General features: G+C 36.7%; 5 protein-coding genes and 1 pseudogene across 6 annotated transcripts; 1 reads left to right on the plus strand and 5 right to left on the minus strand.

Annotated features, from left to right (window-relative positions):
- Positions 1–28,981: 28,981 nt before the first annotated feature.
- LOC132608032 (uncharacterized) lies at positions 28,982–30,037 on the minus strand. The gene has a single exon (XM_060322112.1). It carries the CDS (start codon positions 30,035–30,037, stop codon positions 28,982–28,984), a length of 1,056 nt encoding a protein of 351 aa, XP_060178095.1.
- A 1,157-nt stretch (positions 30,038–31,194) lies between these two features.
- Positions 31,195–34,513, plus strand: LOC132606462 (uncharacterized). 2 transcript variants are annotated; one of them, XM_060319973.1, is made up of 7 exons: positions 31,195–31,339; positions 31,564–31,727; positions 31,836–31,950; positions 32,304–32,528; positions 32,623–32,813; positions 33,306–33,473; positions 34,049–34,513. In XM_060319973.1, the coding sequence occupies exons 1-4, from the start codon at positions 31,313–31,315 to the stop codon at positions 32,526–32,528; spliced, it is 531 nt and encodes a 176-aa protein (XP_060175956.1). In that variant the 5' UTR covers positions 31,195–31,312; the 3' UTR covers positions 32,623–32,813; positions 33,306–33,473; positions 34,049–34,513. The 2 variants fall into 2 exon arrangements, with proteins under 2 accessions (XP_060175956.1, XP_060175958.1); XM_060319975.1 differs by lacking the exon at positions 34,049–34,513 and adding an exon at positions 33,556–34,031.
- Positions 34,514–71,515: 37,002 nt separating this feature from the next.
- LOC132608033 (uncharacterized) lies at positions 71,516–72,052 on the minus strand. The gene has a single exon (XM_060322113.1). The coding sequence runs from the start codon at positions 72,050–72,052 to the stop codon at positions 71,516–71,518; it is 537 nt and encodes a 178-aa protein (XP_060178096.1).
- A 10,305-nt stretch (positions 72,053–82,357) lies between these two features.
- Positions 82,358–84,614, minus strand: LOC132608034 (uncharacterized). Its single transcript, XM_060322114.1, has 7 exons — positions 84,078–84,614; positions 83,858–84,035; positions 83,515–83,750; positions 83,188–83,451; positions 82,795–83,040; positions 82,597–82,717; positions 82,358–82,509 (listed from the first exon to the last, which is right to left on the minus strand). The coding sequence occupies exons 1-7, from the start codon at positions 84,612–84,614 to the stop codon at positions 82,358–82,360; spliced, it is 1,734 nt and encodes a 577-aa protein (XP_060178097.1).
- Positions 84,615–97,865: 13,251 nt separating this feature from the next.
- On the minus strand, positions 97,866–100,124 carry LOC132606463 (uncharacterized). Its single transcript, XM_060319976.1, has 2 exons — positions 99,892–100,124; positions 97,866–98,794 (listed from the first exon to the last, which is right to left on the minus strand). Exons 1-2 carry the CDS (start codon positions 100,039–100,041, stop codon positions 98,150–98,152), a joined length of 795 nt encoding a protein of 264 aa, XP_060175959.1. The 5' UTR covers positions 100,042–100,124; the 3' UTR covers positions 97,866–98,149.
- A 2,674-nt stretch (positions 100,125–102,798) lies between these two features.
- On the minus strand, positions 102,799–103,092 carry LOC132605195 (DNA-directed RNA polymerase subunit 10-like protein; annotated as a pseudogene).
- Positions 103,093–110,456: the final 7,364 nt, after the last annotated feature.

Consider the following 110,456-nt stretch of genomic DNA (forward strand, 5'->3'; position numbering starts at 1 on the left):
CCGTGACTTAAAACGAATCTCTTGTCATGAATTTTGACTTGGAACCAAAAGATACGTGGAAGAAAACAAAATAGCTTGGGTAGCATCTGAAACTTTTACCAAAATGGTGGGGCAAAGTCTTGCAATGGTGAAAGGGAGTTTGATTTTCGCTGGAAATGGAGAGGAGATGAAAAGAGGAGCTGCGGCGTCTGTTCCTTTCTTTAGGTTAAGCAGCTGATGAACAAGTTTTAACAAATAGGCTGGATCGGGTAAATAAAAGGGTAATGGGCTGATGTGTTCGGGTAGAATGGATAATGGGAAATATTTGTGGGCTGATTTGGTAATGGATTAAAGTGTGGGCTAGTGGGGGATCCGAATTTTGGCCATTTTCCTCTTTTAATTTGGATATCTCCATCTTAATAATTTGGACTAGAATTAACCACTTTCAAATATATAATAACTTCTTATTGAAATAAATAACCGTGCAATAAATATTTGAAAGTATTAATATAGTGCTTTGTTAAGTAAATTTGAAATAACTCGTCCAAATTATTAACGATCAAGAAACGCAGATAAATTAATTGAAGGAAAAGTGGGACAAAATTGTGTGTCAACAGATGCCCCTCTTCGACCGGAGACGATGTAAGAGTTTTCGGGCGAAGAAGTTGATGTAGTAGCCAATTTTGTTGCGACCAAAAACTATGAACTTGAGAAAATACGGTTTAGGAGAATTGGTGGAAAATATTATGGGATGGAAAGATTATGGCCGAACCCAGTCTCGAGTTGTCTACATATCTCGGGTTCTATGAGAATCAAGTTGTATGTGGTTCGAAAGAAGCGGATCGATACCGACGCTACACTTTTGCCCCAGTGTTGAATTATGGTGAGACTGGGATATAGAAAAGCTACAAGATTGTGAAAGAAGTTGATTGAGTAGAGTTTTAACGGTGGATATGAAAGAGAAATTTTGGATAACCCACGTATCACATGTTTGTGGACGTAGGCGGAGTTGAGTTCGAGATTAGATCCGTGACCTTTGCTTGTGAGTTTGATATTCCTCTTCAGCATATTTGCCCCAGTTCACTGCATAAGATAAAGTTCCACGTTGCGCTGTGTCTCTGTATGTAGATTGTATTTTCTGTCAAAACCGAAATCCATGTCAAAGTCAGTAATAAAGTCTAGGATAAAGTTGAAAGTGAAAAACCTATAAAGAGTGTAAAATGATAATAAATATGAATGTGGGAATGAAGGCGAAGCCGTATGGCTTATAATGAGGCCGTGTGTCCAAATGTTGTCTCTGGTTGTCTTCAGGGACTTGAACGAATGTGTGATGTGTATGCCGAGGATGTAATAATATCTCCAGTTGTATTTGGAGATTTTAATGATAGTAATAAGGCCTCCGGCTATCTTCCGGGACTTGATGACAAATGATGTCTGTGGAATTTAAGGTAAAATCGTTAAAGTAGGTAAAGTGGATGATAAAGTAAAGTAATAAAATAAAGAGTAAAGTAAAAATCCAGGCGTTTGGCTTATGCAAATGAGGTTGTATAGCCATATGATGTCTCCGGTTGTCTTCGGAGACTCGATGAAATCTGTGAAATTAAGGTAAAGTTATTAAAGTGAATGATAAGGTAATTGATGAAGTAGAAAGTGAAGTAAGAGTGCAGCCGTCTGGCTTATGAAAATGAGGTTGTATAGCTATATGATATCTCCGGTTGTCTTCGGAGACGTGATGAAGATTCCCGTAAAGTCCGGGGTAAAGTCGTTAAAGTAGGTAAAGTGAACGATGTCTCCGGTTGTCTCCGGAGACTTGATGAGGATTCCTGTAAAGTCCGGGGTAAAGTTGTTAAAATAGGTAAAGTGAATGATGTCTTCGGAGACTTGATGAAGATTCCCGTAAAGTCCGGGGTAAAGTTGTTAAAATAGGTAAAGTGAATGATGTCTCTGGTTGTCTTCAGAGACTTGATGAAGATTCCCGTAAAGTCCGGCGTAAAGTTGTTAAAATAGGTAAAGTGAATGATATCTCCGGTTGTCTTCGGAGACTTGATGAAGATTCCCGTAAAGTCCGGGGTAAAGTCGTAAAGTGGATGATGTCTCCGGTTGTCTTCGGAGACTTAATGATAATTCCTATAAAGTGCAGGGTAAAGTCGTTAAAGTTGGTAAAGTGAATGGTAAAGTAGAGAGTAAAGTCATAGTGTAGCCGTCTAGCTTATGTATATGAGGCTATATAGCCAAATGATGCCCCCGGTTGTCTTCGGAGACTTAATGATAATTCCTGTAAAGTTCAGGATAAAGTCGTTAAAGTTGGTAAAGTAAATGAAAAAGTAATTGGTAAAGTATGGGGTAAAGTGATAGTGTAGCCGTTTGGCTGATGCGTATGAGGCTGTATAGCCGAATGATGCCCCCGGTTTTCTTCGGAGACTTAATGATAATTCCTGTAAAGTTCAGGATAACGTCGTTAGAGTTGCTAAAGTAAATTATAAAGTAATTGGTAGAGTATGGAGTAAAGTGATAGTGTAGCCGTTTGGCTGATGCGTATGAGGCTGTATAGCCGAATGATGCCCCCGGTTGTCTTCGGAGACTTAATGATAATTCCTGTAAAGTTCAGGATAAAGTCGTTAAAGTTGGTAAAGTAAATGATAAAGTAGAGAGAGGAAAGTAATAGTGTAGCCGTTTGGCTACTGATGCTGATGAGATCATGATAAGCCCAATTAACGACGTCTTCGGTTTTTGACATGTAATCCTGATTTAATTCGCCTTCGGTTTCGACAACCTACAAAAATAGGTGTCTTTGTCAATAAGTCAAAAAGTTATTGTGATAAAAATAAAATTAAAGATAAAGTTGGAAATAAAGCCGTTTGGCTTTTTAAGGAGAGGCCATGATGAGCCAAATGATGTTTTTCGGCCGTGATTGATAGGCTTGACTGTTGGTCTCACGGCCTTTTAATTCCTGCACTCAAAGAAAAATTCTTTGTTTGGGAGGGGGGGGGGGGGGGGGGGGGGTTGATTCGTGTTGACTCGAAGCTTGACGTTGTTGGCGCTCCATTCGTCTTGTTTGTTTGGATCTTATGATCTCCGTTCAAGCCTCGGTAGATGAATAGTAGTGAAACAATTGAAAGAAAGCGTTTCATTTGAAAGGTATATATGTAAGTATATGTATAAGGAAAGATATATACGTAAGTATATGTATATAAGGAAAGATATATATGTAAATATGTGTATGTAAGTTGTAAAATATTTCTGCCAACTTCAGATTGTAGCACTTCTGAAACAATTGAAACGTCATTTGTCTATAATACTTCCCGTCTAATAGCCTTAATATTATCGATGTCCAACTCTTCTCTTGTCTAATCTTTCAAAATATGCCCCAGTTTTGACCTCGTGAGAGTATGCTAAACTTATGTTGTGGTGTGACCGAACCTTATATAGGTTGCCTACGTATCCCGACAAGGGAATCAGGTCAGAATGTAGTTCATAAGGTACATAAGTATGGTTTGAGATTTTTCTAATAAAGGGACCGAACCCGATGTGGATTGCCTACGTATCCCACCACGGGAATCAGGTCAGCGTAGTCCCGTTATGTAAATGGTAAAACGTTTTTTGGATTTTATCTAAATATGACTGAGTCGTATGTCGATAGTCTATGAATCCAACCGAGGGAATCAGGCCATGTGTAGTTCTCCTTACATAAGGATTTTGGATTTTCTGTTATAATGCAACCGAACCCTATGTGGGCTGCCTACGTATCCCACCACGGGAATCAGATCAGCATAGTTCGTACGTACAGTAAAGGAAAGGTTGCAAACTAGGCAATCTAATGTCGTCTTTGACCTTGTGAGGTAAGGATGGTCGGCCAGCTCGAGTGTCAACACGAATCAACTCTTTTGGAAATAAAAATGAAAGAAACATAATAAGAAAAAGTGAGCAAAAATGCAAATGATAGTAGTCTCATTAACATATCTAGGTAAAGTCATGATCACGTAGAGTCAAGTAAGTCATGTAGCAAATAATTCATCAAATAAAGTCAAACAAGTTGTCAAACAAATGTAAATGAGTATATCAAACAATAACGCGTCCTAATATGCATGTGACCTCTTTGTGCCAGAGGTAGGCCTAACGTTTGTTTGAAGGGTAAAGTGTGCCATAATACGTCATCCCATTGCTTTTGGCTAATTAAACAAGTTCTATTCCCGAAATAAAGTACAAAAGTAATATTTATTACATATCAAATGAATACAACATAAAGTGTCTCCTAATCTAAGTAAAGTAAATACAATTTCCTACGTCTAACTTCCAGCTCCGTTTTGTGACGTCTTGGTCTTCGTCAATTATTGATCACGGATGTACTCCAACGTAGATCCATACCTGTCACAGAAACGTTAGTCATTCCCTCCCTCCTAAAGTTTAATTAGTTAGAGCAAATAGTCAATATTTAGGCACAGTTATCCCTCAAACATGCACATAAAATGTGATTATTGTCACTTGGGGTCGTGAACCCACTTGGACGTTTGGGTAAAGTCATCTAATGGGCTTAATACACCAAGTGTATTAAACCTCCTAGGTCATGAAATGTATGCTCCTAATAAAGGGTGTTGGTTTAGCTCTACCCTAGGTTGACTAAGAGTTGGTTTCTTACGACACAAGGTTCTCCCAAGCGGACAACTTGGGAGTGGAAAGTCTGTGGCTGTCGACTGCACCGCCGATCGACTAAATCCACAAGATCGATCCAACTAAGGGTGATTTAGTAGTGCACGGCCGCGAACCGCGAAACCGTTTTAAGTGTGTGAATTTGTGTGAATTTTCCAGGAGTGGAGGAAAGTGAAACGGAATGACAATTTATCAAAGCAGTAACACTTAAACAGTTTATATCAAACAAAACAATTAATAGCATGTACAAACATTTAACAACAAATAAAGTAATTAAAACAAGCACACAAAGCCTACTTTAGCTAAGTCTGTTATGGTTAGAACCTAAGTGAGTCCCCAGCGGAGTCGCCAAGCTATTATACCCCATTTTAACCGGGGTCAAAATAGTTTACAACATCCCGATAATTTCGGGGTTAATTAAAGTTAAGGAGTCGCCACCTAATTATTTATGGTGAATTAGGACACCTAAATTTCATTAAAGTAATTATCTAAAGTTAACTTCGGTTTACTGTCTGCGAAACTTAAGATTCTAGGTAAGGGTTCAATTAGTCTAAAGGGAAGGTGTTAGACATCCTTTAAGACCCATTAATAATGGTTAACCGACCGGACTTATGTTAATTAATTAAGGTTAAAGATACAAATATAGCATTTAAAATTTAGAAGAATGGCTTATAAATATTGCTAAGGTTTAAAAGGAAAATATAATAATGTTATTAAAAATAAGATTTATGGAAAATATAATAATTTGCATGAAAGAAGATTCTAAATGCTATTTAAAAGTAAGACCTATGAAAGACTATTAGTTCAATATAGACTATGCAAGGGTTGCTTTAACAAGTACATGTTTTAAGTGTTGAAAAAGAGCTAAAGTGAAGAAGTTATCCACAGAACTAGTTTGCCTTTTTTTATCTCTCAAAATAAGCTAACGTTAGTGTAAAAATTTTTGACGTTTTGAAGAAAAATTATGTTATGTGAAGGGTTTTGAAGTCGGACTTAATTCTTTAGCAAACTCGATTGGTTCAATTCGACATTTAAACGTTAGTTGCGTGCTAATCTTAAGTCATTATATCAAGTATCAAGAATATCAAACACGCACCCAAAGAAATCATTCAAAACACACATTCAAACAAAAATAATAAATAGAGTAAAGAGTTGAAAATTTAAAAAGGAGAAAAGAGAAAAGGGAATCGCCATGGGCGAGCCTCAAGCGAATTTCATCGTTTTCTTGCTATAGGATGAGATTAAGGAATAAGGACACGTGTCAACTCCATGCACGGGTAATATATTAATGCCGGGTCTCAATTTGGAAACTCCATTTTGAGCGAGTCCCGAATTGGGACTCCATTTTCTCCGATGTGTACATGTAAAAAAAAAAAGATAAAGATTAGTGACATCACCTAACAGTTCTATTAGAATACACAACTAGTTGAAGGTAAAACAAGAATGCAAAGCATGACAATGGGGCAGATCGTGTTTGGACCTGCCCTTTGATCTCCAAACGTAATCAGATAGAGGACCGAATGAATTGTAATTTCGAATGTGAAATAGGCATATTAATGATCAACCAGAGTCCTCTTCACAAAAGCAGATAAGGGGTACCCTCTTAATCTAAATCAGAATATCCACCATGGCCTCCACACAAACATAAAGATGTGGTTTACAACTCTGGACATCACCAACCAGGCATAATCAAAACTTAACAAAGAACACTACAAAGTAGGCTGATTGTACAAAGGAATGTTACAACTGGAAATCACACATGGTACAAATTTCATATTGTTCCTTTCACTAACCACATTTAACACTAGCGAATATTACAACAGAAGCATCTAAACTCTATGAATGAAGGATAAAGCAACAAATGACGATGGTGAGGCAAGAAGAAGATAATAATTGTTCAATGCGCAAGAGCTTCCTGAATTAACTCAAGATTTGTAGGCATGCTAACGAACACACAACAAATTGTGCTAAATACAGGATTGAATATCATTTAAACAGACATGCTATGTTCAATTTATAAAAGAAGGTTCGTGCCATTGTTTGGGTCTTTCAAACAAGTACTCAAACCACAGATTTATTTCCCTTTGAAAATAGAATAGTATGAATCAGATATTGGCAAATGATGACATATACAAACTGATTTTGGCAAAAACAGAGGCATACAAGGGCATTTTAGAAAACATGTTCATAACTGATCGATATCAAAATAACACATGAAACAGTGATTTTACCAATCCGTGATACTTTTGTATCAAAACTAACATACTGAAATTCAATGGCAGACCAGGTCACTTGACTTCTAGAGAAAATCTAACACCTCGTTTCTAACTCAAAAAAAAAAATACATATACTACAAGAAACAAAATCAAGTTTAGGTCTAACAGAACTTTAACATAGATTCAGACTATTCCACCACATAATAGAGAGCATGGATTTCACCAGCAAATGCACAAACAGAATGTAAGTTGATCTCCTAACACACAAGGCAAATGTTTTGGAATATATAGAATGCTCACGAGCATTTTGTCGAACACTCATAATTTAGACGATGCGCAACCATACAACGTGGCCTTAAATTTAAACCAATGAACATGAGTTTAACAACATACGGGATACAAATCGCATAAGTGGAGCCTCCTCATAACACTTCGATAAACATAATTCAAACAGGGCAAGGAACAAGATTCTAAAACAGACTAAAAACAGCAATCACATTTCACTGTCATTCATTTCGTATGTTCCATTTTTACCACAATCTCAAGCGAAATAAAGAAACGGACGGAGGGATGGGATGTATCTCTTGGGAGTGCAGCGAACTAGGTTCGATTCTCGGATCTACACTCGAATTCGAAATAGCGACAGTGTAACAAGTGTTTTAATGTTTCGAAAGAATACCCGACAGTATAGGTATTGAGAAAAATATTGATTTTTAGAGGAATCCAGGCGGCTAAAAAGAACTTGAAAACAGAATTGAATTTGAACAAATCCCAAATTTAAAGTAGTAGTGGAAAGATAGAAATGTTGAGTGTGGTAAAGTATCCTGTGGTTCCAAAAACAAACGTCCCCCTTCACTGAAGACTTAGAGTGATATTTATATGTGTAGTGACTAGGGTTTCCAGATTTTTAGAGCGGAAATTTTAAACTTTTAAATAGAGTCGTTGTGAGAGGTCCAAATCATGACCGAAGAGAGAAGAGAAAAAGACTGATCCCTCAACAGAGACAATAAACCCGTGACTTAAAACGAATCTCTTGTCATGAATTTTGACTTGGAACCAAAAGATCCATGGAAGAAAACAAAATAGCTTGGGTAGCATCTAAAACTTTTACCAAAATGGTGGGGCAAAGTCTTGTAATGGTGAAAGGGAGTTTGATTTTCGCTGGAAATGGAGAGGAGATGAAAAGAGGAGCTGCGGCGTCTGTTCCTTTCTTTAGGTTAAGCAGCTGATGAACAAGTTTTAACAAATGGGCTGGATCGGGTAAATAAAAGGGTAATGGGCTGATGTGTTCGGGTAGAATGGATAATGGGAAATATTTGTGGGCTGATTTGGTAATGGATTAAAGTGTGGGCTAGTGGGGGATCCGAATTTTGGCGCTTTTCCTCTTTTAATTTGGATATCTTCATCTTAATAATTTGGACTAGAATTAACCACTTTCAAATATATAATAACTTCTTATTGAAATAAATAACCGTGCAATAAATATTTGAAAGTATTAATATAGTGCTTTGTTAAGTAAATTTGAAATAACTCGTCCAAATTATTAACGATCAAGAAACGCAGATAAATTAATTGAAGGAAAAGTGGGACAAAATTGCGTGTCAACAGATGGGACACGACCAAGAATAGTGGGGGTAGGTGGTGAAAGACAGGCATGTGGTGGAGTAGGGCGGCTAGGGTTTCACCTTAGCCCCCTCTCCATTTTTGCAATATACCCCTCCTCCGTTGTTTTGTTATATGAGGGAGTATTTTGTATTGTTGGGCTGGATCTGGTTCCTTTGTGGGCTGGACCTAGCCTCTTTTTTTTTCTTTTTTTTTTTTGAAATGTTTTTGTATATCAAGAGCGTATATCTAATGAATATATACTCGCAAGGATAGAATAGGATTTTTAGCAAAGTAGGTCATTGTTTAAGGCACGCAATCGTACAAAGAAACAATTAAAACGAGGTCGAATGAGGACGTAATAAAATTAACAGAGCGTTTTAAACTCATTTTGCATAAACAGCCTTTAATTGACCCTCAATGAAAATGAGGATTGCAATTATGGCCAACCTTTGTAATCAATTGCAGAAATACTCTTGCAATTAACCATTTGAAAATATAGCCTTATTTTGATAAGTAATTTAACCAATTAAAGTTATTTTGTGTTAATGTCCTTAATTAATTTTCCTATGGCTTGGACATTTCAATTAAGGTCATTTATAATTGAGCATTTGCAAAATTGACCCCAGCTATATTGAACCATGAATTGGTTAATTATGTGGTGGCCATTTATGCAAGAATAACAATAACTAAAAATCATAATTTTAAAACAATTTTGCCAAAATGGCACAAATATGCACATATATCATAATTCAAAGCTTGAGGGGTAAAAATTATAAATTATTTTAATTACTCAAATTCCTTGGATATAAAATAAAAATAAATTGCCTTTTATCTATTTTTTCTGATTTTACCGAATTAAATGAACAATTGTTTAAAATTGTTCTGCTGCTGATAAATTATAAAAAAATATTGTAAAATGTTGTAAAACTGCTGATAAATTTCTGAATAATTAATAGAGCCTTAAAGATTCCCCTATTAATTTATGAAAGTAAAATAGTGACCTGAATAATTGTTTAAAATTATTCAGGATTTCTGTGAGTGTGCGAAATTATCTTATTTATTATCCAAGGACCCTGAGTAATCAAAATAAATTACGGGAGGTCAAAAATCAGATGTCAACACCTCGAACACACGACACGGCCTTCGGGCCTCGAAGCGTGAAGTCTTCGCTATCCTTATGCCAAAATAAGATGAGGTTGAGACGTCCTCCTCATCGACATCGAACAAAGAGGACCCCTCCTTTATTATGAATCAGACGAAATAAATTCCTGATCATAAAATACGCTGCCGAAAGTAATATGCCCGGATTGGGGAAAGCGATCGCGCGAACTCTCAAATCCCAAGTACAAAAACAAATCACATTCCCTAAACACATGCGTCTAAAAGAAATATAGAGCATAGTTCCGCTAACGGGATCCGAAGGCGGTAGGATCCCAGCGGCTAGGTGCTCCCCCTCAAAGAATCGGACAAAGCACGAATCCGATCCACTTAAAACGCCAATAGAGCAAGAGTATACTTATCAAAAGAACATAGCGTAAGTATGTAAATTAAAGCAACCGATTGTTGTAAACTCGCAGAATAAAGGTATAGAGCAAAAGCAAGCAAAAAAGATAGTTGGTGCATACCCTCGTAAGCAATAAGATATTCCAAAATAAACGAAGCCAGATACAAAAATTCACAAAGTACGGGAAGCAAAATAAAAAAACACCAAAGTCAGCACAAATACATAGAAAAATAACCAAGAGCCAGCAGCATCGGTTGGGGGATGAGTCTCAAACTGACTGGCTGTGGCAGGGTTGGGAACCTCTGAAGCAGGAAAAGCAGGTTTGTCTGTAGAATAACCTCCCTCGACACTAGCCCTCGTAAACACAGTTGCATCGCCATCAACAGGAGTTTCGAGGAGCTGATATTCGGCCTCTTTCGGGGCCTCCTACGTATCCCATTCATCAGTTGACCACCCTTGATCCTCGAAAGTCTGGTCAGGATCCACGGCCGAAGGCAGAATAGGAAAAGCCCTGGTATCAGCCTCTTCTAGGGATAAAGCCGTGGCAATTTGGGAATTTATATCAACCATCCCGTCCTGAACCTCTTAGAAGGAAACCCTATAGGCGTTGTACATGTCATGTGCCTTCTCCAGGATGAAATGCTTCTTTTGTTTTTGCATACAAGCGTCCACTTCAGCAGAATTCAGCCAGTTCCGATCAACTGTACTCTGGAGGCAGGCATTAGTATCTAAAAGACACTGGTTGGCATCGAGCCGCTCCATGTTCGCGGCCAGTTGGACCTGCATCTAGCATCAAAATCTACCCGAGCTTCCTCTACTGCGATTTTCTCCATCATGCAAACCTGCAACTCTGCCTCCATAACTCGAACTCTCTCTGTCCGGCCGGTCTCCCTCTGCAAGACATTGGCATAATAATCCTGGTGATCAGCCCATTTCTTTTGCAAGTCGGTGAGCTCAGAATGAAATTTGGCCGCCTCCTCGTTATGGATTTTTTTGTCTTGCTCTGACTGAGTCAGCTTTGCTTCCAGCTCTTCCATGGCTACCAACTTTATCTCCAGAGCAAGGAGACGCTCTTGTAGTTTTTGGTACTCCACACTTCTTCCTCTCCTCGGCAAGCTTACGTTGCAGACCCTCCATCGTCAAGAGATGGGCCTGTGTCAAAAGAAACACCCGGGCAGCCGTGTGTGCACCGGCTTTAAGGAAGCAATCACCAGAGGCCTTATTCATTTTTCTCTGGTTCTTTTCCTTAGCCAGCGGCTTCAGATAGTTGGCAACCCCTACTAGCTGGGAAAGAAAGTGGCATTCCTTCGGAACAGAAAGAGTGACTTGCTGGCGAGACGTAGGATTGCGAACCGGGGCTAGGAAGGTATCTACTAGCTCCTACTTGCGAGTTTCCCGGAGACCTTCCGGCCTTCCCCCTAACTCCAAACACTGGGGTGGGAAGGCTTGCCTTCGAGGAGCAGATGATGGTGCTGCTTGGGATAAAAAGGAAGAGATGAGACGGGCATTGAGACCAAATTGTCACTCCTGGCATTAGAGGAACTACGAAATGGGCGGCAGGAGGAACCCATCATGGGAGCAAGTTTCTTCTCTCTGAAGAGGTCATCAGAAGAGATTTCTTGGGGGCTTTCCCCCTGTGGATAAGCTCTTAGGCCGAGTCAACCTCGCCCTCACTTGTGTTGGCCTCTAAGTCGACCACCATCTGAGGGGCGGCCGGCATCCCTAAGGCCGGACTCTGGTCGTCCTGACTAGAAGCGCTAGGTTTACTTCTCTTTACTGAAGGGGTAGAGCCAGAAGATGCTCTCTTCGTCGGCTGGGGGCACCCCCACCGGATCCTGGCCAAAGAATTTGCTACGTGGCTACGGCCGGATCATCAGATATATCTGCTAGATGACGAACTGACAATCCTTTGGGTAGGCCATGGTTCTTTTCTTTCGAATTGTTCTTCGCAGAAATCTCCTTCCATACACGGAGATAGGAGGTAGAGGAATCTAGAAATTTTTTTGGACCCACCGCGCCAGGTACTTCACGAGATTCGGTCTACACGCCACAACTAAAAAGGTAAGGAAAGTGGCAATAAGCAAGCAAGTTCAAGGCAGGACTATATGAAAAGAAAATTATCCGAATACTAAACTTACGTCGGGGTTCCACTGCTTGGGTATAGGGGCTTTCGGGGGCTTGACTAGATCCTCGGTCAATATGATGACGTATCTCTTCATCCACCCCCGATCGGAGTCATCATCAATACTCGTGACCAAGGAGTTCTGGCCAAGGGACCTAGTGGATTTGTACAGCTGTTCTCCACTTCTACCAATTTAGGTCACATTAGTCAGTCCATATCAGAGAGCTGCAGCATAAACCATGTGGGTGCCGCAGACACGCCACGTCACCCGTACCTTAGGGTGGAAAAGCTCACTTTGGCTTATATAAGGCTAGCTTAGGAAGAAAGGAATCAAGGATCTGCTAGATACATTACATTTTGTAACCCTAACTACTTCTCTCTAAGCTCTTACATTGTAAAAACCATTGTGGTGGAGATTCATAGTACATATATTCCTTATTTTCTTATGTTATTATCATAGTCATTGTCATTTACATAGCTTGTAAAGCATCACTGGACTCTTGGAGGAGTTTCCGGGATTAGATTCAATCCACTTGTCTTCAAACCCTACCAAAACAAATTTCTAGCTGGTATTCCGCACTCACCTGTTTTCACCGAAAAACAAAACGATGTCACGTTCTTTAAAGTCTCTTAATTGCGGTTGCCTTCGTAAACAAACTAAAGTCATGACTTTTAAAATTCTCTTACTTACTCCTGATCACTATCTTCCTCATTTTTCTCCCATCTATCCCCTAAAAGTAACGAGTAAAATTACAAACCCAATATTCATGAAACGATGCCCAAAATGTTTCAAATTTCATGTAGAACAACAAATAGCACCGTATGCAACTAAAGTGTTAAAACACCTTACATCTTAGTCAAACTCCATAATACTTCTGCTCTTCTAACTGCTCCGTTGCTTAAACAAGGGAATATATATGTAGATGGATAAAACTCATCCACCAATAGAAGGCCCGTACCTGCAATAAAAATTTCAGCAGTGGTGAAAGAGACGAGAAATGAACTTGAATTTAGTTTCTGTTTTGAGTTTGAAACAAAGAGGTTGACGACAGTGGTGCGTACACAGATTTTTTTTAAGCGGTGTCGATATTTGATGAAGTGAACAAATTTACTATGACAACATGAGACATGTTGCAAATTACAAAAAAGGAGTAGTTTTTTTTTTCTTTCAAAATTATGGGTTTTAGACTCTGTTTATGTTACTAAATAACTGTTTTTTCTTTGAATAGTATTTTGTATCACTTCCGTAGTTAACTGAATCTTGGTGCATTGTTTTAATCTTATTTTGGCGGAGTGGCTGGCAACATCTTCTATCAAGTGAGTTCAACATTTGCTAATAATATATCTATATTGCACATTGTTTCTGACGGACTGGTGTCTAACGAGCACATCTGCACCGGGTTGAAGGTTTTTATCTTATTATCGTCATCTTTTCTTTTCTTGAAACAAATAAAACAATGAAAATCTTCGGCATAAATTTGATGCATTTTCAGACAGCCAATATATTCAGGCAATGAAATTCAAATAAAAAATTATACAGTGTGATTAAAAAAGAAGAGGCAATTGATCAATTTCATGAATTTCCCCTTTCGTTATGTGAGAATTATCTTTTTAAGTTTTTTGTTTTTTTGTTTAAAAAAAAAAAAAAAAAAAGAAGAAGACATCGTTACAAAAAGATGAAAGTCAAAAGTCCGTTTTCTATTATCAAGGACGTAAACCTGCACTTTTACATTGTAATCACTCATATTTCATTTTCATGTTGCATATAAAAATGTAATTTGCTAATTAATTAACCATTTTCTGGAGTTGTAAATTAAATATACTTTTCATAATAATCATATTTGTTCCCACATCGTTGTCCCCCTATTTCTATACTTCAGTATGTTATATTTGTCATTAACCACTTATATAAATCTTCCAACATTTTGTAGGGTTACATTTTTCGTTATCCACTTATTGATTTCCGTATTACTAAAATTTACTTTTAAATTTCTAGACAAGTACAACTATAATTAAATGAGTTTTATAAATAATTATTTTTAATACACTAGGGAATGCACTGACTTACTTGCTAAGTGTGAACCATTTTGCGTCATTATTTGAAGATATTCTCCTTTATCCATTATCCTTTGCTAAGCCTAGACTTATTATACAGATATGTTGCTTGAATGCATCCCATTGGGCTGAACTTTCTTCTTTGCGATATGGTGAGTACATGAATTTAGTTTCAGATCTTGGCACAAGAAGAGTACCTTTGGCCTCCATAGTTCCTTCGATGTACCCGGTTTTTCGTTGTTTGGTGCAATTTTCTTGAGGTCTTGGTTTTATGTCCCCTCCTTTTGTTTGTACTTATTTCTTTTATGCTATATAACGAGAGGTAGGAGTCTACGCCAAACCCCACCACCACGGGAGGTGAAAGCCTGGGTGGATGGTTTAACCAACAAAAAAAAAATTATCCTTTGCCACTTCGATTCATCGTCCCAAATGAGAGCTCCAACAGTTAAAAATAACTTTGGTCTTCTTTATAGGAATTAAAGTAATTTTATTATTTGTAGCTTTCAAATATTACGAAGTATTACAACGTTGGTACTTTTGCTTAGAATCCTTGAGATGCAATCTGAACAAAAATTGACAAAGAGCTATTATAGAATATACAAGAGATCAGACATGGATTCTAATTAAGTTTATATTGACGCTTTAGCAATTTTTGTTGTATATGCACCATCTCAAAATTATGAGTTTACATATTGTATTGTTCTTCAAGTTAGGTCGCTACGCTTATTTGATTATTCATCAATTTATGTCAAGAGAAAAAAAGAAAGTGTTACTGCCCACTTCATGTTATATAGACCTCTTTTTAATTAAAAAATAGTACGTAATAAATTATTTAACAATATATTGTAATTTATTTATCAACCGACTCGAAGTGCGGGGAAAGTTACCTAGTTTGATCAATAGAACCAGACAAACACTAAAGTATTTCTTTTTAAAAACCTTTCCGTTGGACTTCCATTTTGGTTAAAAACAAAAAAAAACAAATATGGGAAGCAAAATTGTTAAATTGGCGTCAGTCGTCAGGTCGTCAAATGGAGAAATATTACTCTAATTAACATTAACCAGTATATTTTCTTTTCAATATAAACAATTTATTGCATTTTAATGTCCGCAGTTCACTATGAAAGTCGTTATTTCTTCGTGTCTGTACACTTCTAATAATAGCATATTATATTACATTGATATTACACTATCAAAGTTTCGAGTGAGTACCTTAACAATCGCCATGATATCTTCAAGATGTCTCCTATACCATTGGTAGCGAATCAACGCTCACCAGTGGCGGACCCAGAATTTTCAAAAAGATGATTCATCATTTATTTGCATATATCATCATATATACTATTCTATAATTGGGAAGCCTCAAAGTCAAAAGTTGAAAGACCTATTTGCCCATCAAAAGTTGACGGACAAAACTATTCCTATAATATTCTTGTACAAAAATGTAATTTTACATTCTAATAATTAATGCTACTCCATTAGATATAACGATTGTACAATAAATCAGAAAATTAAATATAATGTAGTAACGTGTGTTTATGTGTGGAGTATATAGCAAAGAGGATAATAAAATTACTTACTTAAATTAGTATTATTTTTTAAGCCATTAAGACACTCACATTAATGTACACGGAATCGTGAGAAAGACATTTTACGATAAATAATAATAGCTGAGAAAGACATTTTACGATAAATAATAATAGCTATGTCTCTTCCATTACCTATCCTAATCCCTTTATCTATATATAAACACTTTTATCCAAACACATAACTGCTTATTTATAAAATATACTTACAAAGTAATTTAAGCACTTATGCTTAAAAATTGCTTTTTTTCCAGCTAATCCAAATGGGCTCTAAATAGTTTTGGAGGTATGAAAGTAAGAGGGGTATGAAAGGATAATTATTTTGTGTGCAGTGGGCATTGGGCATTGGTGTTCTTTCCCCTATATATCTGGAAAAGTTTCACATGTATACTGCCCATTCCACTAGTTTGCAGGAGCTGTAGCCCAATTTAGTTTTACAATAAAAATGGCCCAAAAACATCTAGTCACTTTAAGTTCGCCAAAAGTTAACACTTTTAGTCTCTGACAAAATATTTATCGAACTATGTTTGTTAGATTTGACAAGAATTATGAGTAAAAAGGAAAAAATTAGCGAGAACTCACATTTAGAGGTAGACATCACTAAAGAAAAGACCAAATACCTTGGGACAAAATCGACGGACGTTAGTCCGTTATAGGGAAAAAACAACAAATTTGATAATGTCAGAAAATAGTGTCTCGGAACACAAAGACCGACGGACTCTGTTGATTAAAATCAAGGGAGTCCATCAGCTTAGTAAAATATACCAGACTTAAGAAATAAATTAGAAATAGCAGAAACTACAAAAGTTGTCACTACTAAAAACAAGCAAAAAAACGATGGATAAAATCAAGGGACACTATTTTTTAATTTTCTTTTAATTTTTATTGTTTTTCACAAAAACCAGCGGATGTCCGCCAGTTTTTTTAGACAAAATGCGTGATTTTTTATTAAAAAAACAAAAAAAAAAAGGGTAAAAAATGCCCCTCTACTTTTGGAAAAGGGCTAAAAATATCCTCCGTTACAAATTTGGGTCACAAATACCCCTCCCGCCATTAAAGGTTTCAAATATACCCTATCATATAAAGCGTCTGAAATTGAGCATGGTGTTGTAACATCAAGGAGTAGATATAACATGAATGACGAACAACTAGCATTCACATTAAAACAAGTTATTATAGCATTTTGGAACCAATTTTCTGATATTGCTTCTATTACTTGTTTAACAAACATATTCGAAGCAATGAGTAGGACAAGAGAACTAGATAGGGATGATTTTAAATATTCAAATAACCCGAACCACAGATACAATCAAGAATACAATAATACAATGAGAGCTGAGTGGAATTAGCGTGTTAGGGAGGCTGAAATGCTAGAACAAAACTTGGGGGCACGCGGACTCAAAAGTCCAAAAAGTCTTTAAGAAAGCTATTAATTCTTTTAATTCTTTAATACTTTTGTTTATTAATTCTTTAATACTTTTGTTACCATGTCAAATCTGAAATTGTGTATTGTTTGTTTCAGCATAGCTTGAAGTGTAGTATCTACATAAATTATAGCAAACAATAGTTTTTTTTTAAAAGCCCTAAATTCCTAGAAGAAGGTGAATAGTTGAAAAAACAAAATAAATTTCTCCATCTCATTATTTCCTGCGGTATGACATTTTCCTTCTTTTATATATTTGTCAGCATCAATAATTTTGTGTTGAAGTTGAACAATGTTAAAAATCTGTCAGAGCACTACTATCATAGCTGTTCTTTTTTAAAATAGTTTCTTTTTTTACCCTTTAGTAAATACTACCCGAGTTTTGAAGATAATATCCTTAGCAGATGGTATGTTCATTGCTAGACAACTATATAGAAATAAGAGTAGTGACTAATAGTTTAGTGTAAACACATGGGTTATGGATCGTTTTATCATAAGATGTTTGACATTGTTCTTTTAAATAGACGGCTCATTTACTCAACATTTTGCATATATATAGGGACGTTTTACTCAATAATGGAGTTACGAGTAACTAAAGTTAATCGCCTCTTTATTGTTTGATTTTTGTTTGGAATTACTGAACTTTCAAATTTTGATGCTTGTTTGGAATAAGCTTTCACTTGAAAAGGTAATATTGCATCCAATGTAAATTTGGTTTGTACTCTTCTAACATTATGTATATGGGGAGGTTTTTTTTTTTTCGCACGAGGGTCATTGAGTTATCAAGTTTGTTTCCTACTAATTTTAATTCATTTTATTCTCTGACTAAAAGTTCGGGTCCTTCATGGTCTACTGCTGACTGTGGAGGCTGCAAGATTGTCTTATATTTCTCATGTTCAGGTATTTGTATTCTCTGAATCATCTCTGTGAGCATCAACTATCCAGATTCGTTGATTATCATGGCTACCTTTGATTTAGTGTCTATTTTCCTTATCACGTCTTGTAAAATGTACTCATGTTGACAAAATTTAAGATCGACATACTTTTCAAATAGAAGGTGTTTGAAATGAATAGCATGGATTTAACCAACTTTTGATTTATCAGAGGTCCGAAGTACTCTTAAATAAAGCCATAATTGCTAGAAGCTCTAAAACTTCAGACAGCTGCTTATGACTCTCTTTTGAGCAGACTGGTTATCATGTTTATTTTACCAATTGAAATTATTTCAATAGATGAACTACATCAGCCCATTTTCTTAAATTATTATCTATTTCAAACTCAAAGGTTCATCATAGTGGAATGTATAGAACCTATCTTATATTATTGTTGGTTTGTCCACCTCTCTATCTCAGGCTTAGTTAAAACGGAAAAGGGCCAAATATATCCCTGTATTATTGGAAAAGGGCCACATATATCCCTCGTTATATTTTGGGTCCAAATATCCCATGTCGTTATATTATTGGTTCAAATATACCCCTTTTCCGTTAAAGTTATCCAAGATGGATACCCAATCCTACGTGGACTAACATTTGATGAAGTGAATGTCATGTAGCATGTCATGTCAACGCCCCTAACCCATTTTACCACCTCTCTTCTAGTTGATCTTCCATCACTAAAATTTCCTTCACCTCCATCACTATTGCCACCCTTATCGCTGCTGCTACAACTAAAATTACGACTTTAATTAGTTGAAAGGTTTTGAGCCAGACAGCATTCCCTCAACAATTGTTTCTTTCTACCTTTAGGAAGAAAAATAGGAGAAGAGGGGAGAGGGGAGGGACTAATCGCGAAGTATACAGTAGAGATGGGCAAAGAAAAAGACACAATCTTTATTGACATTCAGAGAAGCATGACATATAGATAATTCTAATCTTTGTAAAAAAAAAATTCTAGATGGGTATCGATCAAAATGTTTAACTGAAATTGGGTTGGGTTTTTAAAATTTTTTTGGGTTTTATTGCCGGGTGGCTCTCCACCGGCGCGTCCAGTGAAGGAAATGATTCCTCCTGATGGGGCGATGCCCCCCAAGGCTGGAATTCAAGGAACAACCTCCTATGTTAACACAATTACTACTCCTTCAACATCTACAAAATCACCAGTTCACCATAAAAGAGAACGGGTGACAGCAAAACAAACAATACATATGGAGTTCATGCTATAATCTTCAAGGGTCCGGAATGCTATGGAATTATGGCGGCTGAATACAGATACACTTTGGTGGGTCGTTTTCCGAAGGCACGCCCACAAATTGACAAAATTAGGTCTCAATTCAAAGAATTGGTTACAATTAAAAGATCTGCTACTATTGGGGTATTCGAAAACTAATGTCTTTATTAATTTTACTAATGAAGAAGACGTCACTAGTACCTGGTTTAGAAGGGTGATTGAAATTGATGGTATGCAAATATGGCTCCAAAAATGGTCGCCGGATTTCAAGCCAGAGGAAGATCTTCCTACTGCCCTAGCTTGGGTCCTTCTACCAGGTTTGCCCTTTCACTTTCATACTTGGCATTATTTGAAACAAATTCTGAGAACTGTGGGTATACCATTGACCCTGGATGCTGCTACTACTAATAAAACAAGGCAAAGTATGGCAAAAGTTAGAATGGAGCTGGATTTGAGGAAACCCCAAATTGATCAAGTCTGGATAAGGATGGAATATGATGATTCACCCTTTAAAGGATTTTATCAAAAAATAGAATATGAGGGGCCCCCAAAATACTGCAAACATTGTAAAAAATTGGGGCACAACATTATGGAATGCAGGGTTCTGGAAAGGTTAAACCACAAGAAGGAGCAGGCTAAGGTTGGAAATGCCAATGAAAAAACTGATGGGACCAACAATATTTTAGATGATAAGCAAGAAAATAATCAAAGAAAGGAAGGGGGAAATGGTATCACTGGAAAAGAAAGGAGCTTCCAAACAATAAGTGTAATCAGCAAGACAAAGGTAATGGTGTTGACAAAGGAAATAATGAACTTCAACAAGAAGAAGTTCAGTAGGAAGAAGATGTTAGTAGGACTGATTCTAAGCTTCAGAAGATTGTGGAGGATCAGGAAAAAGGTCACAAGTAGGAGATTCAAGAATAAGGCAAAAAATAAAATTAACAAGAAATTCCCTAAAAAGAAGAATAAAGTGATAATCAAGACTGTTGCTCCTGGAGAAATTGCAAAAAGATAAAAGAAAAACAAAAATACTCCTTACAAGCAGCAGGTGGTTGAGCAAGATAAGGATGAGCATGTGAATGACACTAGGAATGAGGTTCACCAGGTTAAGAAACACTTAGATGACAAAGGGAAAGAAATCCAACAAAAGGAGGAGGTGGGAGAAAATATCAAGACTAGCCAAGCAGATAGTCAAATAGAGATCACTCATATAAGTAACACTTAAGAGGGTGAGGAATCAAAGAAAATCAACCAATTCATGAGGATAGTCCCAAAGGACAGATTGAATACTTAGAAGAAGGAGAAATACATTCTATAAGTCTGCTTTCATAGATTAAGAATGCTAAATCTATTGAGCTTTTTGTAGAACTCTCTCCTTTAGAACAGCAGTTGTATAAGGATGACAACACCAATCAAGCAAGGGAAGAAGCTCCTACAGAATCCAAAACAGGCAGGTACAATGCCAAAAGAAATATCAAAGGAAATGAGATACAAGACAAGGAAAAAAGAGGAAGCAAGGACACTAGAAAATTTGGGAGATCACAAGCTTTATCAATTGACTCTATAGAGTCTAGAAAAAATAGAAGAAATCAGCAGGATACTGCACAAAGTCACAGAAAGGTGATTTCCACTGACTTAAGGGGAAGGAGTAAAACCAGAAAGAGAAGTAAAGAAACGAAAACCAAGTTAACAACTACAAACAGAAGAAAAGACAAAGTGCCCCCCCCCCCCCCCCCATTATCCATTCGTGATTAGTACAATCTTTTGGAATATTAGGGGGCTAAGGTCCAAAAAATCTTTGCTCAGACTAAAGAAGCTTGTTAACATCAATAAAGTGGCCTTTATTGCCATAAATGAGCCATTTATAGATATGAGCAAGATCACAGGATACAAAAGGTACTTTGGTTTTCATCATTGCAAGGCCAATACTAATGGCCAAATATGGTGTTTCTGGAAGGACTCTGATGTCACAGAGATCATTGCTCATAATGATCAATAAATTACTCTCAGTTTGAAAAATCAACCTACTCATAAAGGCACTTTTGTCACTGTTGTCTATGCAAAATGCACTCCTGAGGAAAGAGTTGATATTCGGGAAAGCATTATTGATATGAACAGCCTTATTAATGGTCCATGGTGTCTGGGAGGTGACTTTAATGTCATCACGGATCCTGATGAGAAACTTAGTGGGGTTCCCCACAGAGAATAAAAAAGCCTTGAGTTTATTAATTGTATGAATTCTTGTGGTTTGAGTGATATAGGTTTGGTGTAACTACTAGATTCCCAGTAAAAGAATTTGGATAAGGTTGGATAGAATTTTGGTGAATGAAGATTGGTCTGAAGTCTTTCAAAGCAATGTGGTTAAACATCTGTCCAGAACTGGGTCTAACCACAGACCATTACTTTTAAAGTGTCACAACCCTCAACAAGATCACATTAAGTACTTTAAATTTCTCAATTTCTCGGTTGATCTTCCTGATTTTATGGAAACTGTTCAAAAATGCTGGGATGAAGATATCAGAGGAAATCCAATGTGGAGATTACAGTGCAAGTTGAAAAAGCTCAGCAGAGTTCTTAGAATTTGGTCTAGGAAAAATATTGGTGATATAAATGATCAGGTTAAGGAATGGGAAGCCAAAGTGGAGTTATTAGAAGAGTTGGATGTTATGAGCAATACTGATCAAGGAAGAGAAGACTTGAACAAAAGATATGCTGAATATGTTAAATTGTCAAACCTTCAAGATTGTATGCTCAGACAAAAAACTCAGCTAAAGTGGTTTAAGGATGGTGACAAAACACTAGATACTTTTACAGTGTCCTGAGAAACAGAAGAAGAAGAAGACTGCACATTCACAGGATTAAAAATCATAAAGGAAGATGAGTGCAAGAGGATGAAAAAATTGCTAAAGCTGCCATCAAGCATTTTAGAAAGCAATTCAACTTGAATCTCATTGACAAGGATAGTAGAATTACAGACTGCATCCCACATATTATCACCACAGAGGATAACAATATGTTGACCAATCTACCACAGGAAGAGGAAATCAAGAATGCTGTTTTGAGCATGAACATGGATAGCTCTGCAAGTCCAGATGGATACAATGGTAAGTTCTTCCAGGTTTGTTGGCATATTATCAAGAGAGATATAATTGTCTTTGTGCAAGATTTTTTCCATGGTAGAATGCTTACAAAATTCTACACTCATTCATGTCTTGCTTTAATTCCAAAAATTGATACTGCTAACTTGTTTTAGTGAATTGAGACCTATTAGTTTAAGTAATTTCTCAAATAAAATCATTTCAAAAATACTTGCTATTAGGCTCAATCATCTTCTCTCCAAATTGATATCTGAAAACCAAAGTGGATTTGTATCTGGGAGAAGTATTACAGATAATGTGATGCTTACTTAGGAGATAATTCATGGGATTTCAAAAGATAACAAAGGTGGGAATGTGGTACTTAAATTGGATATGGACAAAGCCTATGATAGGCTTTCTTGGTCCTTTTTGGCAAAAGTTTTAAACAGATTTGGTTTCTATGATAATTGGATTGATCTGATTTGGAGAAGTATTTCAAATGTTTGGTACTCTAATAACATTAATGGGACTAGGCAGGGTTTCTTTAAATCTTCTCAAGGTCTTAAATAGGGTGATCCTATATCCCCTTCACTTTTTATAATTGTTGCTGAGGTTCTTTCTAGGTCCTTGAACAATCCTAACTTTATTCCTTTTTCCATGCATAAACATGGTCCCCAGATCACCCAACTTGCATATGCTGATGATATTGTTATATTTAGTAATGGTAATTCTAGATCTATTAAACTTATCATGAAATAGATTAGGAAGTATGAAAAGGTGTCTGGGCAAATGGTTAAGGAGATAAGAGTTTTTTCCTCAACAGTCTTAAAACTTGTCCTTATAGGATAAACAGGATAAGAAATTGTACTAGATTTCTGGATAAAAAAATTCCATTTACTTATCTTGGATGTCCTATCTATATTGGTAGGAAAAGAATTGTGTATTTTGCTAACATGGTGTCAAAAATTGTGAAAAGGCTTAATGCTTGGCAAGGTAACATGCTCTCTAGTGGTGGTAGAATGGTTCTTATCAAAAGTGTTATTCAATCATTGCCTATATATACCTTTCTGCTATTAACCCTCCTAAAGGTACACTGGAGCTTATGGAAAAGCACATTGCCAACTTCTTTTGGGAGCTGCTAATGGAAAAAACAAATATCACTGGAGTGCTTCGGAGCATATGTGTTTTCCCAAATCAGAAGCTGGGATTGGTACTAGAGCAATGAGTGATATTGGTAACACACTTGCAGTAAAGAGATGGTGGAAGTTTAGGGAAGACAACTCTCTTTGGTCTAAGTTTCTAACTGCTAAATATTGTCTAAGAATGCATTATGTTGAGAAAAAGTGGATTGCAGGAAATTCACAAGCTTGGAAACACTTCCTTTGGGCAAAAGGAAAGAGTGAGATGTGTACATCATAGAAGATTAACAATGGCACTTGTAGCTTTTGGTGGGATAATTGGACAGAAATTGGCCCACTTGCACAAACAAGTCCTAGTTATATGACAAGAAGAAATTACAAAGATAAAGTGCATCACTATATGGTGGATGACACCTGGAATGGTCAGAAACTGTATACTACTCTTTCTAGCCAGATTGCACCGCACATAACCTCTATTGGTATTGGTTTTGAAGGGAGAAATGATTATGTCGTTTGGAAAAATACTAAAGATGGGAAGTTTTCTAATGGTTCAGCATGGGATCTGATAAGAAGGCACAAGAATAGTAATGATTTCATGAGCAAAATTTGGCACAAATCTATTCCCTTCAAGGTGTCTTTCATTTGTTGGAGAATGTCTCTTAGCAAGCTTCCATTTCCTAAAGCCTTAGTGAATAATAACACTCAGGATAGGGTGAATTGTGTATGCTGTTATGCCCCTCAGCATGATGACATGCAACATGTATTTATAGAAGGAAGGGCAACATATTATATTTGGAAAGCTATGGGAGCACCTTTGGGTATTACTCATCAGCACTTACCAATTAATGCTATTTCAGAAACTGGTGGAACTTTAAAGCCAAAAACAGAGTGCAAAGGTTGGTGCTTCATGCATTGCTAATTTTAATCAGTTGGGAAATTTGGAAATCTTGGACAGCTTGTAGATATGGGGACAAGAGCAGATTCTACCACTACAACATGGTGACACAATGCATATGGAATATAAAGGCAGTGATTTAAGATGCTTTCCCAACCATTTCCACAGAGGAAAGTTGGATCAACACTTGTAACAAGTTGGAAAAACTGAAGCAAGGGGTGAGATGTACTATTATATCTTGGATTAAACCTAGAACTGGTATGATCAAGCTTAATACTGATGGAAGTTTTTTCAAAGAGTCTAACAAGGCTAGTATGGGAGGTGTCTTGAGAACTGAAGAGGGGAACATGATTATGGCTTATACACTACTAAAAAAACGGGATTTTTCGATCAAATAATTTCGACCTTGTTGTAAAATGAAGCTAAAAGAGTCACAATAGTAAAGGATGAACACAATAGAAATAGAGAGACAAGAGAGGAGAGATTTCTTATTCATCCAAATGTGTACAAGTATCTCCCATATGAAAACTTATGCCTCTATTTATAGTGCTACATATGCATTCAATATATGAGATAATGGAAGAACCATTAAGATGATGGAAGATAATGGAAGAACCATTAAGATGGTGGAAGATCCATTAAAATGGTGGAAGATAATGGAAGAGGCATTATATTTGTGTAGTGGACATCCATACTCTATATTTACTATATTTCATAACACTCCCCCTTGGATGTCCATATATGTGCCTCGTTACACATTATTTGCTGCCTCGTTAAAAACCTTGTCAGAAAAACCCAATGGGATAAAATCTTGACCAAGGAAAAAAGAGTGCAGCGCGTATTTTCTCCCCCTGATGAAAAGATCACTTTAATTCTCGAAGACGACGCATTCCAATCTTGTATATCAGCTTCTCAAATGTCGAGGTTGGTAATGCTTTAGTGAACAGATCCGCCAAATTATCGATCGAGCGAATTTGTTGAACATCTATCTCACCTTTCTTTTCAAGATCATGAGTAAAAAAGAACTTTGGTGAAATATGTTTTGTTCTATCTCCTTTAATGTATCCTCCCTTCAGTTGAGCAATACATGCAGCATTATCTTCGTACAATATAGTTGGAATATCCCTTTTCAAAATAAAACCACACATTTCCTGAATATGTTGAGTCATTGATCTCAACCAAACACACTCCCGACTAGCTTCATGAATGGCTATTATCTCCGCATGATTTGAAGAAGTGGCAGCTATTGTTTGTTTCATTGAACGCCATGATATAGCTGTACCTCCATATGTAAATAAATAGCCTGTTTGAGATCGGGCTTTATGTGGGTCAGATAAATATCCTGCATCTGCATAACCGATCATATCTGACTTGGATTCATAAGAATAAAATAATCCCAGATCAATTGCTCCTTGAAGATATCTGAATATATGCTTAACACCATTCCAATGTCTTTTTGTTGGGGAGGAGCTGAATCTTGCCAATAAACTTACTGCAAAACATATATCTGGTCGGGTATTATTGGCTAGATACATCAATGCCCCAATTGCACTGAGATATGGAGTTTCATCACCAATGAGCTCTTCATCATTATCCTTAGGTCGAAATGGATCTTTATTTATGTCAAGCGATCTCACAACCATCGGGGTACTCAACGGATGTGATTTATCCATGTAAAAGCGCTTTAAAACTTTTTCAGTGTATGTTGATTGATGGACAAATATTCCATTTGTCAAATGCTCAATTTGTAGGCCAAGACAAAATTTTGTCTTACCTAGATCTTTCATTTCAAATTCTTTCTTCAAACACTCTATAGCTTTTGAAAGCTCTTTAGGAGTGCCAATGATGTTCAAGTCATCAACATACACAGCTATTATGACAAATTCAGACCCATATCTTCTTATAAAAACACAAGGACAAATAGGATCATTTTTATATCCTTCCTTTAGCAAATATTCACTAAGACGATTGTACCACATCCGCCCTGATTGTTTCAATCCATATAAAGATTTCTGAAGTTTTATTGAACAGGTTTCCTGCGAACTTTTGTATGCTTCGGGCACTTTGAATCCTTCAGGGATTTTCATAAGAATTTATTGGTCCAATGAGCCATATAAATAGGCTGTGATAACATCCATCAGTTGCATATCAAGCTTTTCACGAACTGCCAGATTTATTAGATACCTAAAGGTAATTGCATCCACCACAGGAGAATATGTCTCCACATAATCAATGCCAGGCCTTTGCGAAAATCCTTGTGCCACAAGTCGTGCTTTATATCTTACGACTTCACCTTTCTCATTTCGTTTTCGCACAAACACCCATTTGTACCCCACTGGCTTGACATCTTCAGGTGTTCGGACTATTGGTCCGAAAACTTCACGTTTTTCAAGTGAAGTCAATTCTTCTTGAATTGCGTCCTTCCATTTTGGCTAATCATTTCTCTGTCTACATTCATCAACAGATTTTGGCTCAAGATCCTCATCTTGTTGCATTATCTCAACAGCAACATTATATGCAAAAGTATTGTCGACCACAATATCATTTCGGTTCCACCTTTTCCCCGCCGAGACATAACTTATCGAGATCTCTTCACTATCATTATTTTGAAGTATCTGGACCTTCTCTGTGGGCTTATCATTTATTATGTGTCGGGCCTCTTCTTGAGCAATTTCCCTCACAGGATGATCATCTTGATCATTTATTTCTTTTCTTTTTCGAGGATTTTTATCCTTGGAACCGATTGGTCTACCACGTTTCAGACGTGGCCTGGAATCATTTGTATTAACCGTTTGTCCTACCGGGACATCAACTCGAACTGGAGTATTTGCAGCTAGAATATGAGATTTAGTAACTCTTGGAAGATTAGTAAATGCATCTGGCAGTTGATTTGCGACATTTTGCAAATAAATCATCTTTTGAACCTCTTGCTCACATTGATTTGTTCGAGGATCTAAATGAGATAGTGATAATGCATTCCAATCTATCTCCTTTTCCAACTGCTTATGTTCTCCCCCTAATGTTGGGTATACTGATTCATCAAAATGACAATCGGCAAATCTTGCTGTAAATAAATCTCCAGTCATCGGTTCTAAATATTTTAAAATTGAAGGAGATTCATACCCAATATATATCCCCAACCTTCTTTGGGGACCCATCTTTGTGCGTTGTGGTGGAGCAATTGGAACATATACCGCACATCCAAAAATTCGAAGATGGGAAATATTTGGCTCTTGACCAAAAGCCAATTGTAATGGGGAGAATTCATGATAACTGGTTGGCCTTATACGCACAAGTGCTGCTGCATGCAAAATAGCATGTCCCCATACCGAAACAGGAAGTTTTGTCCTCATTAGCAATGGTCTAGCTATCAATTGTAGGCGTTTAATCATTGATTCTGCCAGACCATTTTGAGTATGAACATGAGCAACCGAATGTTCAACTGTTATTCCCGTGACCGTACAATAATCATTAAAGGCCTGAGATGTAAACTCACCAGCATTATCAAGACGAATTTTCTTTATCGCATTATCTGGAAATTGTGCTCTTAACCTTATTATTTGAGCCAACAATCTCGCAAAAGCCATATTGCGAGTTGATAATAAGCACACATGTGACCATCTTGTAGATGCATCAATCAAGACCATATAATATTTAAATGGTCCACATGAAGGGTGAATTGGCCCACATATATCACCTTGTATACGTTCCAGAAATGCGGGGGATTCAATCCCAACCTTAGTTGCTGATGGTTTAATAATCAATTTTCCTTGTGAACAAGCAGCACAAGAGAATTCCTTAAATTGAAGAATCTTTTGGTTCTTCAAAGTATGCCCATGTGAATTCTTAATTATTTTGCGCATCATACTAGAACCGGGATGGCCCAACCGGTTATGCCAAATGATAAAATCATTAGAATCATTAAACCTTTTATTTACTACAACATGTGTTTCAACCGTACCAATACTTGTATGGTACAACCCGGAAGAAAGTGCGGGTAATTTTTCATGCACAAACTTTTCCCCAGCTTTCATTGTAATAATATAAAGGCACTCAACTTTTCCTTCATTGGCAGTGTCAATGTGATAACCATTTTGGCGAATAACCTTGAAACTTAATAAGTTTCTTCGAGACTTGCTGCAATATAGTGCATCACTAATGGCCAATATTGTTCCTCCAGGTAGTAATAAGGTCGCTTTTCCAAAGCCCTCAATTAATTTTGTACTACCATATATTGTATTAACACAAGCCCTTTTCATAACCAAATGAGAGAAATATTTCTTTTCTCTTAATATAGTGTGAGTTGTAGCACTATCCAAAAGGCACATATCTCTATTACTCATCTTGGATCCAATTAAAGACTGGGGAATTTTATTTATCTTCATAAAAACAAAAATACATCGTAAGAAATACGGAAACTAACAATATAAAACTTAATTACTAATCCAGAAGATAAAACAACATAGAGAATTTAAGTACTTCTCGAAAATAAAACAACATAAAGACAACTTAAAACACATAAATAAAAATAATAACATAACACATTCCCCAGTGAAACGATCAAATCTCAATTTCGATCTCCAAAGAAGTCTTCAACTTCCAAATGAGTAATATCATCAAGCCCATCAAAATCATCATCTTTCAAAGCCAAATTAGCTTCAACATTATCATCATATTTTCGTGAAGGCCCTGCCTCATCGTTATTTTTAAAAGTCATGTGTGACTCCACCCGGGCATTAGCAGAAGAGGCACCACCTCTATTTGTCTTTCTTTTGAAGGAATTTTTATAAAGCCTGACAAAATGTTCAGGCGCCCGGCATTCATTTTTCCAGTGACCTTTCAAACCACAACGATGACAGTTGTTCCTTGAAGGATTGCCTTGATAACCCATATTGTTCTCCCTTTTATGGTGACCACCACCACGACGATTATTATATCGTCCCTTGCCCCTGCCACGCCCACGCTCATTATTATGGCCTCGATTATTTTGTCTTCTTTCAGTTGGGCCATGTGTTGCTACCACATTCGCTTCCGGGAATGGAGCAGTTCCAGTGGGACGGGCTTCATGATTTTTCAATAAAAGGGTATTGTGCTGCTCAGCCACAAGAAGACATGATATCAAATCAGCATGCTTTTTAAAACCCCTTTCACGGTACTGTTGTTGTAATACCAAATTGGAGGCATGAAAAGTCGTAAGAGTCTTTTCCAACATATCCTCGTCAGTTATATTATCCCCACATAATTTCAGTTGGGAAGTAATTCTATAGACAGCAGAGTTATAATCACATACAGTTTTAAAATCTTGTAACCGTAAGTGAATCCACTCATAACGAGCCCTGGGCAATACCGTTACCTTAATGTGGTCATACCTTTCCTTCAAACCAGTCCACAATTCAAGTGGATCTTTCACTGTCAGGTATTCAACCTTCAATCCTTCATCCAGATGATGACGAAGGAAAATCATTGCCTTCGCTTTGTCCTGACTTGATGTTGTATTATCCTGAGTAATAGTGGCACCAAGACCTTTGGCGTCTAGGTGAATTTCAGCATCAAGTACCCATGATAGGTAATTCTTTCCCGAGATATCAAGTGCCACAAACTCAAGCTTCGACAAATTCGACATGATGATCAAAACTATCATAGAAATATTTGAGTTAGATACAGTTAAACAACATAATCTCAAAAATAGTAAGTTTAATTTCCACAAAACAATACCTTTTTACAAACACAGTACCTTCCTTTTTTTTTTTTCACAAAAACATTTTTTTTTTCAAACAATACTTTTTTTTTTTCATCAAAACAACTTGTTTCTTCTCTCAAACTTCTAGTCAATATAACCCAATCAAATTAACAGTAACATATAATCATGATCTTATTAAAAGAACAACTAATCCACAACCACCAACCAATATATATATTTAAAGTACTGTTTTATAAAAATTACCATATTAGTGTTGTTAACTGTTAAATGTTTACTACTATAGCACATAAAGATTTATTATTTCATGAGAATACTAAAAGAGAATTGGCAGCGGAATATCAATTGACAGACCAAATGTATGGTACAAAAATATTTGCATAAAAATAGAATTGGCAGATGACTTAGAAGCTAATTAACTTTCTGTTTGCATAACTTATATTAGAAGGGTGGTAAAAACGCATACCAGATGAAAAAGTAGATTCAACTTGGAGTGATTGGAGCGACGGTAATGAAGTTAGAGACTCGTGCTGATAACGTGTTGTAAAATGAAGCTAAAAGAGTCACAATAGTAAAGGATGAACACAATAGAAATAGAGAGACAAGAGAGGAGAGATTTCTTATTCATCCAAATGTGTTCAAGTATCTTCCATATGAAAACTTATGCCTCTATTTATAGTGCTACATATGCATTCAATATATGAGATAATGGAAGAACCATTAAGATGATAGAAGATAATGGAAGAACCATTAAGATGGTGGAAGATCCATTAAAATGATGGAAGATAATGAAAGATGCATTATATTTGTGTAGTGGACATCCATACTCTATATTTACTATATTTCATAACAGACCTCACTTTTTGGTGGAAAAAAAATCGACCACATGAGGTCGAAATTATCATAATTTTTTTTTTATTTCGAAAAATTTCGACCGCATGAGGTCGAAATATATTTTTGTACAAATAATAAATGAGAAAAAACATTTTTAAAAATTAAATTATACAAATAAAATAATTAATTTAAAAAAAAAATTATGAATTTCACAAATTTAATACATGCCCCAAACCTCAATCGGGCCATTCTCACCCCCAACAGCACCAAATTAAAACCCTAACTATATTAAAACTCCCACCCCCACCACACTCCTACCCCGCCGCCGACGCTCCATCCCCACTACTGTTTCTTCCCCAATTTCGCATGTTGTCAATGAAGCTCTTCGCTTTGGTGAGTTTATTGTGCAATATCTTTGTTTCTTTCACTTTTCTATTATTAATAGAATATGGGTCTTCACTCGTTCAAAGTTTGTTCATTTTGTTTTATCGATCATCTGCTAAACATGGAATATATTTATTTATTCAATTTTTCTCTGTATGTTCACAATTATGTGGTATGATAGATGACCAGAAGTTAGGTTTCTGAAGTTGATTTGTTGCCTATTCTTGTGCCAGTGTGGTCCTGTCGCAGAAACCATTGCATATGATTCTGTTTTGGAAGCAGCGATGAAAGTTCAACAGTTTCAGCAGAGAAATTTGTTGCTCCATGGTGCTTGGAGGTGGTTAGTAACTGAATTTGCATCATACTATGGAGTCTCAGATGCATACACAAAACTAAGGTAGAGTAGATTATTTTGGATTTTTTTTTGTTACTTAGCATCACTCAGATATTTGCTAAATGAAAAAAATTTGGGGGTTCTCCTAAAAAATTCAATTTGTGTGTTTAGATATCTTACTTATGTCATGGATGTTGCGACGCCTACAGCGGACTGTCTGAACTTGGTATATGAAATGCTGCTACCTGTGGTCTCTAAACCTAAGAATAGCCTAAGTCATCAAGAGGTAAGAGGATTTGGTTTGAACTTCTTTTTTTCTCTTAATCAGTAATTCTTTTGGTTTGAACTTTTTTCTGGGAGATTTTCTTTCTTTCCTTTACTTAATTGTCATATGTATAGAATCTTTAATCAACTCCACTTTCTATGACTTATGTCCCATATTTTAGTTTTTTTTTTTTTTTTCCAAATTCAAATTTTTTTCAGTTTCTTTAGCATTTATTTCTTTCCAGAGTATTTTTAACATGTTATGCACACTCAAGTTTGTGGTCCAGAATCTAGTGTTATCTTGTTACTTCTCAGTGTCTCCGGGACTACAGAACGTGCTTATATTCACTGCAATCCTTTTTTATCATGAACCAGAATCGTATTTTAGGAGAAGTTTCTGAGAAGATCGAGCAGATCGTTGCTCTAGTTTTCGAGAACTACAAGTCCTTAGATGAATCATTACCATCGGGGATAGAGAATATGTTCAAACCTGCTACTAGAGTTGCAGCTCCTGCACTCTCTCCTGCTTTGAAGCTGTATAGTCTTCTTAACGATATACTTTCTCCAGAGGCCCAGTTGAAATTATGCAGATATTTCTAGGTTTGGGAAAAAACTGTCTTCAAACTTATTTTATCTTATTAAAAGGAAAGGAAGATGTGAAACCTTCACACTTCTGCACATTTTTTATATGTAGACTGCTGCGAAGAAAAGATCGAGAAGGCACCTGACAGAAACAGATGAATTTGTCTCCAACAACAATGATAACGTATTAATGGATCCTATGGCTCGGTCCACAGCTTACTAGAAGATGGTATCACTTTGTTTGAATATCAGAAATGAAGTTCGTACCGACATAAAGATCAATAATCAAAATATACTTCCGAGGTACCCTACCGTCCCTCCCCCGCTCTCCTGGAGTCAGTCTATTTAATACTTTTATTGGTTTTAATCAGGGTTGAATGTGCATATCTTTTGATTATGATTTTTTGCATCTGTTATCACGAACTCGCCAACTGCTCCACTCTAATATTGCATGCTCAATGCCTTTATTCAAAGCATGATAAATTTTAATGAAAGGTGTGAACTATTTCCTTCCATATATTTTTTGGAGCTTGGCAGCCTGCTTAGGAAATTAGACACTTTGTTGTTTGTGGTCCGTGTGAGGAAATAAAAAATTATTGCCACTCACCTTCTTTATGATCTGTTTTTTTGTTCTTATGGATAAATGTTGACCTAGTCTTGTTAATAGAGATTTATTTAGGAAGACATTAAAGAAAGACAGGGAAAGATACTTCTGATAGCATGTAGATATGTTATTAGGCAATTACTAAATGGAATGCCATTACTCATAGCTATTTCTGGGTTAATCTTGTGTAGTTTCCTGGACCTCCCAAATCTTTCGTCATCCATATACTCCACGGAGCTATGTAGCAGATTGCGTGCATTTCTTGTTGCATGTCCTCCCACTGGTCCCTCATCTCCTGTAGCAGAACTCATTGTCGCAACAGCTGATCTTCAGAAGGATTTTAGTGCCTGGAGCATCAGGTAATAATTCATGTTCGTTAGTTCAGTTTAAACTGCTGGTCCTGTGTGTATGATTTTGACAGAAGTGAAAATTCTCTCTCAGTCCTGTCAAAGGCGAAGTTGATGCAAAAGAGTTGTTTCATCCGTATATTACCCTGTGACGACATCTTTCTAGCTTGCATATTAGAAGATTGATCTCTTGCGTTGCAGTATATGAGAATGTGAACCTCTTTCCTTACCTTCTTACTTACCTTATGATGCAGTGGGAGGAGTGTATGTTCAAAGATAACATTTTTTTTTGTAGATTCTTTATTCTAACCCTTGCTTGAATTAGTGTAATTGTTGTGTAAGGATCAACAAAAAAGACCATATAATATGGATGTCCAAGACAGTCCTATGAGATGAAATTTCATTACACTTAACAAACATACAAGACGTGTTTAATACAAGATGTTCAAAGCGAGTGTAATACAACATAAAGCGACTACTTGTGGCTCCCATATTTCATTTTTAACATAATAATATCTCCCATATTTCATTTTTACTTGTGGCTCGTTTGGATATGACATTAGTTGTTAATCTTGATTGATTTGTAGACGCTCGACGGAGGCAAGGATGTTGCATATGCAGGCCCAAATTGATAGCTTACTCAACTCGGGGCCCTCTCATATTCCCCCGTGTCCTGGGGATGCTCGTAGGTCACAGCCCAGTAGACGACGTAGGTCACAAGACAACACAGTTCATGCTCTTGTTGATGAGGATAGTGGGGAGGAATCGGATCATGTCTCTAACACCCAACGTTGACTTTTTTGATTCGTATACTTTTGGATTGTAATATTGCTATGTTTTCTTGGATATGTATATTTTTTTTATGATAGTTTTAATTCGAATTAGATGTACTTTCGAAGGTGAATTTGATTGTAGGAAGTAGTTTATGGATGTTTTAACTTTACGATGTTTAAGTGTTTGAATGTAGAAAGTAGTTTATGGTTGTTTAACTTTACGATGTTCAAGTGTTTGAATGTAGTTTTAAGGATATTTAGAAGTACTTTAAATTGAAACTTGAGGTTGAATTTGATTTTAGAATGTGAAGTTTATGATTGTAGAAGTACTTTGATGAATTGAACGTGTTGATGAGCTGCATTGTTGATTTGGTTGATCAGTGTGATTGGCAGGTGGGCTGCTGTAAAAGCAGCTGAATGCTGAATTTTTTTTTCCAGATTTTCGACCTCATAAGGTCGAAATTGTACTCAGAAATTAGAATTTCGACCGCACGAGGTCAAAAATCTGGGCAACATTTTGAATATCGACCTCATGAGGTCGAAATTTGGCAACAATATTGCTAAATTTCGATCTCATGCAGTTGAAATTCTGAAAATATTTTTTTATTATTTTTATCTTCTATCATATTTCGACCGCGTGCGGTCGAAATTTTTTATTAAGATTTAAATAAAAAATAACTTTTTCGACCTCAGGTGGTCGAAAAATTTATTTTCGTAATTTAGGTAGAAAAAATATTTCGACCGCGTGAGGTCGAAAAAAATTTCACCCTAGCTATTAGAGACCATGCCTTGCGGTCGAAATTTTGGTCGAAAATTGGCCTTTTTCGACCTCGTGTGGTCGAAAATTTTGGTCGAATTTCACTGTTTTTTTAGTAGTGTTACTCTATCTCTGCTAACTGTAGTAGCAACAACCAAGCTGAAGCTTTAGCTGTGGAATTTGCAGTTAATTGGTGCATACAACAGGGGCTGCAAAACCTTCATATTGAACTGGACTCTCTTATCATTTCAGAGATGCTAAACAACAAGGATATTGCAAACTTAAAGCTAAGGCATATCATCAATAGCATTTCCAGACAGCTCAATCAAACTAATCATAAGATTACACATTGCTTTAGGGAAGCTAATCAAGTGGCTGATTTTTGGCCAAACAAGTAGCAACTAATGGAAACAGGGCCTTATATCATTCTCTTCAAGAACTTCCAAGAGAGGCAAAGGGACTGATTCAATTAGACGAAAGGCAAGTCCCAATAGTTAGGAGGAGATATGAGAAATGCAATTTTTTTGTTAGTTAAAATACTTTGTATTAGAAGGAAAGGAATGTATAGGCTCTCCCTTTCCCAGATTGCTTGACAATCTTCTTTTGTAGGATTGATGCAAGGCTCACATGTCCCCCTCTTTCCATTGTAACTCTTACATAAATATAACATGTTAGGGGTCAAGCCAAACCCCCCACACCTAAGGCTCACAACCTAATGGTAATGGCTTAATTTTAAAAAAAAAATAAAGACGTCATCATCTTCGCCACCATTGGCTGGGGCTGGCTGTAGGGGAATGGTGGCATGGCTGGGTGGGGGGGGGGGGGGGGGGAGAAAATTTTAGTGGTGAAAGAACAAATAGAAGAGAGGGATGAAATGGGTTAGGGGTGCTGACATGACATCCACCTCATCATGCCACACAGGGTTGGGTGTCCACCTTGAACAACTTTAACGGAGGAGGGGTACATTTGAACCAATAGTATAAGGGTAGGGGTATATTTGGATTCATAGTATAATGAGGGGTATATTTGGCCATTTTGGTAACCGAAGTAGAATTAACCAAAAACAAAATGTACAGTACCTATTAAGAAGCTACAAAAATATTTATCTGATTTGGTGATAAAAGTAATATATATTAATTGACGAAGAATTATTATCATTTTAAATATATGTATTACACTAGACGGCCTATGCCCGTGCTGCGCACGTGTCACGACCCGACTAGGGGCCACGACGAGCACCCGGTGCTAGCCCACCCGGGCACCCCTTAGCTTACTCTTATACTTACATCTAGGTGAGCCACACAATTAAACATACAATTCTACTCATTCATCATACTAGTCCCATTGGACAACAATGCCTTTAAATCATCATTGGCATCTATGCCACATCAAAGTACATGAGCCGGCATGGCTAACAAAATGATATACAAAATATAGGCCGACAAGGCCAGACGTATCTACCCATATACACATGTCTACGAGCCTCTAAGAAGAGTATAACATATCACGTGAGCGGGACAGGACCCCGCTATGCCCATAACTATGTACACAAAAGAATAAGTACCTAAAAGCTATGGCTCCGAATGAAATGGAGCTCTGTTATGTAGTCTCTGAGAATGTAACTATGGATCAAGCCTGTCTCCCTGTGCACCTGCGGGCATGACGCAGCGTCCACAAACAAAAGGACGTCAGTACGAAGAATGTACTGAGTATGTAAAGCATGATCAATATCAATATAGAAGCATAAGTAGCAACATATGAAATAGCATAGGATGGGAGATGGCAATATCATCGTCATAGGCACTTACTTGCCTTGCATAGGATCTTACCATTTCTAAAGCGTATTTGTGTACATACATCCATATCCGTATCCATAACCATTTACGTATCCTTATTCACATTCATATTCGTATTCATTCTCATTTCTATATCATATATATATATATATATATATATATATATATATATATATATATATATATATATATCATCATATCATATACAACATCATCTCATGTACATAGTATTTACATAGCATACCCGACCATGCAGGATCGGTGTTTCATACATACTTGGCCAACCAAGGCTCAAGGTTACACATACCTGACCCTACCAAGGCTTCAGGGTTACATCTACCTGGCCCTACCAAGGAGTCAGGGTTGTCCGTACCATCTGCAGAGGTGCGCGCGCGTTATGTAATCATATACATACTTATTTACATATCCTACCCGGCCTCATAAGCTCGGGGTTCCATAATAGTCATACATTGATACATATACATAATAGTTCATAAGCATCATTACTATTAACATCATTATCATCATCGTCATTATTATCGTCATCGATATCATTATCACTATTATCGTCATTCGTCACATCTATCTTTATAGGCTTACTCGTTATACGAGGAATTTAGTACAATCGTAGCGTATCAAGAATCGTGAGCTTACTAACTTGGAAGATCGAATCATTTGAAGGACAACATACTCTTATAGAAGATTTAGATGTTTGGCCAAAGAATCATGCCTTATGAAAGAAGGGTTAGCCTTACATACCTTTTCCGTTCAACTATTTACCACTTGCGCGTTCTCCACTAACGCTCGCGTTTCTACCTTCATTAAAGTCATACTATCATTAGAATCGATAGCTAGCATATATGACTAAAACTTAGAGAAAATCGGACAGCATCTCCTTTATTTATACGACATTCCTTCATAATGTATATCAACTCCCAACGTCAATAACACATTCACAATACTATAACGATAGTCATTATTTATCCACATTGTCCATATTTCGAGACTTACTTTCAATCACCCATATCCATGGTCATAATACACACGACTATGTCCATTCACGTACATTGCTCACCTCATGTTCTCAACGTCATTTATAACATATTTACATCACAATACATCAAGAAGCATAACTCAATTCAAGCTATTTCTTAAAATGGCACTATTCCACATTCATGACCCAATTTTCTATACCCTTCCATAATCCAAGTATTTCAACTCTTAAATATCTTAAACAACATAGAAATACCATAAAATCTTACCTTAGATGTTGTAGGAACGAGCCTTGGTTGATAATACTCCACTTTGAGCAAAACCCTAGTTCATCTCCAATGAGATTTCTTGACTTGAATGATCTTTAATGGGTTTGCTTATACTTAATTCACTTGGTTTATGTTGTTGATCACCAACAATCCTTGAATTATTGTGGAATAAATGTAGAGAGATGTTTTAGAGAGAAGGGGTGTGAAGTAGAAGTGAAATGAAATAACCTTGGTCCCTTTATTTAATGAATCACAAATCTGCCCGACCGTATATACGGACCAACATACGGGCCGTATGTCTGGCCGTATATTTGGTCCAGAAACTTTTGCCTTTCTGGGCTGATTATACGGTCCCAAACATATGGACCGTATAATTTATACGGCCAGTATGTTTGGCCGTATAACCCCCAGTGGTTCCGAAGTCCGTTCCGTCGATTCGTTTGATCTCCAATCCTTATGGAACCTTCTTAACACTTGTTCAACACTTCAATACCAATCTAAGGGACGTTATCACACTTCTCCAAGACATCATTAAGTCCTCATTAACTCGTTACTCGTATTTTCCTTTCCGATACTCATCGTAAGCCTTGCCTTATCTTAGCCAACTTTCTCGTCTAACGTCGGATGCCTTTGAAATCTCACTTAGGGTCATCAAATGTCATTTCTTACTCATGGAAATATCATACACTCGTACTCATCGCTACTTCATTCACTTATGCAACAACGGAAGATTTTTCGAGGTGTAACAACACGGGCCCAACACTTTAGATTATAGTGTATCTATGTGTATGTAGTTGTCTTTGAATAGTGATTATATATATATATATATATATATATATATATATATATATATATATAGAGAGAGAGAGAGAGAGAGAGAGAGAGAGAGAGAGAGTATATTATGTTCAAAACACGATTAATATAACATTGTAGTTTGTGCTCCGTATCTAAAATTTTATTATATTAATGTTTGCTACGAATACACAATCGGTAAATTTATTAATATTTTTTAAAAGAGAAGACTTGTTTAAAAGGAAACTATTTTCCTCTCTTTGAGATAAAACAATAGCAATATTTAAGCATCAGTTGATGCGTTCAATTTTAATTCGATTAATTTAAAGGTGTAAAATACTTATTATTTTTTATCAAATTTTGATTTGGATAATTCTAATTCAAACTATTAAATTAATTTTAAATGTTTAAAACGAAACAAAGTAGAAATTGATTTTCTGTTTAAACGAAGAAATACTATTTTTTAATTTTTGATAAATATTCTCGGTTTAGCTCATTTTACTTGTCATGTTGTTTTTTGCATGGTTTTTTAAGAAAACGTCGATTAGAATTATAATTTGACTAATTTTCCTTATTCATTATTTGATCTCCATTTGATATATTATTTTTTACGACATTAATCTCTTTTCACATTTATTAGAGTAAGAATAAAATAAAAAAGTAATTAAATTCTATCTTATTTTAAAATATAAATATTTTAAGTATATTTATTTTAGTGAACATAACAAATAAATGACATGGCGGAATAGCAAATACAACAGTTTAATATCTAGATTAGATCTCAGGCTAATATATAAAAAAAAAAACTGTATTGTTTGATTACTTAACTTTTTGAAGAAAAGCAATATCATTTGCTCTCACTAATGGATTGATACACACGTGGCAATGAATTCAATTTTATTGACTTAATGAGATACTTTGGAAATTACATGAACATTGTTTGATTTTTTAATATTGAGTGCACTTTTTTTTTGGACATTATTAATTTGCACTATATATATATACTATGTTCAAAACACGATTAATATAACATTGTAGTTTGTACTCCGTATCTAAAACTTTAGTATATTAGTGTTTACTACGAATACAAAGTCTGCACTTTTATTTTTACATTATTTTTTTTTAATATGGGGTTCACTTTTTCTTTTTTTTATATTGCTTGATTTTGTTAATATGGGGTCCACTTTTTTTTACAATGAGTTTGGAAATGGTGGGTTCCACTTTTTTTTGGACATTATTAATTTGCAGTATTTTTTTAATATTAGTTGTTGTTTAATATATATGGGGTATATATATATATATATATATATATATATATATATATATATATATATATATTTAATATGAGGTGCACTTTTTTTTTGACATTGTTTGTTATTTTAATGTGGGATTCACTTTTTTTTTTTTTTTTTTTATATATATTGCTTGATTTTGTCAATATGGGATACTATGTTCAAAACACGATTAATATAACATTGTAGTTTGTGCTCCGTATTTAAAACTTTATTATATTAGTGTTTGCTACGAATACGCACGTGGCAATGAATCCATCATTATTGATTTAATGAGATACTTTGGAAATTACATGAATATTGTTTGATTTTTTAATATGGGGTGCACTTTTTTTTTTTGACATTATTAATTTGCACTATTTTTTTAATATTGGTTGTTGTTTAATATATATGGGGCCCACAATTTTTTTTAATTAAATTGGAACAGATATATATATATATATATATATATATATATATATATATATATATATATATATATATATTAGAATTATGGGGCCCGCAATTTTTTTTTATATTAGTTGTTTAATAGATATGGGGTCCATAATTTATTTTTCGGAAAAGGGCCAAAATTACCCCTGAACTTTGAAAAATAGTTCATCCATACCCTTCGTTATACTTTAGGGCCAATTATACCCTTACAGTTATACTATGGGGTAAATTATACCCTTCTGTCTAACTGTTGCCACGTGGCATCATCCTAGCCCTTCAAAATTATTTTACCTTCAAATAATTTTTTACTCACTAAAATAACTCAATCCGACCCGATTTTTTTTTTCAGCAAAAATAATACGGATAATTTTTCCAGAATAAAATATAAAAATTATCCGTATTATTTTTGCTGGGAAAACAAAATTAGGGTCGGATTGAGTTATTTTAGTGAGTAAAAAATTATTTGAGGGTAAAATAATTTTGAAGGGCTGGGATGATGCCACGTGGCAACAGTTAGACAGAAGGGTATAATTGACCCCATAGTATAACTGTAAGGGTATAATTGACCCTAAAGTATAACGAAGAGTATGGATGAACTATTTTTCAAAGTTCAGGGGTAATTTTGGCTCTTTTCCGTTTATTTTTTATTAAATTGGAACGGACGATGAGAAGGTGAGCCCAACCGACTCTTCTGTGTTCTTTTATTAATGACATCAATTACTGGTAAAGCTTTCATAAGGGTCAACTCCAAGCAATAGTACATTTCAATAATCATATCGAAAAGTGGACGGATTTTTTCGCACAACATAAGAGCTATTAAAACATCCAGTTAGATTGTGTTAACCCAACATCTCTTTAATGTACAGAGAAGCCAAAATTTCTTAAAATACCATTGTAAAGGAATCCACCAGGAATACATTTCCACTGAAATTTTTTAAAATTGTTTTGTATCCTTGGAAGAAGCGAAAAATATAGTGGTGACATTGCTTTTAATTATTTGTACAGCAATTTATAAATTATTTTCATACATAATTATTTGACATTTATAATCACTAATTATAGTCTTTTACTTTTTATGATGTAGTTTGCAGGTTAGTAACGGTAATACCACTTTTAAGAACAAAAGTCTTGGTCATGACAAAGGAACCAAAACGTATGAACGAAACATACACTAAGATTATCATCTATAAGAAAGTATTAGATGAGATGCACTACATTATATGTACCTCATAAATATAAAATAAAATAAAAAAAGTAAAATATTCCCATTTATCTAATTAAACTATTTTTCGACTTCGTAAATTTAGATGATATATCCAATCATTCTTGATATCGACAAACAAGTTACCACAAACATTGATCATTCACAGAATTTTGTACTTTTTTTTTAATGTACAAACATTTACTGAAAGCTTTGTTTTTATATTATTACTCTCTCTGTCCCAATTTATGTGATATAGTTTCACTAGGCATAGAGTTTAAGAAAAAATGAAGATTTCTGAAACTTGTGCTCTAAAACAGGCCAGATATGTTTGTGTGGCTCTAAAATATTTCATCAAGCATAAAAGGGGAAATTTTAAATTAAATTATTTCTAAATATAGAAATATATCATTCATTTTGGGACAGACTAAAAGGAAAACTGTATCATTTTGATCGTGACAGAGAGAGTAATATTATTTTCTATAATTATACGTTATATGACTCGACATACACATGTAACGCACGTGCGGAGAAACTAGTTATTCTAAAAAGTGAGAAGTCTCAAATTCAAATATATTGAAAGACTAATATAATCCTATAAAGTTGAGAGATTATAATATCCATAAGTAAATAAATAGATTCACCCTTCTTAAATTACTACGTAAACCAAATTTATGTTAGCCAACCTCTTGGTTGCTGTAACAAGACCGTAGAATTCAGATGGTTGTTATGAGTAATTAACGTAGATTAATCCATTTGATAAATGCTTGAATAAAAAGAGCAAGGAATGTCAACCAAAAAACAACTATAAAAAAAAAAAAGCAAGAAAAGGTTTATTTTCCTCAAATCTCTTCCTCTCCATCTTCATGCGCTCGACATCGCGCATGCATTTTTCTCTCTCTAGATTTTCATTTTTTTATTTTATTTTAACAAACCGGCTGGTTTCTGGTTCTCTAGATTTTCATTAGTTTATTCTTTTCGTTTTCTTCTTTGTTTTTGCAGAAGAAAATGGGAAAAGGGGAAGTATGTGTACATGTTGGAGATCGAAATGGAAATAACCGTGAGAATCAACTCTCAATACATTTCTTGCAAGAGTGTAAGACGTTCAACGTACATTATTTTTGACACAAAATATTTGTGTATCACGATGGCATTTTAAATGTGTTTTATTACACCGAACAAAGGGAATCCTGGCCACCCCTAGATAAGCTTTCTACTTTTCCTGAGGCGATTTTCTTACCTTACGAAAATGAATTTCATTTTATTTTCCCTGGAACTTTAGTATATATTGTTTTAGTTTTATTATTCAAATATTTGCCTTGTACTTTGTCAAGTTGATTCTACTTAATGTACAGAAAGTTGATATGTCTTTAATTTTCTTTGTAGTTTGAAGGTATTCGTTATTTTTGTAAGTTCAATTTCGTAATTGGCAATTATCAATACTTTCCATCGCAATAAAGTTAAAAAAAAATTAGTAAAAAGGAAGAAAAAGTGAGGTTTGCTAGCGCCATTAAGATATCAGAAGATAAATAATTTTCTAGATGATAATTGACTTAATTAAAATATAAACATGAAAGATAAATTAAAGAGTGGTATTCGGACTTCAACATAGTTAAATCTAAAAAAGACAGATTAGAAATTATAACCTAACAATTGGTGTAATTTAAACTTTTCTTTAAGTTCATTTTACCGTCACGTTTCTTTAAAAATGACAAGTTCGGGAAAAAGTTCAAAAATGTCAATAAAAACTTTTCCTACAAGGTTTATTTCATTACATCCAGTCATGTGTTACCAAGAAAGTTAAGAAGTTTACAAATCATATTGTTTACTAGTTTCACTTGGCCCTGCTAAGCCCGAGCCCAACACTAACAGTAAAATTAAATTTATAATTACTATTTTTTTCCGCTCTTTGTGACATTAAGTTATTGAAGGAGTAGTTTAACATTTTCAGAGAACTCCTAAAAACTAACTTGTAATATAAAAGTATTTGAAAGTTAAAGACGAATTTCTTTTTATTTTCAAATAAATTCATGATATAAGAGCTCTTCTCTTTTTTATTTCACTGAATGCTTTTGAGAATATAGTGCTCAATAATCTAAATTGAACTTTATCATATGTTGGATTAATTTCATTTATTTATTTTCTAAATTAAATCTAGGTTCACTAACCAACTATTACAAAAAGATATTTGAGTGTTCAAGAAATGCTGGCACAATTGTCAACCTCAAATGAATAAAGAAATTATGATGAACTTGGTCTTGGTCACTACCCAGTGTAATCCCACAATAGTGGGGTCTGGGGAGGGTAAGATGTACGCAGCCTTACCCCTACCTGGGTAGGGAGGCTGTTTCCGATTGACCCTCGGCAACCCTCCTCCTTTATCCGGGCTTGGGACCGGCAATGTGAGCGAGCTCACACAGGCGGAGTTAAAGAAATTATGATGAACTAATTAATGGAAAATGAAATTATACGCTACAAAGCAACAATCTGTTGACGAAGCTAACCATTTATTTGCAATTTTTTTTATTTTGTTTTATCGCACTGGATATTTCAATATTTATTGATGAAATTCAACATCAAATAGGCCGGTACATTTTTTCTGTAAAACATTCCAAGAAGAAAAAACAAATACGATGGTCATTGCTCAAATTAATACGCAACACAAAACTATATTCATTGATTTATTAGCTATTCTAAAGGCACTACTTTCAATAGCAAGAACTTTTTCTTTTAAAGGGGAACCACCTAGTTCCAAAATCAGAACTTGGGTGGTATTTTATTAATATTAAAAAAAAATACATGAAGGGGAGGACATAAACTTTGCCCCTGTGCAATATGAAACTGGACAATCCCAGTTTTGATGCATGATGGCCAAGGCCTTATTTACAAATCCTAAGATGAACTAAATGATGCATGAACTAAGGGGAGGAAGGAATCTTCCTATACAGAAGGATGGGGTATCTATGTGATGCATGCTTCCTATGTACAGACATCCTCAAACACCTATTTGTAGTTGGTGTTTAATGACTTCTGTATTACATGCTTTTCTAATGCACCTATCAGTCTAATAGAAATCAAGGAGGATCAAATTGATACTGGTTATTGTTCTTAATTCTGCTTCTGATAGTTGGGAGTCCCCATCTATCCACATTTAGTATACCTTTCACAGATCTGGGCAATTCATTGAATTCCCTATAAGATGATGTATCGCTATGAGAGTAGTTGATCTGTGCCAGCTTGTCAGCTACCTGATTAGCATCCCTCAGGCAGTGTTTGATTTGGAACAGGTTCTGGTTCAGCATGTTTTGCTTCCAAGTCACTATCTGAGATATATTCCATGGTGGTTTCATTTTACCTTGAATGGCTTGGACTAACAGCAGTGAATCAACTTCTAATATGATGTTCTCACTTCTCATGTTGAAACACCATTCTACACAATGTTGTAATGCCTTTGCCTCAGTCCAATTACTGGTCCCTTCACCCAAGTTAATGCTATAAGCATGAATTACTTTGCCCTTATGATTTCTGATGACACCACCTCCCCTACAATCATCCCCTCTGCAACTTCCATCACAATTGAGCTTGATGATTCCAGTTGGAGGAGGGTACCATTTGACAGTCTTGATAGTCAATTTAGAGTAGTTGTTATTCAGTTTGTTGCAGAACACATACCGATCTGTTTCTGGGTTCAGCAGAGGAAATTGGATGTTGGTGATTTGAAAAATATGTGATGTGATGTTTTTAATTGACATAGCATTGTTGAACTTGATGAAGTTGAACCTGATATTGTATCTAACTTTCCAGATATCCCAACAAATTACTTGAGGAAGAATTCCTTTGACAAGCATTGAGACAGGATTTTTGGTCTTTAATCTCCAACAGTGAACCATCATTTGTCTGAGGGGAATGTTTTGAACTTTGATACCCATAGGATGACATATTTTAGCCCATAGCTCCTGAGCTAGGTCATTTTGGCCAAATAAATGCTCAATTGTTCCTATCTTATGGACAGTGCAGCATCAGCAAATGGATGGACCATGAATTTGGAATCTTCCAATATTGTTATCTGCAGATAATCTGTTTTTGATGACTCTCCAGAGATGGAAATTGAATTTCAGAGAGCAATTCTTGTGCCATGTTCTCCTATCATGCCAGTTCCTATCTGCTTTTTTCCTCAACAGTTTTCAAGCTGATGAAACTGTAAATTTGCCTTCAGGGTTAAGGGTCCAAACTGACTTATCAGCCTTATTAGTGTTGAAGTGAATTGTGATGTGATGAACAACTCTTATTGCCAAAGGGAACCTATATCCTGCTCTATTCCAATTCCAAATATACCTCATTTAAGTTACATTTGATTGGAACATAGTCTTGGGGAAGCAATTTGTACAGTGCACCCTCACCATTCCAGTTGTCATACCAGAAAGAAAAATTGCCTTGTCCTACTTGCTATATAATGTTGTCCTCTGTGGGTTGCCTGATGCTGCAAATTGCCCTCCATATTTGTGATTGAGCACCAACAACTGTTCTGATAACAGGATTAGTTCTTGAGCAGTATTTGGATAATATATACTCCTTCCTTAGTTACTTTTTTGTTCTCAAATTCCACCATTGTTTTGCCATAAATGCTTTACTCACATCTCTTAGGCATCTGAAAACCAACACCCCCTTCTTCATAAGGCAGACACATCTTTATCCACTTGTACCAATGGTATTTTCTTTTGGATTCATTTCCACTCCATAGGAATCTAGCAATAGCTCCTTCCAGTTTCTCAAAAGTCCCTTTTGGTGGTTTCATTGCTGCTAGCAGATGCACTGGCATGGCTAGCAGTATATGCTTTATTAAAATAATCATGCCACCCATAGAGAGAAACTTGGCATGCCATGTATGGATCCTTTTTGTGATTGAATGAACCATTTCTGAAAAGTAAACAATCTTCATTCTACTAACAAACAGGGGGCAACCCAGGTATTTGATGGGCCACTATTTCCTCTGCATTCCTGTCAAGTGAGCTACTCTATATTTTAGCTCTATGTTAGCTTTTGGTGCAACAGCAACACAACTTTTATGTTTGTTAATCAGCTAACCTGAAACATCTTCATAAACAGTTAGTAACTTCAAGACTTTTCTTATGTCAGATGGTTTACCTGAGGTGAACAATATTACATCATCTGCAAAAGCAAGATGTGTGATATTGGGACCCTTTAGTGGTCTATGATAACCTGAATAATGCTCATCATTGGCCAAATTGTTAAGAAGCCTAGACAGTAAATCAGCACATATAATAAAAAGAGAGGGGACAAGGGGTCACCTTGTCTAAGTCCCCTGCTTGATTTAAAAAATCCATTTCTGGTCCCATTAAGAACAATTGAGTACCAGTTATTAGAGACGTGTCTGAAAATAATGTCAATCCAGATTTCATTAAAACCAAACTTTCTCATGACTCTGCATAGATAGGGCCATGACACCCTATCATATGCTTTGATCATGTCAAGTTTGAGAACAACATTATAATCTTTGTGGCTTAGAAATATCCTGCACTAGTTCTTGGGCTAATAAGATATTATCAGTTATGGATCTGCCGTGAATGAAACCACTCTGATTAGAAGAGATTATGACAGGTAAAACTTTGCTGACTCTATTATTAAGAATCTTAGCAATTATCTTACTAAATATGTTACACAAACTAATGGGTCTAATACCAGAAAAAGTTTGGGGTTGGGGGCATTTAGGGAGCATAACTAAACAAGTATGAGAGACATACCTTGGTATTTGAGCTCCTTCAAAGAATTCAGATATAGTTTTATGCAGATCAGTGATAACGATATCTATACGAACTTGATAGAATTTTGCGCCAAATCCATCAGGACCTGGTGCACTGTCTGGGTCCATGTCCTTTACTGCATTTCTTACCTCTTGTATGGTTGGTTTAGCAATAAGGTTGGCATTCATGACCTCTGTTACAAATATGGGAATCTGGTCTAGAATTCTAGAGCTACCTTCACATTCCTAATAACTAAATAACTCTTCAAGATGCTTTATAGCTGCTTCTGCAACTTAATTGTGCCCTGACAGTCTATGCCCCTCCTTATCCAATATATTATGAATATTCAGCCTTCTTCTTCTTCTATCTTGATCACCTTGTGGAAATAAGAAGTGTTTTTGTCTCCATCTTGTAGCCCTTTAGCTTTGGCTCTTTGCCTATATATAGCTTCCTGGTTTTTTTAGCAGTTTTGTAAATCTGCTTTGGCCTTGTCAAGGGCACTTCTATTCTCTTCATTGGTATCATCTACTAATGTTTTCTCAAGGTTGTTGATATGCTTTTCAGCCTCTTTAGCAACTTTGAACAGATCACCAAAAGCAAGTCTAGACCAATCACTAAGTTTTGAAGATAAAGCTTTCATCTTACAATGTAATTGCCACATAACAGTTCCATTAGTAGGCATGGACCAAACATCTATTACTGTCTTTATGAAATCTCTGTGTCCACACCTCACATTCAAAAATCTAAAATACTTCTTTGCAATTATTTTTTCTTTTTATACACAGACAAGTATGGGTGCATGGTCAGAACCTGTTCTAAAAAGGTGAGTAACCTTTGTGTCATTGAAACTGTCTAACCATCCTTCATTATACAGTAGTCTGTCCAGCCTCTTCCATATGGATTTGGGGTGCCCCAGTTGTTGCACCAGGTGAATTGGGCACCTGAAAATCCTGCATCAATTAAACTACAGTCAGTTACACATTCAAGGAAATCTAAACTCTTGTGTGTATTGTATGGTGCACCGCCATCTTTCTCCTCAGGACAGGTGATTACATTAAAATCCCCTATCACCTCCCATGGGCCCTTTAGTTTGTCAGCCAAACTTTGGAGCTCTTCCCAAAGGGGTTTTCTAAGAGGTATGGTACACTCAGCATATACACAAGTAACGTGAAAACTAATACTACCCTGAGGACAGAAAATTTGACAAGTAATATGTTGATAAGCATTGTCTATGATATCTACATTAATACTGGAATCCCAGAAGAGCCAGATTTTGTTGCTAAGATTGTGATAACAGTGTTGAAATCCTAATTTCATCATTTACTTAATGATATGCTTCTCTTTTCTTTTAGGTTCTTGAATGCATGCAAATTAGAGTTGGTACTGTAGTCTAAGTCTTCCCAGCCTTTCCCAAGCACCCATGGTTTTAATGCTCCTAGCATTCCATGAAAGAAAATTGATCATTGAGAAATTTTGGAAGGTGTGATCCTGGTTCCTTTGTGTCGACAAGGATTATCACTTTGGAGGATGCTAGTTCCTCTAGGTAATTAATTGTTAGAGCTTATAATCTCTATATTGTTCAAAGAATATCATTGTCAAAAAATAATTTTCTTCTGACATTGGGATTACCCTTTTGATCAGAGGCACTCTCATTGTCACTCTGAGTGGAACTGTCATGCTGATCAGAATGATCCTCTATGTTTTCCCTATTGAATTCGGCAACTGTTAGTTCCTTGTTGTGGACTGAATTATGAGTGTTTTTCTCCATGGGAACAACAGATAATTCTGCACTTGCATCCAAAGGAAAAGAGTTAGCCAAAACATCAAAAGAGTTAGAAATTGTCAGTTCTTTCTCCTTAGACTTTCTCCCTGGGATCCTTGGTGTTCCGGGAGGTTTCTCAGTGTTCTTCATCACCAGGATATCCTGCTTCAATTTCATTATCAAGGATAAACTGAACTTTTTTCTGCTTTTTCTTCCTCTTCTTAGGATAAGGTGGTCTCATCCTAGCAGGTGGAGAATGAGGGTGCTTGTATAGTCTAGACTTTGTTTGCCATGATCCTCCTTTTCCTTTTTTTCCATTTCTTGGCTTTGTTTTCTAAGCTCCTCACTATCCTCAGCAGTGAATCCTACTTGATTAGAGGTGTTTTTAATAGGATCTTCATTAATGATGTCCATGTGTTCCTTTGAAATTTTGTCTTATATGCTATGAAATTCTCTTCTTCTTTGTCCAGGATAATGTCCATTTGATCAGAATCTGGTGAACCATTTACTTTTGCTGTTTTTCCATTGTTAGACTGATTCTTGTGCAATTCTTGACCCTTGGTACTATTTTCCCCTTTTTGAATTCTTTCCTTGGTATTTTTTTCGGAGCTTGTGAAGTACTTTCTTTGCCATTCTCCGTTTGGATTCTTCTGCAATTCCAATTGCCATGGCCTTGTATCATGCATCTGAAACAGTAATCTAGTACACCTTACAATTTCCTTCCAAGGAATCAACTCAATAATGCACCAACATCACACCAAGTCAAAAAGTCTACTTAAGCACAAACACATGACTTTGATTGGTACCAACAATTAATCCAAGACATATGAATCACCAACAACTTCTCAAAAAAATCATTTCATTTCAAGTGATCAAATACCAAGTTTATCAAAGTAGCAATCAAGTGATGACACTTAAGCTTTAAAATTTGCCTCCTTACCACAAAACAACTTTCTCTTGTTCATTCCTCTTAATTGGAAAATGGAATAAATTCACAACTCAAATTCTCATGTACCCTCACACTCAAAGAGAGAATCCCACACTTAGAAAATGCAATTCAAAACACAAATGGGCTATTAAATGGAAAGAATTAACTCTCTCTCTCTCTCTCTCTCTCACTCACACACACACACACGCAAAGATGTTCAAATGCACACAAGTAGTACCATAGGCTTTCCCTTCATGTATTTCTCCACTAATTTAGACGCACTTGGTTCAAAATTAATTAGGACTTAAAGGGTTATAATGTAGGCTTTTGGTTAAGGTAGGGGCATAATTTGGAAATAGTGACTCAAAACCTCCCTAAGCACTACAGTTCGCAACAATCAAAACACACTTCCTTTCAAACTTTTCCACCCTTTTCTTCATTTTTCATTTCACCAACTAGTTTTCTCTTTATTCACAACTCTTTATTATTCCTTCCTTTTTCTTTTTCTTTTTCCTTTTTCAAAGTAATAAGAAAGTTTCCAATTTCTTTTTTTCCTTTTCTCTTCTACTACTTTTTTTTCCCACCTTTTCACCTTTAAAGCAACTCTCACATCACAACATTTCTAACCATCACCCCCAAACTTAGGTTTTAGCCTATGTTTGCACTTTTAAAATACTTAGGGAGGTAGAATGCCAAAAGATAGGTCAATAAAGAACAAAAGGTTAAAGCCTGTAACATGGTTGCGAAAGAAAAGGTTAAAGGCTTAAAAGGGGTTGACTAGGGAATACATGCAAGGGTAGGAAATAAGGCACAAATACGGTTCAAGGAAGGCCTATCATCATTTTTCAAACCAAGTATAGTCTAGGATTTCGCCTTGAAACTCATTCCGGGCAAGTTCTAGACACAAATAATGCAAAAGAACCCACAATAATCTCACTTCACATGGCACATGAAAACCCAAGTAGAATATGTATTCAAAACCCAATTGAATCAAATGAACTCAAAAAGTCACTCGTAGCCTAAAGAGACTAATTAGTGAACATAAGAGCCAAAACTTGAGTCTAAAGGTCACAACAAGAATCATCACTTCAATAATTTTTCTTTTTCAAAAGTCAAAAATTCATATGCTAGGGTTTAAATGTGTTGGTACCAAGCAAGCCAAAAATGGGTCGAGGGGCAAAAATCACATCCCACACCACTTTTACTCCTATCAAAAACTAAAGAAGGTAGTCGCTAAAAATAAAAAAATCATACTAATATTAAAAAAATACCAAAATAAAGTCAATCTACCAAATTATCATCCATCATGACATATCACACCCGTCACAAAAGTACCAAATTATCATCCATCATGACATATCACACCCATCACAAAAATAATAAAGTGTCACCCCCAACTTAAAAATGTTGCATTGCCCTCAATGCAACTAAAAATAAGAGCAAAGTAAGAGGAATCTCCGGAAGAACGTGTGTTCGGAGCTGGGCAGCTATGCGGCATCAAAAATCTCTTCCTCCCTGACTTGATTCGCTTCTCCTTGACCACTCAGAAAATCATCCTAACACTTTAGTCACTAACACTCAAAATAAAGGATCAATGTTCATCAGCCCAACCAACTAGGTAGAACAATGTTGCCTGATCAATACGTGATCAAGTCAATATATTCACATTTAGCACCACGTTACAAGCCAAGGAAGTTCATAGAAGAATTATCAAAGGACATCATGTCATCATGCCAACAAAATGGTTCAAGAATGCATAGTAACTCATTGTCTAGTACAAGAAATAGCATTCAGGAGATCTAGCACCTAAAATTTAATGGCAAAACGGTATACTCACAATGTAGTGCATAGTAACTCCATAATAAACCAATTGGCAATTTAGTTCAGTAAACTCAAGACTTCAAAGAATACTTTCTTAACTTTCAGAAAACATCAATCTCTTTTTCAAGGCAATTGGCACATTCAACAATTTATCCTTTTAAAACAAAAACAGCCCATATCAGTATGCACAAAACTTTAAGACAATTCAGATGTATCTAAATAATTATCTAAATCTCAAGAACTACATTCAGAAAAGAAGCATGACATTCGACACGTGCCAAGCAGTAGAACGTCAACACAACAATCATGGAGAGTTTCAAACTCGAACGATCTGACCAAGTTATCCACAACCTACTTTACTACCCAAAACTTACTCAGAATCGACTCCTAATAGCGTTCGGTTACTCAGACTTCACCAGCGAATTTATTTTTCTCTCAGACAATTTATCGAGCAGGTTGCGTGCGTTCTACTGTAAGCTTGGTTTCAACAACAATGGTGATTGTTCAACCCTCCCAAAAATTTGGGAATTATAGTTCTCAGGTCAAGATAACACTCAACACCAGTTCCCGCTCACAACTACTCAAATAAAATTCGCCAATAAGGCCAAAGCAACTCCAATTTCGCACAAAATATTTATCCATGGGAGATAGAGGAATGGGTCTATAGCACAGAGAAGAGGAAGATGATTTAGATATGGAGAGGATAGAAACCTTACCTGATTGCCTAAGAATGATGGGAGACAAAAGAAACAAGATTTTTATTTTATTTTTTTGGTTGCTAGCAGTTTGCTCTGCGTTTTTGTGTCCTTAATTGTGTGTGCATTTGTGTCCTTAATTGTGGGTGAGTGTTGTTTTATGTGCTTGTGTATTAAGAAGAGAAGGGACAAACAAAACAAAAAGGGCAGGGCTCGTGTGTTATGTGCAGATGAGAAAATAAAGGATGGGGGAGTGTATAGTTTTGAAGCTCAATTGGAGTCACTGGAAAGAAGTGCAGGCTGCACTCCTAAAGCAGTCTTTTGCAAAAACATTTTTCCTTTTACGTGCAACTACTTCAACACCCAAAGTTAAATTCAAATTAATTCCAAAAATCATGAAACTTGGTAGATTGATCAAAAACAACAAAACGTACTTATCAAATAGTTAAAAATACTAAATTGAATTGAAATATAAGAACTTATCAAAAAATAAATTTTTTGTTCTTTTTTAAGAAAGTAAAAAAAAAAAAAAAAAAAGACTTAAAAATTTGAAAACAATGGGTTGCCTCCTACCAAGCGTCACATTTAACGTCGTAGCACGACGTGAGTTAACTTTACCACTTTTGCCTCCACTTAGAGGATATGAATTGGGCACCTAACTTGGACTCAAGTTTGTGATCATGAGCGGTGGGAGTGGTAAGTAAATGAACAAGTCAAATGTCAATTTCTTCATTTTGCACTTCTTGGCTTTCATGTGAGGAATGTCATTTTGCGTTCTTGAGTTTTCAAATTGCAAGATGTATGGCCCTCGTCTTTCTTCTTCGCCATCCCACAAGGAATCGTATGGCTCAACTTTCATATCACCATACTACTCCAATGTTGAAAAAGGCTTAGAGTGAGACTTCAACCATCAGATTTGTAAATTTGCTCGAATTTTGACATCCTCTTTTTCCACCGAACTAGAGTCAATAGCATCCATATTTTTCATGTAACTAGATGAATCTAGTTCATTTCTTCTTTGGCATCTCCAATAAGCATGGATTCGGTTAGAGGGTGTTCAATTCTTGATTCCTCATTTTCATGATTGGCCTCTAACATAGGCATTATCTTCTCATATTGAGCATTTGAGATTTCATCGTGATATTGTTCAAATGCCCATGAAGGATTTGTGTTCATTCATCAAGTCATTTTGGAGACTAGTTTCCAAGTACTCCTCCAAGGTTTTTTGCTTTTAATTTCCTCCTTCAAGTAGGCATTCCATCATGAGCTTAAACTCTCCATTTTGATCAATCTCAACTTCTTCCACTTCCATATCCCTATCAATATCACAACACAAATTAGAGTCGTCATAGTGGGGGTTTAGAGAAGGGAATGACACATAAGCACAATTACCCAAATGACCATTTTGATCTCCACATTTATCACATATGCTCCACTCAAGGGTTCGAGATTGTGCGCACAATCCTCCCCCGGGAGACTTTAAACAAGTTTGCCACGAATGGGGTCCTCCATAATAAGGACATGGGTCATCAAAGTATAAACAACTACCATCCGAGCCATTTTCATGGAATGATGCCATTTAAACCCACAAAAGTAAAATAAAATAAAAAGAAAATAATTACACAAATATTCACAAGTTTGGACCAAAGCAAGTTAGCTTATTTCACAAACTAGCCTAAATAAGCCAAATTGTTCCTCGACAACAGCGCCAAAATTGATAATGTCCAATCCACTCTATTATATAGAATGCACACGGTCATACGCAATATAATTTACCCAACTATGAGTCGAGATTGATCCCACAGAGAACAATATGTAGGCGGTTAGGCAAAGTAGGAATTATTACTTTCTACGCTAAGCCAAACACTTGATAATATTTTGATTTTTGAAAAGATTATAACTAATACGGAAATATAAACTAACCTAGAAAGATAGTAAAATGATCAATAGCCACAAGCATGGATACAAGGGAAATTACCCTCAAGTAACGATCCAATGTATTTCACGATTTTACAACTAAGAGCGAGTTTTGTTAATTGATAATGATTTCTAAAATCTCATTGAAAGTCTTCCGACTAAATCAATGAATTTCGCTCTAAGCTCTTCCAAGCTTTAGAGTGTGTAGTTAAGCACAATCAATTTAACCTCAAGTTAACTTTTCTATTCCCAGCTCAAGTTATTAGATGGGGTTTAAAGCCCCAAATCCTTGTTAATTAATCTTTCCCAACCTCAATTTTCCTATTCCGAGCTCAAATCGAAGTAAATGGGCAAGTCTTAGGGTTAGTTAATCCCTTAAGAAGCATTAAAGAACAAGATTAATTAAAAAAACAAAGACCCACTTCATTAGCAATAAAAAACGTTCAATACATAAGCATAACAAGAGACTTAATCCAACTTTACAAATGAATATTTCCATAAACAAGATTAAAGTGATGGAATAAAATTTTATACACTTAAATATACAATACAAAATAAGGAATTGAAAAAATGAGTAAAAGAGTAAGAAATTTCTCATCAAAGTCTTCAAATCTTCAATCCCCAACTGTGGGTGTTAGAGCCCTATCTCTCTAAGACTTGCAAAATGGCCAAAGATGAGAATAAGTTCTCTCAAGTCATGCTCTTATAGCTTTCTAATTTTCTCACATCAAAATATGACCAAAACAATCCCTAATTTGCAAATTTACGAATCTGGTCTTTTTTGCAATTGTTACCCTTTTTTCTCATTTCTTCAATTTGGTCTCTTTTTGACTTGTTTATCACTTGATTTCTTCCCGATCACTTCTCAACCATATAAACCTATAAAACACCAAGAAAACATTATAAGTGCACTATTTTATCGATCAAACATAACAAAAATCTAAGTATAAAGAATAGATAAGTAGGTAAAATACCAACTTATCAATTATTTCTTCTGTTTTCCCTATGGATTGGTTTACAACACTAATTTTGATCTCTGTCATTCTTGGCTTGGCTAGATCGATCTCCACCTTACCTTGGCTACGCTTGGTCTTGTTTTTGAATTAGTGGCTCTATCAAGGGCAAGTGGGTATCCAATTGGTGTGACTATCCTACAAATTGCCTCCCAATGGAAGTAATGCCACTTAAGTCCTGAGAAGATCACCCACACCGGAGCTAAAGTTGTTTCTTCTGTGGGCTTGAAGTCTTTTGCCCATCGTTGGAGTCTCATAACTGCCTCCATATTGAATGGTATGTATCGCCGGTAGTAGAGGTTTTTGTAGTCGTCTTCATCGGTGAAATCCAAGAATACATGTCTTGAATCGAAGAGTCCAATCATCAATTCCCCTTTAAGTGGGAATTTTCTCTTGATTTCTTTTCGATGGTATCAATTTGGGATTTGTTTCTTGAGAATTTGTCGACTAAGGTGAGACGACAATTGTGGGCTAGCAGAGCATCTTCTTCAGTTGTGAATGAAACCTTTTCTAAAGCGTTTTCAATTTCGAATGGGCGATATGGTAGTTTAATGGTTTTGTGATTTTGCTCTGTAGATTTAGGGATGTGCATGGCCTGTATATATTTCTTTCGATTGTGAGTTTTTCTGTGGTGATTTTGTTTGATTGACAGTTAATTCTTGGGTATGGTAGTAGCTTTGGTGTTTTGTCTAGGAGGTTGCTCGGTGGTATTGGCCGGAGCCATCGATGGTGAGATTGGGCGAGATGCCCAACTGTAAGCGATGGTGATCCGATTAGAATCTTGGAGCGTTAAGTTTTAGACATCTTTGGTCCTAATACAAATCTTGTGAACAAAATTCCAAATAGTATTATCAACCTAAACAAGGTCACAAATCATGATTTAGTGTATGAATGCTCAAAATGAGGAATAGGGTTGTTACATTCTCCCCTAGAGTTGTAAACACTCATTCCACTCAATAGCAAGAACTCACCAACAAATTATTCATAATAATGTTAAATTCTAAAATCTCTAGAGGAGTGCCACAAACAATATTGTAAGTGGAATTTATATATAGTTTTTGAGGTTAAGATAGAAGAAAAAGAACTATAAATAGACTTGTAAATATCTATGTTAGTCATATCCATCTCAGAAGATGGAATCATCAAAAAATGAATATGCACAATGTCTAACGAGTCTTAGTAGATTTATTATGGCATAGAGCAAAATGTTCTTGATGTCATTTATTTTTGTTAAGGAGGAAAAGTGTTCCTCCCGTCTCATTTATGTGAAGGTATTACTATATTTTTCTATTTTTTTAAAATATTTTGAATTACTACTTATGTGGACTTATAGTACTTTGAATGATTAAAACAAATATATTTAAAAGCTACGCAAAAACTATATGAATTATTAGTTATTTTATTTCTTGAATAGTTGCACTCCTATATGAATCATTATATTTTTTAAGATTATTTTTTGTTGACAGAAGCTTATAAATAAAATAAATGCAATCAACATATATTTATTTACAACGTAGAAAATTAGTGTGGTGGGGGTGGGGTGGGGGTGGGGGGGGGGGAGTTGAATTAGGGTCATACAAGATATCTGAAAAGTATTTTTTTGCTTATTTACCTAATTATCTTATTGCAATTAAAGTAATATTAAATTAAATTAGGGGCAACATAAAAGAGGAACGAGACAAAATCATAAAAATGAACACATGTCACCTCTAAAAGAAACTCTAAGAAATAACAAAAATGACCATGTGAGGACTACAAAATCCTCATTCTTGCTTATATATAGTAGTAATTTACAAACAATTAAAACGCCATATATGTATTCTTGCAATATAAAATCAAATTAAATGAAATATTTAATATATTAATTAAATATCTCCATTAAGAGCATCGTTTAAAGAAAATATTAAATGAGATACAAACTACCAATAAAATTTTTGTACCTCATTAAATAATAATACTCTCTTCAATCCATCTTAAGTGTTTTTTTGGTACACCACTAACAAATCAATTTATTATCAATTATAAGGATTATTTGACCAATTTACTTTTTATCACTCTTCAAGCGTGGAAGCACTTTCTAGAGAGTTGTGTTCCTTCAGTTTATTTTTTACTTGTCCAATTTATATTTTACACTTCTATTTAGAAAATATCACTAACTGCTTATTTTTACTAAGTTACCCTTATTAACTATGTTTTAAATTAATAATTTTCACTATTAATACTCCAATAAGTTTAGAAAATGATAACTTAATGACAAGGGTAAAATTGAAAAGCCAACCAAAACTACAAAATGCGTGAAGTATGCCCGAAGATGAGGTCGAGATCAGACCAATTAGAAAAGATCACATCAAAACAAAAAAAGAAAAGAAAAGTGTATGTTTAATAGGTGCAGATCGGCCAACTTTAGGTGTTTAATAGTCGTAGCCCGAGAATGTAGGGTGAAGTGCATAGAAAGCCAACTTCAAGATCAATTTTAGTCGTGCGAATTTGAAGTTCAAACATACATGTTTGAAGCTTGGCTCTTGACAAAGCTTAACCGGAGACAATTTCGAAGCAAGAAACTTAAGACATTTTTTGTATGAAGTAATTAATAAGGGATGCACGTGCATCACACATTTTCATAAACTATTTATTTTTTCATTCTATTATTGTAATAGATTTTAGTATTATTTAAAATTTTGATGTTTTTTAGATGTTTGTCCAGAACTAAGATGCTTGTTACGAATAGTCATCTTCTTCCTCTATAAATCAAATTATGTTATCCATGCAAGAGGCTAATAATCCTGCATGATGATTTGGCTTTGACGAATTTTGAAGAAAATTGTCTATGTCTCCTAAAGAATATACGAATATTTTTTAATATACGAATATTTTTTTTTAAGTACAATAATACTATTCACGCTTCACAGCTCTCTTTCAATTCGTTTTTATCTCTCTTTTTTTAACGAAAAAGTCAATTTAAAGAGTTTTTTTTCGTGGATAAAACTTAACGAGGCGAGATTTTTATGTCAAATGCCTTTATATCTGTCTGTTCCCAGCTCCCATAGCAGAAATTGGAGGGTTTGCAAATATATGGGACTATCTACTCTTTGAAAATTTTGTTCTTATTATCTGTATTTTCTGGTTCTGAATTTCATAATTGCAGGGTAGTGTCATACAAAGAGGTATGATAAGTAGTACTTAATACTCTATATTTTTTTATGTGTCTTTGTTTGATCACGCATGAAATTTAAAAATGTAAATGATACTTTTTAATATTTGGTCTTATATTCTATATCATATAACAAATAACCTTTGAATCTGATAGTTTGAAAGCATGTCAAGTGATTCCTATAAGACCGTGTCACTAAGGGTAAAGTGAAAATAATAAATTAAAAATTTACTAAATATTAAAAGATAATATCTTTTTCTAGAACAAATTAAAGAAGAATATAAACCCCAAATTGAGATCGAGGGAATATAGCATCAAAATAATTTCTTCTTTGGGAAAATAACCCTCTATGACTAGTTAGAAAAAATAATTACCCGAACTAGTCCATGTTTGTAAAATTATCCGAAATGGCCCAATTTGTACCCCTCACTTCAAAAGCCTGTTGTATATTTGTACCCTCACTGCAATTGAAAAAATGTTGTATACAATTGATTTTTTTTTTTTTGGATATAAACACCTCTTATACATTATTATACACTCTATACATTATTATACACTTTTATACAAGGTTGATAAATTTTCTACTTCATATGTATAAAGTTATATAGTGTTGTATATTGTGAAAAAGTGGCTATGTGCGGCGTAATTTAAAAATATGGCTATGCAAATGTAATTTTATATGCTAGATTGTACATTATTGAAATTTTCCTTTTTTCTTTTAATAGCTATATATTTACAATTGTATGTTTTGAATAGGCCAAAGTCATAGATGGACTCCTGAACTTGTCCTGATTTTTCATTTAGACCTTTTAACTGAAACGTTGACCATCTGGACCCTTGAACATAAGATAAACTGTGCCATTTGAACACCTCGTGCCAGCTGGCAAAACGCGTGCAATACACTGCTTTAAACAGAGCGTGAGAGAACAATTTATTTTTAATTTTTAATCATTAAAAATTAATTTTAACAAAAACTCTATTTTAAAATCTATTTAAATAATTAAAAAAAATTGAAAAACCCAACTCATCCTCTCCGATAGCCCACTTCACCTCCGCCATTGCCGTCGTTGCCTCCTCCGCAGCCGCTCCACTTCAAAATCTATTTAAACAAATATCCGATGAAAAACGACACCATTGTTTTAATTATTTAAATAGATTTTGAAGCGGTGGAGGCGGCGGTGGGGGTGGCGGAGGTAGTAGTGGTGGTGGCGGCGGGGGTGGCGAGGCAGCAGTGGCGGCGGCGAAGTTAATTTAAATAATTTATTTAAATAGATTTTAAAATTAATTTTTCTTAAATTTTTTTTTTTGACATGGCTTATTTTTATTGGTCTATTTTTCCATGTCACAGCAAGTGTACTTCACGCGTGTGCCCAGCTGGCACGAGGTGTTCAAATGACACAGTTTATCTTATGTTCGAGGGTCCAGATAGTCAACGTTTCAGTTAAGGGGTCTAAATGAAAAATCAGGACAAGTTCAGGGGTACATCTATGACTTTGGCCTTTTGAATATTCAGCATCTCTCAACCAATATGTTATAGTAGTAACTACTAACTTGCATGCTAAAAGTTCATACTTTTTTCAGATCCTTGTGTGATTTACATTACTTTTTGAGAAATAACATCTATTTTTAAACAAATATTATTCTTGATTTTCAAAGTATTATTCCCTTAATTATATTTTGTATGGCATTATTGAGGGTATGTAGATTTTTTTTTTTAAAAAAAAAGATATTTAAAATTTATGGTCTTAAACATGTTACAAATATTTCTATGGCCATAAATTAAAGCTTGTCAACTATGGATAAGACCTTGAAAATTTCTTTTTTCAAAGTGTCAGAATCATAACGTCCTGGAACTTTTACGTTTTAAACATTCTTAAAATGTGTTCTCCTATGTATGGTTCTCAATGATAGTGTAAGTACTACTAATCGGGGTGTTCACGGTTTGGTTAAAAACCGATCCAAACAGAAAATCGAAACCAAACCGATATTTACTTGGGTTGAGTTTGGTTTGGTTTTAAAGTTTTAAAAATCGATAATATTTGGGTTGATTTTGGTTTTACTAAAAGCAAACCGACGAAAAAAATTGAACTGAACCGAACCGACAAATTTTACACATAATTTTTATAATTATATATATATATATACACACAATATATTAATTTTTATAAATACTTTTAAATAATTTATATACTTTTTAAAGAAAATTTTATTTATCTCTAATAGGCTAATGAACTTTATACCTTAACCCCATTTTTATCATGAATTCAAACTCATTTATTCAAAGAGAACTATGAGATTTACCTAGAGTTATTTTGTATTTCTTATAAATTTTATTCACTTAATTAAAATCGTAAATCCCAAGACACATTTTCTCCATAATGCAAGAAAACTATAGCTATCACAATAAAAGGGTAATAACGAATTATAAGTTGGAAAATGATAGAAACTTCTCTCCTCATTGAAGGAACAAAACATGAAAGAGAGAAATACCGTTAGTATACATGGTTTAATTCGTTGTTAACGTTACGATATATGAAATAACAATCAGTTGCAAGTAACGAATAGGAATTGAAACAGCCTGTGAATTGTTATCTCCCACTGTGAATTGCCCGGTGCAAAGCTCCTGTTGACCGGACTGAACAAGTATATAGCTTATAACTTTGAATAATGAATGTTACAGAGTTTGTGTGCCAAAAAGTAGAATTCTGCCCACTAATGAGGCTTTACCCCTATTTATATTACAAAGGCAAAACCCTAATGCTCCCCTAAATAAGGTAAAAATTTATTTACTGCAGCTGGCGGCGCCAACGGTTCAAGCATACCGGACAGTGGGATTCGCGGCCAGAAATTCGGCCCATCGCGGATTTCTCGTGTTGACCCTAACTGGCATCTCCTCGGCTGTAGCATAACAGACGGTGAATTTGGTGGCGAGAAATCCGACTTGTCACGAATTTCTCGTGTTGAGGCTAATTGGCGTCATCTCAGCTCCCCGGACTGACCTAATCTCGGGCCTTCAACCAAATCTTCATATCTTCATAACGTCATCCCAATCTTCATCCAGATTTTCAAATCTTCAAAAATTTACCAAAAATGGCAATAAATTTCAGATCATCGTCCAGGAACACTTCACCGACCATTTCTCCTCCTCCAATGACTGACACCGTCACCAGCCCCGGGCCTAGCAACCAATCAGAATATTACGAACCTCGGGCTCATGACATTATGCCTTCGAACTTTCATTTTGACACTGAGTTTGTGGTCGAAACGCCCCCAAAGAAGTCAACGAATAAGTCCGACAGGTGCTTCGATGCCCGATGTTATCATTCTTCGATCAAGGAAAAGGACCTCGCTTGAGTTTGCAAGGACTGTGGCTGGGAAACCTGGCCTTCTGAGATCATTGTTATGGGAGAATGTGAGAATATCACCGATTTCAAGGAAGGGTACTCGAAGGTGTATACCTATGCCTTCACATTCAACCTCGACCATCCGATTGACGAGGTTATTCTTGACATGTGCAAGGTGTACAATTTGTGTCTTACATAAATTGGTCCGTCCGTCTGGCGGACTGTAACCTGCCTCCACTAGTTGGCGGACAACATCAAAGCGCCCTTCACCCTGCACCATTTAATAAGGTTTTATAGCCCGCGAATCTTTCGCGGTGGGGTTATAAAGCTCAATAAGAGGAGGAAATACCCCATTATCGCCAGCGTTGACGAGAACAGAGACCGAGAATGGTCGGAGCGCTTTGTTGCTGTCAAAATCGAGGAGATTATCCCGGAGGGGTATATGCCATTCCCCGAGTGATGGAACGATAAACGTAAATTTCGTAGAACCTTTTTACCTTCTTCGCATGCTTTCAATTTCATATCTAACTCTCCTTTATTTCAGCCGTTGGATGGATTCCGGACGAGATAGAAAATCTTCTCAGCTGGATCAAGAGCATCATAAGTCAACATCCCCATCAGTTGCGTGCCTAGAAAGAGCTATCCGACAAGAGATGGATGGCGAAGAATCATGGTTTGTGCCGTTTCCCAGCCTCGATTTGTGTTTTTTCTTTGTTATCTTCATCTTCTAACTCGACATTACCCTTTTCAGGTTTACCAAAGGATTCATCAATCCCGAGTCCGAAACCAACAACTGTTCCTGCCGTGCTAGCTTTGCTATTTGATCCGTCGGACTCAACGTGGGTTATTGTCGAAGCCGTAAAGAAGAAAAGGAGTGTTTCTAAGTCCACCAGGCCCCCAAAGTCGTCTTCGGTGGGCCATAAAAGAAAGAAAAGTTCAAAGGCTAAAGGCGGTCCCTCACAAGTCTGGGGTTTCAAAGAATTCTTAGATGACGATATCGTGCTTGCTGAAGTCAGGACCGGTGCCGTCACTACTACTGCTGCCGAGGTGGAACCCTCTCCCGGAAATGTTTTGGAGAAAAGAGTCATGGCCGGTTCAACCGAACTTTCTGTTGCTGACACCGCCGAGGGCCTTTCAGTCCCCATCACCGAAGCTTCCTAATATCCTGCTCTGTTAAGGGTCATCATGCCCAAGACGGATATTGTTATCGTTGGGGATGATTCATCTTTGGAAGAGGAGCCCCTTGCCAAAAGGGCCAAGCAAACCGAACCATCCCTCTCACCTACCCGTTCCTTTGAGCAGTCAGATTTTGAAGAGATGTTCCCCGAAAAAAAGGCTGCAACTACATTCGGTGTGATGGCGAAGGACTCAGTATTTGGCCACCTTACCATTCCTCAATGGCCGAGGAGGCCTTCTCGGTCCCTCTAGAGAAACCATGACGGTTCAGATCGAAGAGTCTTTCCTGCTCCCAGCGCCGACCCGACCAAGACGTGGTCGGCTACCATCACCGTCCCTGAGGATACTAGCTTTTTATCCCGGCCTGTCGGGGTGGCCATCTATCTCCAACCTTTTATGTCAGAGTCAGAAAAGGATAAAATAGCAAGAGTGTCCTGGAAATGCCTCTTTAATGAGAGGATGCATGCTGCTAATCATGTAAGCGTTCCATCTTTTCAAGAGTTTTGTTTGCTTCGGGTATTTTTTTTGTTTGGTCTGCTAACTTTAACTTTTATCCTTTTGCAGTCCATCGTACTTCCGAATAAGGGCTTCATCCTATCCATGAGAGATGTGGACGATATACGGGGTCAGTTAGATGCCCAAGGCTGGGAAATCGAGAAGTTCAAACTTCTCTTGCAATAGAAAGAGGAACAGTTGCAGTAGAACGGGGATCATTTAGTCCTCAGCGTTGAGCTTGAAGAGGCCAAAAAAGAAAGCCTTCGAGCAAAGAAATACCTCGAGCTTCTTAACGAGAAGAATCAAGTCCTTCAGGCGGACCATGCTCAGCTTTTCCAAGAAGCTACTGCCTCGGCCAAGCAGATTGAGGAGCAAGAAGCCATGGCAAGAAATTGAGTCACTCAAGACCGAGGCCACCAACACTGGGGAAAGACTTGCCTAAGCTGAAGCTGAAAGGGCTTCTGAGCAAGAAATTCTAAGGGTGGCTCAAGAGAAAGCAAAAAGTCGGGTTGTTACACCTCATAGTTTACTATGTTGAGATTCGTTGGATGTTAGTTGTCCTAATCGTGGACACCGGAGTTATCTTCAAGGATATATGAGAGTATACGTTCCTATCTTATGGTTATGAGGGTTTAAGTTCATGTTTAGTAAGTTATGGAAGGATTGGAGAACAAGCGAATTAAAGAAATTAAGTTTGTCAGAACTTTGGAAAAACTTGGCAGAATTTTGGACAGGATTTTTGGTCCAACTTGAGAGAGGAATATCTCCTAGAATATGAGGAGTTGTGGTGTGCATTATCTATCCAAATTGAAGTTCATTAAGTCTAGTTTTCAATGCAACAAACCGTTCATCGATACGATATTGGAGTAAGAAGTTGTGGGTGTTTTAACAAAGACTGCTTGGGCAGTGCAATTTGACGGACCGCAAAATGTTTTGTGCCTCGTCAAATGGCACACCCTCACCGCAAAACGGTCATAGAGATCCAATTCTTGGTGGATAATTTGACGCCCCATTTGATGCCCGTAAAATTGTTTGACGCCCCATTTAACGCCCGTAAAACTATTTGATGGCCCGTCAAACTGGGCGTCAAAAATAAGGCGGTGGAGATTTTCCTTTTGTTATAAATTGAAAACCCATGACTTGGGGCTCATTATTTCACCAAATCATATCCCTAGGGCCTCTCCAAGCTCTCTCAACCATCCCTAATCATCCATAAACATCCCGAGCTATTCCAAGAGAAGATCAAACCTTGAAAACCCTAAGCTAGTTCATAGAGGAGATGTGTTCTTTCTTCCAGTTGGATTGGTGGTGAATTAAATCTTGGAGCAAGTTGTGTGTAGCTAAATATCTTCAAGAAAAAGGTATGTTCTTCATCTTATACTTATGTTGGGTTAATTTGGAGGTTAGTAAGTCTTAGAAGTGAAGAGAATCATGGTAGAGAAGTTATAAGGTATTAAGTTGAAGTATTGGTTATGGGTTGAATTTGAAAGGGGGTTTTGGATTGATTTGAGTCCAATTTGAATGTAAATCTCTTGGCTATGTTATTGTTGATGTTGTTATTGTTGTTTGGGAGTTTTTTTGAAATTGGAGGAAGTAGATAATATAGGGGAAATGTTGCCCAAATTTCATTAGCTCACTTAATAGTTTAGTTTGATCTTATAAGCGTTTCAACGACTTAAACTTAGTGTGAATCATCTTGAATATAGATTTGCAAACTCAGAAGGATAGGCGTGGAGTAGTAAGGAGACGACGAGTTATGTAAGGCTATCCCTTTCTTTCTCTTGGCATGATCTTTGTGAACCTAACGTATACATAACGTTAATCCATAATGGTTCCACTCTTAGAGTTAGGGACAGCTTACTTGATTCATGTTCCACAATGTATCTTCAGAAAGTTTTCCTTCAGATTCAGTATAAGCTTTTGAGTTACTTGTATATATATATATATACCTATACATGTACAAACCCAAGACCCCTCAGGCGCTATATGCGTGTATATTTTGTATTATATACGTATATATGTATGGGGTATGGGGAGGTGACGGCGTTATATGCGCGCTACCACTTGATCAGCTGGTCATATAGTGATGATGATATGAATATAATGATGATGATGTCGGCCGATACGACACGATGGGATGCCCACAGTGTCTTGAAAGACGTTATATACGCATATACATATGTATATATATGACCTCATGCATGCATGCATAGTATTATGCATATCATCAACCCTCAGAGGTAGTTCAGATGCACCGTAATTATGTATATGATCCATTCGCAGGGACAGTTCAGACATACAGGTTGCATTCACTTACCTTATAGTTTCTTATGTCTCTCTCATGTCACTCCTATGCCTTACATACTCAGTACCTTGTCCGTACTGACGTCCTTTATTTGTGGACGCTGCGTTCATGCCCGCAGGTAGAGAGGGAGAAGGTACAGATCCTTAGGCTGCCATTTCAGCGTTGGTACCGGAGCACTCCACTTGTTCAGGAGTTGCAGTTCAAAGTGGTACGATTCTTTTGTGTATATATGGGCATGGCGAGGTCTTGTCCCATCCTTACTATGTTATGCACTCTATGTAGAGGCTCGTAGACAGATGGGTACAGTTAGATGTCTTATGACCTCTTCGGTCTATATTTTGTTATATCCTTTGATAGCCTTGTCGTCTTATATATGGGCACAATTGATGATGATGTGTGTCTATATATATATATATATATATCTTTTGGGCATGTGCCCCTTTCAGTTATGATATTTATGAGCTAGTTTCATGGCCCACTCAGATATGACTATGAGATATATGTTTTGAGGTACTCGGTAGGCTAGCTCCGGGTGCCCGTTATGGCCCTCCGATTGGGTCGTGACACATGCTAAGGCCAACGAGGAGCACAAGGTTGAGCTTGAAACTTCTACTAATGCCCTCGAGACTGAGCCAAATCAACTCTGAATTGACGGCCCAGCTTCAGCGAGCCTTGGCCGAACGGGATCAAGCCCGTGCTGATGTCGATGTGGCTACTGCTCAGTCCGTGCTAATGGTCAAGCATGTCAAATGGAATTCTCGGAGGCTCACTCTGGAAAAATATCAGGCTAGCCTTGATGATATTGCTGCCAAAATCGAGGAGACGAGGTCAATTGAGGACAGTGCGCTTAAGGAGCTCCTTGGAGATAGCTCGGAGGATGATCCTGAGGGTTCTGATTCCTCTCCGGATGACCAGATAGGATTTTTTTTAGAAAGCCCTTTTTTTTTTTGTAACTTTGCCAAGGTCATCTTCGGCCTTTTGTATATATGAAAGCTTTATTTTGACTTCATGCTGTCGTTACTTTCTTCCTGCTTCTAATGCTTAGATTTAAACGAGCGAACTTTGAGTCGGATAACATTGGTCTTTTATTTTATCCGAATGTGACCTCAACGTGACCTTGATGATCTTAAAATAGTTTTCGTCTTAACGAATTCTCGAACCAATTTGAATAACTTGAGTGTCCTAGGTTTGTTTTACACCGACCCTTTTCTTGCCGGTGATTGTCTTTTGAAGACATGTAAGGACCTTACTTTTATGCTTGTGAATTTGGACGTCTCCAAATCACTTCGGGCATATGGGTCGAAGCTTTGGGCTTATAACTTTGAATAATGAATGTTACAAAGTTTGTGTGCCAAAAAGTAGAATTCTGCCCACTAATGAGGCTATACCCCTATTTATATTACAATGGCAAAACCCTAATGCTCCCCTAAATAAGGTAAAAATTTATTTATTACAGCCGGCGGTGCCAACGGTCCGAGCGTACCGGACTGCGGGATTTGCAGCAAGAAATCTGGCCTATCGTGAATTTCTCGTGTTGACGCTAATTGGCGTCTCCTCGGCAGAAACATAATGAATGACGGATTTGGTGGCGAGAATCGGGCCAATCACGGATTTCTCGTGTTAAAGCTAACTAGCGTCATCTCGTATCCCCGAACTGAACTCATCTCGGACCTTGCTGTCTCTATATCATCGAACCCGGATCGACGTCCCAACTCGACGTTCATGTTCCCAACTTACCCCGACCTTTTGCCGGACTGACTCAATTTTATCATAGCGGTTTTTACCGTACAAATACTACGAAAACGTTGAAGATCAGGTCCTTAGCAGATAACTGGAGAGGACTGTTGATCAGTAGTTACGAAGCAGATGCCAAATCAAAGAAGGATTCCTTGAGGAATTTAGTTTATTTGTTAAACACGTGAATCAAGAAAACTAGTGCAAACATGAAAATATTTTTACACTTGTATATATGAAAAGAGCTTTGAAAATAGGAGAAAACATGTGGAGGTAGAAAAAAATAAGGAAACTAATTTCAAATAGGATTGGATAATTAACAAAATTTCTATGGGATATGAAGCTTGAAGCCAAGTAAAATTCAACCATCCCTACTCATATATAAAGCACCACATTGATACGATTGTCGTTTATGCTATTCGCAAAGATTGAGATTTATTCTTGGAAAATAGTAGTCATTGTCAGGAGAGCTTTGTGAGAGTCAAACTATCAATGAAAGAACATATTCCAAGGAAGTTAATGCTTTAGTTCTTGAAATGGATAGCTACAATTAGGAGAATTTTATAGGAAAAGGTACTAAGGTTTAGTCTTTTTGGTTATTGGATTGTAACCTTAAACTGGTTGAGTTTGAGTGAATTTTTGGGGCAATTCCTACTGAAATAGGTCGTGGTCTTTCACTCCCTTGAGCAAGAAGTTTTTCACGGTAAAATTCCTTGTGATTTACATTCACAGTTTTTCTTCTTGTTAGTGAAGGGAATTCATGCAATCTTAAGTACAGAATAGCTGCGGAATATAAAATTTATTACTTAATCCCTATAGCAGATCCATGTGTTTCAATCAATTCGACAAAAGGATCAGATAACTTACCTTTTGATGCGTGATTCTTCGATATACTTTCTACAAAAAACGAACTATAGGTGTTGCTCGAAACGAACGACCACCCTCTACCAGTATCCACACACGAATGATCACAAACAGACACGAAGTGCTAGCTTCGAGTTTGGGGTATAATTTCGGGTTGCAGAGCTTAAGTTAGCTACCAGAATTTAGGTCATAGTTAATTCAAAAATAACTATGCAAAAGGTTTTTTTTCTTTGTAGTCTGAAATATTAATATCTCTCACTATTAATAGTGATACATTCATCCTAATAATACGAACCCTAGCTCATGTAGAGTCCTAACTGATTAGGGTATCTAATTAATTAAGATCCTAACTAATTAGGAGTCCTAACTTGATTAAATATTCAGTCTTTAGATAACTATTATTTATATTTATATGTAAATATAAATCTGAACTATATTTTAACCATAAATAAATTCGGATTACGTTATCTAAATAATGCAATAACAAAAATACTAATTTATATATTCATAATATATAAATACAAATTTACTAAAATAACCCCAGTCCGTTCATCACATTCTTGATGTGTGACCCAATAGGTTTATATTACGTTGGCAGTAAAATTAATACTATATTAATTTCACAAATCATAATTGGTCTCTAGAAAGACATTATGACTAACTCAAGTAATAATAATTTAAAGTTCGTAATAACCTAATTAAATAGCATATGTCATAGTCATTTTGTCACACGATATCTAATTCAAACATAAGGCATGTATACTGTCATCCTTATATTGTTCAAATATAATTTCTCGATCCCTTAGTAAATTGATAAGTCAAATAATACTGATAACTCTTTCAGTTCATTTGAGCACAGCCATGCATTTCTCAGTCTTACTAATTGAGGGGCCCAAAAGATATCTCTCTCAAAAAGAGGGATAATTTCATCTTGAATAATCACCTCTACATAGTTCACATTATGTTCAATCATACACTTTATGATTATCCGGTTAAAGATAAAGTTTGTGAATGTCAAAATAAAATGTTTCTTATGTAGGATACTGTGATAATCTCAGGTGTGAGGATTAATTGACATAACTATTATGAGAATCACTTATGACAGTGATTCGTGCAGTGATCCCATAACGGGTCTATCCAGTATGTTGTTCTCTAACAAATACCTATGAGTTTAATTTGTACCGTACACATAATTATCGATTAAGCTAACACTATTTTTTTTTTACCATTATAATCAAATTATAAATGATTAACTAGGGATATATATTATTATATGTAACATGAAAACAATATAATAATAAGAAATATAAATAAAACTTCTTTTATTAATCAAAAACATAACTAACAAATAAGGTCCATATAGTGGCCTAGAGCATAACCACCAACAGTTAGGTGATTGAAGAACCTGGTTCTTTAGTACATTAGGTGACAGCTAAAATAACAATAACAATAACAATTAATATTTGACCTATATACACAATATGTATAATTTTGATGAAGGATGTTCGACTGACCACCCCTTGCCTCTAGAGGCGAATCTAGGATTTCTAGAACATGGTGCACCACTAGATAAAAAAAGAAGAAAAAATGTATTATGTGGGATTTGATCCCCAAGTTCTCTAAGTAAATAACTCAACATTCAACCAAGTACACCATTTATTCTTCTTGTAGCATGGATGGTAGCAGATAATATTATACCAATTTTAGAACATATACAAATAAAATACCTAGTTTTATGAAAATACCATGGGTTCACGTGTCCCAAATTTAATACATAAAAACGCCCCTTCTTCCCGCCAGTAATTATATCATCCATCTCCTAAGCTAAGATAACATCTTCGCATAAAATGAGAATGAGAAAGTAATAAATAAATTATAAAAACAATAGCCTATCCGTGGGATATTATACATTAAACGGTCGGGCGATTTTATGTACCATAACATATATGTAGTTAAATTATTCTATCGTGGAATTAATTCATAAAATTTTATCCTACTTATTTCTTAATTAGGAAATCCATCCCTCAAGAAACATAACGATTATTTGTACATGAGTCAAACTAAAGAAGTTTCCAAATCCTACCGACTTTGAGAAACAAATGTTAAACATCAATAATCCTAATCAAATATGGAAAAGGACCATCTCGGAGGGACTTGATGGCGGACAGGTTCATTGTTACGCTTTCCCTGGTAGGCCAGAGGCCGAGGCTTTCGATGTTGTTATCACAGGTAATATCTCAGTCTGTCATCGGGCGGCTTCAATGTTATTCTACCAGAGTTCTACTTTCTCTTATGTGTCTACATATTTCTCTATGGGTTTGGATATGATCTGTGATCTATTTGATGTGCCTGTTCATGTATCTACTCCGGTCGAAGATTCTGTTGTGGTAGATCGAGTCTATCGGTCTTGTACAGTTACATTTATGGGTTATAGTACGTAGGTAGACTTGGTGATTTTTTTCTTTTATTAACAGTGTGTTTTATTAATCAAAAATTGATCATTACATAACCTGGCTAGGGTAGACCCCTAGTCTCCAAAAATATAAAAACAATTAAGTAGAACAAGAAGCTATCTAACATACTATATAGGCAAAACAATACTTCTAGGACTAGCATTACAACTCTTGAATCATCTCTACCACTATTAAGGAAAACAGTTCAAAGTACTCAATACAGGTTGCCATTGAGCCTTGTGTCTTCCTCGAATGTGCATATGCAAAGCAATATCCCTGCAGACCCTTGTAGCATTGTATTGGGCATGTTGAAACCTCATGGAGTTCTTCTATTGCCATAGGCAATACACCATCATACCAAAGACACTACAACTGATAGATGCCGCGCCATTCCTTCTCTGTGCCATGTTACAAATCCAATGTATTTCTTCTTGCCATGTACCAAGAGTTATGTGAAGTCCTAGCCATTGTAGTAGTCTGCCGCATAGTCCTCTAGTAACAGAACAATCAAAGAACAAGTGATCAAATATTTCTACACCCCTGTCACAGAACACACACTCCATGGGTACTTGAATACCTATCTTTTGCAGTCTATCAATAGCGAAGAGTCTTTTCTGAGGAGCCAACCAAAGATTGAATTCAAATCTGGGATGTATTTGCCTATGCAAAACAATTGTCTTCCAGGACACTCTTGGTAATTGTGGGAGTAGCAAGCAGTAAGCTTTTTTGATTTGGAATTTCCCTTGTGACTGCATTTGGCCCAACTTTTGATGAAGATCACCCTGTATATTCTGCAGTTGGATCACCTTTTTCCTGCTGTCAATGATTTTCCTGACCACCCAAGCAGCATTCTTGTGTGTGTCCATTGTAGCTAGGTCCCTATGTTTGATATAATAGCAATGCACCCATTTGATCTTGTAACGATCCGTCTGTTCATTTTTTATTTTTAAGCTTCTTTTCGCCAAAATACCCTTCCTGAATATTCCATCTAGGAGTTTTTGAATTACTTGCAAAATTTGAATTCAAATGGATGTTATTTGGTTCACTTTGAAAATTCTGGCATTTAATTATTTGGATATCATGTTTATTTTGGGAACGTTGTTCTGATTGGCAATCTGAAGATCCCGTTAGATTTGAAATATTATTTATGACCGGTAGAAATTGATGGGGCTAATTCTAGAGTTCGTTTGGTTGGTTTTTGACAATTAAGTCGTTTTAGCATTTAATATGCCTATTTATGGTGAAAAGATGGTCACCGAGAGAATTAAAACCCGGATTGGAAATTTGTTGGTTCCATTAGCTTCATATTGATGTTTATGACTTGGGTGAATGTTTGTGTGTTGGATACGTATAGTGGTATAGATATATGAGTTGGCATATAGAGTAAAATATAAATGTATATTGGGCTCCACCCATTCTAACTTAAGAACACTAGAAATGGCCCAAACCAATGCTCTATTGTTGTGACTATGTTAGTAATTGTTGGACCCATATTCTTTAAGCTATATTCACCCTAACCTCAATTCAGCCACTTCCCTATATTTATATTACTAAAAGAACCAGTGGCTGCTGAGGAGTATATGACGGAAAGAGTATTTTGTTGGTCTCTTATGATAGAGTAAATGTTAGCTTGGGATCAGTGAAACAATACAGGTGTTAGCTCTACTTGTTTACACAGTGGATCATGGATTCAATTAATTACACCATCATATTCTAGAATCAACAAAGGAGAAACTAAAAGGGGTGTTAACTTAGCTACAGTTCAAATACGAGAGGTATGAAGATACAACATTTTTGTTTCAATTATTACCTTGTGGGACATGAATACATGTTAAAATATAGAATATACGTATTTAGTATTGAGTGTAAAACTGATTTTGCACCTTAAATTTCATGGCTCAAGGCATATAATATTAAGATTTAGCCGTAAGCTTCACATTGGGAAAAATTGGGGTTTTGAACCCAAAAGTTGAAAAGTGATAAATCATGGATTTGAGGATCAAGATGATGGAGTTTTGAATGGATTTTCTGGATATATGACCCTTAGGTTATGGGTGAATTGGTTTTCAATAAAATTTTAATTTTTGCCTTGTGGGTCCGAGGTCACTTTTTAAGGTCATTTTTGGGTTTCGAATATAAGTATATCAATATAGGTGTTCTTAGATTTGTATTCTAACTTAAATATCATATTTGATAGACTTCGATCATTCAGAGGCTCTACGCAAAGGGAAGGCATTGCTCTGATAGTTCGTGTCACCCACTAGGCATTGAGGTAGGTTACGGCTTACTTTATGTTTAGACTCCGGTTAGCGAAACGTATGTAGATAGTAGTGACTGACGGGAAAAGCATGATAGGCCTTCGGGCATGGCGTGGATGTGAATTTCATCTAGGTTTCTGTCGGAGAGCACGAGTGGCACATGGACTTCGCGGATCCCCCATGAGTCATGACTATGAAGCATTTCCATAACCTGTGTGTACGAGAATGGAGCGTGAGAGGTGACTACTGCATTGCATGGCACGACATTGCATTGCATTTCATTCCATTGAATTGCTATTCATGTCATTGCGTGGAATATTCTCTGATTGATTCTTGATTGGTGAATTATTGAGTTGTTGTTTGTTTGGTGAATTTAGAGGCTTGATGGACTCGAGATGTACAGATTTCCACCTAGGCTGATAACTTGAGATATTGAAATCCTTGTGACTATCGTTACTACAAGACTTCCATAATTGCTAGATTTGTGACCGTGTTTGATTGCTTATCTGCTTACTTGTTAGTTGCTTCGTGTTTATATACGTGAACTAACTATTGTTGGCCTATGATACCTACGAGTACGTGTGTTTGTACTCATACTTCGCTTGCTGCACTTTTTCTGAAGTGCAGAGTTCGTTGTTGGTCCTACATCCCGACCTGAGGAGTGAATCCCGAGGGTACTTGTTGAAGTTCCTAGGGCGATCTACATTGATGGATCCATATCCTAGAGACTCTTCCTTTACATATCTGTCTTTTCTGATTCTTGAGACAGTATCCCCAGTTTGAGACTTGCATTATTCTGTCAGATTTGTATCTATTATTAGTGGCTATTGTACAATGTTCAGACCAGTTTTTGGGTATGATGTAGTAAGTAGTTCTGTATTGTTCTATGTATTAAGTAAGACTATTAAGATGATTCGTGTTTTATTTCCGCATGTTGTATTAAAATGATGTAGTTAAGAGAAGGGTTTGCCCACCAGTGGGGATAGCATGGGTGCCCGCTCAACCCACGAGTTGGGTCGTGACAAGTTGGTATCAGAGCTCTAGGTTAATCGATCTCACGAGTACAATAACAATGTCTAGTAGAGTCTTGAAGAATGGCACGTAAATGTCCGTACCCATCCTCAAGAGGCTATAGGGCATTTAGGAAACTTCCATTCTTTCATTCCTTTTGTGCTACTTCATTCAAATTGGTATCTAGTGGGTCCAAATTTGTATCTGAATTTCATTTTCTTATTTTCTCACGGAGGGTGGGAACTCGTCCTTAAATTCTTACGCGAGCAATCGATATGACATGGCGCAGCACGGTGCGAGATGTGTTATTCTGATATATTGGTGTGACCAAGTTTAGCTTTCTGCTATGAGTTTGACTCTCAGGTTTGGTATAGGGAGGTGGTATGACGAATCAGAGGACTTCATGACCTCCATGTCCTCAACGGTGAGTTGCTCGGAAGTCGAGGGAGTAATAGTATGGTTTCGCAAGAATGATTTGCACGTAATGTGATTTGAATGGGAAAGTTTCAGCATCGTCAAGTTCAGTGTGATGGTTTATGGCACAAGTGCATCAATGGCAAGTCAATAATTCAGCAACGGTAGAGTATTGATGCCAACATCAGGAAACAAGTGTAGCTTAGGGAGGATCGTCAGATTCGACAAGAGGATAGTGACCGTGCTAAGATATTAAGAAAGTAGTTGAGGATAAGGACAGGAAAGGCGACTTTTGTGGTAAAGTGTAACGAGGTAAGATTTCTTAAAGTATATTGGTAAGAATATTTTACGTCTTATGGGACAGAGGCGTAAGAAAGAGGATTTGGATAGAGCAATCTCCACTATAGAAAGGTAACAATAGTTATCTGACGTGCTTGTCAGGATAAGGTTACAAGATGTACGAGAGTGAATTTCGTATTCGGCTGTGAAAAGTTAAGTTGGGCTTCGACATGGAAAAATGGTAGTGGTGAAGTAAGAACTTGTGGTTTGTGGGTTTCTTCAGGAATATAGCTATTAGTTATAGATCAGAAGGCAAGGTTACTTGTGCTAGTGGGAACTTAAGGTATGGGGCAGTTGTGGTCCTGGTCTTATAGTAAGGGGTGTGTTCATAGGGTCGTTGTGTTTAGAGGATTGGTAAGGTGATCGTTTGAATCGAGAGCTTGTTGATTTGAGAGTTATGTTATGGTTATACATTCTAACAGATGTAAGGGTTCATGGATGATTTGGTATGTTTGGTTAAACTATAGGCTAATAGGGGCCAGTGGTTGACTAATAGAATTGACCCTAGTGATGGTAAAATGTGAAGTCTTAGTACTCAAAGAGTATTGGGTGTTGCGTCTAATATTGGACAAGGGGCGTGGACATTGTATCTGTTGTGTAAGTTTCGGCTAGTTCCTGCTTCTGCTGGTGTTACGACTCGGTTGAGTTGACCGAATGATAAGGATGACAACACAATTTGATTAGAGCCATTCTGATACGAAAATTAAAGATCACCCTACAGATTATGAATTGGGTCAGTGGTGGTTTGGCATATTGCATCGACAATGATTGTTTCTTGTTGGGATAATAAGGGTTGGTCAGTAATTCCTAGTGGGTAGACTTCTTGAAGAATGGTTTGTGTTCTGCTCCAGAATTAGAGTGGTTCTTAGTTTGAAGTTAGAGTGAGGCAAAGAAAACTCTCGGTTGTTGAGCGAGCTGCATAATACTATCTCTAGGGTTGACTCGGCTATTTGGTAGGACTTGTGATTTCGCGGTATACTTTTAAGTGGGTTCGAGTGATGGTCAATCGGTGGCGGTGAATGAGATTTGAATGGAGCAGAGGAATTGAAGAATTAAGATAAAGGTACAGTTGATCGAGAATCGGAAGGAACAAAGTACATTTTGGGAAAAAGAAAGGAAAGGATTCGAAGCAACGGTATTACTTGGGTCAGGTATGGATTGTGGCGTTGTTGTATTGTATCTTCCAGAGATGTTAAGTACGCTTAAAGAAGAAAGTCCATAGTAATGGACTAAGTGTTGTGACGAAGTTTCGTAAAGTTTCGTGATCACTGGCTGACGAGAAGCAAATTTCAGGTGACCGACATGTTAAGATTTATGGGAAGTTTCTTGTGTTGTACCAAGATGGGTAATTCCATAGCACTCTTCAATGGGTGAGCTAGAGTGGTCTCACGGGGAGGAACTTTTGGGAATCTTTATAATTTGAAGGATAAAGTTATATTTTCGAGGTGAGACCATATTCATGGTAGTGGATTATGTTATAGGTATTACTGACTGGATAGCTTGGGTGAGCATTTTGGATAAAGGACTGGGAAGTAGTTGTTCGAGGTTTAGTGCAGAGATTACAAGATTTGACACTTTCAAAACTGTTAAGGGTGTGTCAAGATGTTACAGTGGGAGATTCGACGGGTAAAAGTGTAGTAAATGAGGCCGCAAGCATTATGTCGAAATGGTCAGAGTTGTGAGCGAGTTAAGAGAAGGCACAAGGAGAATTTGATGTTCTAGAGTTCATGGGGTCTTATCAGGATTGTGTGGTGGGTGTGAAATGAGAAACATGAGGATTTAAGTCATAAGGAATAGCTTCTCAATATTAGGTTGATGAGTTGGGTGAAATTCAGCCTTTGGGGTCGAGGTGACGGCACAAGATTGATTATCTATAAGAAAAACATTAGAATTGGTCACCATAAATTTATGAAAGATCTATGTTTGGTTTCGTGAGGGTTTGGAGTCAGTTCAGGTGACTATTGGTGATATTCAGGGGGTTATGCATTTATTTCTGGGTCAGAATTGTTCAATTAGGGTCGGGTGGCCTATGTTTATATTACCAGAAGGATTATAGGTATTCTAGGAAATCACTTTCATGGATTCAATAGGTTTCAGTTCAGAATGGAGGTATGGCAGTGTTACCGGGTCTTATTGAAGTTTGCAAGCAGGATTGATGATATTTTTTGGATGACAACGATTCAGAAAGTTTTAATGGTTTACACGGGTACTTGGTGATGCATTAAGAAGGTACAAATGGTTATGGGAAGTCTTTAGAGTGATAAGTTGATTTTCTACGAATTTGGTACGATAAGGTAATCAGTAGGTATGATTATAGTATGGTGATTTGGAGATTTGAGAGGAACTGGGCAATGGGCTTTGACTAAGTGATTTCAACTTCGGGATGCAGAACTAACGAGATCGAAACTAGTGCAATCAGCTTTGGGTAAGATCAGTTTTGATGGAATTGCTTAAAGATTTCTCAGGTAAAGTAAGGATTCTTTTCTGAAAGGAAGCCATGATTGGGCTTGTGGCATGTGTTTAAGTATGCTAGGGAATCGTGGCGACAGACGGCATTGAACAGGGTGGGGGACGAAGGGCTAGTAGAATCAGAATATTTTATCGGTTCGAGTTGGGTATGGTTTGTGGCTATATCTAAAAGATGGTGGTGATTAAGGTGATATTTTTAGATTCAATCGAAAGCGTATAAAGGTATGGTTATAATAAAATCAGGGAATTCGAGCGGAGTTAGTTCTTACATTTGAGGATCAGCTGTGAAAGAAATTTCGGGTATGGAGAAATGGAAATTTGAGTCGTTGAGCTAAGTTAAAAATAGTTTGACTGATAAAGTGAACAAGTGGTACTATCGGTGTATTTCTTGCCTTTGGATGCTTTCATGAGGTTATAATTGAGATTACTTGGTTACTCGTCGGCTTTCGTACTTTCCTTTATCGTTCGAGGATGAACGATTATTTAATTGGTATCTGATGTAACAACCCGTTTGTTCGTTTTTGAGTTTTAAGCTTCTTTTCCCCAACATACTCTTCCCGAACGTTCCATCTCGGAGTTTTTGAATCGCTTGCAAAATTTAAAGTCAAATGGATGTTATTTGGTTCACTTTGGGGAAAGGTTTCACTTTCTAAATTTCGGCATTTAATTATTTGGATATCATGTTTATTTTGGGAACGTATGCTCTGATTGGCAATATGAAGATCCCGTTAGATTTGAAATATTATTTATCACCGGTAGAAGTTGACGGGCTAATTCTAGAGTTCGTTTGGTTGGTTTTTGACAATTAAGTCGGTTTTAGCATTTAATATGCTTATTTATGGTGAAAAGATGGTCATCGGGAGAATTAAAACCCGGATTGGAAATTTGTTGGTTCCATTAGCTTCATATTGATGTTTATGACTTGGGTGAATGTTTGTGTGTTGGATACGTATAATGGTATAGATATATGAGTTGGCATATATAGTAAAATATAAATGTATATTGGGCTCCACCCATTCTAACTTAAGAACACTAGAAATGGCCCAAACCAATGCTCTATTGTTGTGACTATGTTAGTAATTGTTGGGTCCATCTTCTTTAAGCTATATTCACCCTAACCTTAATTCAGCCACTTCCTTATATTTATATTACTAAAAGAACCAGTGGCTGCTAAGGAGTATATGACGGAAAGAGTATTTTGTTGGTCTCTTATGATAGAGTAAATGTGAGCTTGGGATCAGTGAAACAATACGGGTGTTAGCTCTACTTGTTTACACAGTGGATCATGGATGCAATTAATTACACCATCATATTCTAGAATCAACAAATAAGAAGCTGCAAGGGGTGTTAACTTAGCTACAGTTCGGATACGAGAGATATGGAGATACTACATTTTTGTTTCAATTATTACCTTGTGGGACATGAATACATGTTAAAATATAGAATATACGTATTTAGTAGTGAGTGTAAAACTGATTTTGCACCTTAAATTTCATGGCTGAAGGCGTATAATATTAAGATTTGGCCGTAAGCTTTATTTTGGGAAAAATTGGGGTTTTGAACCCAAAAGTTGAAAATTGATAAATCATGGATTTGAGGATCAAGATGATGGATTTTTGAATGGATTTTCTGGATATATGACGCCTAGGTTATTGGTGAATTAATTTTCAATAAAATTCCAATTTTTCCCTTGTGGGATCGAGGTCATTTTTGGGTTTCAAATATAATATATCAGTATAGGTGTTCTTAGATTTGTATTCTAACGTAGATGGCATATTTGATAGACTTCGATCGTTCAAAGGCTCTACTCAAAGGGAAGGCATTGCTCTGATCGTTCGTGTCACCCACTCGGCATTGAGGTAGGTTACGACTTACTTTATGTCTAGACTTCAGTTAGCAAAACGTATGTAGATAGTAGTGACTGACGAGAAAAGCATGATAGGCCTTCAGGCATAGTGTGGAGGTGAATTCCATCTAGGTTGGTATTGTCAGCTATTATGTGGGCTTGTCGCCATTATTGTGATACTGTTATGTGGGCTTGTCGCCATTATTGTGATATTGTTATGTGGGCTTGTCGCTATGGTTGTGATTTCATGTACTTAATATAATTGTCTCTCTATATCGTTATCTCACTTATCATACGGAAGAGGAAGGTTATTACTAAGAAATTGAATATTGAATTGCATTTCATAGTATGAATCCGTGGAACCTATGATTGCGGTGATTATTGAGGTTGATTTCATGCGAGGCATGCATCCCATATTCCATGTGTTACTTGATGTGATTATCACCTAGTTGTATCTCTGTCACATACTAGCTCACTCAACTCATGAAAGGGAAGGGTAATATTAGTGATTGAACCGCGGACAATAATATGACCTGTACTTGTTGATCGCATATTGGTGATATTGTTGAGACTCATATCATGCATGACATGCTTCCATATTACTCTTATGTTGTCCTGATGGTAAGGTGAGTGATTGAGAGACTCTGAGGTCTTTTGCGGAGATTGAGAGTGACAGAGAGACTCCAAGGTCTTTGCCGGAGATTGAGAGTGATTGATAGCCTCCGAGGTTTCTGCCGGAGAGCACGAGTGGTACATAGACTTCGCGGATCCCCCATGAGTCATGACTATGAGGCATTTCCATAACATGTGTGTACGAGAGTGGAGCGTGAGAGGTGACTACTGCATTGCATAGCATTTGCATAGCACGACATTGCATTGCATTGCATTCCATTGAATTGCTATTCATGTCATTGCATGGCATATTCTATGATTGATTCTTGATTAGTGAATTATTGATTTGTTGTTTGTAAGGTATTTATTTAGAGTCTTGATAGACTCGAGGTTTAGAGATTTCCACCTAGGCTGATAACCTGAGCTATTGAAATCTTTGTGACTATTGTTACTGCAAGACTTCCATAATTGCTAGATTTGTGACTGTGTTTGATTGCTTGTCTTCTTACTTGTTAGTTTCTTCGTATTTATATACGTGAACTAACCATTGTCGGCCTATGATACCTACGAGTATATGTGTTTGTACTCATATTATTCTTTCTGCACTTTTTCTGAAGTGCAGAGTTCGTTGTTGGTCCTACATCCCGACCTCAGGAGTGAATCCCGAGGCTACTTGTCAGATTTCCTAGGGCGAGCTACATTGATGGATCCACTTCCTGGAGACTCTTCCTTTACATATCTGTCTTTTCTTATTCTTGAGACAGTATCCCTAGTTTGAGACTTGTATTATTCCATCAGACTGTAATTATTATTAGTGGCTCTTGTACGATGTTCAGACCAGGTTTTGGGTATGATGTAGTAAGTACTTCCGCATTGTTCTATGTATTAAGTAAGACTGATAAGATGATTCGTGTCTTATTTTCGCATGTTGTATTAAAATGATGTATTTAAGGGAAAGGTTCGCCCACCGGGTGGAGGGGGGGGGGGGGGGATAGCGTGGGTGCTTGCTAGACCCACGAGTTGGGTCGTGACAGATCCATAGAGTCCTTTTTCTGTGAAATAGACCATAATTGTTTCACTATTGCAGCCTTGTTCCACAATCCCATGTGTATAACATTCAATCCACCGGCTTCTTGTGGTTGGCAATTTTTTCCCAGGAAACCAGAGCTTTCTTGGATATTTGCCCCATCTCTGTCCATAGAAAGGATCGACAAACAGCATCAATAAGTTTCACGACCTTCTTTGGTAGCAAAAAAATCTGTACCCAATACGTTTGCATGCCAAACAACACTGCCTTAATAAGCTGAAATCTACCAGCATATGACAACATCCTTGATGACTAACAACTGATCCTTGAGGTGATCTTCTCTATCAATGGTAAGCACTGGCTGACAGATAGCTTTTTGGGTGATAATGGTACTCCTAGATATCTGAAAGGAAGAGATTCTTCCACATATCCAAGGGCTAGTAAAATATCATCCTTCACCTGTGGGGAAACTCCAATTATATACAAAGAACTCTTGTCTAAATTTGCTTGTAGACCAGAAGTATTTGAGAACAACTGAAATGTCTGTTTGTGCAATAAAACAGATGGTCAGTCGCCCTGCAAAACATAAGCAAGTCGTTAGCAAAGCAAATATGGATCAGTTTCATTCTCTTGCATCTTGGGTGAAGGTTGAACTTTGTATTATTAGCCAGCCGGTTCATTTCCCTTTGCAAATATTCCATACCAAGAGCAAGCAGGTGTGGTGACATTGTATTAGCTTGCCTGATGCCCCTTTTACCTCTGAATGGTTGTGCTAAGCCACTATTTATGACAAGGGAATAGGAAACAGTTTGAATACACTCCATATCCTATTGTACAAATTTATGTGGAAATCCCAGATCAATCAACACATTCTTCAAGAAATTCCAGTCCAAAGTATCATATGCCTTCCTTAGATCCACTTTGAGCACACACCTGGCTGACATTCCCTTTCTTGTATAGCTTTTAAATAGTTCATAGCTAAACAAGATATTGTCTATGATACTCCTTCCTTCAATAAATGCTAGTTGTGAGCAACCAACAAGACCTTGGGTCACACCTTTTATCCTAGTAGTCAACACTTTTGCAACAATTTTGTACAAGGTAGAACAACATGCAATTGGCCTATAGTCTTTCACCTGAGTAGGTGATGAGACCTTAGTAATAAAAGTAACTACAATGGAGTTCCAAGCAGGATTCATTTTCCCAGTTTTGAAAAAGTGCAACACATCCTAATAGACATCCTCTCCCTCCATTGGCTTGTAAAGAATTCAATAGGGAATACATCTACCCCTGGTGCTTTTTCATTTGGTGTATCTTTAATAGCATTTGCAATCTCCTCTCTTGTTACTGGTTGTACCAATAGTTGCTTCTGAGTCATTATTAAACAAGGTCCTTGTTGAATCACTGCTGACTTTGAGCAAGGCAGACTCTAACTTCTTGATCCCATAAGCTCAGTAAAGAACTTCACAAATTCAGCTTTTACCTCATGAGGATCTGTTAGCTTAAGACCATTGTCATTATAAATTTTTGTTATGGCATTTTTACTGGAGCTGATCTTTAATTGGGAATAGAAGTATTTGGTGTTATCATCACCACTGTCAATCAACAAGCTCTAGACTTTTGTCTCAGCACCTTTTCCTCAACCAAGCTCCATTTTTCAATTGTTCTAAGTAGCTCCTTTTCTTGGTCAAATAGACTTTGGCATAATGGTTGTATAACAGTCGCTGCTTGCACATATTCTAGTTGTTGTCTTGCCTGTGTTAATCTAAGAGCATAGGAAGCCATCTGAGTATTCAGATCCTTCAATTCAACTTTCAAGTGCTTAAGCTTTTGCCATATTGCATGCATTGGATCACCTTGCTCAGAATATTTCCACACCTTATGATATATTGCATTAAAGCCAGTATGCTCTATAACTGTTGTGTATAGCTTGAATGGTCGAGGGTGTAGTGCGACAGGTTTCTAGCATTGAATGAGTATTGGGGAGTGATCAAATATACCAGGAGTCAAAAAGTCTGCTTCTACATTGCCATACTCCTGTAACCAATGATAGTTACCCAAACCCCAATCAATCTTACTATATACTCTTGTATCTACTGCTTGCTTATTGTTCCATGTGAAAAAACAACCCTTAGCTCTTAAGGGAGTGAGTTGTAGGCCTATTACTAGATCTTGAAATCCCTGTATTTTTGCTTGAATCACTGGTTGGCTAATATTATCATCAGTAGACAGTATATTGTTGAAGTCCCCACTCAGTAACCAGGCAGTATGTATTTGAGCCCGTACAAGCTGTAGATCATGCCATAGGATATCTCTCTAAATCTGTTCATTTCTAGCATAAACCACTATAACCAATGTAGAGAATTGAGCAGCAGGATCTTCAACTAAACAATGTATGAATTGCTCATGGATTTGAAGAATCTGCACTCTAAGATGCCTCTTCCATAATAAACAGACTCTACCATTTAGTCCCAATGGGTAGTTGCAACAGTAATTCCAGTCCCTAGCAACTTTCTGTATTATCCTTTGTGCCTTACTCACATTTACCGTTGTCTCAAAACAACCAAACAAGTCCACTTTATTCTTCTCTAGAAAAAGCTTCAACTCCTTCTGCTTATAGGGTTGATTCAGGCCTCTTACATTCCATGTACTAATAATTATGGGGGGTTGAAGTGAGTTCCAGACCCTCCCACACCTGAGGTACTAGCAGCCTCAGTAGTTATCACACCATAAGTATTGTCAGTTAGCATAGTTTGCACACTAGCCTGTAGCCTTTCCTGAGTAGGTGGTTGAGCAGCTACTACACTTGATTCCTTCCTTTTTGAAACAACCCCTTTAGTATTTGTATTACCATTACCAGAAGTTGGATTCACCTAAGTAGGTGTATCACTATCAGTTGGATCACTCTGAGACACAATAGGAATATTATCAGCCTGATTAGGTGCATCATTATCAATTAGCTCATTCTGAACAATAGTAGGAGCATTATTTGTTGCTGGTCTTATGTGCCATTCTTGAACTGGTGGTTGTTTGCCTCTTCTCCTCTTCCTTCTTCTTTTAAGAGCCTTAAATTCTTCCTCATCTTGGGCCTTCTTCTCATTTCTCCAGCAACTTTCAGAATCATGCCCAAATTGAATGCAATGGTTGCAAAAGGTTGGTCTCCAATCATAAGAAACGGATTGGTGAAGCACTCCAGTTAGTGTATGCATCTCAATACTTCTAGGTAATGGCTTAAAAACATTAGAGTTAACCAACACCCTCGCATAGGAAATCTTGTCATACTCAGATGTGAATTTATCAGTGTGTAATAGTTCTCTAACAACACTGGCTACCTTGCTCAATGCATCAGAAGACCAATACCCAACTGGAAGCCCTGGGAACTTGACCCATAGAGGAATCTTACACATGCAATCAGGGTCAAATACAAAATCTCGTTCCCCTTTCCTAACCATGAATGGTTTGTTATGGAAGGTGTATGGCCCTTCCATATGTATCTTGATATGGTAGATTTTGATATTAACTGGGATATGAGTTGGTTGTCTCCTTATTATGTGATTTTGGATTGTCGTGCCAAGATAGTCACACAGCTATGCTGGGTATTCCTAGACTTGAGTGGAAGGGTACTCCTAGTACCTCCCCGAAGAAGATCATTTCTTTCCTTCGAGCCAGGAAGTTAGTGGATAAAGGATGTTTGGCCTACTTGGCCCATATTCGTGATACTAGTGCTGACATTCCGTCACTTAAGTCTGTGCCTGTGGTGAACGAGTTTGCTGAGGTGTTTCCTACAGACTTTTTAGGTATGCCACCCGATCGCGATATCAATTTATGCATTGATATAGAGCCGGGAACTCGTCCTATTTCTATTTCACCATATCGAATGGCACCAGCTGAGCTGAGAGAGTTGAAGGAACAGTTGCAAGATCTTCCTAGCAAGGGTTTCATTATACCGAACGTCTCCCCTTAGGGTGCTTTCGTAGTTTTTATAAAGAAGAAGGATGGGTTGATGCGGATATGTATTGATTACCGCCAGTTGAAGATCAGGGCCGAGGATATTCCCAAGACAGCCTTTAGAACTCGTTATGGTCATTACGAGTTCCTTGTTATGTCTTTTGGGCTTACTAATGCCCTGACAGCTTTTATGGACCTGATGAATGGAATTTTCAAGCCATACTTGGATTGCTTCATCATAGTCTTCATTGATGACATTTTGGTGTATTAGCGCAATAAGGAAGATCATGAGAAACACTTGAGGATTGTACTTGGATTGTTGAAGGAAAAAAAGCTTTATGCTAAGTTTTTTAAGTGTGAGTTTTGGCTCGATTCAGTAGCATTCTTGGGACATGTTGTGCCTAAGGACTGGATTATGGAAGATCCCAAAAAAAATAAAGGTAGTCCGAGATTGGGCTAGGCCCACTTCAGTGAGCGAGATCCAAAGTTATGGGTCTCGCCAGTTATTACTCTCAGGTTGTGAAGGACTTTTCTTCGATCTCTTCCCATTAGACTCATTTAACACAAAAGAATGTGCCTTTTCAGTGGTCCGGTGAGTGTGAAGAGAGCTTCCAAAAGCTCAAGATTTTGTTGACTTCGGCTCCTATCATATCTCTACCAGTTGAGGGAAAGGATTTGACTGTGTATTGTGATGCTTAGCGTATAGGTTTGGGTTGTGTTCTGATGCGGGATGGTGAGGCTCGATATTTCATATTCAGGTAGGGTTTTAGCTTGTGTTGAGGCGACGTCGTCGCTTTTGGATTAGATTAAGGCACAGCAGTTCGAGGATGCTAAGTTGTGGAAAATTCGTGATAAGATGTTGAGTGGAGAGGCCAAGGAAGCAATTCTGGATAGTTAGGGGGTTTTGAGGATTAAGGGGTGTGTTTGTGTTCCTCGGCTTGGTGGCTTGATCAAGTTGATTTTAGAGAAGGCTCACAGTTCTAGACATTATATTCACCCTGGTGCTACCAAGATGTATCGTGATTTGAGACAACACTACAGGTGGGGTAGGATGAAGCGTGATATTGTTAAGTTCATTTCTCAATGTTTGAAGTGCCAGCAGGTTAAGTATGAGCATCAGAGATCGGGAGGTACGCTTCAGAGGATGCCCATTCTAGAGTGAAAGTGGGAGAGGATAGCCATTGATTTTGTGGTAGGTCTTCTTAAGACCTTAAATTGATTCGATTTGGGTTATTTTTGATAGGTTGACTAAGTCTGCACTCTTCATTCCAGTTCAGATGAACTAAAATGCAGAGAAGTTGGCCAAGATCTATATCCGAGAGATTATTCGATTGCATGGAGTGGCCATTTCTATTATCTTTGATAGAGGCACTCAGTTCACGTCCCATTTCTAGAGGACTTTGTAGGTCAAGATTGGGACTCAGTTGGATCTTAGTACTGCTTTTCACCCTCAAACGGATGGTCAGTCAAAGCGGACGATTTAAGTTTTAGAGGATATGATCTGAGCTTGTGTTATCGACTTTGGTGATCAGTGAGACCAGTTCTTACCTTTGGTAGAGTTAGCGTACAACAATAGCTATCATTCGAGTATCGACATAGCTCCATTCAAGGCCTTATATGGGAGGAGATCCCGATCTCCGATTACTTAGTTTGATACTTTTGAGGTGAGACCTTGGGGTACTGATCTTTTGAGAGAGTCGTTGGATAAGGTGAAGTTGATTCAACAAAAGCTTCTAGCGGCTCAGAGTAGGCAGAAAGAGTATGCAGACCGGAAGGTCCGAGATCTAGAGTTCATGGTTGGGGAGCAGGTTTTATTGAAGGTTTCGTCCATGAAGGTTGTGATGAGATTTGGGAATGAGGGCAAGCTTAGCCCTAGGTTCATTAGTCCATTTGAGATCCTTCGTCGTGTGGGCGAGATATCTTATAAGTTGGCATTACCTCCAGTGGGATTCGGTCCTATTTTATCAAAATTTGTCTTATGGGCAGGAGAAAATAGCCATCTTGGATAGGGAGGTTCGAAAGTTGAGGTCAAAGGAGATAGCTTCGGTGAAAGTTCAATGGAAGCACCATCCAATCGAGGAGGCTACGTGGGAGACTGATGTTGATATGTGTAGTAGATATCCCAAAATTTTTACCCAGTCAGGTACCATTCTTTCGTTTCATTTTCGAGGATGAACGGTTGTTTAATTGATATCTGATGTAATGACCCATTTAGTCGTTATACGTGTTTTTTTACCATATTTCCCCTGTCGACCCAGTTCCTAAGGTTACCAGGCGATTCTAGTGAAAATTGGAAGAATTAGAACCCTTAAGTGAAAATGTTTGACCAATAGTTGACTTTTGAGTAAACGGACCTTTTTCAAAATTTCATCGATATCGTGAGGTCCGGAGGGTCATTTATGACTTGGTGAGGGTGGCTGGTTCAGTTCCCGAGGCTTCCGGGGGCTATTTGGGTACTTAGTTAGAAACTTGACTTTAGAAGTTTGGGAGTTGACCGAGTCAATATGACCTTCGTTGAGAATTTTGAGGTCACAAATGGGTTTGTAACATGTTTTTATTTGTGTCTACATGATTGGTTTATATCCAGGAGGTCTCGGATGGATGTCGGGATTTTGGGTTGAACTTGGTGAAACCAGAATTTTTTAGTTTCCTGATGTCTCGCCCCGACGAGAGTAGGTTCATCCCTGTGTGTCACAACCCAACCCCGTGGGTCGTGACTAGTGCCCGAGCTGGACACCCGTACACACTCACTTACCAGAATCGGCATACAAATGGCTTATTCAGATAAGAAGGTCAGACATCGTCTCAAGCGGTCGCATATAAACAATTATATCACACAGAAGCTGGCAAGGCTGTCATAAAACACATCGCCCCAGAAATATATATGTGTATATACATACAAGCCGATAATGCTGCCACAACAAATGGAACCGCTTAAGACATAAATCACACAGACATAACTAAACAGTAACTACTCACAACCCACATGTATGTCTACAGGCCTCTAATAAAGACAATAGAATTACATGACGGGACAGGGCCCCGCCGTACCCCTGAATATACATACATATATACAACGGAAGATTCTATACCAGAATGTAGGCTCCGGGACAAGGGGAGCACTCCAAAACAGCAGAATAGGTGTCCTACACTGGCGGGTCACCAGAACGAGCGTCTGTACCTGCGGGCATGAAACGCAGCCCCCGAAGAAAGGGGGTCAGTACGAAATATGTACTGAGTATATAAAGCATGAAGTACAATAATCAAGATCATAATCTGAAATAAGAAGTATGGAAAACAAGTACAAAAATCAGTATACCAAACGCTTGCTTTTGAAACACGAATAATGCATCTCAAAATCATGTATAGGGCTCAGGAACGTGGTCGCCCCTCCCGTCATTGGCGCCACAGCACATCATTCTCCAGAAGATTTCATATCCCCGTAACGTCTCCGTAACACATCATAGCAACATAACACATCATCACACCATAATATATATAAACGGTACCCGGCCCGCTAGTGGGGGACTCGGGGAACCGTAACACATCATACTGCCGAATATAACATAGTGCGCACGATGACAAAACCGGCCCGGGACTCGGCGAAAGATGTAAATACAGTATGCACGAGCAGAGTAGTGAGAAACTGTATGCAATTTAAAAACATTATCATTTCAGACTCAGCAAATAAGTAAACTAACCAACGCTCGAGGGTTAAGACGATAATTATGTTAAATCCTTTCAAAAGTCGTTAGAGTTATACAAGGGAAGTCTCGGGGACCACGGACAAGTACCAACCCAATCCGAGCCCACCTACGAAAGTTACAACCATAATTCGCTTTAGAACTCCCTAAGAACGTATCGGAGCGATCCGAGCTCGTCTAAGAAAGTTAGAGACATTATTCGACATAAGACCTTTAAAAACAAAATTCTGTATACACGTTCTTTATCCAATTATACAAAAGACCTAAGGACCATAGTTCGACTATATTAGGAGTGTAACATCAAGAAGTGAATAAGAATCGTCGACATGCTCGGATCTTATGAATGGAGTTACCCCGAGGTTTGTATCACATCTTATTTACATCTAAGGCATGCCAAAAGAAAGAAAGGGTAAGCTTTGCATACCTTGTCCACTTCCTAAGCTAATCCCAACTCAAATCTCGGGCTCCCCAAGATCTACAATAACGTCATTAAATACCAAACGTTAGCTACAAGTACTTAGGAATTCGATCCTAAGCTAGCACTTTTCTACAGAAATTTGGGCAGCATTTCCCCTGTAAATTCAACAACCCCGAGAATTCAACTCGGCCAAATCATCAACAACAATACCAACAACCATATTAACAACATCAACAATCAATTCAAAACACATTCTAACATTAGCAACTCCCTTCTACATAATTCGACGGCATTCCATTTACATTCAGTTCAACTACATACAATCAAGATAACACCAATGCTCGCACACTCAAACACTAATCCGAAACCATTCAAACAAGACTCAACAACACGTCAAACAATTCGCACAATATTCAAAATAATCTAACCAATATGCCACTCCACCCGAAACCTCAAAAATGCCACAATAGCAATAACAACACATTTCCTTCTTTCAAATTCATGAACTACACCAATAATTCACACACTCACAACATTATTTTCCATAAATACAAGAAGACTACATTCAATTCACATTGGCTTCTAAAACAGCCCACAACAATTTCAACTTCAATTTGAATCATTAAACTCTCATGTTCATCATAGAATCCATGACGACAACAACCAAAATACTAGATAAAAATTAGTTCATTCCTTGCCATACAAAGTAGCCCATATTCGGCCACCACCCCAACACACAAATTTCATGGTTTTCATCCATTTCCACACACTACAACATGTACAAAACATTCATAACATATGAAAAAGAGGATTAAACCTTACCTTTCTTCACTACACTTCTCAACTTGGCTAGGATGGTAAAGTGCACGAATAAGTGTTTTGCTTGCTCCAACAACTACTTCACGTTAAAGAGGACCTTCCAATTGGTTGAATTGCTAGAAGAAAATATTTTTTTTTGATCAAGATTGAGGGCTTCAATTTTTGGTCACTATGGCCGAATGGTGCTCTCCCTTTTTCTTCTCCAAGTTTCTTCAACTTTCTAAGTGATGAAGATGAAGAATATGACTAATAAGTCATCTAATATACACATATATTATGCATCCATGTGGGCCAAGGCCCACCCCACCTTACACGGCCACTTGGCCTTTTTGTTCAAGACTTTTAAGTTTTCCATAAATCATTTTTAACCCCAAACTTTCCTTAATATTTCCATGAGCCACCTTGTGAATTTTCCTTTTTACCCCTAGCCTTTCTTAATATTTCCACATCAATAATTTTCATAAACAACTTGTGTATTAAACAAGATCAAAAATATAGCCTTGCCCTTAACTTATCGCAATTATCTTGAATTATCCGAATGTACAAAATACGGGATATAACACTGTGGGTCTCCCGAAGCGGGACTTGGCCTGCAGGAGTGGAAGCTGAGTCATTTAATGAGATCTGCCTCAGCGGATGAGTACCCGCTGAGGCGGGATCGCGGAAGTGAGACTTCCTCCGCTCCAACGATGATCGCTAAATCAGAAACCTTATTTCATTTCCCAACTTCGAATCATTTATCCCATTCACCAAAAACCTAATCCAAAGGAGTATTGTGGGTGATTTCTGAAGAAGTGTTGGTCTAATAATCTTGGGGTAAGTCTTTGTACCTTATTCTAGTGTTTAATCATGCTTAATTAGTATCCATGGTGGCTAATGACTAATGGGGGTGATGGGTTATGGAAGCCTAGGTTGTCGAGCATTAAATCCCCTTATCTAATTGGATATTATTTTTCTAATTGTTGATTCCTATGATCTAGATTGTGCATTAATAGATTCTAGGTTTGAATCTCCCTTGACTTCTAGAATCAATTCATGAATTTAGGGTTCTTTCTAATTTGGGGATTTGGTGTAATTAGTGAAATTGAAGGACCAATTATGGTTAGAACTCCATGAGATTAAGGATAATGACTAATTATACTATGGGTAGTGTAATTTCGCCCTTAAATTCCAGTTTTGCCCTTGAGGTTCGTTAAGGGTATTTTGGCAATTTTAGGTAACTTTCACACCCGATTCTTTTCCCGAATAGTTGAATATTTTGTGGTAATTTACTTACTTAGAATTAGTAATTGTTAGACTTCGATCATTTTGAGGAGCTTCAGAAAGGGAAGGCCTAAGTAGAGTAGTTCGTGGCACCAATTCGGCAATTGAGGTAGGTTACGGCTTACTTTAGTTAGACTTTGATTAGTGAATCGAATGTATGCATAGAATTGACGGGAGAAATCATGTTAGGTCTTCGGACATGATGTTGGGATGGATATACAATTAGGTTAGTATGACTTCTGATTATGTGGGCTTGTCGCCGTTATTTTACACATTGTTGACATGTGGTGTATTTGTTTATTTGATCGAAGTAGTGTGACGTGATAGATTCATTATGGTGATTAAAACTCGATGTTGATTCCATTTCCATAGTTGTTGTGATTTATGCAAGTCTTGATGTGGCTTATGGTGTTTGTGACCTCTATAGCATGCTCATTGGCATTGATTGCATTTGATTTAGCATTCTTGCATTCATACACTCATACATAATGGAAATGGTGTGGAAGTCATTTGATGAAAGAAATGTGGCACTGATGATGAAAGATATATGGCAACTATGAAAAAACATGTGACACTTTGATGAAAGCATTATGTGAATCCGTGATTTGAGGTTGTTATCGGAGCGGAATGTATGTGTGCTCGTGATCCGATGGGACATTCCGAAGCGAGCGGTACATAGACGTCATGGGTCCCCTGCGGGTCATGACTGCCAAGACGTTGATATTCCATCCAGAGCATGTATGTACATAGTGAGTATTGGCCATTTCATTGCATAACGTCCATTTCATTGCATATATCTTCATCACATTATACATCGATTGACTGGATTGCTAGTTATATTCGTGTTATGGTTACTTTGAGAAATTATTAGGGACTTGACAGACTTATGTTTAGGTGATTCACCTTAGGCGATGATTTGGCTGGGTGATATTCTATGACTTGAGTGGTTATTATGTGCCTATCTATTTAACTTTTTAATTTTGTGCTTTATATGCATAAACTATTCTTAGTCGGCCTATGATGCTTACCGGTACATGTGTGTACTGATACTACTCTTGCTGTGCTTTTTCTGAGTGCAGATTTTGAGGCAGGACATTTTTTTCCAGACCCCATTTCTAGACTTGAGGCTATTTGCTGCCAGGATTCAGGGTGAGCTACCTACCTGCCATGCAGCCCTAGATTTCCTTCCTAGTTGTCTACTACTATTTCACTAGACATTTTTATTTGTATTTCAGACATATTTATCTACTCTTAGACATCGTTGGTTAGTTGTTTTTGTATGGTGACTTCATTTTTGGGGATTGTATTATGACCTAGTATCTTCTGCACTTTATATTTATGGTATTGACTTAGACTTATTATGATTTGATTTTGTTATTTAAGTCTTTTCATAATTGAATAAGTAATGAATTAAGGGGATAGTTCGCCCACTAATGTTACACCCCGCACTTTCAGAGCATGAGCATGCCACGTACTTCACCGTTGTAATGGAGTATAGGAGACGTCCCATGAAGTTTAGAAAGGTACAAGCCATGGGAAGTACGTAACACTGGAGTAAAGGATGAATTGCGATCTCGTAAGTCGTAACCGGGAAGGACAACCTTGAAACATGAGAACATGTCCATTATCAAGTATAATAAATGATAAATAGTATGTAGGGGGAGTTTTGGAAGATTCCGGGACCAAGCGAATCAAAGAAAATAAGTTTGTCAAAAATTTGGAAAAAGTTGGTAGAATTAAGGACAAATTTTTGGGTCAACTTTTGGAGAGGTATATCTCTAGGTATATGAGGAGTTTTAAGGTGTTTTAAAATCCTAAAATGATGTTCGTCGAGTCTAGTTTCCAATGCAACAAACCGCTCGTCGATAGGACATCGGAGTAGAATATTATGGATGTTACAAGTTCAGCTGACAAAGCAGAAACGCGTGCTACAATACTGCTACAGTGCCACCGACTTTAGCCACCTATAAAAGGGTCAAAACCCCATTTTTCAACTCCAAAACCATATCCTAAAGACCAGCACACATATAGGGGCAAATATGTCATAAAAAGTGAGGGTTTAAAGTGATTTTTGGCTAATCAAGGCTCGGGTAACGCATAGTTACGGTTATAGTATCGTTTTGCGGTGAATTTCGGCTTGGATTCAAGGTGGATATTGGAGATATTATTGTTCTAACAAGGACAAGGTACGAATCTCTCCTTATTGGTATTAATTTCGGCTTCTTTAGGGAAATAAAGTTATTAAATAGTAGTATCACAAGTTGGTTAGTTGAGAAATTTAGAGAACATCGTGTGGGATGTTTTAGGAAATATATTGGTATGGGTAATGGTCTTGATGATGTTGGTATTTTTTTTGTTGATTGGTTGTTGATATTATGATTTCGGGCTAGGCATATAAACAGGGGAGATGCTGCCCGAATTTCGGCAGATTCTAAATGGATTTAAATTAAGGGTTTAAGACGAGCATATAACGATGTGCCTAACAATAATATGTATGGTTTACATGTAGATTTACGAGCTTGGAAGGATAAACGTTGAGTAATTAAGGAGACAAAAAGGTATGTTAAGGCTATTCCTCTTTTTTTAAAGGCATGATTCATTTCCTATGAACGCATGCACGCCTTTCATAATACCTAATTTCTGAAAACACTAGCAGTTCATGATTCTCAAAATCCTTATGATGCTAAAGACGAATGTTTTCTATAAGTACCATGATGAGGATTATGATGATCCCATTTCTGGAGAATCCAAAGTTATGGTTTTAATGTCATTATGAGATTACTGAGCTGGTTTCCAGATTTTGATTATATTTGTTGATATTGATCTCATCTTATGATTTTTCTCAAAAGGCATGATTCTTATTTTATGATTCCATATATATTTCCATAACTCTCTTACATCTAAAAGTTAGAAGTTTATGATTCTTAAAAACTTCTTATGATACTTAAGATGAGATGTTTTCTATGATGAACATGATAATGAAGATCTTAATTCTAGAAATTCCAAAGTTTATGATTTTAATGCTATTATGAGATTATTGAGCTTATTTCATGACTTTCTCGATTTTATTCATTGTTGTTGATCTCACCTTATAATAATTGTTCCTTCAAGGTGGGATAAATGATGATGACTGATCCATAATATAATCAGAGGCTACCGACCTTACGTCACTCCGATATAGTTGTGGCTTTTGATTGGGCTCTCATGCATGCTTTATATATATATATATATATATATATATATATATATATATATATATATATATATATATATATATGTATGTATTTTCTCACACCGCGCCGTGCTATAGTCGGCCGGGCATGGCACGTAGATGTGCACACCACTGCAGTGGGCATGTTATGATATTGCCCCGGACGCGGGAGGCCCGGACGCGGGCTAATGATGATAACACCGAGCCTTAATGGTCGGGCATGATACTATATATATGATAACACCGAGTCTTAATGGCCGGGCATGATACTATATATATGACACCGAGCCTTAATGGCCGGGCATGGTACTATATGTATGTATAAGAATATTTTTTTTAAAACGCTAAGCATGCATGACACCGCCTTATTAGGCATCCAGATGTACAGGTTATCTCTCATATTCCATGTTACCTTCCATATCTATATTATGTTGTTATTCATGTCTTACATACTCAGTACATTATTCGTACTAACGTCCCTTCTTGTGGACGCTGCGCTCATGCTCGCAGGTAGGCAGAGAGACAGATCAGACCCGTATGTGTTCTATCAGCGAATTCTCAGGAGCACTTCACGTACTTCGGAGCCGCAGTCTATTTGGTATTGTCCTTATGATCATTTGTATTCTATGTAGAGGCTCGTAGACATGTGTGTATAGTTAGATGTTTTATAGCTCCACCGGTTCATATTATTGTATAAAATATGGGTGGCCTTGTCGGCCTTATTTTGAGCTATTGATACTTTACTGTTAGTCTTACCGGCTTTATGATATACGTTATGTTGTGGCAACCTTGTCGGTCCGCGTATGAACATATGTGCCGAATGATCGAACATTCCTATGTTGGGTGTTTTCTGCGTGCAAGTGTTCTTTGAGTTATGGTTTATAATGTTCAAAGTAACGGATAAGTCAGGTGGTTCCCGGCCTACGAGTCGGAGCCCGTCATACTCCTGGTAGGGGTGTGACAACTAGGGGAGTTAGTGTGGGTGCCATCAGGACCGTATTTTGGGCTGTGACAAGTTGGTATCAGAGCCCTAGGTTCACCAATCTCACCTGTACAAGAACATGTCTGGTAGAGTCTTGCGGATCGGTACAGAAACATCTATACTTATCTTCGAGAGGCTATGGGACACTACGAAAACTCTAACTCTTTCTTTCCTTTTGTGCTACTTGATTCTAATTGGTATCTAGTTGGTCCAAATTGATAGTTGATTCTCCTTCTATTCTCTCACAGATGGTGAGGACTCGTGCTAGAGCAGCAATTGATAAGGCACCAGTGTCGGCCGCTGGGGTCGCGGCACGCGGTAGGGACCAGGCTAGAAGCCGTGGACGAGGCAGAGGGGCAGTACTAGCTAGGGGCAGGGCACCCGTGGCTGGTCAGGCCTACGCTAGATCCGTCTCTCCCGAGCTATCAGCGGGTCATCATGAGAGGGAGGATTTGGAACCAGCACCAACTCAGCCTGATATTATTGCTACCCTAGTGTTGTCCGAGGCTTTGGTTCATGTGTTGAACCTGCTTAAGAGGTTGACTCAGGTGGGTGTGTGGGAATCAGCAGTCCTCTAGTTGTGATCCTCTAGAGATCATAATCCACACCCATTAAGTAAGTCTCATACAATTCGTCCATAGGAAATAGTGCTCACCTTTGAGCAATGGTGGCCTGTAGATTGATTCCCCTTTGCTTATATCCATTTTTTGGTGCCGTATTCGTCATAATCTTCTCTTAAGGTGTTAGCCTTTCAAAGAAAACCCGCTCTAATGCCAAGATATTTTGCACAACCTAGTATCTATCCTAAGTGATACCCGATTCTCACCTATAGGATAAAACACGTTACTCTACTTGTTTCTGGCTAGCGTATGCAGAATAATAAAGAATAGGAAAGTAAGGACACAGTTATTTTTACGTGGAAACCACTCGACTCACAAAGGCTAAAAATTCACGACCTACACCTCTGTAGGATTTTTCCCAAACTCCACTACAACTGTGAGCATTTGCAAATTCAAGTTACAAACTCTGTAACCTAGGAACTAAATCCTAATTCCTATCTCACTAATCTCCCTAGACTAATGAGCCCACTTCAAGTTGCCCTCAACTTGAAGCTAAATTTGATAATCTTTTATACCTATGACTATTGCTGCTAAGAAAGCTGATAAAGGTACAACTCGATAAACAATCATAATACACGAATCTAGACTCAAGAACTGTAAAAACATAAAATCTATTAAATAGGTTCTTCAATCTTCTTCTTTGTATCAGGTTGCACTTCAGTAATCAGAACTCTCAATTATTGCATTGACTGTGTTTGCTCGATATTATGATTTTCTCTCTTTATAAGCGCGGGAAGCTTCTTCATGGCAGGACTTGGATATATATAGCTTTAGGTTTTCATCAAGTCGGCTGAACTCAAACCTTACATGATGAGGCTCATTATGAGAGTTAGGGTTTGAGCTGATTTAGGATTCTTCCTTCACGCGGCTTTAGTGTCCTTTTAGAAGTCTAAAGTATCTTGATAATTATGGCCAGAAATCCTGCAACTTGTCCGCCAAGTCCTTCCCATAAATCACAAATCCTACTCGCATTAGGACTCTGAACTGTAACATGTTCTTGGACCTGGTTCATTCAACTCTGACTCGTCTCGGTGTCTGAGATAGAACACGTCCATCGACCTGATTCACTCGTCCTTATCATGCTCTATGTCTGGCTCATTCACTTTATCTTACAACAGTCTCTTGGATAGAACATGTTGACAGACTTGATTTATTCGCCTTGTTCATTTACTTTGTCAATCATCAAAAGTTACACATGCTAATGCCAACAAGGAGTATTAAGTAAACCATAACAAAGCTGTGGATGAAGACATCCTTGCTATTCTTATCATGCTCAACGATACCAATGGGAATCCTTTGATGAATGTTGAATAGATTAAAGTGCAAGTTGTTGAATTGTATAATCGCCTCATCATTTAGTTAAAAAGCTGAAACTGAGACATATTTATTTTTGAATCGTCAGCGTTAAAATATTACTATCCAAATTTCAAGGCAAATTGAACACTTCCCATTCACTTCAACCTACCCTATGCATAAGTACTAAGAAAATTAATGTTCACCTTGTTAAATAGTGCTGACATGCATGATTGGTTAATTAGTTAATGTTCACACTGTCAGATAGTGCTGACATGCATGATTGGTACAAAATATTAATGTTCAGAAACTCTTGTGGGATAATCCTTCAAATGCAGTTGAATGGACACTTGGAGAAATGTTGAACCAACCAAAGTTAATGCAAAGGGCCATAGAAGAACTCAACTCTGTCATTCGAAACAATAGATTGGGTCAAGAATCAGACTTGCCAAGGCTAAATTATTTGAAAGTTTGCATAAAAGAGGCCTTTCGACTCCATCCCGTATCGCCGTTTAAGCAGATATTTAGAAAAGTATACACTGGCGTAAAGCCTGCATCTCTTGCAAAGGTTCTACTTTAGGAGTAAGGTGTGGTTGATTTAGTAGATACTTCACATCATGTTTGTTACAACTATTCTATTAATTCTTCATCTAAAGAAGAAGAACTATAGCTAAAAAACAATGCTATATTCATTTATTTCATGTCTCTTGTGTGCTTATGGCAACAACTTCAGTATAAATTTCCAACTTTTCCAATCCTCAAGTAAATTGGGTAAGTCACAGTTTTCTGGCTTTTCCCATCTTCATTCCAAGCACTTGTGAATTTGTCAACAACATCATCAGTTAACAGCTCAACACCCTTTTCTTTTGCAGTTTGATAAGCTGACCATGACCTCAAGTATATGAAATAAGAATCCAAGTCCATCATTTTCTCAATCTTGAACTCAAATGGTCCATTATGATCACAGCCATCTACAGGCTCAAATGGGAAATCAATAGTTTTGTACTTTTCATCAACCAATTTTCTTGGAGATTCCCAATAAGGTTCAGCATCAACTGTGTAAAATTTCTCAAAAATTGCATCAACTGAGCTGTTAACTTCTGGCACAGTGTAGCACCATGCTGCTAGTACTCCATTTGGTTTCTTGAGTAACCAGTTTGCTTGTTGATAAAAAGTTGGGAGATCGAACCAATGCATTGCTTGAGCAATTGTGACCAAATCTACACTTGACTCTGCTCCTATTTTGGTTTCGATTTCGGACATTGACATGTTAGGAGAGGTACATATGTATCGAACATTTGGAACCTTTGCCGCAAATTCCAGCTGCTTTGGGCTTGTGTCTGTGGCTATTACGTTCTTGTAGATCTTAGCCAACTGAGGGAAACAATAACTTAGTAACATTTAGGACAAGAAATAGTTTGGTTCAAAAAATGATGCGTGTTTTTTTTAGCTCTTTCTTAAATACTCCCTCTGTTCCAATTTATGTGGCGGAGTTTGACTTGTCACGGAGTTTGAAAAAGAAGAAATATTTTTGGATCTTCTGGTTTTAAGCTTATCACGACATTTATGTGACTATGATGCCATGAAAGATGCGTAAATTGAGAAACTTAAAGTTAAATAGAAAAGCGACCTTCTTTATAGAACGGATTAATAAGGAAATGGTGTCATATAAAATGGAATAGAAAAAAGTATACGTTACAAGGTTTAATCATTTCCCAACAGAACATAAAAATTAGACAAGCAAATGAGTATTATGACCCTGTAACTCTGTGTGTGTGTGTGTGTACATGTAAAATGGCTGCTAAAGATTAGGTACTACATCACAGAAAAGAACTCATTTTTACCTAACTAGTCTAGCAACTCTAATAATCCTGTCTCAGTGAGAAGTGAAAATTAAAAATGCAAGATTTCTTGTTTTCCCACATAGACTAATTGGAGAAAGAGAACAAACATTGTGCTATTCTCTAAGAAACAGAGTTCTCTTCTCTGTCTTATACAACAACAAGAACATACCCAGTGTGGTATGCTACTATATATTATATCATATGGTTCTAATGTTCTACACAGAAGTCTATTTTTTGTAGTGAAGCGAAGCTACAACCATGGAAGGGTGGTCAGTTGAAATAACCTTTGCCAGAAAATTATATTGTGTATATTAATTAGTAGCGGAACCCAATTTTTATCAAGGGAGAATCAAAATATAATTAAAGAAGTAAACACGAAGAAGTCAAGGCTATTGAACATGTAGCATATATACACAAAAAATTATATTTTTATCTATCTACACAATGTAATTTTCCAACGACTTGGATGAAGATGGCTCCGCCATTGTATATATATAGGTCTAATATTAGTTTTCGTGCATATATATTAAATCTTGAACAATACCCTTAATGAAATTTCTGACAGCGCTACACCACTGTACATGGAGGAATTAGCAGATTTATAGGAGGGAATAAACAGAGACTTACAGATTTAGCAGCCTGGCCACTACCAGTACCAACATCCCAAACAAGGTCATGACAAGGTGTCTTTGAAGCAATGAAATTGAACAATTCTTCTGGGTAACTTGGCCTGCCCTCTGAATATTGTTGTGCTTGCTTAATGAACAATTCTGCCATTCTTTCTTAGTCTTCTCTGTTTTCTTTTTTTACTCTTTCACTCTCTGATATAATGAAGATTTGAAATGGTTGTTCCCTTTTATAGATGCTCTTGTGAAAAAAAGAAGAAAAATTGTAATTTTCGGGGTTGCGTATTGCATTTGATTAGTGGATAAAATGGAATTTGACCATATTCAATATATTTGTTAAAACATCATGTGACAAAAGAAGACAAAGGAGTCAATATCTTGGGACTCGAGGTATGTAGAATATTAGAATAAAGAAAAGTAGGAAGCTTCGTTAGCTGTGGATTGAAGGAATCATTTGTGTACGTCATGCATGAAGTAGTATTTTTATTAACGGTAAAGGCTCATAAATATCCCTAACCTATTGAAAAAAATTATAAATACCCTCCTTCCACCCTTTGATCTAATAATATCCTTCCATCTACCTTTTAGGTCTAAAAATATCCTTAGGGGTCGTTTGGTTTAAGGTATAAGCTGGGTTATTCCAGCACTAATTTTTATACCATGTTTGGTACAAGGTATAAATTTATCTCATCTTATACCTTCTTAACCCACTTATACTGGAATTATTTTATATCATCTTTTAGATGGTATAAAATAATCTCAATAGATGGGATAAATTAGTCCCGAAATTATAATCCCGGGACTAATGAGTCCTTAAACCAAACGACCCCTTAAGGTTTTTTTTGGCTCAAATATACGCCTCAAACTAACATGTCAAATTTAACTTTTTTAAAAAAGTCACATTGCATTTTGTAATTGGTCACACATTTTAATTTAAAACTCACCCAATTTTTAAGGCCCAAACCCATTGACACGTTGGAGAAAAGACCAAGCAAGACATTTGACAAAGATGACATGGAACAAAACATGTGTGAAGGAAAAAAGAAAGAAGTTTCAAGAACAATGAGGTTAATTCAGGTAATATTGAAGGAGGACATTTTAAATTTACTGGAAAAAAGGAAGAAAGTGAGCGAGGTAAGCGCAATATGTCATCTCAACAACCATATAAAGTTGATGGAAGAATTGTTTGGAGGGAAGGTGCGGAATTTTTTGAAGTAGTTGAAACCTACCCATCTTGTGGACCTCCTGAAAAAGTCAAGAATGAATTTGGTGTGCTGCATAGTATGGAATCACATGAATACAGACAATCCAAAGCAGCCACTGACAGACTTGACCATCTAGAAACTTGCAAAATTGTTGCTGCAAAGGAGGATCCAGATGGCAAAGAGGAAAGTGAAGAAAAAGTGAGTAAATGGTCCTATCAATGGGCTAATACACATCAAAGGTCAAAAGAAAAAGATTTGTGTGGTCAATTGGAGCATAAGGAAACGGTAATAGCAGAGGAAAACTTATCGGATGTTAGTCTGATTGAGAAACATTTACTTTAAAACGGGTCAATGGGTTTGGGTATTAAAAATTGGGTGGTTTCACTTATTCTGAAATTAAAATGTGTGACCAATTATAAAATGTCATGTGGCTTTTTAAAAGAGTTAAATTTGACCTGTTAGTTTGAGGGGTATATTTGAACCAAAAATAAATCTTAAGGGTATTTTTAGAGCTAAAAAGTGGATGGAAGGATATTTTTAGACCCAAAAGGTGGAAGGAGGGTATTTATGATTATTTTTCAATAGGTTAGGGATATTTATGAGTCTTTTCCGTTAATAAAAATAGTGCATGACGTACACAAATGATTCCTTCAATCCACAGCCAACGAAGCTTCCTACTTTTGTTTATTCTAATATTCAACCTACCTTGAGTCCCAAGATATTGACTCATTTGTCTTCTGTGTGGTTTACGAGCGATTGCACAGGAGCGGGTTTACCCAGTGCTCATCATAGAGTGCTCACCACAGAGTGCTCACCCGAAGGGCAGAGGCTATGTTAGAGGCTACGGGTTTCCCTGGGGGTTCCTAAAAAACAAAAATCTTAATAACAATTTTCAGTATATATGAAAATAAAAATAATATATGATCACTAGGTTAATTCCTAATGTTGAATTATTTTAGTCATAACATGTTTATAACAATATTTTTCCATATAGGAAAAAACATAATGGATATATTCCAAAAATAATATTTTAATGGGAAGTATTGAGTGGATATGATTACATAATACTTTTGTACCTCAAGAAATAAATTATATGTTAATAACATTCTATTACCTAACATTTGTTATGACAGACGTGCGAGGCACATTCGTAGAGACTAGTTTAATATAAAGAGGAAAAAAGCTATTTCCACCACCAATGAGAAACAAAGTGTCTTTCACATAAAAAAAAATAATGAATAAAGGAAAATGGACCCACAAGAATAAAAAGAGGAAAGAGAATTTCTTTATTCGTTACATTACTATTTGATTTATACCAACATCGGGGACGCCAACCATGAGTCAGGCTTTGACTAACGTCGTGCAGTGGCAGATGCAAGATTTTAAGTTGACGGTTCAATATTTAAAATTTTATAGTACCAAATTCATTATAATTCTAAAATTATAGGTTCTTAATCTTATATGTGTTGAAGTTCTGTTTTTTTTTTTTTCATACGTATATCTATGTTCCGCTTCCATATTTAAAAAATTTGAGTTCGGTTGAATTTGTAGCTCTAAGCCTACATCCATGACTGATGTCATTATTTTTCTCACTCCTATCAATCAAGTGATAAAGGGTGAACAATAAAAGGCGTTTTATAAACTCATAAGTTCTACTTCAATTAATTCTATAGATCGGCTCCTACTCTCTACGCCCTAAAACAACCACTGAGTCTGACCAAAAAAATTTAACAAAATTAGCTTAAGGTCTTTTAACAAAATTTAATTTTACGCCACCAACTTTATTGAGTCCCCCGTCAATTGTCCTCGGATTTCTCCAATGTGTTGTAGTTGAGAAGCTTCTCGATGAGGTCGACATGTGTCATCAACATTCTTCGACAGCAATATCGAACCAATCCTAGTTCATCTTCGTAACCTGCTAGGAGAAGTTCAAGATACTCATCTCATTTGTTTCCGATTACCTTCCTGCAAGTGAAGCATCGAACTGGAATGATCATCTTGCTAGTTATGGATATACTATAAAACAGACAATATATATCAGCTAATGATATAAGCAATCAGAGCTGTAATTCAGAGCTGTAATTATGGTCTTAGTTTTGATTGAAAGAATTAAGATTTTGTATGTATAGTGTTACGAACCTTGATTTCAAATATCTGAAGGAATTTGTGGAAATCTTAGGGTTTCCTCGATATGTTCAATCCCTAATTAGTCGTAATGAGGAGCCAAGTAATGTATATATAGGACTACAAAAAGAGAATTAACTAACCAAAACCTAAATGTATTTGGAAAACATAATTCAAACCAAAATATAATAGGTCTGCAGCTTAAGGTTACAATATAATAAAGAACTGATTCACTTTTCCAACTCATAGAACCAGAAGAGAACAGAGTGGTGCAAATGGGCAAAAGAAAGAAAAAAAAAAAACGTAAAAGACAAAAAGAAGAACTAATGTTGTCATATATTGTTCATCCAATTTCCCAATAGCCGCAATATATCCAACGGTCTAGGAAGTGGTGAAGAAGTGACACAATACTTCATAAGAGCATTAGACAGTTACTTATGTTGCACAAATATTTACCAACGGAAGAGTTCCTTTTGTCATTATATCTCTAATCTAGAAGTATTTGAAGCATGAGAGAAAAAAGAGAGCATAAAAAAAAAATACTCCTATGAGCTCAGGCAGAACAAGCCCCTTTAAAACTTTGGCTTGATGGAACTTAACACCATTTAGTATGCATTAATATTTCTGCATCATGGTCGTATGTAAATATCCGACAGGGATAAAATTTTGAACGAACCCCGGAGCATTGAGCTTCAAGCATGTTTGGCCTTAGGGTGTTTTGTGATGCCTCGCTCAGGGGCGAGTTAAAAAAGAACCTTTTTAGAACACTGGTTATTATAACGAGTCTCCTCCAACACGTCTCCATTAATTGTCAACTGTTAAGATGCTTGTTTACTCCAATAAGAGCAAATAAAGTATTTTAGAAAGCCTTTAATCAAACCAAAATAGACGGAGTTTTATTGTTCCAACTTAAAGATCTGATTCCACGCACCCGACTGGCATTGACTTAATTGTTTCCTATAAGTCAAATAGTTTAGTTATAATTAAACACCAATATGGTCTACAAAGAGTTGTGGAATTTAAAGAAAAAAAATATATATTTGATATCTTGAATTAAATCCTCTATAGTACTCCTTCAAAAATTCTTTTGTTCCTTCCTCAGCATGTTAACAGACAATTCAGACCTGCCATCATTTCCCCACACTGATTCTTGAAATACTAGATGGAAGCTTATACTTCTGTAATTACTCTTTTTCAAACTCTAGAGCAACTTCTTCAGCAGAGAAATCTAAAACTCATGCGAGGTCAAATCGCTAAAACTCTCGAATCTCTTCACGCTACTGCTGTTATTTTGCACTTCTAACCAACTTTCTCATTTTCTTCAATTTGACCTCTTTTTGACTAGTTTTCGACAAAAAACTCTTCTCCAACATATAAAATCTGAAATATGCAATAAAATTACAATAAGTGCACTAATTTAGTCACCATTATTCACAAAAGTCTTAAGTGAAAAGAAGAGCAAAGTTGGTGAAATACCAACTTATCAAACCCCCAAACTTAAACATTTGTTTGTCCTCAAGCAAATCAAAACGGGCAATTTGCAGGATTGCCCTTCGCTAGGGGTGGTCATTAATTTTTGCCCTCAAATTGGTGGTCTTTAACTTTTGCCCTTCGTTAAAAATCCCGTGGTTTCGGGTTCGAACTCCCGCTCAGTCAAAAATTTTAAAAAAAAATCACAAGGCAGCGTTTTGCCTTAAACATCTGTCTTGCGATTTTTTTTTACTGAGCTGGGGTTTGAAACCACAACCTCAGAGTATTAGGCGAAGAACAAAACTTAAAAGACCACCAATTTGAAGGGCAAAAATTAAAGATCACCCCAAATGAAGGCCAATCCGAGCAAAAAAATGAATCAAAACTCACAATTTCCTTCAAAGGAATCAACATTTAAGCCCGATAGCGCACCAACACCATACTAAGCCACAAAAAGCCCACTTTAAGCACAAAGACATGACTTTGGCGGGTTCCAACAAGTAATCCAAAGCATATGAATCATATCTTTGCACTCAAACAACAAACTAATCAAAGTAGAACCAAGTCGTGACACTAAAGCTTCAAAATTCGTCTCTTTATCACAAACAACTTTCTTTTGTTCATTCTTCTCAATTGAAAAATGGAACACTTTCACTACTCAATTTCTCATGTGCTCTCTCAATCAAGAGAGGTTCCCCCACATACACAATGTTATTCAAAACACAAGTGGGAAAAATTTCTCTCTCTCTCTCTGTCACAAAGAAATTCAAATGCAAACAAGTAGTACCATAGGCTTGCCCTTCATGGAGATCTCCACTAATGTAAGCACACTTAGTTCAAAATCAATTAGGACTTAAGGGGTTGTGATGTAGGCTTTTGGTCAAGGTAGGGAACAATTATGGATAATAGTGACTTCAAACCTCCCTAAGCACTACAAATTGCTACAATTCAAAGTACACTTCCTTTAGAAACTTTCCACCATTTGCTTTTTTTTCTTCTTCTTAGTCTTCCCTTTATTCAATCATTTTTTTTCTCTTTTTCAAGACAAGGGAAATTCCCCTTTTCTTCCTTTTTTTTTAAAACAAGGAAGTTTCTCTTTTTTCTTTTATCACTTATGATAGGGATGCCAACAAAAAGTTTCAAGGCTCAAAGGGGGTTGACTAGGGAAAACATGCAAAAGGGTAGGCAATTCAAGACAAAAACACGATCCAAGAAAGGCCTTTTTGAAATCAAATGTAACCTAGAATTTCGCTTTGAAACACATTCTGGACAAGTTCTAGACCACGAGTAATGCAAAAGATGTCACAAACACCTCACCAGTCACCACACATGGCACATGTGCTAATTCATGCAGAAAATATATCCAAGACCCAATTGAAATAAATGCACTCAAAAAGTTACTCATAGCCTAAAGAGAATAATTAGTGAACCTAAGAGCTAAAAATTGAGTCTAAAAAGTCACACCATGGAGCCATCACTTCAATCATTTTTCTTTTTCAAAGATCAAAAATACATATGCCATGGTTCAAATTTTGTTGGTATCAAGCAAGTCATGCCAAGAGAAAAAAAATCACACCTAGTCACCATATTAATCACCCAAACAAGACTAATTCTCTTAAGAAAGTTATCACAATATCCATCATCAGAAAAAGTCACTAAAAAACTACCAAAAACACCCGGTTCATACAAATTACTCCTTGAAAAAGAACCGTAGCTTATAGAAAAATCAAGAAGGTTATTTGAAATTAAACTAAGCAAACAAAACAAAACAAAAAAAAGTAAATAGAAATAAACAAGAAAAGAAAAATGAAAAAAAGAGTCTTTTTTAAGTTAACGACAAAAGAAAAGAGAAGGAAAAAAAACAGTAACATCTAAAAAAGAAAGACAAATAAATAAAACAGAAGCTACGACCAAAGTAATATCTATCATAGAAAAAACATCAGTTATACTTCATAGTCACATATCACACCCTATCACAAAAATATTCATCTTTTCATTGTAACTACACAACAGAAGCAGAGTTAAGAGGTCTCCCTGAAAAAGAAATTCTGATTGAACTGGTGCAGCCGAGCGAAAAATCTGTCCCACTCCTCCTTGAGTTGCCCCATGATTTAGAAGTCATTTTTGTGTCAAAAAAGTACCTGCAAGAATGATGAAATGTGGAAGCATGTTACAGGAAATTTACCAAAACCAAGCATATTTAAGCACTTTGTTTTCTAGCCAGGTTCAGTATTGCTGCAAGTTCTTTTTTCTTTTTTCACATGTCTCTTGACCTTTGTTTCCATCTATTAACAATGCAACTGGATGAAAATAGTCATGGCCCTTGTGTCAATTTAAATGAAGAGAAGTACTAGAAGAAGGGCACTAAATAAGTGTAAGCATAGAGAGTTGACCTTTGTCATGATAAAGATCTTTTTCACACAATCTGGAAAGGCTTATGATTGATGGAGCTTTGCAAAAAGACTGCATAATATCACTTTTAGCGTAAAGCATTAATCCTTTTAAAAATAAAAAAGATCAAGTTACAGTGTATACATTTCAAACTTGACCATGTCAGCTCAGCTTCCATCCAATTTTAAACATGTAAACTATGCCATTTCATTGTCTCAAACATCAATATTGTGTGTAAAGAAATTATACTAATCCAACATGATCATTGATTTAAACAGAGTGTTAACCTAACCACTCCCATGAAGAAAACAACGTGATTCTTCCCATTCAGTCAAATTCAAAATTAAGCCACAAGATCAAGTAGAACTATCAGCTTTCACAAAATTTCAGCTTTCTCCCCATCTTAGTAGAAAAAAATATTCAGCTTTCTCCCTATCTGTTGGCATAACTCATGTGAGTTTTGATGATTGACAAAGTCAATGAACAACAGCAAGTAAATCAAGATGTGCAGAAGTAAGCAAGTACAGAAGAAAAGGGGAAGAAGTTCATGAGAGTAAACAAACGGGGCTGTAGAGATGAGCTAGGAGAAGATAAGCGTGAGACAGTTGCAGAACAATGACAAGTGAAACAGGTTTATGGACATGTTCCAGCTCAGACAAGTAAGAAGACTTAGAGAATGAAGAACTAGGTGCTTGGACCAGGTTCAAGAACATATTCCGGATCACTGTCCTACGCGGAGTAGGATTTGTGTTTTATGGTAAAGACTTAGTGGTCAAGATTTGCAGGATTCCTTACCATAATTATCAAGATACTTTAGGCTCCTACAAGGACAATGAAGCCGCATGGAAAGGCAAGAATCCTAAGTCAACTAAAACCCTATTACAACTAATGGGCCGATTCACAAAGTGTTTAGATTTTGAAGACTGATGCACCCTCAATGCTATATATATCCAAGTATTACCAAGAAGAAAGTTTTCACATTCACAAATAGAGAAAATAAGAATATTAAGCAACACTGTCTATGCAATAGTAGAGAGTTCTGATTACTGAAGTGCCGCCTGATACTACGAAGAAGATTGAAGAATTTGTTTCATAGAGTTTATGTGTTACTGTTCTTGAGTCTAGATTGGTGTATTAGGTTTGTTCATCGAGTTGTACCTTTATCTGCTTTCATAGAAGCATAAATCATAGGTATAAATAGTTAGTGAAATTCAACTTCAAGTTGGGATAACTTGAAGGTTGCTTACTAGTCTAGGGAGATTAGTGAGGTAGGAATTAGAGGTTAGTTCTGAGGTTACAGAGTTTGTAACTTGAATTTGCATAGGCTCACAGTTGTAGTGGAGTTTTGGGGAAATCTTACAGAGGTGTAGGTCGTGGTTTTTTCACCTTTGTGAGCCAGGTGATTTCCACGAAAATTGTTGTGTCCTTTACTTTTTTGTTCGTTATTATTCTGCAAACGGCTAGCGTAGAACAGGTAGAGTAACGTGTTCCATCCTACAGGCGAAAATCGAGGACAACTTAGGAAAGATATTAGGTCGTGCAAAATAACAATTGGTATCAGATTGGGTTCTCTTTAAGAGGTAACACCTTAAGAAAATATCATGACAAACAAGCTACCAGAAATTGAACTGAGCAAAAGGGAATCAATCTACATGCCACCAGCATTCAATAGTGAGCACTATTATCTATGGAAGAATCAAATGTAGACACTTAATGGGTGTGGACTATAACCTATGAATGATCATATCAAGAGAACCGCTAGTTCCTGTGAAGACCATGTCAGATGGATCAAGAAGACCCAAGACTGAAAAAGAATTTTTAGGTGAGGACTTCAAGATGATGGAGTTAAATGCCAAGGCAGTTAGCATCCTTCATTGCAGTTTGGGAAAGGACGATTACAATAGAGTCTCAGGTTGCTCCAGTGTTGTAACACTCCGTAAATACGGGTTAAGTGTGAACGAGTTAAATGAGTATTAATGTGACATATTATTTTTAAGAAGTCTTATCAAGGTGAATTTGGGTGAAAATAGTCGTTTGAAATCAAGCATAAGATTTGATAAAATCGTTTCAGTCTGGGTAACCCTGACTTCTAGATATTTTACGTGCAAATCGGCTGGGAATTTGAGAAAACTTAAAACATGAAAATTGTAGATCTTTGGAATACATTTCCAACCATATATGGTGGAGCTCAATCAGAGCTCTGTGCTAGGAGTTATACCCATTTTACTAGACACTACATAGTCTGTGCAACCAGGCTTCAGATGCGTGATCGCGTACCTGAGGCAGTGTTACCACCTTTGCTGCATGATCAGCTACGTGGTTGGGCCTCCACCAGAGTGGCCGCACACCGAGAACGACACTTTAAAAGCCTGACTTCGTTATAAGTTTTATCCACTTTGTTTTGACCAACTTTTTGGAGGAAAAGAACCCTAAGGACCTCTCTTAAAGTCTAAGTTAAGTTATTGCTCGACCCCATTAATTATTACATCAATATAACATCAATTAACACTAGTTCACCCTTCAACCCCTTAGATTCTTGAAAACCAGAGAAAGAGAAATTGAAGGAGACTTTGGGAAATCTCTTAAAGATATGAACTATGATCTTACTGATGTTAAGGGATTTAGACTAGTCTAGGGTATTATAAGCGATGAGAATCCATAGGTGATTTTTGGGAGTTTCAAGAACACATTTATTTTGGCTAAGTGTAGCACTTTCATAATTTCTTTTTACAGTGCTAACAAAGACAACATGGTTTAATTGCTCCCCTCAATTACACTCAATTCTTAACATGAAGCAACAAAATCAATGAATTAACAAAGTCAACTAAAGCGCCGACTTAATTGATTACATTATTCAAAAGGTCACTCATAACTAAAAATTATTTAATAAAGTCATCTTTCTTTTGTTTGTAACAAAAAAAAGTAAATTATCTTTACCTATATCACTTAGAGGCCACTCTTCTAAAATTAGTACATAAATTTGCCAACAAAAAATGTTATGACAATTTTAGTCTACATGAATTTTTCCTCTTTTTTCCCCTCAATTTACATGGAATTATTGACTTTTATCACTTAAAACTAATCTGACCTGCTCCGACTCAAATCCAAAAGCCGAATGAAACCCTCTTCACTATGTGAAAATAGTGTCTTTACTCTATATAAAATATCAGTACATTTATTATTCTCGGCCGTATGAGTTAAGGACGTGACATTGTAAGATATATCTTCATCTAGCCATGATTATTTATGCAATAATAACGCTTTGCAAATATCAAACTTAATCAGAGTCCATCCATCTTATTCTACTTTCTACCAGGTAATAAAGGGAATAAGCAGGCGCGACGTCAACATGCCCGTCTGTCCCGGGGGTAGTTAG

Source organism: Lycium barbarum, chromosome 8 (assembly GCF_019175385.1).
Source record: "Lycium barbarum isolate Lr01 chromosome 8, ASM1917538v2, whole genome shotgun sequence".
Taxonomy (NCBI): Eukaryota; Viridiplantae; Streptophyta; class Magnoliopsida; order Solanales; family Solanaceae; genus Lycium; species Lycium barbarum.

Coding starts and splice junctions, on each gene's coding strand:
- LOC132606463 (XM_060319976.1), bottom strand. CDS start 100,041: ATGGCAGAATTGTTCATTAAGCAAGCACAACAATATTCAGAGGGCAGG. Junction 98,795..99,891: donor GTGGCCAGGCTGCTAAATCT/GTAAGTCTCTGT, acceptor TGTTTCCCTCAG/TTGGCTAAGATCTACAAGAA.
- LOC132608033 (XM_060322113.1), bottom strand. CDS start 72,052: ATGGACACACACAAGAATGCTGCTTGGGTGGTCAGGAAAATCATTGAC.
- LOC132608032 (XM_060322112.1), bottom strand. CDS start 30,037: ATGTCGAATTTGTCGAAGCTTGAGTTTGTGGCACTTGATATCTCGGGA.
- LOC132606462 (XM_060319973.1), top strand. CDS start 31,313: ATGTTGTCAATGAAGCTCTTCGCTTTG. Junction 31,728..31,835: donor GATGCATACACAAAACTAAG/GTAGAGTAGATT, acceptor TTGTGTGTTTAG/ATATCTTACTTATGTCATGG. Junction 31,951..32,303: donor ATAGCCTAAGTCATCAAGAG/GTAAGAGGATTT, acceptor ATCATGAACCAG/AATCGTATTTTAGGAGAAGT.
- LOC132608034 (XM_060322114.1), bottom strand. CDS start 84,614: ATGGTTAGGAAAGGGGAACGAGATTTTGTATTTGACCCTGATTGCATG. Junction 83,751..83,857: donor TGAGGCTGCTAGTACCTCAG/GTGTGGGAGGGT, acceptor AGCTTTTTCTAG/AGAAGAATAAAGTGGACTTG. Junction 83,041..83,187: donor GGTTACAGGAGTATGGCAAT/GTAGAAGCAGAC, acceptor ATATATCATAAG/GTGTGGAAATATTCTGAGCA.